Below are 140344 nucleotides of genomic sequence, written 5' to 3'. Positions count from 1 at the left end.
CTGCGACACGGCTTTGCCTGGTCCCCAGCTTGGGCTGCTCCCTGTGCAGAAATGCACTTAGCAAGCTCTTTTGTGGTATTGAGTTTTCCTTGCAAAAGCCCCTGCCCCAGGGATGCATTCCTGGGAGGGCCCTGCACTGTACAACCAGCAGTGGTGGCATTGGCCCTCCTCTTGTTCTTCCTGGGCCATCTCACTGTGCTGGTTTTGGTTCTTCTCTTGTTCTTCCTGAGCCATCTCACTGTGCTGGTTTTGGCCAAGGTAGGGGATTTTCTTCACGGGAGCTGGCATAGACCTGTGTTTTGGATTTGTGCTGGAAACAATGTTGATAACACGGCCATGTTTTCATTACTGCCGAGCAGCATTTGCACAAAGTCAAGGCCTTTTCAGCCTCTCCCCCCATCCCATCAGAGATGGGGTGGGGGTGTGTGAGGAGCTGGGAGAGGATACAGGACCCCAACACACTAAAGGGATATTCCAGACCGTATGGCATCATACAAAGCTGGGGAGGAAGGAGAAAGGGGAGGATATTTGTAGTGATGGTATTTACCTTCCCAAGTCACTGTTATGTGTGATGCAGCTCTGCTTTCCTGAGGATGGCTGAACACCTGCCTGCCCATGGGAAGCAGTGAATGAATCCCTTGTTTTGCTTTGCTCACATGCATGGCTTTTGCTTTACCTATTAAACTATCTTCATCTCAGCCCATGAATTTTCTCAGTTTTACTCTTCCCATTCCCTCCTGTGTTCCACTGTGTGGGAGTGGGCAAGTGGCTGTGTGGGGCTGAGATGCCAGCTAGGGCTAAGCCTCACACACACCCAAAGTAGCTGATCCCAGTGGCTGAGGATGCTGTGTGGCCGCTGTCCTGGCAGCCACCACGGGTGCCCTGGGTCCAGGTGCCTTCCAGGGCTGCAGGAGCATGCTGAGAGCCCCAGCTAAACAACAAAATCCACAAAACAAAAATATATCACAGTTTGGTGCTGTGAATTTTCTCCAGGTGAATCAAGAAAAGGCTTTTTCCCAAAATGTGAAAATTCAAGGCACAGAAAGATGACCTGGTGAAGTCTGTCCTGCAAGCACTTCCTCTCTCCTGGTGCAAGAGGGGATTTCGCTGTGCTCATGTACCCTCTGTAAAGCAAAACCACCTTCTGGCTGCAGCTGGGGATGACTTTCCCTGAGCTGGTGGCACCATACGTTCCATTTCTGCATGCTGAGGTGTCCCACAGTGAATGTACCAGTTACCTCTGGCGGGTTTGGGCTTGAACAGATCCCAGACCATCCTCCAAGTGGGGTAATTTATCCAGCAGAGCTCTGGGGAAGACCTGTGTTCCCTGCAGATGCCAGTGAAAAAGTGGTGAGTTTCTCCCTTGTGCGTGTGTGTGTGCTCGGTTAAGTAAGATAATGGCTGAGAGCAACAGCAACTGTACAGCTCAATTTCCACATGTGCATCTGGAGTGCACACCAGCATTGTGCAGAACAGCAGGGAAATTTATACCTAGGAAATTTATACTGGGGAAAGAGTATCGCTGTAAGCCATGGCACTTCTCCTCAATACTTGTATTCAGGGGTGGAACAAGCCTGAGTTCACTTGCAGCAATGAAATGCCCCATTAATCACGTATGCCTTTGAAAGGGATATGTCAGGCTTGGCTTATACGCCTACATTGGTACCTGATCCCATCTAGACAATGCCAGACAAGCGCTTGACAAAGCCGCTCTAGTTAGCAACTTGACTTATTTGTTAGTTTGCTAGTTAGATATAAATCAAAGTGTCGTAATAAGCCAATGATGTAGCAACAGCTGCAATCTAATTTAGAGAGAAACAGCCCCATTTTAGTTTCCCTGACATGAACACAAAAGATAGTATCAATACTGAAGCTGGCAGAGACACAGCTGTATAAAAGAAGTGAAAGGTCCAAATAAGAGGGCAAATAAATATATTATAAAACTAATAAAAGAAAATTTAAAATAAGATTGGTCTTTAACAGTTTTAATTTGTCAGCAAAAGAATTCCGACTGCAAGGAATAAATACATCTTGGAGCCATGCTGTAACATTTAAAAACCATTTTATCAGTATAGCAAACAAATAGCTCTGGCTACGTCTTAAGTACTTGGGTGTGCATAGGAAAGACTTGCCTCAGCTATGACCCTGATTGATTGTCCTTTCAATTTAATAATTTCTGTGGTGGACTGGCCTCCCAAATTTTGCTGTAGAAGCCTATTAACAAGCTGACCTTTGAGGCAATTGCAAAAAATACTGTTAGTGGCAGCAAAGAATGCTCTTAGGAAGGGCTGTATTTCTGGCTGGCAATGTAATGGCTCAGCTCCATTGATTTCAATTTATCTATATCTCTTGATTTTGGCTGGAGACCAGATCTGTGGTATCTATTTTGGGAAATGAATTTAAAAACAACAACAATAAATACTTCCAGATGCAGCATTGAATCAGCATATCATATTCAGTGCTGCTTGAAACTATTGAGTCGGTGCAGAGAGATTTTTAAGAAGACATGTACAGTTTAATGACTGACTAAGAAATTTATAGACAGGCTTGGTTTATCTCTTGCTTCATAAAATATAGGTCGCAGAAGTATCCTTGCAGGTAGAGCAATTAGTGGCAAGTCCAAGCAGAGGAGAGCACAATATGCATCACTCTACAATTAGCTAAATGTATTAAGAGGTTGTTTGGGGTTTTCTGCCTTTTGAGATTTCAGAAATTGATGAGAGCAAGATGGTGAGCTTGCAAACCAGTGGCCTGAGCCTGTGTAGCAAAATCTAGCACTCTTACCTCTAAGAAAAGTGGAAAGCAGAGGTCTGCCATGTTCCTCTGTAAATTGAATTAACCCTGCAGCTATTTACGCTTGTCCTGCCTGAACAGAAAATGAAGCCCAGTGAAAACACACCACTGAGGCAGATTCTGATCCTACAGTCTTCCCTCATAAATATGAAATAAGTTGTATTTTAACCAACTTTGTCAGGATTGCTGGGGTGCACAAGAGCTGAAAATGTGACATGAACAATCAAAGTTTTAGGCAGCCTATCAAAGTTTTTCCAGCCTGACTGAAAGAGTCCTGTCAGCCCTCAACTAAGATTTCACCATTAAAATCCAACGCATATCCTTGAACTTGAGATATATTTTGGTGATTTTCAAACCCCGGTGCATGGAGTGCTTTCTTCAGTGTGGGGCACTCAGATGCTACCAACCCAGGGATTCTGAGCTCTAAGTGCTCTTAAAAGAGACTTCAGATATTTTTTCTCACACCCTCACGTGATTTTGCCAGATACAGTTCTGCTGCAATTGTCACAAAAACATTTTATCACTATAAATATCAGAGAATTACAGGTGCATGTGTATAGGAGATGATTTTCCCTGGTGAGGTGTGATCCACTATCTCTGTGTCCTTCTTTTTTATGAAGCATGGCTCTATTAACCAAATATAAATCAGGGGAATGTGTTATGAGAATGCCAGGACAGGGTTTTACCTTGTGACTTCGTTCTTCATGCTGCAACACAGAGCACAAAGAGTTGAAGCACTGAATCAAAAACTCCGAGGGTTGGCATGGATGCCAATCCACCATGGAATGGTGCCTGTGGATTGGTAACAGCTAGTAATGCTTAACTGCTAGGAATACCTTAACTAGTAATACCTTAACTGCTTTTCATAATTACTCTGTTCTGTGACACTGCTGACGCTGGTAAGCAAAGTTGTGTGGCAGATGACTCAGCAAAATCAGTAGAAATCCAATGTACAGATTATTGCTCAGCAATGGTTTTATTCCAACTACAAGTGCAGAGATTATGCTCCATAGTAAATCATGATGTTTAGGAAACCCCAAGAGTGATCCAAATACCATAATTTTGCTGTAAATACACATGGTAAGTTGTTACAAACCTACTGTGTGGTTGGTCAACCTGTTTTCTTCTGTCAGGAGCATTTGTTTGATTCCTATTTAAATTTTCTATATACTGCCATTACCATCAGTGTTGGCTGATGTTGCTAAAATCCAGACAGCCCTTTTGCTGGAATGAGGTTGCTGTGATTCAGAACCTGACAGTGCAACAGTGGAAATGAGATCTTCTTCTTTTTATTATGCACATGGTATGCACACTGTAGGTAGTAGAATATTTTCTGTCATATCCAGTAGCCTTTCTTTTCTTTTATTGAAAATCATAAGCAAAATTACTACTAAAGAAAGAAGAGTTTTTCTCTTGGAATCCCATAAATTTGATTGATAACCAAGGCCAATCGTGCTAATGGAATAAAGGGTAGGACAGTTAAGCTTCCTCAGGAATACCATTGTCCCTGGTATTGGTGTTCCTTCCATGCCAGGAAAGAGCAAATGGTAATTTACACGTGCATTTCCAGGATAGTTGAAGGAGTGAGGCCTCCGCTGGAGAGATGCCATATGGAGAAAGCTGTGTTTGCAGGTATTTGCCATTGTGCTGCTTGACTTTCAGCTCATCTCAGTGCACTGTGCCATGGCAAGTTGTGTCCATCCTTACTCACCTGCCCTTATGGCCTGTTAAAATTCTTCTGCAGATGGGGAAGGTCTTAGCTCCTACATCTGCCTTCTGGGACTGAGGATGCTGCTGCTCTGCAGCTCTTTGTCCCCCGTGGTGAGAACCCAGAGCATGTGACTCCCACTGGTGTGGGTGTATCTTGAAGTGTGGAGCCCAATGTTTCAGTTTTAACTCAGACTTTTAAGTCAGTTTCAGGTTTAACTCAAAGCATTCTAGATCTCTTGGAAACCAAATCACTTGGAGCAGACCTAACCTAATAGTGAACAAACCCTGCTTCAGGCTGAGTTACAATTAGGTTGCAGCCACTTGTGCCTTTTTCCCTTTCCAAGAGCAGATGTAAGCAGGCTTAGGGGAACTTGGTGGGTAAAAAGCGGGCTAGTGACATTTTTGATGTCACTTTAAACTCAGTCTTCATATCTTTGTCTTTCAGGAAATGCCTTGGGAAGGCCATCAAATAAACAAGAGTGGGCTGGGCTATACTCAAACAATGAGGTTCTCTGAGTAACATAGATAAACCCCATTTTAGATACAGTGAGACAAAATACTCTGACAGAAGTGCTGGACCACCTGTCATCCAGCAGTGGAGTTTCCAGAGTTTGTTTCAAAGTTTTTGGGATGCCTTGCATCCATTTCTCATGCTCTCCTTTTGGTCAGATGGTTGCAGCAGATCTACATGAGCAAACTGGATTTCTTCAGCTTAGTTTGGGCAACCAAACTGCCAGAGTGGCAGCAGATAAGCACTAAGACTGCAGCAGAACCACTTGTTCTCCCATTAATTTGGGTCCTCTGGGGAAGAGCAGACTATGCTTTCTGTGTAGGTGATTAGATTATGGTTCCCATATACAAAAGGCAATTCGTGTCAGGCTGAACAACCTTTCCCAACCCTTCCTAGGGAAAAACAGGGCTCTAGATTTCAGCACCATGGTGCTCACAGGCATGTGCTAGCCCCTCACCTCCCCAACTGCTCAGCAGGTGTAACAGAAGGTGGAGTCACAGGTGAGAGTAGATGCATTTTTTCCATTTTTACCCAAAATTTGTGCTATTAGAGAGAATGGGAATTCCCTGTTTCTGCTCTCCAGTGTGAGAGTAAGTCTGCAAGAGTCTGTCTGTACATGGATGTGGATCTGCTGGAATCCAGACTGTGGAGAGAGTTTCCTTCATGTTTTCCTGTTCTGGTTTTGGAGTTTGGGAGGAAGTTCTGTGGGGAAGAGCAGGTTCCATGTGTAAGCCAGGGATATTGGGCAGTGCTATGCTCGGAGGGTGGGAGCAAAAGCAGTCAGTGCCTGTGAATAACTGCAGTTTGCAGCAGAGCATGTTTGACTCTGTCTGTGCAAACAGACCTTGAAGTACGAAGGGTGTACTCATGAGGGGTGCAGCAGCATCAGCGTAGGAAACACACATGTGTTTGGTTCCCCTTTTCCTGCCTGGAATATGAGCCCCACTACATTGCACATAGGGAAAGGTACACAAGCCTGTTTGCAAAAGAATTCTTCCATTGGCCTCAATGCAGTTTTTGGTGGCAAGGCCATAGAGAACATAGAGAATGAGGCCTGCTCCTCCCAGGGTTGAGCTGCTGTTGGAGTATTAGAGGCTGAGAAACCCTGGCCAGCCTAGCACATTGCTGTGTAGCAGGCATGACAATGCCATGTAAAAGAAGTTCCCTGAAAGGCTTTCAGAAGTCAGAGCTGGTATACAACAGCCTGGGAGCTTGTTAGCTCCCTTGCTACATCTGCCTTGAGATGAACAAGAGCCCCCATCAATGCCATTTCGCCCTTCTGTACCTCAGGCCTGGCACCCACCCCACCTGCTCAGGACAGGCTTCTAGACAGACAGACGGACAAGGATGCACTTGCTCTTCCCCCCACACTTCTTTTTCTCCCCTTTTTCCTCCATGGCTTTTTGCTTTTAAAGGTTGCTGCTGACAAATCTATCTATTTGGGGCAAATTGTCAGTGAGAAACTTCCGCTCGAACTCTTTGGGACAAAACTGCCTCTTTGAAAGGGTAAATCCCGTTGCATGAAGGTCTGAACAATGGCCAAATGTGTTGCTGCTACTGCTGCCGCTGCTGCTGAGGCCGGGGCTGTGACAAAGAGCGGATTAATTGGTGCCGCGGCTGACTGGTTCGAGATGGCTCCACTCAGCCCGCGCCGCGGGGAGCCCCATTGACTGGGCCCCGAGTCCCACTTTTCACAAACTCCAAACAAAAGTCAATTTCTTTTTTATAAGGCGAGGGAAGAAAAAAAAAATCAGTTCATGTTTGAGCTCGGGAAGTTGACTTGTTGGATTATAGGGCGTCATGCTCTCTCTGTCTGTCTCTCCCATGCTTTAAAGTTGCTTCTCCCACTAAGAGAAGAGTGAAGAGGGGAAAATGGAAGCAAAAAGGAGAAGTTCTCATCAGTGTGAGCATGGGTGTGGGCTCTGGGAATAGAAAGCTACCCAGCACAGTTGCATAGTTCAGGACCCATCCTGAGCTATGCAACTCTGCTGGGAACCAAGCAGGGGCTCTTCTTTGGGGGTTTAAACTTCTCCAGCCATCTGATGCTGTTCTGAAAGGTGTCTGCAGGACGTTCAGTCCTTAGGCAGATAGTCCTGCCAGGGCATGAAACGGAGACAACATGATCAAAGTCAGCATATCCATGTGGTACTTCATGACCAGCAGTGTCTCCTGGCTTTTTCCATCAGGGAAGGTTTTCTCACGTGGGAGTGGGTAACACAGATAGATGTCTTGTGTCCTTCTTGAATAGCCTTTGACTTCCTCTGACTCTAAGCAAGTCAAACAAGGAAATGTAGAATGAGGCTCCCAGGAGGTATATTGCATGCACTCAGAAAAGCTACAATATATATAGGAGCAATCAGAGAAAGAGAGAGGAAAAAAGAAAGAAGACTAGGGGATTACTCTTGTGCATACAGATGTTAATAGCCATTACCAAATTGGCACAGTTTCTGCAGCTGAGGTTATACTGGAGCATTTTGGGGAGTTAATCCCTGTAATTGCTTTGATCATCTTGTGGTATTTAAGGTATCACTTAATCAATATTTAGCTATTCTTTTAGAAAATAGTGATCCCCAATAAAAGAGAGAGGCTATTATCAGATGTAACTGCTGACCCTCTCCTCCTGGAGGTGGTATAGTATCAGATCTCCAGGTTACCTGCAATTTATTTGCATACACTCTGTCTTTGCAGGGGGATATTTCACACTGGATTCTATCTCTCCTTTTTCTGCAGAGTGGATCCTTTGATCTAACTCTCACTAATTGTTTTGACACACAGGGGAGGGAGGAGGGCATCCGACAGTTAAAGTTAATTCCCTTGATTTTTTAAACACTGTTTTCTGCAACTTACTCTTACTCTAATGGAAAACACAGTGTGACTTATCATCCACAGCTTTGCTGCAGACTGTAAGGAGAAAAACAGCTTGAAGTTAGAGTAGAAGAGTACAAGAGTGCAGCATTTTTATCTGAAGTCAATGATAATTCTTGTGTGTTATATCTCTGTGCACTTTGCTCATGAACTTTTGGTATTTTAAGGTCCACATAAGGTGATTACAGGTTACATTCCGTTTATGGTTTAAGTAGAGCTATCTTTGTAAAGATGGATACAGCAAGAGCCAAACAGTAGGAACATCTGTTCACATTATCCATATAGCTCTGCAAGTATAGCTTAACTTGAAAAGAGCCTCTGGCTTCACTACTGAGCTGGAGGATTTAACACCACACCACAGACCCCCCTCCCCCGAACCTTTGACTGTGACCTTCGCTATGCCACTGCATTTGCTTTTGCCCTCTGCATGTTCTTTGACTTTTGGCTAACCTGACACTGGAAAGACTCAGCTATCTTCCCAGGCTGATCCTCTTTTTGTCTGTTTTGTATATCTGTATATAGTTCTGAATTAACTAATCTCTGATTTTATCAGTGAACAGAGAAAAATGGGAATCAAGAGATCTGTAGAAAGGTGAAAGTATTAGTTTCCTTTATTTTCCTTTTTCTTTCTCCTTACAAAACTCCATCAAGGAAAATCCAAAGATATGAAAGTGAAATTTCCTTTATTATACATTAAGTCTGGCATAGAGTTCTATAGGAAGCAAAGACATCCTTTGCTGGAGTTTTCCCTACTGTTGGGTATGCCCTTAAAATTTTCATGGTTTCCTAAGAGGGGACTTCATTAGTGTGCAGAAGACAATAGAAAGAATTATCGTTTTCATTGTGCCCCTATTCTGGCTGCCAGCTACCAAGCTCTTAAATGAATTTTCAGCACAGCAGCTGAGTTGTAGGGGACTCCAAGGGAAGGAATGGTCTGATACGTCAAAGGTGTTGGAAAAATCAAAGGGAAAGGGACTGGAGAAGAGGTGGTTAGAATTGACTAGAAGGACATCATTAGTGATTTTAGAGAGAGCAATTCCTGCAGAGTGAAGTGGCTGGAAACCAGACTGCTGAGTGTCAGAGAGGTGAGTTCAAGAGAATGGGAGTAAACTGGTCATTTGAAAGGATAAGAGGTAAGGAGATGAGAAAGGCATAATGGTATGTAGAGAAGGGTTGTTTTTGCAGAGACTTCAGAGGCTTTTTTGAAAACAGACGAAGAGGGTGATCCATAGAAAGAGTCTGCTGGTGAGTCTGGAGAAAGAAAGTGCTAATGAAAGAATGAGTAGCAATGGGGGAGGCTGAAGGGACCCTAGCAGGGAGTGGGTGAAGAAAGGATTTTTTTCCAAGCATAAATGCAAAGATGTAGAGGACGAACACAAGGGTCTAGAGAAATTCACCAGACCACATGCTTGGATGAAATAAGGCAGGATAGAGGCTGGAGGAGTTAGCAGTTAGTGCATGGGGAAGGGCAGCGATGGAAGCTAAGAGGAGAGCTGGGGCTAACTATCACCAGGAGTGACAAAAAGGAGGGGAAAAAAAGACAATCAGAGTAGCCAAAAAGTAATTGGACAATGCACAAGGTGTAAAAGGCAGAAACAGCTATGCAGTGAGATCAGTGACTCTCTGTTGAGCTAGCAGCTGAAACTGGAGTTCTAAATATGGGAGTTAAACTGCAAAAATCAGCAGGAGAAACCAAATCAGTGACAGTGAGGATGAAAAGGAATGGTTACCAGGATCACACTGTAAGGCAGCAGATAAAAGAACAGGAGAAAGGGACTGGCACCACAGCTGGCAGACATAATGGAGGCCACAGTGAGGAGAGGAGAACTGGGGACACAGCAGTGCCATTATGTACAAGGTTTCTTGACATATTAATCCAGTTTGAGGTGTAGCCATAAAGGCTTCCAAAGCCCGTGGTCCTGATTCAGTTGGTATAGTTGGGAAGTATAAAGGATATTCTTAAAATGAAACAATGGCATACAGGGAAGAATCTATGGATTCCCTTTTGTATTTTTCATCCACATAAACCCCTTGGAACCCTCAGAACTTGTCAGGTATTTGGAATTGGATCTTGGACAGATGGATCTGTCTTCTGAGCCTGTCATTTTTGCTTCCTATCTAGAGAGTCTAGCACTCAGCAATGGCTTTTGCACTAGGACTGAACAAAGTGCTTTCCTTTCAGTCCACATTTTCTCTTCAGAGCTCAAGATCAACATACAGGTCCCTATATCAACCAGGAGGCACTTAAAAAACATTATTTTGGGGATAAAGCATTTCATTTCTTCCTGTCTACTATGGGATGATGCTGAGCAGCTCAGTCGCCCTTCTTGTGTCTCAGACTGTAAATCTAGTACAGCTCATGCCCAAAGTTCTGACACTGTACGGGGCCTGTGGAGAAATAAAAAGGAGAGTTGTGCTTTCTTCTATCTTTAGAGCTATATAGGTGGTTTTGGGCTTCTAAGAGAAACAGACCTACTGTACTGAAGCTTTACAAGGGTGATCTGTGCATGGGCACTATGTTTGCTGGGATCAGTTAGACAACAAGGTAGAGTTGATCTTTCATACCTTTTCCAAGCCTTCTGCTTCTTAGAGCCCAGGCTGCTTCTGCCCAAGCACCAAGCAGGGAAAGAAACACTGTCTTTTTCCTGCAAAAGAAACATGTTTGGTATGAAAACCACCAAGAAGTAGCAAATGTGCAGCTTTGCTGTGTTTTGTGCAGGGTCACGTTTGAGAGTTGAGCTCACCCTAAAATTGCAGAGGACAAGGACTGTCATCTCTCTTTTTGCTGAGTCCATGGGCTTCTCACCCACAGAAAAGTTCTGAGGACAGAGAAAGCCCATTCAGACCTCCTGGGCTGGAAAGCGAGCTCATCACACCCTTCAGGGCTGAGAAGGGGGCAAGGAGGAATTTCTAGTTCAGGCAATAGTACTGGAGCTGGAATATTTACATTATCTCAGGTCCAACTCCAGTCTTGCCAAGGCAGTGCATTCAGTGATCTGGGTTGGACCCCACTCGAGTTTGACCTAAAAAGGTTCATGTTTCTGTGGTGACAAGATAAATTAAATGCATTTTAGGTACCCCGGTTTACATTCTCTGTCCATAAATCCTTTTTATGGTTATTTGTACGACATTGTTATTTCTAGATGACATCTGAGCCTAATTTAATTTAACTGCACACTACCAGGATCTACACTATCTGGTAAAAATAATTGATTTCCTCTGGAAAATGAACTGCAAGAAGGCATCTTTCACAAACTGTGAAAAATTACTTTAATGTCAGAGTCAGACAGTTAATTCTAGTTCTGGGTACAGACAGCCCAGTATGCTGTGTCAAGAAGGTAAATAATGAGTGTCCTAGCTGCTGTGAAGTATTTCATATATTAAATGATCATTCATTTAGCTTCAAATAACAAGTTTAAAATTGTTATGTTCATTACTGAGTGTCCTGGTTTTGGCTGTTAGAGAGTTAATTTTCTTCCTAGTAGCTGGTACAGTGCTCTGTTTTGGATTCAGTTTGAGAATAATGTCGATAACACACTGATGTTTTAGTTGTTGCTAAGTAGTGTTTACCCAAAGTCAAGGACTTTTCAGTTTCTCATGCTCTGCCAAGAGGAGATGCACTAGAAGCCAGGAGGGAGCACAGCCAGGACAGGGGACTTGAACCAGCCAAAGGGATATTCCATGTCATAGAATGTCATGCTCAGTATACAAACCGGGAGGAATTGTCTGGGAGGGGCTGGTAGTAGTTCCAGGATGGGTTGGGATTCGGTCCACAGGAGTAAACAAGTGTATTTTACATCACTTGTCTTTCTTGGGTTTTATCTTTTTCTCTCTTTTCATTGTCTTCCTTTTCTTTACAATTATTATCATAGTGTTATTATTATATTTTGGTTCAATCATTTAACTGCTCTTACCTTAACCCATGGGGTTTAACTTCTTTCTGATTCTGCTTCCCAACCCCACTGGTGGGAGGTGTGTGTGTGTGAAAGCAGCTGTGCAGTTGTCAACTGAGGTTAAACTGTGACACAGAGAAAAATGTTTTACATTTTATTCTACTGAGTATTAACTAGGTTTTCCCAATTAATTAGTCATTGGATTACTTAAGATGCAAAGAGCAGTTCAATGAGTATTACGAGAAATTGAAACTATTTTTATCAGAGCCCTCTGTTGTGATTGGTACTGTATAAACAAACAGAGATGATTAATTTTACTTGACTTTAAAAATCCAAATTGCAGACTTGGTTATGTTCACTCCCTTTGTGCTGAGAAAAAAAATATGTATTGTGATGCACTTCTCAGATCTATTTTAGATTTTGAATTTGGATGAAATTAATTACTTCATAAAAATAGCAATTTAATAGATGCTCTAAAAGTAACTGTCTATTTCCTGTCAGGTGAATTCTAGACAGGTCATTGAGGGCCTTACTGTTTAAGAGGGGAAAAAAGAGCAGAAAATGGAAGAATGGAAAAATCATAATCTCCTTACAGACGGGAAACAAAGGTAAAGAGGGACTGAAGGTGGGATTCATCTGCCCTCAGACAGCCATTGCATTGCTAGCTGCAAATGTTCGAGTTTTGTATGTGGATTTTTCATAGTTGATAGTGGGAAAACTTTCCTGGAGCACAGCTCATTCTTGCTGTACCAGACATCCAAAACAAGAACTTCTTGGTTAGTAATTTTATGATTTCTTACTTTCCATTGACTCTCAAGGCATTCCTGTCCCACGAGGCTCAGGTGCAGAAAACATCACATGGATATTAAAAGTCAGGTGAGATGAATCCCCCTGAGTCCATGCCTCCTGGGAGGTTTGTCTTGGTGTCTGAGAATGAGCCCAGTTTTCCGGAGAATTTAACAGTGATTCCTTTCTCTGAAGACCCCTCGCTTTAGCACCAATACTCCTTCTGAGGGAGAGCCTGATGCTGGGGGCCCTGGAAGTTTCCAGAAGCTATAAAGGGCAATACATGACGACTGATGTGGGGTAGCTGGTATCTCCTCTGAAAGGTCAGGAAAATCATTGCCTGGCTGGGGTGTTCAGCAGGGACAAGGTGGAACACTGGGCCTCCAGTAGTTCTCCAGCTATCCAGAGATGAGACTTCTAGAGGGAGGGAGGTTGAATTGCTTCTTTTCTGTATATTGATCCTATACCTGTAACTTGATTCCTTTTCCCCATCAATCAGTCACACATGATGCCAAACATCCTTCAGGACACTGCAGGTGGAAACATACAAGGCGTGTCCAACTGAGGATATTTTTGATAGGTGCCATGATTCAAATCTCCTCAGAAATTTGGGTCTTGTTTATCCACAGCCAAGACACTTGTAAGGCAATCAAGGGACCCTTGGGAGTATGATTAATGTACTTTGTGCCACCTCTCTGGAGAGTAAAGAGCCGTAGATGACAATGTACTTGCCAACTATTCTACTAGAAAATATGTACATAGTGGCAGAATCAAACCATCAAAATAAGAATTTCAAGAACTCTGACTCTTGGTCAGGCATGTTGCATTTTGCATGACTGCAGCTTTCACACCTGATTAGTTCAAGGCCTTTTGGGTGTTTTTTTAATGCTACTTCACTGACATATAACTTCTCTAAAGAGGGAGAAACTGCGTCAAGGTCAAAGTTGACATATTCCACTGTGAACTAATGGCAGTGAAGGATAAGTCTGGAGAAAGTCTGATTTCCAGGCCTGTTTTAATTACTATTACATGCTTCTTCCTCAATTAATAAAAAAAATTCTCTGAACTGTACTGTTTCAGACTTTTTTCAATGTAAATTTTAGGCTCAGTTCATTCTGTCCAAGAATACGGGCTGCAGAGTCAGATATTTGTGCAGGGATGTATGTTTATATTGGGGAACAATTATTACTCTCTTCTATTCCTCTCTGTTGTCCTCTGCTGAGTAGAAAAAACTCGGAACAATTAATTTCATGTCTCTTCCGTAAGCCAAAGAAGCACTCTAAATCTTTACTTTCAAGAAGCAATTAACTTCAGGTTTATTAGTCAAGTTATGCTATGAAGTTTCAATCTTTCATTGTACACTGTGAATTTTAATTACAATTTATTAAAATAATTTAATTGACTTCAGTCAATGGGCGTGAATGAGGGCAGAATTTCCCTGAGAAAGCTGTAGACAGAAGAAAAGGCCACCCATCCTAAATGCCTTCTGCCTGCCCTTTTTTGGGTTGCATCAGACTGTTTGAAAGAGGGCTGCATTTATCATCTTTGATGCCTCCAGCTCAATGGTCAATTCATATTAGATTCCACAAAAGGCAGTGAACCAAATTCATCTCTGATACAATTCCATTGACTTCAATGGTCTTACCACAGGGATTAATCTGGCCTAATATTATAGTGTTAGAATGTGTGTGTGTGTGTGTACCATTAGCCCAGGCTCTTTGCTGGAGATCATGCCGTGTAAAAGCTGGTGGCTGTTGCAGTTGCAATTTGCTCAAGAAATCCAATTCCTTTTGTTGACCCACTGAAGTTCTCATTCCAAAAAAAAAAAAAAAAAAAAGACAACCAAAAAACCTCTCCAAATCTCTAATCAATTTGGAACTGCAGCTGAATTTAGATGTATATTTGCTAATTTGGTGTATTATGCATGCAAATATTGGTATAAAAGGTGTTTCAATTATTTTCTAAGGCAGGGACCTATGCATTCTGCGCAGTCACAAAGAGTTTAAATGGAGTTATTTTTCCCTGCCTATAATCGTTCTCCCTTTTAAGTACCCAGGCAGAAAAAGTAAGTTTACTGCTTCTAGCACAATGGCTCTCTTCACTTTTAGGTTTGGGAGACCTGGGTGACCTACGAAAGTTAATTAGAAGGTTAACAAAGACTAAGGCAGAGTAGAATACAGCGCCTCTCCTCCAGCCAAAGATGTCATCCATTAATTAGGGAAATCGTTAAGGTGGCCTTCATTGAATCCATAGAAAATTGTCAGTTTGCCGTCGACAGTTTTGATCAGATTTTCTTCTCCCCAATAACACTACCCTTAATCGTAGGAGCCGCGGAGGGGAGTGTGTGTTTCAGCGACATTACAGTTAAACAGCCGCCAATTGTGACGGCTTTGATTCTCAGGCTTACATGGCATACTTATTCCATGATGTAATCTTTATTGAACCTGGAAGCTTGGGGGTGGGGGGCAGGGGGCAAGTGAAACTCGCTGCTGCTGCTGCTGCCGCCGCTGCCTCTCAGCCGCAGGAAGCTCTGGGAGTTAATATTGCAGTCATCATGGGCAGAGCTCGCTGCTTTTGCATGGTAATACGCTATCTGACTCCCCTCTCCTCCCCACTGGAGAGTGTCTGCTCCCAGCGATGAGAGCAAACAGCCATCTGCACAACAGACCCTTCACTTCTCCAAGAATACGCTCGCTTTAAAGTTGAAGGGCCTTTTTTGTAGATCTTGGGGGTTTTTTATACTCTCTTTTGCAACTACAGTACCAAATTGGTGTTGCTATGGAGAATTTCAAGTGAAATGTTGGACAGTCCTGGAATTTTAACATGTATATTTTTCAACCTGCTGGGAGAACTGGCTAGCTGGAGTTTTTACCAGTCTGGTTGTGACAACTTTCCCTACACATTGAAGGAAGCTGTGTCAAGGACAGTGGCTACAGCGAGTCCAGCCTGTTCAGTGTTGAGACCAAGAAAGTGACCTAGCATTGAAGAAGTGTTTTGTTTAGACATGGGAAGCCATCATTTTCCAGGGTAGGAAGGCAAAGACAAGGGCCACTGCAATCTGGGATGTTTACATTTAAACAATGCTGTCCTAGCTCTAATGTGCTGGAAACTATTGCCTGGAGCCATTGGTTTGAGGGTTTTAAACATGAGGAACCAAGACCTGTTTGGATATCTAGAGGTCTATATCCTATGCAGCATGTAGCACATAATGTCTCAGAAAGATTTTAAAAATAAAACAATTATATTAAATATTATTAACTATATTAAAGAATAATACTCTAACTGACTGGTTTTCAGGATAAATTAAGCACAATTCTGGGCCGTTAAAGACCAACATGCTATTAAAAATATCTTGCACTTATTCTTGCACTTCAAATTCTGGTAAAAATCTTCTTCATGTTAGCATGAATTTCTCTACCAAAAAGAATTTGCCTGTAAAATGCCAAGAAAAAGCAAGTTTTTATATTTACAGGGCACACATCTGCCTTATTGCCTATAAATTTCTATATAATGTATTATTTATACATATATACAATGTATGCATATTATAATTCAAGGGTTTTTTTTTTAAATAATTCAAGTTTGTGTTTCTAGAATGCAGAAGATGTCACAAGTATCAGCACAGAAACAGTAGCAAAGAAATGCTGAGTTGCTTCTGGTGTGCCCCTTGTGACTCTCAGCTTTTCTGCGTCCTTCCTGTGCCTAAAGGAATGTCCTGGTTTAAGCTGGGACAGAGTTAGTTTTCTTCCTAGTTAGTTTTCTTCCTAGTATCTTGTACAGCACTGTGGTTTGGATTCAGCCTGAGAGCAATGTTGGTATCACCCTGATGTTTTAGTTGTTGCTAAGTAGTGATTACCCAAAATCAAGGACTTTCCAGTTTCTCATGCTCTGCCAGCAAGGAGGCACAGAAGAAGCCAGGAGGGAGTGTAGCCAGGACAGCTGACCCAAACTAGCCAAAGGGATATTCCATGCCATAAAACATCATGCTCAGTGTATAAGATGGGGGAGTAGTCTAGGAGGGGCTGACTGTGCTTTGGGAACAGGCTGGGCATTGGTCAGTGCATGGTGAGCAATTTGTGTTGAGTATAATGTGCCTCTCTTGAGGTTTATCTCTCTCTTTTTGTTGTCTTTCTTTTCATTGCTACTACTGTTTTAATTATTACTATTATTATTTTATTTTCAATAGTAAACTGTTCTTATCTCAACTGATGGCTTTTATCTTTTTTTCCTATTCTCCTCCCCATGCCACTGGGGTGAATGTGTCTGTGAGTGAGTGGCTGCCTGGTACTGGTTGCCAGCTGGAGCTAAACCATGTCATGGAGATGGAACAAGGTATATTCCATGAGCAAGGCTTTCTCCACGTGTCCAAGGGCTCCCAGAGACTTGTGATTTGAACTGGAGAGGCACTGTGCTCCCACAGCTCTGTTTTGGACATTTTTCTGGTTTAGGCTAAGAGACAAACTAACTCACCCATTGTGTAACCACTGAGATCCCCAGATAAAGTGCTGTGAGAGGGCCACACACTATTATTCTTTTATTAAGGAGCAGCAGAGGCTGTACAAGAGTTACATTGGATTTTTATATGTTTTCCTACTTCCTTTTGTCTTCTAGTAGCAGTCCTGTAGCTTTGAGAGCTTTGGACTCTGACTATAGCCAGGTTCCTAAATTTAAGGTGGCATCCCTGGGAAGCTTTGGAAATCATTCTGGGTAGGGCAACACACGGTCTCTGTTGCTTAGACGTCTTCATGCCACTACATATTCCATATATGTGAGATCATGTCAGTGCTAACTTTGGCATTCCTGCAACAAATTTTCTGGCACTATGGAACAGCATTTGTACAAAACCTCTGATAATCAGTGCATTACTAATAAAGGTGTATGAGCAGGATCAAATCTCAAGTGTGGGAGAAGCTTATTATACCTACAGCTATAAGAAACATACCAAGCAATAGATTATAATGACTTAGAGATAATTTTTTCTCAGCTGATGGTCCTGGAGTTGCAGACCAAATTTGTATACTTGGTATGGAATTTTACTGCATTTTTCGTGTGATTTTTTCCTCCTTGGCAGCTGTGACTGGGAGCAAAGCAAACAAAAGTCATTGCAAACACAATTTTACAGTGATTTCAGTTAATACAGCTTTGAGAAGGTTGGTAAAAGATACACACTAATACTGCTTTTATACTATATTCTATATAGTAACACTTAAAAGTGACAGAGAAGTCTCTGGCTTTGAGGGTTTTTTTACTCAAATTTCTTAAAATGGCACAGGAAGGAACCAGTTACAGTAGACAAGTCAACAGAAGGCCAGTCAAAACTGATGGAAGTTCTCTAGAGCCTGGTTCTGGCTGCTTGTGCAGTTTCACCCCCTGCCATCTTTAAAAGCATCATGGAAGGTATTTCAGGGAATGTCTGAGTGTCTAGAAAGTAGATAATTCTACTTAACTCTAGTCATCTGCTCCTGTTTTTGTGTCCTGAGTGTCTTTTTCTATTCACAGTGGGCAGGGGACCACTTGTAAATCTCACTATTTCAGCTTCCCGTATCAGGATAAGATGAACTGTGCCCTGAACATGCCTACTCCCCTCTTGGAGTACAAAAAGGATCTGGAGAATTCATCTGAGTTAGGCTCATTCTTGAAACTGAGTGCTTCATCTAAAGCAGAAGCATTTTCTTGTCAAGGGACTCCCGAATATAACACCTTGTGGGAGGAATGAAGGACCACTGCAGAGCTATGGGGTGGAAAAGGAGCTGGCTAGAGAAGAGAAGACAGTTGGCTCTGCTGGGGCTATGCTGGAAAGGAATTTCACTCCTGGAATATCTCAAGATTATTTATATTTTTAATAAATAGATGGATGGATACAAAGTAGAGCAGCATCAGCTATAAAGAGTAGGATGGGACTATTCAGGAACAGATGTTGGCCTTTATAAATAAAATGGAGATGGTTTGTAATTGTGCAAAATGCTTTTAAAGGTGCATCGGAAGCATCTCTGCTTGAAGCCAGAAGTTCATTACATAGAAATGCAAAAAGGGGAATAAAAAGTACCTCCTTCTCTAACTCACCACACTCTGACCATGAGACTCTAAAGTTATAGGGTTGCCAAGTAGGCAAATGCAATTCCAGTTTATATCAAATGAGCTGTTTCCAGTAGAGAAAGGAAAACAGGAATGCTGTGCTCTGCCATGCACTGAGACTTCCTGTGGAATTCTATGAACAAAACCTGCAGAAATGGAGGCTATCACAAGTGACTAAAATAAGGTCTAAAGACCCAAGAAAAGAGCATGAGACCTTGCAGAAGGGATTAAAGCAACATCTGAAGGCTTTGCTGAAAGGCTTAGGGGATGGCCTGAGACTGGAGGTAAAATTTTTTAGGGGCAGCAGAAGCTGGAACAAGTTCAAAATAAATGAATAAGGAACCAGTAACCAGATGGCTGAGGACCAGCAGCTTTTCCGGGGACAGAGGAGGCCAAGGAATCTTTGGCAAGCTTGGAGGTTACTAACTGAGCAGGACAGCAGTGAGGATTAAAAAAGCTAAAAATACCAACAGCACAAGGAAATCAAAAAGTTGCAAAAGTCAGAAACCTGATGTGGAATTAAGTTTGTCAGAGGACTTCTGCTGCCTAGCTTTATAACACTGTCACAACTGCAGAAACAGGAAAGAAAGAAGTCAAACTGTTCTAATACATAAGAAACTGGCTAAAAAATTGCAGTGAATGATCTGAGAAGGCATGCCCAGAACCCTTGTGTCAGAGAAGATGGACAGCAGCAGTGTTTCCCAGGAACCAAATAGGCCTGAAACATTACCTGCAGAAACAAACAAAAAAACCCCAACAAAAATGAAAACAAAAACAAACAAACAAAAAAAGAGCTTTGTTTCCAAACTGGAGCACACATTCCAAAGCCAGAAACCATCCCTGTAGAATGGGGCTCACTGGGGTCTCAGGGAAGAGAAGGGGAGAATCTACCCAAGCTAGGAAGAACCTGGGGAACCTTCCCTCCTGGCACACCTCCAGCAAAGTCTGCCAAGATGCTTTGGCAATGGACCAGTTTAGAGGGACTCAGCTGGACTTGGCCTGGCCTGCAAAGACCAGCAAAAGGAGGCCAGAGCCATTCTGAAAGGTGCTGGAATTTGTCACGGGGTTCAGCTGCAGCTGTGTGCTGAAAGGGGACATTGCTGCAGGGCAGAGGGAGAGGAGCTCAGTGCTGCAGACACCAGGAGTATGGGCAAGAGTCTGCACACAGGATGGGAATCCTCCTTGTGGCACTTCTGTGTGATTAGAAGGAAGGATAAAGTTGGTTTGTGCAAAGGGGAAAATGTTTGCTAAGCCCTGTAAACTGCTCATTTAAGGGGGAGCAGGTAGAGAAATGGCACAATAACTACAGCCTGGAGTGTGGCCAAAATGGAGCAACTGGTGGTACCCAGTGAAAGCCCTTGCCCAGCTTTGAAGGGGAAAAGGTGCAGCTTATTGACGTGAAAGTACAAGGAAGCAGAAGGGTCAGAGAAAGTAAAAGAAAGCTGAGGAGGATCCAAGATGCACCTTGAGATCTGGGAAACCCTGGCAGGGAATGCTGCTGTGCATCAGGGCTGGTGCCTGCATAGGCAGGTTGTTTTGGAGCAGAAGTGCAGGTTTGAGGCTGATACTGTGATGATTCTCACTTGCTGCAGGCTGGCTCTGCCACAGAGCCCCCAAAGTGCCCACAAGCTCATCTCCTGTCAGAGAACACCACCTGGGCAGCCACACTTGTGTGGTGGGCTGTTTGGGCCAGAGAGAAGCTGGCTAAATGTTATATAAAGGAAACTCCCCCAGGCTGCAGGCAGTGCAGATTTGGAGGCCAATAATTGTTGCAGTCCTCTGTTGAGCCAAAATTCTTGCTAACACCAGCAGAGCCAGACCATATGGTGATTGTGCAGTTGTGAGTTATGGGCAGCAAATAGAGAGAGTGTGAATGCTGGGTCAGATGTCTTTTTAATGACTCTAGTTAATGAAAAAAACTGTGAAGCTCTGCCTCTGGTACGGGATCAAGGATAGCTCCTCTGAGTCCTGAAGTCACTTGTTCTACTTCATAATGAAGACTCAAGGCTCATCTTTAGAGGCAATGACCCATTAAACTGCCCCACACTGTCTGGGGAGAAGGCATTGTACAGACCACTGAAGACCTAAAGGTGCCTTCAGCAGTGACTTGGATGCCATCCACAGGTCTGGAGAGGGGAGGTGGTACTGCGTGCCCTGGGACAATGTGGAATGTGCTGAAAGAAGTAACACCACTGTAGGTGCAGCCACTGCCGTGAGAGAATAAGAGAATAACACCTTGGATATTGCTGCCTGCTTTCCATACTTAGTTTTAAGAAGAGTTGGCAAGTGGAAGTGGAAGCAAAGAGCAGGGCTGAAGGGCAGGAGACAGCATTTCTACTGCGTCAGTAAGCAGCACTTGAAAGTGCCGGCTTCTGGCTGACACCGAGGGATCTTGGAAGCAGTCACTGCAAAATGGGTCCCTCTCAGCCTGTCTGCTCTGCTGAGATGGCTCAGGGCACACTCAGAGGCTGCTGGTAAGAAAGGCTGCATTTACAACTAGCCTGGGATCAGATCAAGGCTACCACTGAACTTGAGCTTCCTGAAATGAGAGTTGCTCTGAAAAGGGGCTCCTTCTCATGGACACACAACCTGGCAAGAGAGAGTTTTCTCTAGCAAAAGGAAAAATATGGCTGTGCACAGGACTGGGCAATTTCCCAGGCAGTCACAGATGTGCAGAGTTTTGTGGGGCTCTGAATTTACTACGAAGACCTTATTTGTGGGTTTGCCAATATTGCAGACTCACTTTATAAACTGGGTAAGAAAGCACCAACTGCAGTGGCATGAGAGATTTAACCACTTCAGAATTAGGGTTTCCTTTTTCTTGGCAGATCCAATTTTAAAACCCCGGGGGGGGTTGTAGCTCCTCTGGACCCAGATGCAGGTCCCTGCAGATGGGAAGATGCTCTGAAAAAAAGAATATGTAGGTTATATCAATGTGAAAATGTAGTATTTAATTTATAAAGTTAAAGATCTAATATCAAGGATGGTCTAAGTAATCAAGAGCTGTAATACAGAGGAGTTCAGAGGGGCAGGTTGCCAACAAGTGGGAGAAGTAGTAGCATATATAGTCACACCCACTCTCTGGAATAAGTAAGGTTCTGCAAACAACTTGTCCCAGCTGCCTGCTGGAAGTCAGTTTCAAATGTTTCCCTGAGCCAGATTGCTCAAGAGGGGCGCTCTAAAAGAGAAGATAGCCCCTTGACTTCTGTAACATGGTTCAAAGTTTTCCAGTGTGTGCCCTGAAAACTACTCTAGGATCAGATATGCTAGAGAAATGTAGATACATCCCAAAGGTTCTGCTTTGGATGTAACATGTTGAGGAACTAGCAAATTTATTGGCAAATGTAGTCATCCCTGAGTACTGGAGAATTGTCACTGTCAAAACTGTCATTGTCTCATTAAAGAGGAAAGTATATAAAAGCCAGGAAAACTTATCCAGAAATGGTTCTGGTACAAGCCAATGATCCTAAATACCTCACAGCTCAGTCCTGAATCATACATGAATTTTGAAACTGCCAGACATTTGGAGAATGCAAAAAAAAAAATTGGAGAAACTATTAGAGGATTTGTGATCAGTAAAACACCAGTAAAAGGCATAAGAAATTGGGAAGAAATTAACTCCTTGCAATAATTAGGATGTTGGGATGGAATAGACATATAGAGTAAGGAAGAAGCTGGCTGACAATTTATTAGAGAAGGGATGAAGAAAGAGAGCCTGTGAGTGTTTCAGTCTCCTGAACTCCTCCTGCAAACAGGGACATCCCCAATGAGGAAGACAACCAGTTACATATTATACAAGACATGTATTGTACAGCTGAGGACTGTAGGTCACATCATCAGCTGGAAGAGAGAAGCACAGCTTCATTTACTTTCATGGAGCAGAACCCACACCCCCCAGCTGCAGATTCACCTCCTCTGTGCTCTTCTGCTCCATCAAGGCAGCAGTTTTTTCTCAGCAACTTTGTTTTCTGAGGGTTGCTTTTTGCTGTGAGCACTGGCAGAAGACTAAGCATGTCCTCCAAGGGTGGACCTTGGAAATAGTTGAAAAAATAACTCTTACACAGCCACCCTTTGCCAGCTTCTCCTGCACCTGAAGTGAACTTAGCATATTTGGTTGGGATAGTTCTCTCACTTTCTCTTACTCTGCTTCAGAGAGGGATCTGTCCTCATGACTTCTGCCATCTCTGCAGTGTGTGTAAGACCTTCATATCAGTCTCAGGAAGAAAAAAAAATTTGTTTGCTTTTCCAGTGAGTGAAAAAAAAGCAGAGATGGGTCCTCAAAAGTTACCTTGTTCTTATCAATCTAAGTCCCTGTCTAAACTTCCAGACCACATAGACAAACTACACTTATGAATGCAGTGAATAAAATGTAACCCCACCTGCTGCAGTGGAAATGAATGAGAGAAAAGATTGGGAGGGGACAGGATAAACTGAGAACATGACATAGGAGACAAAGCAAGGCAGAGACCAGTTTTTCCCCTGCAGCACCTTGCCCAATAACTCTGTCTGCTGAGAGACTGTGGGGCTTTTCTATGGCATCTAAAACTATGGAGGGGGTTTTGATAGGCCCAAAGATATGGAACTGTGTCCCTTGAGCTGGGGGAATCTGGGAGGGGCAGAGGCACCCACAGGGAAGGGATCAGAAGTTGGTAGGTACAGGCTGAGGCAGGGTGGGAGGTAGGAAGGCAATGAGGTCATGTCACGTTTGCAGCAGAAAGAGACAATTCTGGGGATGGCAGGGGCCCAGCTGGTGTGGAAAGGAGAAATCTCTGCTTGGAAGGAACATCTGCAGGAACATCAAATGTCTCTCTGCTCTGAGTCTGTTCAGCAATGTCTTTTGGTCCATCAGGATGGGGGAAGTAGTGCCATTGGGAAACCTTCTCCTTACCTAGTCCTGCAGGACTTACTGCCTCAGCGCTTAGTCCTAGAGTTCCTGGAGGTCCTAGGGGAGTGAGACCCCCCAAATGTACTGGGGAGAGGGGAGAGTGTTGCATACCTGGGAAGGCTGTCCTGCTCCAGGGAGGCCCAAAAGAGATGGAGGCTTGCCCTGAGAACTTGCTGCTTCTTAACCAACAGACCTTGCTTGAACAGCCGGTGGAACAGACGCCACTTCCTACCGTGCCATATTGCTTACAGTGTTGCCACATAGCAGATAAACTGAAATTCTAAACTTCCCAGGTCATGAACTCTGGGCTGTCTCAGGCTGTGCCAGGGCACGGCGGAGCTCGGAGCACAGCAAACCTCCCCGAAGCAGCGATCACACCCACAGCCCCTGGAGGTGGCTCGCTGCTCCCTCCGCCAGGGCTGCTATCCAGGCAAGCTGAGCAGGATGTGCTCTTTAACTCCGGTGGGCTTGGGATCAGGTTCATATTCCTTTTGAAATCCTTGCCACATGTGCAAACAAGTTGCACTGGGTGGTGTAATTTGAGAACGAAATTAAATGAAGAGGTGACGTGCCAACAGCGTACACAAAACAAGGGGAGCGTTTCCAAATCACAAGCTGCCACGGAGCAACGAGTTTTTACATAATAGCAAAATTAGGGTTTGGATGACTGGTATTCTTCAACAAACTTTTCAGAAATATTTCCTGGAGCAAACCCAAAGAGAGAATCCTCATTTACCCTATTCCTTTCATAAGTAATTGAATTCACTTGTTTAGGGTTTCTGCCTCCTCCACCTTTCATTCAGTGGCAATGTGAATTCTGCTAATCTCTCTACAAAACAGTCAATCTCCTCTAGTCTCACTAACCATCATTCAGCCACCCAGTAATGAAAAATTGCTTTGATCCTCTCTGTTTGCTTCATCTCCAAAAAATATCTCCATTTAAAAAAAAATTAAAAATCTTTAATAAACTATTCCACCTGAAGGAGTATGTATGATTAGTTCAGTAGATTTTTTCCCCCTTGCAGTGGGTTGCTTGAGTAGCCCTGAGAGCTAAGAAGATTGCAAAAGTGGCTCAAAGCTTCAGGAATGGGTATACAGCATTAGCATGAGTGTCCAATGGCTATGCAAGCCACAGAAAATTACATAGATGAGAAGAGGAAAAATGCAGGGTGCGGATTAGCAGGCACATTTTCTTTCTGGATACCATATTATGAGTAAATGTGGGTTACAGATTTTTTCAGACTGCAGCCGTCCTGCTGCATGCAGCTACCCAGTGCTGTATTCACAACGTATTAACTTGGATAAGCAGGATGGTGCTTTCGACATCTATTCGGGGAGGAGATCTGAAAACCATCTCCCCAGGAGATTACATTACTTGTCAATCATCTCTCCACAAAACAGAAAACTTTCCTCACATTTTGGGATGGGGGGAAAGGGGGAAGCTTACTGCAGCCTGTCCACCTTCATTGAATGTGTACTTTTCTACTGGTTCATTTTCCAATATGAATTTTCACAGCAATCGGCAAAAATTAAAACCTGTTCAGAAAAAACACACCCACAATCCTTCTTCTTTGTTCTCCTTGGGAAAAGTACAGAATTGCAAAAGGACTGAAAAACATTGCACTTCTGTCTGAGAAGAGATAGATAAAAATTAATGCCTCCCAGTCCTCTTTTTCTCTGGTTCAGTGGAAGCCACAAACACAATCATTTCTTCACTGGTGAAAGTAGGTGTTTTTGTCTCTCATTCATCTTCCTCCCTTGGAAAAGAGAATAGCCAGCCTCGTACAGCACAAACCTCCGTTAATTTCCATGATGAATTTACAGGCTGATTTCCTCCTGCTTGCTGTTCTGAGCCATCAGGTCCTGAGATCTGCTGCTGTAAAATATTCTGTAACACCTGGAAAAAAGTTACCGCGCTTTGAAGTCATGTAGCACTCTTCAGGAGAGAATCGGAGGCACACTGTAAACACTTGGAGCCAGATCAAGGGAACACTGCTAGTGAGTCATTTTACTTGAATGAAACACACTTCCATTCCCCACACAAATATGTGTCTATATGTGTGCTTTTATTTTCCTAGACACATTAGTTTTAGTTATTTACCCATTTGTGCTCCAGATAATTACATGCTGCGGATTCAATTGGATGCAGATTTATTCTTCACTTCCTGTCCTAAATTCTCTGCAATTAAACAGCTGCTGTGTGCTTGGTGTAATAAATTTACACAAAATCTGGGATGGTTTGGCATAGCAGAAAGGTTGTTTGGCACGGGCTAAGGACGGCTACATTACGTACAACTGGCAACCCCTGTGCAGGTTATGCTTTCTCTCCCAAATGAGAATTGCCCCACTGCAACCAGAACAGGCCATTTGCATGACAGAAATGTTTACAAATTTATAACTTGTTTTGCTTGGCTACATAGAATATTATGTCCCAACCTGAAAAAGAAAATTTCCTAAGCTTTCCTGAGCTAAGTCTTTCAAACGACCTAGTTGAAAAGGAACAAGGAGAATAGATTCTCTGGAAAACCTCTGTCTGCAGAAATACCTCCACTTAATTTTATCAGGTGGAGCTTTCTCCCACTACTGTTAAGAAGGATGGGAAATAGAGGAAAAGCCTTTTTTGCTTATTTCTGTGTATGCTACAGCATACATATGTATTTTGCAGCATTTTGCACTGTCATTAAACACACAGATCAGATGGTGATCTCATCCTTTGCCAAGGCACTCGCTGGCTTCCATCCTGTTCTGATCCACCTCCCTCAGGAGCAGTTCTCACACCTCCAAAACAGGCATCTCCCCTTTGACATGTGCCCATCATTCACACAGCATCCCCATCTCCTGTGGCATTTGTGGGCTCAGATGACTGTGGTCTGTGTGCCAGTGTGAGCAGCACACTGCTCTTTTGGGGGAGCAGATGTAAAGTCTGCTCTAGCGGGGCCTGCAGACTGGAATTAGAGATGTACTTCTGTTTATGAGTTAGCACACGTGTCTTTTTGTTTCCTGATACCTTCTGCATAATGAAGTCAATGAGAGTTAAACTCCTCAGCTGTGATTCACATATTCATTAATCTCCTGCAGTAACAAGTACAAATTTTACAGCACATACAGTGAGCTTATTACCAGTGTAAACAACTTGCTGCATCCAAAAAAAGTGTTGCAGGAATTAGGTCCCATTGTACTGAACTGAAGGAAGGAAGGGTTAGAACAAAATGCTGTGCACTGCTACCTAGGCTCAGATGGCTCCAATCTTGTTATTGCATGGCTGTAATTCTGGATCTTGGAGTGAGAGCTGCCCACATAATTTCCACAATCTCATTGGGGTTTGCTGGGGCCCCAGAGGAATTAACAGGGATTTAGCCAAACATGGGAGTCACTAAAAAATGCCTGGAGAAACAACATATCTGAATGCAAAAAGGATTATTTATTGAATTTATCAGTTTAGGGGTGAAATAATGTCAAGGCAAAAGTGGAGAGCAGATCATGTTGTGTTTCTTCAGCAGGAATTCCCAAGGTAGACTACTTTTCAGGCATCGCCCCACAGGCTGATTTCGGAGTCACATACAGAGGCATATCCCTTCTCAAAGGGCTCTGATGGCATTTTTGTGCTGTATCTGCTCCCAGCCCATCTTCCCAGAGTTGAACGATTGTGGTTCCCTTCACAAACCCACACGTGGTACCCGTGCAGCTGCAGGACTGCAGATGCCTCTGGGATTAAAGAGAATGTGACATGCCCAGGATAATCTTCCAGAGGAAAGGCAGAAGAAATACTCTTCTTTTCAAGAAGAAGCATCCATCTCATTATTCCCACTCTTTCCACAGCCTGTGACTGTGTCTACCCCTTCCCTGATAATATCCAAGTTGCTTTGACTTAAATTGATAAGTCAAGCACCCCCTCGGCCATTTGATAAAGGATCATTTTCCAAACCACTTTGACTCAGGTCCTCTACAGGTTATGGAGGATTTTTCCTTTTCTTCCACCTCTCCATCTACTGAGTTGAAGAGGAACAGGATCATGCACATCATGTGATAAAATTTTTCTTGTGTTTTATGCTTCTCAAAGGTTCAACTCTAATCCACATTTTCTTCCTCCTGTGAAATGCTTCTGATTCAGCTTTGAGGGAGCTCTGAACAAGATAAAAATGCTGAGTGGATGGGAGCAGGTAGCAGGTTATAAGCTTGAGGCTGCCTATAAAAATGTATGGAGAGGACCATCTCTGCAAAGGAGGCTGGCATGTTTAGTGACATAAAGTGGCTTGACTGTTAGCTTCTTTTTTTTTTCCTTGCTAAATGACAAGACAAAGCCACCTCTGCTCTCCTCCAACTCCCCTCACCCTCCCAAGCCATCCCCTTCCCCCTAGATGCTTGGTGTTTCTTCTTTTAGAGGGGAAAAGAAAAAAAAAAAGAAAAGAAAGGGAGAGAGACATTTTCTTTCACACAAGCCCTCAGAATTACAGTTCATGAACTATTCAGTAAACTGACCGGCATGAACCTCCCTTCAACGGCCTAATCTAAGGGGTGGATCTATGTGTTTTGTTGCTTGTCAAAAACAATCACTGCTCGGCCCATTACATTTACAGCACGTCGTCCTTTAATTGGTGTAACACACTGAGGGCTGAAAGGAAGAAAGTCCTACAAAAGCCCCCGAGTGAATGAACCCTGACTCACACAAAAATACTCTTCAGAAGTTCAGAGCTGGGCACTAACAAGGGAGGTAGAGAGTTAGTTTGAAAAGGGGTTAAGTTCAGAAATGTGCCACCTTGAAGACCCTCCCATCAAAGCCATGATAGCATTGACAAGATGCAGGGGGAAAAAAGTTAATATTCCGGCCTTTGGGTTTGAAGGGAATGCGGGAAAGCACTGAAGACTCCTCCCGGCTCCCCTTCCCGGCCTTACCCTTTTCACTTCGGGGCCGTTCTCATTGTGTCCTTCCACTGCTTAAGAAAAATACGACAGGGAAAAAAAAAAAAAAAAAAAAAAAAAAAGAAAAGCCCCACGAAAAGCGAAATGCAGCCCGGGCCGGGCCGGGCCGGGCCGTGCCGTGCCGTGCCGTGCCGAGCGAGCGCTGACCCGGCCCGGGACAAAGCCCTCGCCCCTCGCAAATGCCGCCTCCAGCCCAGTCCCCTCGCCAGGCGCTGTCCCGGCCCCTAATGATTAAACTAATTAACAAAATCGATGTTTAAACGCCCGAAGCCACACTTCTGGGGAGGGGCACCGAGGGTGCGGGGCCCCGGGGCGCCCCCGCTGCTGCCCAAAGGAGAGAGCGGGGGCAGCGGGGGCCCGGCGGGGCTGGGTCTGGGCGGCCGCGCCCCTGCACCTTCTCGCCGGCTCCGTATCTCCGCTCACACCACCTCCTTCTCCTTCCCTCATTTTCCTTTCCTTTCTTCTTTCTACTTTCTTCTTTCTTTCTTCTTTCCTCTTTCCTTTCTTTCCCTCTTCTCCTTTCCTCCACCTTTTACATGGACTGTTGCTGTAGAGGGATTTTTTTTTTTATCTCTCTAAAGATACAATAACTATTTTGATGTAAATGACGAGGCTTGGGTGGGTCCCTGGGGTAGAGAGTTAATGATTCTTCTTACACCGGGCTGTTCTTTCACTTTTCCTGGGCGCACCATGTTAATAAATTAATGCACCTTTCATTACTCCTACACGCATCAAACCTCAGCTTTGTATTTTGCGGCCTGACCCTCGTTCCTACACTTTTGTGAGCAAGTTGCCCTCATGCTAAGGCTAGGGCACTTTTAAATGCAGCCCCATAGTCCTACCCAGGTTTGTAATCCGTCAAAAAGCCGTTGATTGCTGCAAGCGTTACTTTTCATTAAGAAAACTTAGAAGCAATTTGGAAGAACCCTTCTCAATGAATACATTTACCCCCAAATGCTTTTTATTCTTCGCCTATACTTGATGAGTTTCTCTGGCACAAATCAGTTCTTACAGGCACAGAATGGGCAATCCCCTGATCCCCATCAATTGTCATCCAGAGTTTGGGCCACTTTGACCGCCAATAGTGGGGAAGTCAGAGCTAATCCTCAGAAGGAATCACGGGAAAAGAAAAGCAACAATAACCAAGTCAAGCGTAAAAAATGAAAGAGAAATCTCTATTATCACTCACTACATTTCCCAGCGATGTACTGAAAAAATCAGCTCGTTTGTCATTCGAGTCAGACACCCAGAGAAGAATATGGGGTCGTGGTGGGTTGGTAGACTCACACGACGTAAGGAACAATATTTTAGAGCAAAAGGCCTCTTCATTTGCCAAATCCTCCTCACATCCGCCATAACCATTAAATACAGACTGACTTTATTCTCTATGGGAAGAACAAGGGGAAAGGAGCCTTCAGCCACATAGCCAGACAAAAGTCCAAAGAGCCGGGGACCGGGGAGGCGAGGCGGGAGGAGCGCGGCCACCCTCCTCCTCACCGGCCCCGGCCGGGGGGTGTGCGAGGGGACAGGGGGTGTCGGGGCCGGGGGGACGTCTGTCAAGCGGGGTGTCTGTCTGTCTGTCTGTCTGTCTGAGAGCGTGTGAGCAGGTGAGCTGGCAGGGAAGGTGGGGGGAGCATGTGCATGTGAGTGTGCTGGGGTGCCGAAAGGTGCACGTGTGCGAGAAGGGGTTTTGGGAATGCGAGGAATCCGCGCACTGCGGACGGCGACGCGCGGGTGTGAGCGCTGGCTCCCAAGTGTGCACGGACCGGAGCGGGAGAGGGGTGTCCGTCCGTCCGTCCGTCCGCCCGGGGATGCGGGGTCATGGATCGCGGGGGCGGCTGAGGAGGGACACGTGTGGAGGGAGCGAGGTGTGAACGCGGCAGAGAGCGGGAGGAGGCTGCGAGGGCTGCGCGCGGCCGGGACACCTGGTCCTGCGCGCAGGGAGCTGCTGGGGGCTCAGAGACACAGTGAGACTTTTGAGAGGCGGCAAACATTGCCGCTTTCCACGCTGACACCTACAATTAGCCCAAAGAAGGCCGTGAATCCTTTACTCCCCGGCCAAGCGAGGGGCAAAGTTAGCGCTGACAGCCAGCTGCCAAGCCTCCCGCGGCTGATACCTTTCGGGCAAGTAAACAACTCGATAGCCACCAGCCCGCTGCGGGCCCCCCGGCTTTTGCGGGGAGCTTCCCCAGAGCCCCACGGGTGCGGCGTCCTTCCTCCCCGGAGGGATGCCCGAAGCTGAGGGGCTTCGCTCGGGTTTGGGTTCGGGTCCGTCCGTGCGATCAGAGAGGGCGCGGGACAAGAGGGGGGACAAGGAGGAAGGGAGCAGCTCTGGTGAAAGGAGGGGGCGATGGCCCCACTCGGGCTCCGTGGGGAAGGAGGTGTTCGGGAGGGAGTGGCTGACCCCAAGCTCGCCTCCCGGGAGGTGGGGGGCGGAATGGGCGCTCCCCATTCCCCCCACAGATGAGGGCTCTGCTCGCAGCTTGCCGCCAAGCTCTCTCCCTAGTTTCAGCAACCCGCAGGCTCACGGGTACCTTAGTGCAGACTTCTTATTTTTCATTGGTGCGAGGCTTATGTTTTTCACTCTATTTTTTTTTTCAACCAACGAATAAACCTTTCAGCGAAGGTTTTGGCTTTGTTTTAAATTTTTTTCCTCTTTTTTTTCCCCCCTTTCTTGTCCTGTTCCCCCCACCCCGCAGATTTCAGTGCAAACCCTCCGCTCGCTGCCGCAGTGTTTTCCCCGAGTTTCCCGGGCTGCTCGGTGCTGCGGCGGCCGCGCTCGCTGGAGCCCGCATTGGCCCCGGGGACCCGGCCCGTCCCCGCTTGGCAATCCCTGCCGGGGAGCAGCACCCCGGCCGCAGTGTCCTAGCCCGAATTTACATAAAAGTGCGGTCGCTTTGCATCATCCCTCATCTCTAAAGGGTGCTTGAAGAACTCGAGACACTCTGCAGTCCTAATTAGTGATTTTTGTCCTCTTGTTACGGGGCTCAGCATCTCATGCAAATGAACTCTTCATCGCCGGCACCATTACCCCTGCGCCAGAATTAACTGACTCTTATCTTTAATGATATGCCGCTGAACTTCTCGGAGCCCGGCTAGCTTTTTATCTTGATTACTCTAATCAATAAGAAATGATAGAGTAAAATTATAAACTCTATTGGCTTTTGAATGTTGCCGACAAGCCCTCTAGATGCGCTCCTCTTTCATTGTTATTTATTAAAATGATCTTCAGCTAACTGCGGATGCAAATAGGGAAATGAACTGGCGAGGGGGCCCTGCACGGAGGGATCCCCCACTCCTTGATGGAGCCCCGCCGGGTGGGCTCAGATGGGGGCACTGGGGCTTTGTAAACAAATAGCTTTTTTTTTCTTTTTTTTTACCAGAAGCGCGAGCAAAAAAAAACCCAAAAAACAAACAAAAAAAACCAAACCAAAACAAAAAAACCCCAACAAACCCAGAAAAAAAAAAAAAAAAACAACAACCAAAAAACCCCACCACCCAAACCAAAACAACAACAAACCAAACCACAACCCCCCAAGCTCTCCCCTTCACAACAAACTAGGACATAAACTTCCCCCTCCTCCCGAGGCCCGACGCCCTCGGGAGCTGCCTCGGGGCGGGGGCGGGGAGAGGGCAGGCACGGTGGGAAGCGGGAAGGTGGCCCTGGCCGAGGCTTCCCGTGCAGGGAGGACACGAAGGGCCGGATCCTGGCCACCCCAAAGGAGCCAGCAGAGTGTGCAGGAGCCGGCCCTAGCCCCCTCCTCCCCGCAAGGTCAGCAAACACCCGCTCCTCGCTGGCGGTAACAGGGGATCAATGTTGAACCAGCGGCAGCCCAGGTCGCCGCGGCGGAGACTTTTCCACAGCCTGATCCATGCAGGGCTGGCCGGGAATGCGTCCCGCACTCCGCCGCCCCCTCTCCAGCCCGCTCGGTCCGCCCGAAAACGTCTTTTCTTATCTGTCAGCAATAATTAGATATCCTTGCAATGACAGAGGGATGCAGGCACCAGCACTTTGTCTCAGGGGAAGGAATACGTGGGTATGCGTTCACACACACAGGCACAGAGAGCGCCAATTTTGCTGCTGCCTTTTCCTCCCCGTCTTTCCTTCCCCCCCCCTCCCCTCCCCCCTTCTTTCTTCCCCCTCCCCTTTTTGAATCTCGAGGAGTGGCAGGGATCGGGCCCGGCGCTGCCCGTGGGTTCCCAGGGCTCCCGGAGCCGGGTCCCCGGCGGCGCCCGGGCCGCGGCGGGCACAGCCCCTGCGAAGGAATTCGGGAATTCGGACACATCCCGGGCTGGCAGCACGGATCGCTGCTCCGCAGCCGCTCCTCTGTTCCGCCCCGCTCCTTTCCTTCCTTCCTTCTTTCCTTCCAGCGAGGAGTCAGTTTGCTGTCAGTGCCCGAGATTTTAGCGAAATTGTTAGGTGCGTGCGAGGAGAGGCTTTTAGGTGACAATTTTCAAGGCTGTCGAATAGAAAGGGATACATTTAGTTTCCTGCATGAAAATGAAACCTCTCTCAAATCGATTTTAGGGCAGAGAAACACCTTGGCTCTAAGAAGCAGTCTGGGGCCGTCATTTCGTCCCTCTCTGAGAGGCGAATTTCACGGCATTTCCGAACCCCGGGGCTGAAGTTAGCAAATCCACGGCTCTTTGCGATCACCCATGGGAGAAACTCTCCATATTTATTTCAACCCGTAGTCTTTAAGCCCGTAGAATACCAATACCTGCAGAAAATACTTTCCCCCCTGAGGAGTTTAATTACTTCAAATATTTTCAGTATAAACCTGTTCTTATCTCTTAGGGAGATAATTAATCAGAGCAAAGGGAGAGTTGCAATATCCAAGATGGGTTGGACGGAAAAAAATAAAATTAGAGATACATGAGGGACAAAATTGCTTTTTTTTTTTCCCTTATATCGGACACATGGTGTTTTTTTTCTAAATATTCAGACGACACACAGGCACATAAAATATGTAATTGGCGCATAATGGAGCAGTACACAGGGGAAGACTAACAAAGTAGTCGTAGGCATGAAAATTGAAGTTGTGTGCCACAAAGACAGATCCTTCCATGGGGGAAGGGCTGAATGTGGCAAAATCATGTAAAATCTCCGTTCTCAGTAACATCTCGTTATTAGGAATGATGACTAAACCTCCAGGATTATTCTGGACTGTAAGTTATCAAGAGCCCACTAATTTCACATTAAAACCCATTGACTGCAACAGCGTGATTGAAGGGTTTTTAACAATTAACATAATCAGAAAATGAGCGGAGATAATTTTTATTCAACTCATTACTTTTTAATCATGTATTTCTTTTAATTAATATCTTCTCCGTGAAAATAACAAAAAGCCGAGTCCCAGAGCGGCCCCGGGCAGGGGAGGCGACCCCGGCGGCGGCGGCGGGGCGGGTCGGGGGGCTGGGGGCGGCAGGGCCGGGAGAGCGGGGCGGGAGGGCGGCATCGCTCCCAGAGCCACCGCCGGGGCTGCAGCCACGGCCGCTACCCAAAACAACCCCATCCCCATGCCAATAAACCCCGGCTTGTATGGGACTCTCGCACCCCCGTCCCCCCCTAGCCCCCTGCCCACGGGGCGCAGGACAGCCTGGGGAATCCCGGGATCCTCGGCGCAGCACCGAGCGAGCTTTCCCCAGCGGCTGCCCGCAGCCCTGCCCTGCCCAGGAGAAAAGGGTGGGGGGTTTTGAGGGGAGTGGGAGGCCGCCCCCGGCCCCGGGAATGTCGCCTGTCCGGTCGCTGGTGCCAACAGGTTGCTGCAGCCGCTCAGCCCTGCTGCCCTCGGCGCCCGCCTCACCTGCGGCAGGGGCGGCGTGCCCGGCTCCCGTGGGCGTGGGGTGCGCAGGGACCCGTGTGCCCCCGGGGGTCTGCTGGCTGTCACCGGCTCTTGTCCTTCCCTCTGATGAGGTATGTAAGCCTGCCCTATGGCCACTTCAGGAGCTGTGAGTAAGGGAACACCTGGCTTGGGAAAAAAAAAAAAACAAACCCAAATCTGCTCTCCGTGTTTCTGCGCTCCGAAGGAGAAAAAAATCGCAGCTGCTCTGCGGAGGTCTGCGTGGGAATGAGCTCCGGGGGTTGCCCCAGCACTGTCCTCGCCGAGACAGAGCCGTGAGCAAGTGTGAGGGCGCACCTGAAGTCTGTCGTTCCGTCTGTCCCCCCGTCTGGACACTCATGTATGCTCCCTGCGCCGCCTGCCCCGCGGTGCCCCCAAGTGTACGGGAGGGCTGCGGGGACAGAGCCCCACGGGCCGGGGCTCCACGCGGGACGCGGGGCCCAGCAGCACAAGGACCCGGGCAGGGAGAGCTCCTGCTGCCGCGGGGCCCGGCTGCGGACGGAGCTCCCACAGCGCGGGGGCTGGCCCCGGTCCGTGCTGGGCACTCTCTGGTGTGTGTGCGTCCCCGCTGCCACTGCGGGTGAACATGCTGAAAATCCCGTGGGAAATTCCCGGGATAACCCGTTCCTTATTTTCTTAAAAATCATTTGTGGACAAAGGTACGCAGGCTCTGAATAGCTGGAAGAGATGTCGGTTCATGTAAGACGGTCCCAGACACCCACAAACCCGTGCTGCTCTGAAAGGCTTGGCCAAGCTTCTGAAGAATTGACAGGTTCGTGTTGAATAATTAACTCCTCTCTTTCAAACACTTCAATTAATAAAGTGTAGAAAGGTAAGAAAGTCAAATTTATTCTTTTATAGATTCTCACAGCCTAACCTCTGCTCTGCCACTGAAACTTCCCTTCTTGAAAATTTACTTGGGGTCCCTTGTCCCTGGAAGGAGCCAGTGTAAATGTCCCCTTGAATATGGACTGGAGATAAATTCTGCCAGCCAGAGATTTCATGGTCATGGTGTGGCCAGGATGGCCAGGCTGCCTGCACTGTCCCTGCAGTGAGGTTTGCACAGTCCCTCCTCGCAGAGAAAGATTGAGTACACAGTATTAGATCGGTTTTAAGACTGGAAACGGGTTGTGGGGTTTTTATCTGTTGTTGTTGTTGGTTAATTGTTTAGGTGTTTTTCGGGGGGAGGGGGAAGGGGGCAGAATGACCATTTTTAAAAATGAAATGAAAAAATAGTTTTGAAAAGAAGGTATTGCTAATAAAGCATCAATAAATATCCTTCCAACACTTGAAGTTGCATTCACTACATGTGATATTTACAACTGTGACAGTATGTTGGTTTTTTTTTTTTTTGTTTGTTTCCTTTAATATAAATTTTGTGTGAATCTTTGGAAGAAGGAAAATGACTTTCAGGTCACACACAGAACCAAACTGGAAGTGAAACATGGTGATGAACACTGCAAGGTGTGAAGGCAACTGTTTAAAAAATTTCACCCAGTCTTCAGCTGCCTGTAGCCTTTTGAAGAAATTGCCTGTTGGTGCCTGCCATCCATCTGGTACTCAGCATTATGTTTACAGCTTCTTGACCAAAGCACGTGCCCTTTCCCACAGGCATACAACCCGGGTGAACTTTGTTGAACAGACCTGAAAATTCACAAATGAGAAAATTTGGCCCTTTATGGAAACCACAATGGACCAGTGCTGGTGACACACCCCAGGTGGGAACAGTGCTTGGCTCTTCCTAAGTTCCTCAGATCTCACAGCAGTGTGGCTGTGGCTGGCCAAGGCCTGATGGGATGCAGGCACAGTGGGTTTTCTCTCCACAGGTGTCTCTGCCAACCCTCTGCCAGAAGCCACCTTGTTTTTGCAATAACCTAAAACTGTGCTGAATAATCTTGGGGTTTTTTTTTTCCCCTTTCTCAGAATTAACATAGATGGGAAGTACTTCAGGTAAGGTTGCAACTCTGTAGGATAAAAAATGCTTACATTTGATAGATTACTGAAATAACCTCCCATGTTCATGCTATCTTCTATTAGTGCTCATCTTGCTGTGATCCTTTACAGAGGAGAAAGGGAAACCTTTTCTAGAAAATTGTATTAGTGAATAGCTAATTTTCTACTACCATGTGTAATGGGAAGTACTGAGGAACAATTGAAAGAAGAGGTGTAAAGCAAAAAACTCACCAGGACAAATGTATATGGAGACACTTGTAAAAATACTCTTTCTCCCTTAGCTGATTATTTCAGATGTTCATGTCAGCTCCTGCAGCACTGCTTCAATCCTGGCCACATAAGTATGGGAGGGAAGGACTCCTGCTTCTGGAGGGTGTCCTGCACTGGCTTATCCCAGGAGGGCTGAAGCACAAGGAGTGAAACTTGACAGCAGTACAAGCAGATCCAATGTCTGTCAAAGCCCTTTCACTTTCCCTTATGAGCCATGCTTTAGGCCTGTGCTTTGGGAACTTGATGAAATTCAATGGAGATAAACGAGTAGCAGGAAACAATCTGTGCAAAAGGGAAGAACAGTTTTGGTTTGCTTCCTGCTGGAGGACAGAGTGGGATGACACCACACTGACCCCAGGATAATTAAGAGCAAAACTTGGCTCACTGGGTATCTCTGAGCATGGACAGTCATCCACACTGCAGTGAGCTATAAAAAGAATATAGCTTTCATATTATTTGTGTTGATCAAGAACTTATTCATGGTAATTTTGCTAATATGCTGCTTCTAATCTTTCTGCTGGGTTTTAAACATTGTCTTCAGATGTCTTTTTTCATACTTTATTTTTCTATACATTAGCTATTTTATCGTTAGCATTCTGTTTTACTGACATGAAAAATATCCAGTCTAACAGCTCCTCTTTCATTTCCTAACAAACTGCACAATTAAGACTTAATTAGATGCATATGAGTAAGAAAATGGCAATGCCACACAGGACCTTAAATGTGTTATCATTCAGTTGCTCAAGTGCAGAATCCTGGGAAAAAAAAATCCAAACTGAAAAAATCCCATCAACTTAGTTCTAGCTGTATCTTTACGGGCTGGCATGATTGCCACTGACAATTATTGTTTTTCTAGTCATTACTCTAAAAATACAATGTACCTATTTTTTCCCATTTTTCACAGTAAAAACTCTGTCAGGTGCATGGAAATGACATTTCTCTGTGCAGTGGATTCATAGAGAGGATTATATGCAAACATTTAAGGTCTAAGCAAAGATCATACAGCACTACATATTATTTCTGTATCTATTATGCTGCTATATACAGAAAAGAAAAAAGGCCCTCATACACAGAGGTAGGGTAGTTTTCTCTCTTCAGAAGTGTGCTGGTGCTAAATAAGGAAGAGGGGTAGCTGATGGATGGCCTGTCTTGGTGCTTTCTCTGTATTTGTTTGGAAATGGGAAAACTGCTGCTGGCTTTCTGGCTTACCATCACAGGTCACCTTCAGTGCCTTCCAGTACCCCAGCCCCAGGGACAGGACAGCGTCCAGGGCTCCTCCACCCAGCTAGTTCCAGCTGAAGGTGGCTTGAGCATCCACCAGAGGCTACCACAAGAGACTTTAGGAGCAGGCAGATATGGAAAATGGGTCCTGGGCAGGTTTTTGTGGACAGTGATAGAAAAATAACTGTTGATCCTTTGAGGATGTCAAGTGCTTCTCCCCAAGTGAACAGTTAGCAAAAAGGAGGGAGAACTAGGTAGCATCTAACCCTAAACCTTACTCTGCCATGGAGGGGATTAGTGATTCTCCAAAATGGGAATGTGGTGATTTGGCTTAGGTGGGCTAAGGGCCTGTTTCATGATTTTCCATGAAATTGCCCAAGACAAACACTTTTAGTTGGACAGCCTGGCACCATAGACCTAGCCACAGCTCTTTGGAAAACTGGTGCTAGGAGTGTTCCCTTGTTTCATTTGGCAATTCAGAGAATAAACCAATTTGCAAGACATTCCTAAAAAAGCATCTGATCTTCCCTGACTTCCAAGTGGCCGATGCAACATTATTGGTCCTAAAAGCTCCAGGTAGGATTTGGCATCTGATTTGCAAAGACATGGACAGATTTTGGGAGTTTCTGAATTAAGGGCTGAAATGATTGTGAATCAACTCCTTTTTGTTTTCCTGACTTTTGAGTCCTATTGCTCATTCTTTGTGGTTCAGTGCAGGCGTGACTCTATCTTCTTGCCCTGAGTGAGAAGGTTTTCATATTCTTTGCAATCCACACAGAAAAATAATGCTCCAAATGGACAGTGCTAGCAAGCACAGTGGCTCAGGCTGGTCAGAAATAGTGCAGCTAGAAAAGTCTTTGTCAATCTATTTTAAACAAAGCTCACACAATCTTTTGAAAATAGAAATTGGCTCAGACCAACTCTACAGTATTGCCAGAGTGATTTTGACTTGCAACTAACCAAAAAATGCCTTAACATGCTGACAGTTCATTTAACATATTTATTTCCTCACAAGTTCTTTGCCAAGGGTGTGATGAAGATGTGTGTGTGCCCTTTATTAATCACATATGTGCTACTGTTTCCTGAACCACTTTCTGATTCTCTGCAGAATCTGGAAAACAGTAACTTAATCAGGTGACCCACAGTTAGGCTTTGACATCAGCCACAACCAGGACATGAAGGAGCTGACAATGGCTCCGTGAATTAGGAGGGACGTGCAGGACTGTGATGGAGAGCAGGAGGAAAAGCTTTCTGTAGACAAGGAATAGATATGATACACTGATCCTGTTTTCATGTTGAGATTTGTAATCTTTGCAATGAAATCAGTCAAGACTAAAAAATATTTCCATTTCCACAATGCCAGAAACACCTCTCTGTGGACAACTCTCCCACCTCCCTGCTCTTAGCAGCCCCTGTTTCTCATGATGGGTAGTCTGTCTCCTGTGCAGCAGTTTTGGCCTAGGAGGCAGAGCCCTTTTTCCCCTTTCTTCCTGCCCTCTGAGCTGCTGCCTGCCCTAGTCTCCCTTTCAGGGACCATTGCTCTCCCCAAACACCCAGCCTTCCAATCACTCCTGTCTCCTTTCACTCAAGTCATCACTTGATTTTCTGGCACTGCCTTGACATTTATGGTCTGTTCCTCTTTTTCCAGACCTCTGGTGTAAAGGTTTTATCCAAGCCATCATTCTTCAAAGATAACAAGAAAACTTGAAAAAAAGAGATTGTTTTGCAGCTCACAGTGGCATAACTCAGGAGAAAGAGCACTGAAGGAAGGAGGGAGACTGACAATCAGAGGGGAAAAACAGGTTCACACCTCCAAACTGTTCATTTTGACTGGCTCACACTGCCATCTCCTCAGATACAGCAAGATGGCATAGGAAATCAATACTCATTTTCTGTGCTCTGTTTCTGCACTTTAAAGGTAAGATTTTTTCCTTCTGTGGAATGATGCTCTTGTCTGTAGTCAGGGTAGGTATTGAAACACTTGGATGTGTTTTCAAGAATAATTGGGTGTACCCACACAAGATTTCTGATATTCTTGAATATTTCTGAGATTTGCTGGCCAAGGCCAAATCCTGCTTGGGAGCACAACCCCTTTGATGAGGTCGAGCAGAAAGGTAATGGTACCAAGTCTACAACAAAATGAACTGAACGAGCTTGACAGCTGAGTTCTCAGTGCAAATGCCTGTTTCTGCTTGGTAACCAAATTTATCTATTATCAGAGAAGGGGGCCACGCCTTCTTCAAGCTCCCCTCTGAACCACAGCTGAAAAAGTTAGTGACTTCTTTATTTTTTGCTTTGTAGTGTCATGTTTATTTTGGATAAGAAGGAGAAGCACTTAGTGACCAGACATCTTCCTTATTGGTCTGCAGCAACTGGTTACACCTCAGAGATCTCATCTGAAACTCTTGAGCCTTTTTTTTTTTCTTTATTCTCCCCCCTTTCCTTTTGTTTTTTAAAATTTTTCTTTCTCCCTTTTCCCTTTCTTTTTTTCCCTCTCCACACTCCCCGAGTCTAGTTTTCACACATTATCTCACAGGAGAATATTAAAGTCTCTTAAGACGTGGGAAAGCGCATCCCCCTTGACCCGCGAGATGCGGGCGCAGCTCTGCCCCCGCCAGCCGGTCCCTCCCGGTGTCCGCAGACCCGCGCCAGGGACAACCTCGGGGAGGATGCCGAGAGCATCCTGCCCTGGCCTGGGGCGTGTTTGCATCGCTCCCGCGGGCCGCAGCTGCTGTCGGGGCGGTGTGGACAGGCCAGGTCCCTTTGCAGCCCCCGCGGCCCCTCGGTGGGGCGATGCGCGGGAGTGATGCTGCCCTCTCCCGGGGGATGCGGACAGCCCGGCCCTGCCGCCCCGCCCGGCCCCGGGCACCCCCTCTGCGGGACACCCCCTCTGCGGGACACTTGCTCTGCAGGACACCCCCTCTGCAGGGACACCTCTCTGCGGGAACACCCACTCTGCAGGGACACCTCCTCTGCGGGGACACCCCGCTCTCCTGGGATACCCCGCTCTGCAGGGACACTTGCTCCGCAGGGACACTTGCTCCGCAGGGACACCCCCTCTGCAGGGACACCGTTCTGCGGGAACACCCCTGTCCCGACTCGGGCAAACGGGGCTCTCTGGTCTCCGGCTGGCCCGAGGGTGGTTTAGGGACGGCAGGCAGCCCCGGTGCCCGTGTCAGGGCTGCGGGCACCGGCTTGGTTCAGGGTTTCTCGGTTTCTCGGTGTTTTGGCCGCACGTCTGCTTGGGAGCCACGGAAGGGTGACAATATTCTGGTGCTTCGGCCACCTGGGCACACGCGTCCTGCTAAGCAGCCTAAGGATTCCACTGCTGGATGAAGTCCCCAAACCAGCAGGCTCTGTGCGGGAAGGGATTGCCTGGCCTTGGAAAAAACCCCGGCGGGACTTGCCTTGAGTCTGGGCAGCAAGGCTCAGGAAAAGTCCGGCACCCAAACCAGGGCCCTTGCCCGGGTCATTTGCATGTACAGACAGCGTGGTTCGTGTTTGACCACACTGCCGCATTTATCTGTGTCACACTCACGACGTCGTTTTCGTTTGTTTCATTCATTGCTTTAAAAGCATTCATTGCTTCAGAGCTGAGGCATTGAGGACACTTAGAGAAGGACAACTCTCTGTTGTGTTCTCCTTGCCTGTTGATAGCACCTGTACCACCACCTTTACTTCTGTGTGCTCACCAATCTGTTTTGGATATTTCCACGCTGTGACATTTGCTGCACGGCTGGCACAAGGCAGCACCAGGTGACACGGTGCTGGTGGAGCTGGGTACACCTGGCTGCTCTGGGAGCCACTTCCAACTGTCCTGAGCTCCCAGCAGCTGCCAAAACTGCCACAGCACTGACACTGCCGGCCAGCCCCGTGTCCCATCACTGCTTCCACTGAATTGGCTGCAAAAATCCGGATGGGGCCATTCCTGCTTGACTCTATTATTCCCAAAGGCACCATGCTATGGAATTGCAGGGCTCCCCTTCATGTCTGTGATGTGTGCCTTACCAAAGCGCTACAAACTCCAACCTCGGGGAGCAGCCCATGGAAGAGGATGAGAAGAGCTTGAGTCAGAAGGAACGGGCACGGGGTCAGGTCCTGCCAGGCAGAGCTATGGGATAGCCCGGCACCTCAACCCCCGGGAGGGGCTGCCCACTGCTCTGCTCACCCCTCCTGCTCCGAGAAGAGTTTTCCTTTGGTGGCTGTGGTTTTATTCAGTCTGCCACGGGGAAGTTTGGGGCCAAGTACCAACAGAGGTGTCCAGCTTCAGATAAACCGCGGGAAATACTTCGTTTGCAGAAAGTTGCTGTTTATTTCTCCATCACAATTTCTTTCTCTGTTTGGGGGATTTTTTCCTCTTAAATTGTTGCTGTATTTGAACATATTTTAAAGTCACTTCCCACACGACAGATATTCTTAAAATCCCTTCTCGGGTGAAGAGAGTACGACCTGGATGAAACGCACGGCACAGAAACCACGGAGCAGGATGCGTCCGAGGCAAGTCCATCCCAGGGGCACAAGCACAGCTCGCACACTCTTCCGGCCCTGGGAGAGCGTCCCAGGGATGTACCCCGGAATGGACTCCGGGGTGAGACTCCGGGATGAGACCCCGGGATGGACCCCGGGATGAGACCCCGGGATGAGACCCCGGGATGGACTCCAGGATGGACCCCGGGATGACTGAGTCCCCAGGATGGACTCCGGGAGGAGTCCCCGGGATGAGCTCCCGCCCCGCCCCTCGGGACATCCCGTGTCGGCCCCGCCCCTTTCCCCGCCCCTTTCCCCGCCCCCCTCGTCTCATCGGCCAGTCAGCGGCGGCGCCCCGGGGCGAGGGCCGGCTCTTTCCCGGCGCGGCGCTTCCGGTTCCTCGGCGCGGCCGCCATGGCGCCGCCGCGGTGTCTGTGCCGGGTGCCGCTGCCGGCGCTGGCGCTCGCCCTGCTCGGTCTCGCCGCCGCCGCGGGGCCGCGCCAGACCCCGGCGCTGGAGCTGGCGCAGGAGCTGGCGGAGGAGCTGTGGAGCGCGGGGCTGCCCGGCGACCTGCCCGAGCTGGAGCCCGAGTGCCGCAGCCTGCTGGCCGCCTTCGCGGAGGGCAGCGCGGCGCTGACGGACTGCCTGGGCCGGCGCGCCCGCCCGGTGCGGCTGTGCCAGGGCTGCTACGGCCCCTACCGCCGCCTGCTCGCACAGTACGGCAGCATCGCCCGCGCCGTCGGGGTGCGTCCGTGGGGCCGGGCGGGGGAGGGTGTGTGGCTGCCGGGGCGGGCTGGGGGCCTGGCCCCTCTCCTTGAGGCTTCCAGGCCTGTGAGTTGGGTGCCGGAGCACGTCGGGTGTTGGTGGGATGCTCGGGAAGGCAGGCTGGAAGCCTCGCTGGGGTGCGCAGGGCAGCTTGGCAGAGGCTGGGGGTGTTGGGGAAGCGCTGGTGCCAGGGCCGGCCCCCTCCTGCTGCTGTGCCGTGGCACGGTCCGTGCCGCCCGCTCCCGGCGTGGCTGGGGGCAAGCGGCTCCACCTGCGGAGAAAGCCGTGCGAGTGGAAAAACTTGAGCTGTTCTTGCTGATAGAGCAGTGCTCTGGCTCGCAGGTTGTATGAGCACTAATGGGGAACACTGCTAGAGCTTGGCTGACTGGCACTTCCCGGAAAATTGGTGGTCTGTGAAGCGTGTGAGGCACATCATCTTGTGAGGAGCCGTGTCATGGTGCTCTGCCTCCGAAGCTGATGGGAGAGTGTGTAGAAAGCATGGGCGGGGGTCAGTGCACCTTACTGCTGGGAGAACTTTGACTGAAGCTAGGTCTTCTGTTTACATCCTCCATGGAGTTGATCCAGTTGTAAAAGTTAGTTCCTTGGATAATGTGAGGATGACATTAGTGAGTCAGACCAAAGGGCCTTTGTTCTGTGATGATGGCTAAAAGTGGGTGCCCTGGTAAGAGAACTGACAGAGAGCAAGTTTATAGGAGTATGTACCCTGGATCATACTTTCAGTCTTGGGATTTCTGAATTGCCATTGATGAGAAAAATCTGTTTCTCTTCAAGCCCAGGTGCTAAATAGGTGCCACAGTGGCCTGTGAACCATTCCACTGCACAGTTTCCTGTCATTAGAGAAGTATCAGTGCTGCTTTTGGGTAGTGTTTTGGCTTGTTTTCCTATTTCCCCTCAACACCCCAGTGCTTATATTGCAAGAGTGCATGCATATTCCTTTGGGCAAATATGTAGCCAGTGGTCTCTTGATTTAGTTTGCAAACTTGGGGTCTATTTGTTTCTTTTATGGAAGCTGTTTCACACCAGTGACTAGGTGGTGTGAAAGCGAGAAATTGAATGTGTAATTCTCTTGGGGACTTTTACCATGATCTGTTGGCTAGGATTAAGTAGCCAGATGTATTGTGGTACTTAGAATATGTATGAACTCATTGCAGCTTCTGTACTTGAGTGCTAGCAGCCTGGGAGGACTTGTCCACTATGTGGTCTGGAAGGCACTTCTGTTGGCTTTCCTTCTGTGTGTGGATTTACTAACTAGGTGAATAAAGGAGCTGGCCTCTTGCAACCTCAGTCCCTGATTACAATTAATTAATCAGGTATATGATGTTTCTATCTTAACAGTGGTTAAGAGTGCCGTGTGACAGGAGCAGCCAGTTTGAGTTTTGGGCATCTCTGAAATATAAAATCCTCCTCACCAGGCTAATTAAAGAATCAATTAGGCAAACTTTATTTAAGGAATGATTTAGGTCTATGTGATTTAGTTTTGGTGAAGTGCTTTTTCCTATTCGTGAGCCCAGGTGGCGAGGAAGCTTCGCAGCCTTTGTGAAGCAACCAGAGTTTCCTGCATAAACAACATTCTTGCATGTCTGTAATTTAGTAGAAATGAAAGTGGGCAAGTGTGGGAGTTACCAGATGTGGCAATATTTGACTTCTGCAATTGAGCCTTCAGGGAAAGTTCTTATTTAACCTCCCCTCCCCATTTTAACAAAGTGAGGCAGAAACTGGATCTCTTGTAAAGCACTGTAAGGAACAGGTTTCTCATTAAAGAGATTATTTTTTTCTGTGCCCCACATCACTTATCAAAGAGGCTTTTGGCAGCTTTGGCAATTTTGAGAAGTGCTTAAGTCAATTTAGCAGCCAGACACCAGGAGCTAGAGCATGGGAGTCAGCTGACTGGAGGTCACGGTTCTGTATCTGAATTCTGGTCAGAATACTTCCTATTTATTCTGCAACTGCTTTTACAGTCGCTGTGTGTTTTTTATGATCTTGGTCCAGAGAATAAGTTGTGGTAAGAGTTGTGGCCGAGCCTGCTTTGAGGATGGGGGTGCATTGAATGGCTCACTAAGACAGATGAGCTTGGTAACTGTGTCTGGGGAGGTGAGAGCTTGGCCTGGACATGTGCTTGGGTGAGTAAGCGCAGGCACTGCTCCACACAGGGCTCTGTTCCTGGTGTTGCTGAACTGGGGAAGTTTGCTGCTGATAGAGTACATTGGTGCAGCAGTTTTAGAGGCTGTTTCTGTTTGGGTTTGGTTTGTTTGAGACCAGTCCACTGGTTCAGCTCCTTCAACTGTTCCTTTTGTCTAATGAGAAGGACCCTGTCCTCTTCTCTGACTGCTCATGCCTTGAGCTGGCCCCCGGGCTGTGGCCCAGGAATGGATGAATATGAGCCATCTGGCAGAGAAGGTCCTGTCTGTGTGCTTGATTTTTCGTTTCTTTTATTTTCTTTTTTTTTTTTTTCCATATTTTTTTGACTGACTTGCATGTAGCCCTAGTAGACCTGCAGAGATTGTGTGCTGTAAGCTGTGTTGCTCACAGTATGAATTGGAGAATCAAAAGACTTTTGTTCCATCACTTCTGCTCTGCCTTTTCCAGAAATATCTATGTGATATGTTGTGATTGTTTTAGATGCGCTTGTGTAAAATACATTTCAGAAATTCCCCTTTGTATTTTTAACACTTCTTCACTTCCTTGTTTGTTTTCTTTTATTTCTAGAATTCCTCTGAGAGCCACAATTGTGCCAAAAGCATCTTGACCTCAGACAGGCTGCAGATAGTTGTGACCCTTTCGGAGTTCTTCAATGAAACCTGGGAGGCAGCCAACTGCGCAAGTATGTGACTCATTCTGTAGCTCTCATGCTACTGTAGTGATGTAGCCCCTAAAATTTGCACAGATCAGAACTGTGTGTGTTTGTTTGAATACAGCCAGTAGATAACACACAAATCTTGAACTATGGCCACTCTAAGAGTGCTTTCTCTTGTAAGGGCCAAAAATCTGAGGGCAGTAGTCCATCAGAAAACTACTAATAGTGCTTATTACTTTCAGGAGAATTTTCTAGGATGTTGGCTTGCTTTCACAGTGCTGTTGTGAACTCCTAAATTCCTCAAATAATGTTGGTTTTAAAGGTCTGGCTGATTAGAGCACCTGAAGTAGGGTAGGATGGATGGAAGCAGTAACATAGGGTTGAGCGCATGACTAGAAGGAAAGCCCCAGAGCTTCTATCAAAGCTGGTAAAAAGCTCAGCTCTTTTCTTAAAGAATAATAATTACACTGTGATTTCTACTATTGTGTTCATGGTCTAGCTGTTTTCTGGGTGCTCTCCATTTCATCTCTGCTGCTGGTGCTTCTGCTTCCACAAAATGGCTGTTACTGTTGCTGGGCAAAGCCAGAGTTGTAGGCTGGGAAATAAAAGTAATGTCTTGTTTTATCTTGAAGTCCAAAGATAATTCAGTCCCCCTCTTCAGAAAGCTCTTGATGATAGTCTTCATCTTTCACTTAATCAAGGCCAATTAATTCTGAAATGTGTTCTCGATGAAGCGTTAGGTCAGCAGGTCTGAGATCTCAGTGGCAGGCAGATAAGGAAACTGCAATGTTGACTAGACCTCTCCTTTGTAGTTGAGAGCTCTTTTTGCAGGAGTAGCGTCTGGGGCTTGCTGGCTGTGGAAATGTTAGAAATTAAAATATCCCAATGTTTTTCTTTCTTTCTTTCCAACAGATTGTTTAAAGAATAACAGTGAGGGATTATCAAATTCTACTGAAGAATTCCTGGATTTATTCAATAAATCTCTGACATGTTTTGAACATAACCTTCAGGTATTTATGCTGTGTATTTAAGAGAAGCACTAAATCCTCTAACTGCTACCGAAATTTTATTTATGCTGAATAAACTGCAGATGCAGACTAGGCAAATAAACTGCTGCTGAGTTTGTGAATTGTAGGCAGATAAACCCATGATCGGTAAAATGCAGTTGTTTACAGACTGAGTGCCTGAAATTAATTCTAATTGATACTCACCTTGACTTCATTTTGTCTGTAATTGCAATGCTACTTCACATCAAAATTTCTGAATTCACAATAGTTGATAATTGCATAGTAAAAACCAGCATGTCTGCATGCTCTTGCTTTGTAGAATTGTTGTCTTTTTTATGTAGAAATTCAGTCTTTAAATAGCCTTTTGATAATATGGACTAGCTCAGAAGGACTAGGCACCTTTAATTCTTGTAGCATTTCTTTTGACTGTTAAAATTACTCATAGTTAAAGGTTGGCCATATTGCAAAGACAACTTCCTCGGTGAAATAAATGTGGTAATTGTCTTCAGAGAAAATGCCCTATATAGCTTAAGAAACTGCATATTCCATTTCGGTCAGAAGCTGACGGATTTCAGGATCGTCCAGAAGTAAAATAGGTTTACTTCAATGGGCATGGGATAATCTTTGGGGAAACTACCTGCTTCTTTATTAATGCTTTCTAAGAAATGTGCCTTTATAGGCCTTGGTCAGGAGCAGTGTGGACTGGCTTATTGAAAACTTCAAGTGATTAAACTAGAGCTTAACCCAGTGGTCAGTGGGTAGCTGGTACAGCCATTAATGGGTTGAAGTATCTTCAGAGATTGTAGTTTTCTTTTCAAGTGTCCTGTATTGCATTCATGGAGTGCTGAAGGCCACAGATGGAAATGATTGCTTGGTATGGCACAGTCTGTCTCTGTCAATGTCAGCAGTAACAAATTGAACCAATTTTTTTTTAATGCTTTAAACTGTCATTCATTCAGAGTTTTATAACCCCAGGGGCAAGGCATCGATCTGTCACCAAATAACTACACAGAAGTGTGCAAAAACTGCAACGAAACCTACACGAAATTGAATGACCTGTATAACCACCTGCAGAGGCTGAACAGACAAGGTGGTGAATCTGCTCACTCTGCACACTTGTGTATTGACGTGGAAGATGCAGTAAGTGTTTGTTAAAACACTTTATTCATCTGAGCCATTTCTGCTTTTCATACTAGGATTGCTTTTTCCTTTGGGCAGGGGGCAGTGCCTTTGGCAGGCTGGTGTCCTATGGTGGGGGGTGCTTAGTGGGGATGTCCTGTGAGGTCCTGTCCTTGGGCAGTGCTACAGGAGTGTGACTGAAGCTCCCGATCTCCTGAACCCATCCCATTTGAGTAGCTGCACTTTCATTTCTTTTTACTGTGAAGGGGATGGATTTTAAAAAATAAATCTCTTAATCTGGCTTTTAATGTGAGGCTTTACTGCTATTGTTCTAGCTGGTGTGTTAATTGATTCCTTATTACAGCAGCTGTTTCTAGGCATCCTTAGCATTGACAACATATGTTTGGAAAAAGCTTTGGTATATTGTGGGGTTCAGTGGCTGGGCTGAAGGAATGCTCCTCAAAAGTATGGGATTAGCCCTGTCCTCACAGGTTATCAGTGAGCTCTCTGAGAAACAGGCATGCAGCAGTGTCTACATGTATCTGAGTGCAGTTATGTTTTTGAAGCTTGTAAAAGTTTTGATGTGAAATCTTGGCTCCATCTAAATAGTTTGTTTCAACATTTCCAGGTATTTGCTTGCTTTTAGGGGAGATCAGTTCAAATGCAATTTTCTGAGGTGGCACTTGAACACTTGCTTTTCCTGAGGCCTGAGTGTTTGCTTGTGCTTGCTTTCATGGTTTGCTTCTGTTTTCCTTTTAGATGAACATCACTCGGAAGCTTTGGAGCAGGACTTTCAACTGTTCTCTTCCCTGCAGTGATACAGTCCCAGTGATTGCAGTTTCATCCTTTATCCTCTTCCTCCCTATTGTTTTTTATCTTAGTAGCTTCCTTCACTCGAAGCAGAAGAAACGGATACTCATTTTGCGTAAGTGGTGGTGTTGGCATTTCTCTGTTGGATTGGGAGGTGCCAGGGATTTGCTTGGCTCTTGTGGGAGAGGAGGCCCAGCCAGATCTGCCTGCAGCTGTGCTGACGGCGCTAATAGCAACTATTAGCTGCTGCTGTCCCCTGAAGAAGGGTAGGAAAGAGCTTCAGCCATATCTTTTCATTAAAGTTTCTGGATGTGAACAGAAAGCTGTTTGCAAGTCTGTGTCAGATAAATAGAGGGAGTGGAGAGACTAGTTTTGTGGAATTCTTTGTGTTTAATTTTCATATAATTTTTCCCTTTCTAGCCAAGCGCATCCAGTCAAATGCCAATCTTGTGAACATCCAAGAAAAATACAGCTGAGCTGCAAAACAAAACCTGAGAGCTGCTGCTGGTATACAGTGGGTACAATTGTGTTGGAATGAGGCCGGCACAAAAGAGGAGTTAATTATGGTTTAGTGTAATGATACAGAGCAACACAAGTTAAACAAAATGCTGTCTGACTTCTAAGCAAGGATATTAACAAACATGACAAGGCAGGGCTGTGTGACACTGTATGGACTCTGGTTTTGAAAAATCTGTGGGTTTTTTTTCAGTCTCGAGCTGAAGCTGTTTTTCTGTTCCTAAGCTTTTGTACTTCACATCAGTAGAATAGCTACACTTACCTTGCATGGTATTTTCCTATATTTGTTTCACAAGAACCTGAGATTTTGAATCTTTTTGAGGTAATTTTGATAGACAAAATTTCAAATAATGTTTTATGTTTCTGCTTAAAACATTACTTTTAATTCCACATAATATTCAGACTTGGGATGGAAAGAACCCTTCAAAAAAGTTCCTATCTTTCCTATACCACTGAAAAGTCATGCTGCTGGCATCTGTTAAAAAAGAGGCATGAAATATGCAGAGAAAGTGGCAATATATACTATCTAAAATGGCAACAAAAGCAGCACAACTGCCAGTGCTGGACTTGAATAGTAATTATTGATGCCTACAGTATTCTGTTTTCTCTGAAACTGGTGGCATATTTAGTCTTTTGCACACTTTAACCACTAAAATTGTTGCTTTTCAAATCTTATATTTTCAGAAGCTAATTTTACATACCTCCTTGGGTAACAAGGTTTCACTCTCTGTTTATTATGCCATTTCCTTTCCTTTTTAATTCTAATGTTTTAGTGGTTTTTTGTTTTGTAGAGGAGAAGTGAGGTAAAGTCAAGTCACTGGAAATGCTGGATTTACTGGTCTAGAGCTTGCTGTGGTTTAGTACAGAGGTGTTTACAGGAACTTTGTCAGCTAAAAGTTGTGTTTTCTAGGTAATCTGTTTTAGCAGTAAATGAACCAGTGGGTTCTCTTACTTAAAAACTGTTCTGAAGAACATGAATATACTGTGTTGGGAATTGGTGACTTTCAAGAAATAGTTTAAAAATATTATTCCTGTGAAATAGATGGATGTAAACAAATTCCAAACTTGAGAACTCTGAAGTTGATGGAGAAATTTGTGCAATAACTGTGGGGATGGGTGGTGTTGCTGTCAGCACCAAATTGTGGGCACAGTTTGATCGCTGCAGCAATAGTGGCATGTCAGTTTGTTTATTGTATTTCTGATTTGGGAGAGTGGTAGTGTTCAAATTATTTATAGCTGTACCTGAGGTTAATGAATGCCAGGCCTTTTGCTCCAATTTTTCCATGTAATTTCTAACCTGGAGATAAAAAAGAATGGTCATGACTGCAAAAAAAAAAAAAAAATTAAATTTCTCTTGCAATCTGTGCCTGATGTCTGTCAAAATGTCCCATGAAGTAGTTGTATTTGATTTGCTTTGGAGCCTATAATGTTGAATTTTTCCTTTGCACTAAGGCTCAAATAAATATATAACAGTGTAACTAAAGCTCTCCAAAACGTTTTTTTTATTAATTATTTTATTTTTATTTGTTATTTTTCTTCTGTTAGGACATGCTGTTGGTTTTGAAGTCAAATTTAACAAGTTTATTAAGCAGTATGTTTAATAATAAGTAAAATACTGTGTTAGCAACTGTTCCCACCCATACTGTGTGGGTGTTTTTGTGTTTTATCAGAAAGCAGTATCTGTCTTCCTCAGTGTAGCATGTGAATTACTAGATCAGCAGTCACTTTGTTTTAGGTAGTTTACAACAACGATACAAAACTCTGTTTCTCTTGTGCAGCAGTACCTTCATTTGGCTGGGAGAGGCATGCTGCCTTTTAAGAAAAAAAAAGTATTTTTTTATATCTATTATTCTTAAACTTCAACTTTCTGGTACTTACTCAGCTGCCTGCTCTAATAGCATTACATTGATTTGGGACATCATATGATTGAGAGCTGTTCAAAGGAATCTTTCATTCGTGCAGATAAAGCCAGTTTGTATGTGCAGCATTTCAGAATGACAGCTTTTATACTGTAAGCGGTGGCTTTTTGAGCACATTCATGTTAAGTAGGTCTGAAAGTCATTACTTTTGGATATGGTGGTTAAGCACTTTAAAAAAAATCAGCTTTTCTTATTTTCCTGGCTCCTAAGCCAAACGGAAATACTCATGTGACTTTTGTTGTTTTTGATTTTAAAGCAGCAGCAAAGTTTACACTTGAGATTTTTAATGTTAAATCTATTATCTTCTTTCTTTTTTCTACCCCCCTGACTTTCTACTGTAAACTTTCTTTACACAGTGTTATATTTTTGGTAGGATATTTCATATATAAATTGATTGAATTCTCTTTATACTCTATTTGCTAGAGAAATGTGGAAGCAAAGAGACTTTTGAAAGAGAAATAGAATTCTTTTTGCTGCTACTCTTTCATCTTTATTTTTTTCCTTTTTGGTATTATGTGTATTAAAAAGCATAAACTTTGAAGTACTGGTTGTTTGTATTTTTTTTTGGTGGAAATAAAGATTTCTTACTGTGGGGGGGTAGCACTTTGATTCTTATTTATACTTACTAGGAAACCCCAAAACATGCAAAGTCAGCTCTAATAAAGATAGTCACTAAACAGTGAACAGTGTGGTTACTTAATTGCTTCATCTGTAGTAGTTTTATACTCCTCCTGTTCTGGGTTTGTGTTCAGAAGCACCTGCTTATTTTTCTTCATTATGCTGTTTGCAGGACAGCAGCACCAGAAGGGTTTTTTCAGAGCAGTGCTGTGCTGAATTACAGAACAGCCACTGCTGGGAGGGTGGAGTTTCAGCTCTGTCCAAGCCTCCTGCAGTCTGTGGCAAGGCTTGTGTTAACTGTGACTGAGTTTCACGGGTGGGTGTGCAGCAGTAAGGCAGCTGGGGGTAACTTGCTGTCCTAGTGTGGGGAGGCTTTTGGTTGCCTGCAGCAGCCCCTTGGAGCTGCTGGGCTGCGGGGTTTAAAAAGCAGCAGTGCAGTGCCTCACCATGGAGAGAGTCTGGTGTCTTGCTGATGGCAGGAGCCTTGTGCTCTAGTGCTGTGATTTGCAAAGACAGATTTTAGTCCTGTCCCTTGCAAGGGACGTCCAGGAAGGTGGGGGAGCTTCAATGTCTGTGTGGTTCTAGCTGCCTGTATGCTCGGGAGAGGAACTTGAAAGGGAATCTGCACAGGAGAAAGGCAAGTGGGAGGAGTAGAGGATTTCATTGATGAGTGGAGCAGAGGTTCAGAAATGGGGGTCTGTAAGCACACATGGGGGAGGCTGCTAAAGTGCACAGGTGGTTGAAAGAGGCTGAGAAAAGAGGGGTATGAATGTGACCTTCATGGCAGCTGAGCTGCAAGGGGCATGCTCTGGCCTCTTGGTCGAATTGGGGTGGGGACTGCTGCATGCAGTGCAGCTGAGCTTGAGCTCTGTGCTGGGGGGCCTGCACAGATCAGAACTGGGAGTGAGGAGTAGGATGACAGCAGAGACTTGCTTCTGAGTGAAAAGCAACTGCTTTCTTCTGGGAGGGTACCTGGGTTGTGTGATGGTGTCAAAATAATCCTAGTTCAAAGGTTCTTTAAAGCTCCTGGTATGTTTTGAGCTGAGTGAGGACTCCTGTTTAGCACTAGACAAGGGACATTAAAAAAACACAAACATAGGTTTGTTTGGTTGTTTTATATTTTTTTTTTGTTGTTGTGTAATGGCTGCTTTCTGCATCTTCATTAAATACCTGCTATAATCACAAAATGGCTTCAGTTTCCTAACGTTTTGTTTCTGGTGCTTTCTGCCCAGTTAATCAAGTACCATCAAATCTTGTGTTTTTGCTAATTTCTACCTTAGTTTTCATGCCCTGAATATAGAGATCCTCTGGAATGATAAGCTGTGTGATTAGCAAAATCACTGTACTCCTAATCAGAATGTATGGGTAAATTATCAATTTTTGTTCATATTTCATTGTGAATTTTTCCTCTGGGACTGATGTAAGCGTTTTTAGTCTGACCTTCATTAAGTGTGTGCAGGGTGTGCATTCTGTATCTTTGCCAGAGTGAAAAGTTACATTGCAAGAGCGAAGCCAGTAAATTCTGCAAGATTCTCTGGAGTCTTGCTTCTCCCAGCATTGTGATGGGTGTTGCTACTTGCTGGAGGCAGCCAGGGTGATTTATGTGCCTTGTGTTGTGCCAAGAGTTGAAGTGCAAGATCCTAACCTAATCTAAGGACAAAAATAACATGGAAAGGAAGAAAACAGGTGATGTGATCAGTGACCACCATCAGTTGTGTGATAGCTGTATCAAACATCTGCACTTGGAAGAGGTTACTGTCATCTTTGCTGGCCTTTCAAGTGTTCCTGGCATGGTCTGTACCCTGGACTGGGTGTGGGCTTAGGGAGCTGTCAGATCAGCATCATGTTCTGTGATGGCAGCGGCTTCAATGCCTTGCTCTGCTGGAAAGTTGATGCTGCTCCAAACTGGTTTCCTCCTGCATCTGCTCCGAACTGTGGCAAGGACAGTGCCAGGGAACTGGTGCTGTGGGGAAGAAATATGGGGATACTCTTGAGTACGGATTTGAAAGGAGCCTGTTGCTTGAAATATGAGCTAGGTTTGGGCTTTTTCACTTCTGTGCATCCTGTTTGCAAAGGGGATTGAGCAGAATAGGGCTGACTGAGCACAAAGACAGCAGGGACACTGCTGCAATGTTTTGCCATGTCAGAGGCAAAGTTGTGTCAAGTAAATGTTAATTATTTTTTAACAGGATCTTAATTAGCTGTGGCAGAAATAAGTTAAATAGTTACATGAGCTCTAATCTTCCTCTGCTCCCATCTGAGGTGAAAATAATGGATTTTTTTTTCCAAATAATTATTAAAAGAAAGATACTCGCTAGTAGCTCAGTTGAATTTTTAACTTTTAATACTGAAAATTCTCCTCTGGTGCCAGCACAGTAAGTATCATGGATTGCTGCAATTAAACCAGTGCATTAAGTTATTCATAATACTCTTTCTGGGCAGTGTTCCCACCTGCTTAATCTGTGCTATACAAGCATTTATTAGAACTGACTGTTGAAAAACGCCAAGCTAAATCGGACACTAAAAAAAAAAAAAATTGGAAAATCAATATGATGCCCTAAACTGGTTTAATGTGTCTTTCCTCTTCAATAATTGTGCACGTTACTGATTTATTTGCTGTAATGAACCTGCCATTCAACCGAAACAAGATTAGCTGCTTAAACCGCCGCATTAAGCACGGAGCAACTTTAATGCTGCTTTATATTTCATTGTAATGCTCAGCACTTACAGTGGTGTGACTTTCTCTCCTCTGCAACAACGAGTTTGTGTGAGAGTCACAGAAGGCTTCCCAAATGGGGTTAGGTTAAAGCATTTGAAAAGGTGAATGTGGGTTAGAGTGTCGCAATGTGGCACCTCCTTCATCCAAAACTAAGCGGAACCAAACCGGTGAGCAGGATTAATGCACAAATTTATACTCCCTTCAGGATTTTTCTGGGGTTAACCACAAAATAAATGGCTTATGTCAAACTGATCTAGGTTAAGACAGAGAGAACGGCCACTGGCAATCAAAATCTTCCTTTGGACTTCATTCAAAAACCTTTTTTCAAGCATTTCAAAGAATAGAATTTTACTCTGCTGCATCAAAAACAGACTGCAAGGGGCAGGCATCTTGGCTTTGCAAGAAGGAGTCCCAAGATAGATGTGGTAAGATAGAAGGTTTTCAAAGGAGTCTGTAGAAGGAGACAGGGAAGTAAGAGCACAGGTATTCACACCTGTTCAGTATTGTGTAATGTATAATAGAAAGTCTGTTCTTGTGCATAATACTGGGCAGGTCTGAGAAGTTTAAGCTCTCCAGTTTCCAGATAAAACTGTGTGTTCTCTTCCTGCTATAGTGGCAAACTTCAACTGGGTTTTCAGTGGGTTTTGATTACTGTTTTGTTCTTTCCCTCTGTCATGAAAATGCTGTTTTAGATAATTACCTTCCCTTCTAGTTGATTAAGAAGCAAGTTGTATTTGCTGGGGCATCTGTATATTCTCCACAGTTCTCAAAACTGCAATGAATTTTCTGTTTGCAGTACAATGTTATGTTTCTTTTTCTTTGGAAGATTATGATGAGTTGCCAACATGTTTCAGCAGCTTTTTGGGGTCTTGGAGTCAAATTTAGGATATCAAACCCAGAGAAATGTGGTTCAAGGTATTGCAGATGTGTGCTGAGTTGAGAACAATTACCTAAACATGTAGACATTATCAAAAAATATAGTGCATTTGCACTTTACTGGAGCAGGTTTTCAAATGCAGGTGTTGGTTCTGAGTCTAGACAGTGCATGTTATTTCTGGTGAATGCTGCTTTTGCTCAGGTGATCAGAACACAGAGTCAAAAGTGATCTGGTAATAAGAGAGTTGAGGGCTTGAAGGAAGCTGTTTCTGGAGGAGCAAATGCACTCTGGAAGTCTGTTAGGGGAAGCAGCCTTACTTTGCATTGCTCCATTTAAACAAAAGAAAACCCAAACAAACCTGAAGATGCTTTCAGAACATGTGCCTGAAGGGTGAGTGCTGGGATGCAAAAAAAGGCCTTGTGAGTGTTGGCAAAGATATTAATTTGCCACTGATGTGACAATTTTCCATGGAAGAACAGAATCTGAAGGTGAATATGATGGAGTGCCCTGGGAGGAAACATGCACACTTCAAGGGGAAAACACTGTCCTCAGCAGCTGGTTCAAAATGGAGGAATAGTAACAGCCATGTTTCTGTGGAATACTTGTGTGTTTTTTCTCAATTATCAGGAGCCCCCTCAGCACTGTTTGCTGTTGCTCTCCAAACTGCACAGATGTACCTGATGCTTGCATTTAGCCCCTGGGCTACCTGGTCACTCTGTGTTACAGTAGGCTCAGTTCCTACTGCATAATATGCTTATTTTTTCTGCTACATAGATAAGCAGCTGCCTTTATTGCAGCCACTCACATGAGTAACTTTAGGGCCACTCTTAAGTTCCCACAGTCATATTTTATTCACAGAGGAAGTGATTTGTGAGATCTTCTAATTCACAGTGATAAAAGCACTTGGACTGACCTGTTTGTTGTCCAAGCAAGCATCAGAAGAAGGGATAGTGAGAAGGAAGGAATGAGGGAACAGCAGTGAAACTGAGCAGGAGAAAGAAGGATTGAATAGTCCTGGGAAAGCCTCTGCCTGCCTTGGCTTGTATAATGGGGACTTATACAACGCGTAACCCAACCTGACCCTGACCCCGCCAGTGCTCAGGGACTATATTTTTACTAAGATTAAGCTTTTCTTTTCTTTCTTTTTCCTGGAACAATTTCATTGGCTTTTAGCTTGCCTCTTGGCTGGCATGGTCAAAGCAAGCTTGCCTGTTCTTATCTGTGATATTTACCTGCATTCTCCACGAGTCTGTAGCAGAGGCTGCTTTGGCCCAGCAGCAGCTGTGTGTGTGCCAGCCTTGTTGGGGAGCATGTGGCTGTCTCACAAATGGTTGGGTGGTGAGGAACCACTCCAAAAATCAAGCAGGTGAAGGTGAAAGAAGCATAGTTTCTTTATAGGGCTTCTCTCTCACTTTCCTGAGGAGATTGTGTGTACAAGCTGATCCCCAGTGGCTGGTAAGAGGGGCAGATTTCTGCCTCTTAACACATACAGATGCCCATGCTTCTGTTCAAGTGAAAGCAGCTCTCTGTAGTAAGAGGTCAGAAGTAAAACCCCGTGTCCTGTGCATTCTGACAAGCATGCAGAGGGACTGCAGCTCTGTGACAGGGACCAGGCTTCCCCCTTGGGTTTAGGGGTTTATCCCAGATGGGATGGCTGCCCTGTAGTGCACACCTGGCTGCAGCAGTCAGCTGTCTTACATGTAGGTAGGCAAGCTCAAAAGCAAAGCAGAAACAGGTATGCTCTGCCTGATCTCTCACCTTCTCAATGTTTTTGCTGCTGCTGTGTCTAGAAGTCTGTAAGCAAAAAGGACACATCACAGGGATTTGGATACATCCCTCAGCACAGGGATGCCAGATGTGACCCATGTGCTCTGCGCTTCAACCAACTCTTCTGAATCAACCATAAGATCTTGAAGGCACTTAAACTTGGCAAACCCATGTTTTCTTCCCTGTTCTGGTTTCTATTTCTAATCATTTTGATTCAAGATCTGCATTTTTTCCCCTGAAGACTGATGCTCGCACAGCTGCGATAGCTCAGTAAAAGAAGCAGCACCATCCTTTATGTGATTGGGGCAGGAACCAAGCTGTGACTTATCTCCATGGTCTGACATTATGAAACTCTCGTATTTTTACACTGGAAACTCATTCCAAGGGGACAATAAGCATAAGTCAATGTGGACAGAAATAGAAGTAATAGATGAAAGTGTCTAAAATAGATTTTAAATATATATATACATATTTCTTTTTCCTTTTAAGTGCACCTTCCTGATGTCAGAGTTCATTACCTCTTAGTTCCTGTTGCCGTGAGTCAGACTATCTGTGAAATGGAGGTGCACAGACTCTACTGTTCTTGCTTCCCGCATCTGAGAGGGGAGATGAGGTAAAAGAGGAAAAAAGTAGAGATTGAGAGACTAAGAGACCCCATATTACTCACTGCTAGGAAAAAAATGCATATCTGCTAAAAGGGGATAAAAGGAGCATACATTCCAGTCAGATGTGCCTCTTGTACAAAATGACTAATTAAATGACATTGGTCTCTTAAAAATAGACCTTGCTTTAATGAGAAAATATTTTAGAGGTCATTTAAAAAGAAATCAAAACCCCAGGAATGATGAAGAAGGTATGACTGCCTGCCTGCCTGGGCTTTGTTATTTCTTAGAAGTAAATCTCATTTTGGGGACAGCTTTTGAGAAGAACAGTGAAGCCTGGCTCACATACAATAGCCAGGCTCATACAAACAAGTGTGGGCCAGGGCTCACAAAGGGGCTGCAGAGGTCAGAAAACAAGTGCTGAGCGGTGTATAAGTGAGCTCAGCCTCTCATGACCCTCGGGCAAGCCCTGCTGCCCACGTGGAAGCAGGAGCCTTGGTCGGTCCCTGCCCCGGTGGCGAAGGCTCAGCTGCCTGAGCCGGGCAGCAGCCTGGGAGAGGCCAGGCAGGTCCTGGCACAGCACAGGAGCACCGTGGGTATTTTTCCCAAATGGTTTATCCCAGATTGTACCCCCCTCCTTTTACCTGTGTAATCCCTTTCCTTTGCTGAGATCATCCCCAAACCCTCACCCTGGCTCTCTGTCAATCACTCAGCATCCCATCCCCTCCATCCAGAAGTTTTGGTCCAAGTCGTTGAGTGATTAGCCAGAGGCCAGGGATCAGCCCCCCAAGCCTTGCCCCATACACTGTCCTGTATGTCTATCCCCCAGCATCCATCCCTTAAGGTCACTCATTGGTTGGTAAAATGTTATCTACTTTTGGTTTCCACCTCCCTTTAAATGTAACCTTGGCACATCTCCTGGGCTCTCGGCAGGAGGCCCCCTGAGGTGCAGGAGCTCCTTTGGGATCCTAATAAAACCTTGGATTAACCCCTGGGAAGAGTCGGCCCTTTCTCTTCTACCGATGTCTCTGGTGTCTCTTGTGCTGCAAAGGCGCCCAGCCCAGGTGCCCTCAGCACCCTCGGGGCACACACAGAGAGTGTCTCCCTGCCAGCCCAGGTGCCCTCAGTACCCTCAGGGCACACACAGTGTCTCCCTGCTGTCAGCCCAGGTGCCCTCAGTACCCTCGGGGCACACACAGACAGTGTCTCCCTGCCAGCCCAGGTGCCCTCAGCACCCTCGGGGCACACACAGACAGTGTCTCCCTGCTGTCAGCCCAGGTGCCCTCAGTACCCTCGGGGCACACACAGACAGTGTCTCCCTGCCAGCCCAGGTGCCCTCAGCACCCTCGGGGCACACACAGACAGTGTCTCCCTGCTGCCAGCCCAGGTGCCCTCAGCACCCTCGGGGCACACACAGACAGTGTCTCCCTGCCAGCCCAGGTGCCCTCAGCACCCTCGGGGCACACACAGACAGTGTCTCCCCGCTGTCGGCTGTGTCGGGGCTGCCCCCCGGTGTCTGCCGACTCGGGACTGGCCGGGGTTCCTGAAAGGCTCCCAGAGAGACAGAGTCACCATGCAGTTCTTGTATTGCTGGAACACAGACCCTGGGCATCTGTAGTTTCCTGGCACAGGCTTTGGGGTGACAGCTGCCTGTGAGCAGTGCCCATTGAGGAACATGAGAGCTGCTGTGGTGGGTCATCTCTAGCCCAGGAGCCTGTCTCCACTGTGCCTGCCAGCTCCAGCACTGTGGGTAGGACCCTTCATTTTTTGTTCACGCTTTCTAAGCCTGCTGGGTTTTCCTAAACTTTTGCTGTTTCGCTTCTGCAGTTCCCCCAGTAACACATTTGCCCCAAATAATTGTTTGTCAAACCATGTGCTCAAACACCTGCAAGATGAGATTTCTAAAAATTAGTTTATATACTGAAAACATGAAACGGATTAATGCAAAGGGGAAACGTTTGATCTCTTTCACCAAATAACCGTATCAAAAGCTCTTTTCAACGCCTTTTGTTGAAACATATAAAAGTCATGAACTCCTTGGCTGCTAGCCAGTACATCAGAGCATTGCCCAGTGTAAACTAATGTTGCCCTGTCAGTCTCCAAGGACATGAACTGACTCCTGCCATGCCTGGATGCAGCCTCCAGGGATTAACAGGGTGTTTGTATGACTGGAAACACTGTATATTCTGTACTGAAATGGGTAAATGTGTATGAAAACCTGTAAGTGAATTTGAGAAGTAGCTCCTGAAGTACAGCAGATATCTCCAAGAGAAAGAGACTGACAGATTATCTATCTTTGAGGTGATGAATAAGGAAAGAAACCACGTTTTTTTTTTTTTAACTTGGGAGTTTTTATTGAAAATGACACATTGGTCCCAATACATCAATTTTGATTTCCTGGTGTTTGCCAGTAAAGGCTACTCCCCAGTAAAGGAGAAGTTCCCTTCTGGTTTTGTTCTAAAAACTTAGTTATGGGAAATTTTCCATCTCTTTACCTGAGCTGATGGTTCAAGGAGAAAGGAATAGGTTTCCTACTTTAATATTTCCCCCTTCAGAGGTTTTCCTGCTAATTTGAAGGGGTACTGAAAATGAAAAAGTTAAAATTTTGAGAGTGCCTTGTAACTGTGGTAAGTTTATTACCAAAAGGGGTAATGGCGTGATCACTTGCTAAACACCAAGCAGGCCAAGGAAGGGTGCAGCGAGAAGAAGTTGATGGGAGAGGTTAACATTGATGAGTTTACAGGTCCCAGAACACTCATAGTGACTTACTGGGTCCCATGGCCCTGCCAGGTCAGGGGCTCACTGACCAGGAACCCCTGAGGAGCCCAGGGAGCTGCTATGCCGAGGAAATCACTGCTGAAATGGGCAGGCACATGGAAGGGAGGCAGGGGCTCCTAGAGGTGTGTGGTTCACTCAGGATTGGGTGTCTCAGCAGTGTTCCACTCAGGCCAGGACAGCTGACACAGCTCCTGGAATCTGCAGGGTGGGAAGAACTCCTCACTGGGTCCTGTAAGCAACTCCCTCTGCTTGTGTTTCACATAAATCCTCAGTTTTCCCCTCTAATGCTTCCTTGCAGTGTTTCAGCCACGTGCATGTTCACAAGTGAACACCCAGGGTGGCTTTGAAGATTCAGCTGTCATCACTCCAGTGGTTGTTTGAGTCCAGAATCATGGCCCTTCCTTCATGCAGGCTATGGAATGAATCCACATCTCAGTAGTGTTATACTTGTCAAATACATACTGGTCCTCCTCAAAATATCACAGAATACTTGAGGGTGGAAGGGACCTCTGGTGTGATCCCCCTGCTCATGCAGGACCACCCAGAAACAGTTGCCCCAAGGTGAGTCTATGCTGAGCTTCTCAGTTTCCTGTTTTTGCAGAGGTACCTCTGAAAGTGAACCCAGCAGCTCTAGTGAGGAGCCAAGAAAGGACTGCTGGGTGTCAGATCCCATGCCCAGCTCCTTGCTGGGGCAAGATGGTGTCCAGTATAATCCTACAAAAACCTCTTCTTGGCTAGTCTTTGTCCTCCAGGAGCTGTGGCTCCTCCTGATGCTGAGGCTGTCTGCACTGTATTTTCTGTGCCACCTGGCTCCATGCACAAGTGTGTCCAGGAAGGAAATTTTGTGGATTTGGTGTCAAAGCTTCTGCTGTGATCCCTGGAGGTTTGAGCAGTCCACTGTGCAGGAGCTGGGAGCCCTATATCTGTTTCAGGGAGAGCCAAATAGCTCCTTAAACGCTTGTTAACCCCAATTCAGGGTGAGCATTGGACATCCCTTCATTCTAGGACCAGCCCTAAGCTCAATCCCTTATTGACCATGCAAGAAGCTGCTGCTGCTATTGCTGCTGAGTGACACTCAAGTGGCTGTTGTAAACAAAGGATGGTTAAAATTGTACATGGTATACTCTACATGGTATTTCAAGGAAAAAAAGCTCTCAATGAATAACAGAACAAGCACATTCTGTGTCTGGCTTCCTGGGGGAAGCAAGCTTGTGTCTTAAAGGGTCTGAATCCAGATTATGATCTCTTATATTTGCAGCCTCTTGGCAAATCTTAATCAAACTGGACTTGAGGGGGAACATACAAAGAGACAGGAGCTCCTATAAGTTTCATGATAAGGGCTGCTGAGGAGAGGAAATAAATCACCCAGAAATTATCCCTCAAAGAGGTGACAGCCCGACCTCACCATTGGTTAGTCATGGCAAAATTCCACAGGACAGAGCCTGTAGAAGCTGCAGCTGCAGGGAAAGCTACAGCCAGACTTTGCATCTTCCTGGGCACTTCAATCAATTGATCATGGGGCAAAAATGTGGCTTTGTTAGTTTCAGTCCTTAAGAGCTACCTAAGCCAGCCTGCTGGTTCTGCTTTACTCTCCAGTCATTCTGTGCCACACTGGGAGCCCTGGGGCCCTCCTGGTCTTGGCACAGCTGCCAGACTGGTGAGAGGGCAAAATAACCAGCTCAAGGCAGTGGTGGAACCCCCTCTAATCAGTAGAATCTCAGAAAGTTGTGCTCTGTCAGAAATGTCTGTGCCTACAGTGCTGACTACTGCTGCGTTTCTCAAATACAAGAGGATTTTCTTTCCCCTTGGTACCAAAGAGTTTTATGCTGAGTTGACTGAATAAGACTTTCCAGCAGAATAATTTCCCTGAAAGATTAGGAAAGTCAAACATTTCTTAGGATCTCCATCATGTCTGAAATCTCCTTATCCTACATATGAATTACCTTTTTCCTTTTAAACTGATGCATGCACCAAAGCTGAGTCCAATGCTTTCATTCCTGCCTGCTGCCGTTTAGCTGCTCCCCTATCTAAAACTTTTTATTTACTTTTTTTTTATTTAAGGTGAGAGCCTGAGAGAGGTCAGCTGGAGCATAAGTGCTCTGCTTTTCCCTTTCATTAGCACAAGTGATGGCTACACATGGATTTCAAATTTGTTTCAGCTCTTACTGGGAGCTCTTTGCAGCCTGAAGCAGGGATTGATTGTCTGTGAAGAGGCTCTGCGGTAACAAAGGCAGAAGTCAGGCAGGGAAGGTCTGACATGTGAGCTGTCAGGGGTGGTGTCACTGCCAGCTGACCCATCATAAGACTGCCGGGAACAGCCAAAGGGTGCCCTGCTCGGGAGGTTCTAGTGCCCTGCTCCCTGCTAGTTTGTGCTTGGAAACAGATTGACTAACATAATAGAGTGATTTTGTAATCTGTCATAATACCATAAGCTACAGATCCACAGACTTTGACCCCTCGCAGGTATAATGAGCTCCTTTATTCAGCTGCACATGCTCTCTCGATGGGGGAGAGAGAGGGGGGCTTTTTTCTAATTATATATCCAAAGCATATGTTTTGCCCAGAAACAAAGCATTATATTCATTACTGAAATCCTATAAGCTTGGCTCTTTTTATTAGCCAGTTAACTAATTGACAGTTAAGAACATGTATTAATATCATGGTGTAACCATGCAGTCACTTAATCTGACAGCTTTATTAAAATCATAGCATTGCTCCTCTAAGTTGCTACAGTGAAGGGCTGTAGCATTTGCATTAGAAACACTGATGTTTCGAGATAGAAAGCTCAGCTGTGAAAAAAAAATCAACATCACAACACACAAAGTCTCAGCCTAGTGTTGGTCTGTTAATCCTTTGTCAGAATTGGAGAAGAGCACTAAAGATCCTTGTATTTGTCTTTAAAAATCTGCTCAATCAATTTAAAGTAGGTTTTAGGAGCCTAAAAAACAATTTGTTTGTACATTATCCTTTTTTTCCTTACTGCATCAGAAAATTGGCAAAATGCAGAGCACTGCACATCTGAAAGAATAATGCAAACTCTGGGTGCAATTCAGGCAGGGGATGTGTGTCACTCTGAGGACAGGGGGAGCCCAAGTCCAGCTGTGGATGTGGCACTGAACACAGCCCTTCCATTTGCTATGGTAGTTTAAAAAGGTAAATGACCTGTAAATGGAAAAGCTTAGAAAATAAATACTGGTAATGGAGTCAATGTCACCATGGTGTGATGACATTGTACAAATCAATCTTACATCCTCACCTCACCAAAGTAATAACTCTCCATAGCAGCCCATGTTTGAAAAGGTTGAGGTGGCAGATTTTTGTCACGAAGCGCTGTGCTTTCATGAGGAACGAGAATAAAAGCTCTACAGAATCACATTATTCCTTTCATTATGCTTGCACAGCCTCTGCATCTGGTTTACAGATCTTTATTACCTGGTGCCTGACATATAAGATGGAGAATACAAAACAGCTCTGGTTTTGTCAGAATGATAGTTACAGAGGGGGGGAGGAAAGGAAAAAAAGATGGAAATCAGTGAAGGAAAAATAAATATGAAAACACAGAATGGTATTTTTACCAGTTGTTACTTCAACAGATTGACAGAGTCATGGTGGAAAACCCAAGAAGCTTTAAAATGCCCCCCCACTGAGCAGCAAGGCTGCCCACTGTGGGCCTGCCTTCTCCACTGCAGCTGTGAGAGCTGTGCTTGGCTGGAGCTACTGGTGATTCACCCTGTGGTCAGGACCACCTGGAGTGGTGGCCTGGCTTTATTCATAGCAAAGATGTGCATGTCCCCATCCCTGCCAGGACGGGCTAAATCCCTTCTCTCTGCACTCCCTGCCCTCTGTGCCTGGAATGCCCATGACCATTATTTTAGCTCAGCACGCAGAGGACCAGAGTCCAGCACCAAAGGCCTACAAAAGAGGCTTCATCCCCTTCTTCATTTATTGCAGACTTCCCATCTTTTACCATGGGCAGCATTGAAGTGAATGTCACAGAACTGTGTAGCCAGACTGAACCCACAGCCAATTCCTGTTGTATGAAAGATCTCATCTGGAATGGTTGGGACCAAGTGGAAATTACCTTGGCAGGGGAAGATGGATTTGGGCTGGACATTTCTGATACAGAAGCAGAAAAGTCAAAGTGTCTTCAAGCAGTTGTTGATTACACTGCAGCCAAGAAGACTGTGGAAAAAACAAGTAATCTTTTGAAGCAAAGAACCCTCTCAATTGGAAGTGGGCTGAAGACAGTGGGTACACATGAGTACAAGCACACATTGGTGCTTTCACTGGGCAGAGGCTATCAGAAGAGAGCACATGAGCCTTGCCACTCCCTGCAGACCACTGCCCCCTTCTCTGCTGTATCTATTTAGTGCTACAGTGCTAGAGATGTTCAGGGGTATGTCCTAGCCTAGCCCTTTTAGCAGCCACCTATGGATCTATTATTGTCCATCTAATTCCTTAGTCAACTTGCTGATACCGTTTGACTCCCCCAGGTTTATGTAGCTGCCAGCAACAGAAGTGCACTGCCACCAGCCTAACAAATGTCTCTTTTAAACCAAGCTCCTACTTGTTTCCTCCAGTCTCCCCCATACTGATGTTTGCTGATGCAATATTTGTGAGTCGCTCTTCCATTTGGCTATTGCTTTCTAAACCTCCAGTATGTCCCCTCAGCCATCTCCTCTGCAGAACTCCAGCCTTCCTCCAAGCTCCCCATGAGGTGATCTTTAGATAATCTCCTTGATCATTTCAGTTGCCCTTTCCCATCATTCCTCTAGCTCTACATACAGGGGTATAGGTCAATAGGTGTCTGCTCCAGCTACCAGTGTAAGTGTAGATCAGTTCAGCCAGCAGGAACAGTTTTCACAGTCCTTTTTATTCTTGTCATGACATCTACTAGGATTCAATCTTAAAGAAAAAGAATCTTCATTCTTTGCCTTCTGAAATGTTCATCTAACCCCAGACAATGTTGCTCCTTAAAATGAAGCAATGGACAAAGAAAAGCAGAGAATGGTAGTTAATTAAAAATCATAAATGAAAGCTGACAAACCTCTCTGGAAGTCAATACAAGCCACTGTGCATGATACTGGTGACCAGTGACAGGACCCAAGAGAATGGCCTGAAGTTGTATCAGGGGAGGATTAGTTTAGATATCAGGAAAAGTTTCTTCACCCAGAGGATGGGTGGGCACTGTAACAGGCTCCTCAGGGGAATGGTCACAGCACCAAGCCTGACTGAATTCAAGAGATGTTTGGACAACACTCTCAGGCACATGGTGGGATTCTTGGGGCTGTCCAGTGCAGGGCCACAAGCTGGAGTCCATGATCCTTGTGGGTCCCCTCCAACTCAGAACATTGTCTGGTTCTAATTTATTGTTTATCACATTCAAGGTTTTACAACTATTTCTTGGACAAATCTTTCACAGGTAGCAGCCAGGCAATGGTGTCAATGTGAATTTTTCCTGACCACTGGCAGCATGGTTATGATCATGATAAATAAAATGTCAAGGAAAGCCTTTTTTAAACATTCCAACAACATCTGTTAAAAAAGCCCAGCCATGGTGAACAGATGGCTGCTGTATATTGGGGCAGACTTGTGGGGAGGACCATAATATCACACTTCCCGAGCAATTTCTGAGCAGCAGAGGAGAAAGCAATACCTGTAATGCGAAATCAGAGGTAAAATGAATTAGGTGGTGATAACCCTTGAAAAAGAAAAGGTATTTTGTGAGTTTCTGTGCAAAGACCATTTGAGCTTTAAGCTTCATAATCAGCTTGGAAAATAGTTTAACCCACAGGAATCTTTGTGACTTATTTCTGTCTTCCTGAGTTTGCAAGGTCAACTATCAAAACAGATATAGTTTGGAGACCTTTGAGTGACAAGCAGTGAGCATAATTTACAAATTATTTTCTGTTTCTACAGACAGTGCTATTGCATCATTTTTAGGTCACGTTTAAGAATATGGCATAAAATAGTTAATTTAAACAAAAATGGGAAACTGAGAGGGAAAAAAGGGGGGTGCGGACTTTTCAAATAATCCACTTACTGCATCTTTGTTGTGCCTATCCTCATAATACCCCTGAGTCCCAGTTGCTGGATTTAGCTGTAACACTTACCAACTTCCAGAGAAGCAGCAGCTGTGCCATAGCTTTCATTGCTAATATTCCTGGCATTAGTGCCCCATAAAGCCCTGTGGCAAAGCCTGCACCTCCTCAAGGTGTGGGCTGCTCGTGGCTGCTCCCTGTGTGCAGCTGGGTGAAAGGCAGAGAAAAGGGGAATGAAAGAGAAGAAGGAAGGAAGGATTCCAGGAAGGAAGGATTCCAGGAAGGATTCCAGGAAGGAAGGATTCCAGGAAGGAAGGATTCCAGGAAGGATTCCAGGAAAGAAGGAAAGAAAGAAAGAAAGAAAGAAAGAAAGAAAGAAAGAAAGAAAGAAAGAAAGAAAGAAAGAAAGAAAGAAAGAAAGAAAGAAAGAAAGAAAGAAAGAAAGAAAGAAAGAAAGAAAGAAAGAAAGAAAGAAAGAAAGAAAGAAAGAAAGAAAGAAAGAAAGAAAGAAAGAAAGAAAGAAAGAAAGAAAGAAAGAAAGAAAGAAAGAAAGAAAGAAAGAAAGAAAGAAAGAAAGAAAGAAAGAAAGAAAGAAAGAAAGAAAGAAAGAAAGAAAGAAAGAAAGAAAGAAAGAAAGAAAGAAAGAAAGAAAGAAAGAAAGAAAGAAAGAAAGAAAGAAAGAAAGAAAGAAAGAAAGAAAGAAAAGAAAAAGGCATAGGCCCTAGGTCAGTGGGAAACCCTCAGCTTCTAAAGCACTGCTCAGCTTCAGTATTACATCCTCACAGTTACTCCCTAGAAGCGACAGCAAAGAACAAAGTAGGCCAAAATGCCAACCAAATTGATTCCTGATGGAACTCAACCACTGGATTTCTGCTAAGGGTAAAACTCCAGGAAGTCACAGCCCAAATATTACAGATGAGCATATAAGGTGCTTAAGCTCTTATCGTCCCACTTAACTGGCTCTTCTGGCACTGCACTTTATTCAGGAGCACTGTGGGGTTCTGAGCTGCCACTAACCTCTGCACTACTGAGATACAAGCTGCCAGCACTTTGCTCTAGGACCTGTTTCCTGAATTTGATACCTCTCAGCAGGAATACCCCACAATTTACTCCCATTTGAAACTACCCACTGGATGAAGTTCTGCAGTATTCAGCACACTGCCCAGGAAAGCTCCCTTTTCCCATTGTCATGGTTTTCCCTGGAATACAGTTAATTTTCTTCACAGTATCTGATATGAGGAGGGTATAATTCAATTTGTGCTGGAAACAGAGCTGATAATTCAGGGATATTTTAGTTCTGCTGAGCAGCACTTGCACAGAGTCAAAGCCTTTTCTGCCTCTCACCCCACCCCACCAGAGAGGGGCCTGCACAAGGAGTTGGGAGAGGACACAGCCCAGACAATTGACCTCAACTGACCAAAGGGATTGCCCATGTCATGTGGCATCATGCTCAGCATGTAAAGCTGGGGAAGAAGGAGAAGGAAGAGGGTATTTGAAATGATGGTGTTTGTCTTCCCAAGTCACTGTTAAGTGTGATGGAGCCCTGCTCTCCCGGAGTGGCTGAACACCTGCCTGCCCACGGGAAACTATAAATAAATTCCTTGTTTTCTTTTGCTTGCATGTATGGCTTTTGCTTTACCTGTTCAACTGTCTTTATCTCATGGGTTTTCTCCCTTCTACTCTCTTGATTCTCCTCCCCATACTACCAGGAGTGAGTGAGTGGCTGCACAGGACAGAGCTGCCAGCTGAAACCAGCCCTTGTTCCATCACCGATGTGCTTGTCCTCGGTGATTTTTTCTGTAATGGGGTTAACATGCTCCAAGCAACCATAGTAGGGATGATAGATGTATTATATAGCAATTGCTCACCCCCTTCTTACTGATGCCCAGCCAGACCACGGGCAGTGCCCCCAGTTTATTTAAGGAGTTGCACTGTGACATAAATAAAGCCAGCTGCATATCTTTCCCCTCTGCAAACCAACTGGATTCACCTTGTCCTTCAGCAGCTAGCTGGGGCTAAACCATGGCATCCATCCTACAGGCTTCCAAGCCCCTGCCCTTCAGCTCTTCTTCACTTTCCCCATCCCATTCCTATTGGTCTGGGACAATCTGTGTTCCTAGCCAGGAATGGATCTATGGGGGTCTTTGTGGAAATTGCACAAAAATGTTAGGAAGCATGCCAAGGAAATAATAAAATACTTTCTTACCACTGTTGGGAAGCAAATTGGACATTGGGGTGTACAAGAATGGGACAATTCCAGGAGGGAGCTACCCTCCTGTAGGCAGGCCAAGAAAAACATGGGACCTTTCTTCCTTGTATGGTCATGTTAGAGCTCCTCTATGGCTCTGGACAACACTTGTTTTATTCCAAGAGGAAAAATAACAGGGCTCATGGCTCCTCAGGGTGGTCACATTAAACTTTTGACTAGAAGTAATTGGAAGAATGGACCATTTTGTGCCACAGGACAGACACAGAGAAAGAACTTTTCTAAAATAGCTGGCCAAACACAAAGGCTCCTGTGCGACACTGCTTGCAGTGTGGATCAGGAGCAGAACCAGAACAGGGACTGTGAGCCCACCCAACATGACTGGGCAGCCTGAGTGGATCCCAGCCACACACAGTGCAGATCCTGGTGTCTTTCAGCTTTTCCATGGTGACAGGTTCTTCTGAAGCCCTCACAAAGAGCTGTTTTGTTAGCAATGCCCATTTCAATGAAATATGCTATGTACATCTTCTCTCTCTTTCACCTTTCTTTTGTTGCTTTGATGGCCCAGATATGCTAGTCTTATGCAATGCCACATTGCATTTTATTGGGAGTTAGTATATCCACAAAAAGGGGAAATCATTGGAAATTCATCACCTTCTCATCAGACTTGTTTGGCAGCAGCATAAGCTGAAGAATGTGCCAGCTTTGTGTTGGATTGCCATTGCTGTAGAAGAAGTTTGTAGGAATTTAGCACTAGCAGCATAAACATTAATAGCCAGAGTGCACAAAGCCTGTAGACTGTATCACATGAATTGTAACAACCATATTACAATATGCCAAATAACTAACTAAAGAATTGACCAAAACATCCATAAGAAAATGTTAAATGGGATGTAGGAGCACTGTTTACTGGATAAGATAACCATCTAGTACTGAAACAGCAAGAAAATCAAACCAGTGCAATACCAGCAGATCCCAGACCCCAATATTATGAAATTGCTGCATGAGGGATGGGGAATTTAGATTGTAAGGAAATAATTGCCCAGGGATCTCTCTGTTCAGGGTCCCTCTTCAGAGGCACCCAGCTTGAGCTGTAGTGCTATTAATAAAAAGGACTGTGTAGAAGAATCTCTTTCCAGTCTATTGATTCGGTGAAAGCCTGGAGTTGAACCCTGCTGTGGTGGCTGCTGTGTGTAATTTCCATAGCAGTTTGGGGACCCAGTGGGACTCAAGGCATCCAGCACTAGATGTTGGATGCTCTGGTCTCCAAATGTCCAGCTGCTGGCATCACCTGAGAAATTTGGGGACAGGAGACACTGACTGATGAGTGCTAAAATTCCAGCACTAAATTCTGGATAGTCTGTCTTCAAGTGGGTTCAAGTCCCAGCTCAGAAGCATGGTAGGAGAGGTGAGCATGGCTTGATCAGAGTAAGGCACACAAATTTGGCATACAGGTATGGGGAATGTACCCAGCATAGGGAAAGGGATACCCTGAACTGAGGTATAATTTAGTGGAAGATATTAGAGCTTGTGGAGAACCTGAAGTGAACTGGACCAAAGTACAGGAATGTGGGCAGAGGATACAGGAACAGCTTAGTGATATTGGGGATGATCATGGTGGGATTTATTAAAGCACAGAGGAATGACCACACAGAACTAACAATGAACTAGTGGCAGGAGTATTTGTTGATCACTCCAGATATACAGAAATACTTTAAAGAACATATGGCTGGGTGACAAGGGAGGACATTACAAAAGACCCCAAGTTTTATGGTTACGTTTATGTGTTACATGTTTATGTTTGATGGATGGGAAGAAACACACACAGAGCTGAACTTGCAAAGGAAAAGAAACAGGAAAAGCTGCAAGAGGCTACTCTTTAAGTGGCAGTACTGGCAAAGAGCTTAGAGCTCAGAGGTGAAGGAAGGGATTTCTCCCTTGAAGAGAGGGCAGAGGTAGGTCAGATAGCAGATTTGAAAAATATTTAGAAGATTTGTAATTAAATGGGAGGAAAAGTGTCATTACTTTGTGAAACTTGGTCACTGCCAAAGAAAATGCCCACTGCATACAAGGGGGCATCATGGAGAGCTGGCCATGGGAGATGTAAGACAGGAATCATGAAGTAATCTGCAATGACTGAAGGCAAGAACTCAGAATACTGTGGAAATCCGAGTTTATGGGATGTGGAAATTACTGTAAGAAATAGGAAATAAAGGAATGTGGAGAAGATTTGTATTAGGAGAAGTATCCCTGTCTTTTTTTATTAGGAAGAGATCTCCTCCAAACCCTGGATGTACAATTGCATCTATCATTCGGAGTCCTGATTTGACAATCACGGGTGAATGTGTAACATCTGAGGCTCAGGAACCCGATCTGGAGATGCCTAAAGCCCTGGCAGGGGCGCCCGGGGCGATGCGGAGTCAGTCGGGACCTGACGCGAGGCTGCCGAAATGCGCCTGAAACCAAAGGGAGGCGCGCCCTCTGCTGAGAGCAGCATCCCATCCCCGGGAGCGCAGGGAAAGGTCATCCAAACCAAGCATGCCTCGTCCAAGGAATCTTGGAAGCGGCTGAATTCCCACGTAAAACCCCACTGCTACCAGCTGGAAAAAAACCAGACTGGATAAAGATGGGGATCCTGCGTTTCAATTATTCCAGATTTGAGAGCAATGAACCAGCATGTCTCACACCCCTCAGTGCCAGATCCCTCTCCTGCACTCGTGCAAATCATGCACTGGGCTACATGTTTTATTGGGACTGATCTAAATGCAGTGTTCTTCAGTATTCCCACAGATGAAGAAAGCCATCCCTTGTTTGCATTCACTTGGAAGAGACTTCAGCTGATGTGATCTTGTCTTTTAGAGGGGTTTAATGGGCCTTTCACTATATTTTCTTGGATATTAAAAGAAGATTTAAATGATTCTGAGTTACCTGTTGGCTTAATTTTAGTGCAATATGTAGATAATTTATTTCTAACACCTAGTAGAAATTGCAATTACTGTTTGAAAGATATTAAACATTTATGTACTGCCTTAGCAACCAAGGGCACATCTCTCTCCAAGCTCCAGCTGTGTCAAATAGGAGTAAAATATCTGCAATTTGTTTTAAAGGAAGGACAGCAAGTAATAGATACAGAAAGAGTAAAGGTAAAATTTAAATTCTTTGGCCAGTTAAAAAAACCCACAACCAGCTATGAGGATTCTTAGGTGCAGCTGGGTTTTGCCAACTGTGGATAGCAGGATAAGTGAAACTAATGTAATCTCTGGCAGAAATAACAGAAAATTAAGAAACAGAACCCATTACACGGGGGTCAGAATGGGAAAAAGCCTTTAGAGCTATAAAAGGTCCCTTGGTTTTGGCTCCAGCTTTACGACTTCCAGACTACACAAAGCCTTTTGATCTGTATATATGTACAAAAAAAGAGTGGGTAGTGGAGTATTAATCCAGAAATTAGGACCTCATCGAAGACCTGTGACATTTTATTTTGTCCAGCTGGATCTGGTGGCAGCTGGAGCTCCAACATACATTAGATCCGTGTCAGTGGCAGCTACAATAGGGGAAAAAACTCCATCTTTAGAATTAGGGCAGCCAATATACAATCTATGTGCTGCGTAAATTTGAATTACTTCACAAGCACTAAAGACACAAGCTGCGTGTGTCACAGCTTGTGCACAATGTGCACAGAAATACAAACTAACTCTTTTAAATGTAAATGTGGGATTCCACCTGGCAACACTATTACCAGTACTGGGAGAAAGGGAAGAGCTCCACTGATGTGACGTGGTAATCCAGACTATTAGTGAGGCACGAGCAGATCACAGACAGACAAAACCCAGGTCTTGTTTTATCCACAGATGGATCACCCTACTGTTTGCACAGGCAGCAAAAGCCTGGCTACACAGTTGTGGAACAGTGGCAGGTTGCAGATGCCAGAGCCCTTCCAGCAACAGTTAATGCTTAAGGGGCAGAATTAATTGCCTTAGCCTGAGCAGCAATGCCTGGGAAGCAGAGAGTGAGTATTCATACAGGTTCTAAGTGTGCTTTTGGCATATGCCACACAATATTGTGGAAGAACAGGGGTGTCCCACCTCCTCAGGAAAAGGTGTGGCTAATGGAACAGAAATTTGGGACTTGTTGGACACAATCCAATTTCCCAAAGAAATTGCTGTGGTTTGCTGTCCATTTTGTACAGGGGACACTACTGTAATCACCAAGAGAATGTCCTAACTGGTGCAGCAGCCACAGTTCATCAACCTGCAGTGAGCATCATGGCAGTTACTTCAGATAAGAGCTCATGGACTGATGCTGGCCATCCAGAAGGATTATGACCAATCAGGTGTGACAAGTGAAGAAAAGGAACTGTGGAAAAAGTTGGAACAAGTGCAAGACTGAAGATGGAATATGAGGAATAGGGACAAAACCTGTCTTACTGAAGAAATAACTGATAACTCAGTGGTTCCATGATGAAGCTCAGGGAAGAATGGAAGTGGTGGCCAATCAAGTACAACAAGTATGGGCAGATCTGCGTGTCTACACAGCTGCAAAAAGAGTTACTAATACCTGTCCCACCTGTCATAAATTATTACCTATAAAATTGATTTGTGAAATCAACCACAAGCATTTTTCTCATTCCAAAGATTGCACATAGATTACATGGATATGGCTGCAGCATGTGGATATAAACACTCACTAGTGATAGCAGCTTAATTTTATTAGCTTCACAAGGAGGGGCATGCACAATCAATAATACCAGTTGTTGCATGTACATTGACCAGAGTGGAAGGACTTCAGCCAATGTCCAAAGTTGTGGGAACAAGTAAAATTAATGCAAAAAAAAAAAAAAAGACAATATTTGGTCACTTCTTCACCAATACTTTAGCAAGAACTATTGGCTCACCTCCTGGGTATCAGATGAGAAGCTTGGGCAAAATGAATTCTTTATAGGTTATTCATTTTTATGATGATCTTTGAAATAATGTTCGTTTGTATTAAATGTGGTAACTCTTGCTGTACTCAACACATTAGGGTATTCTGCTCCCATATAAGAGCAATGCTAATAAAAACAAAGGGAGGACTTTTGTAGAAAATGTTAGTTTCAGCTTAGCAGTAGCAGCTTAAACTTTAATAGCTAGACTATGCAAAGCCTGTAGATTGTGGTATATGTGCTGTGACATCCACATTACAGCATGCCAAGTAGCTAACTGCAGAACCAGAGAAAAGAACCTAAGAGGATGTGAAACAGGATACAGAACCACTGTATATTGTCTAAGGAGATGCCCACTTAGTACTGTCTACTCACAAAACAGCAAGAAAAATCAATAAAAAGTAAGAAGCTCCCAGATTCCAATATTACCATTGGTCCTAGCTGTCAAATGAGGAGTGAACTTTGATTGAGAAGGTGTAATTGCCAAGGGATTTCTTTGTTTGGGTCCATCTTTGGAGGTGCCTAGTTTGATCTGGAGCACTGTTAATAAAAAGGACTTCACAGAAGAGTCTGTTTTCGACTTACTGATTCTGCCTAAGCCTAGAGCTGAACCCTGCTATGGTGCTTGCTCTGCAGAATTTCCACAGCACCATCTGCCGGACAGCCACTACCTCCTGAGATCCCTGCTCTCCAGGCTGTCAGCTGTGGGAAGGCAGTCCACCACTTCACAGAAGATTGGGACGGTCGTGACATGTGGGACACAAATTCCCACAGGGTACAACATATCTGCTAGGTTTTAATATCCATTTTACAGTCATAAAATCTTCTGTTCTGTTTGGAAAGTACGTATCTGTTACAGCTGCATTGTTCCAAGTTTCACCATTCCTACTCACTAAACCAGTCTGATTGTCATCTTTGGCACTGTACCAGCTTTGTCACTGCTTTTCTTCCACAGAGATTTGGGGACCTTGTCAAAGCACACTTTCTTCCACCAGAAATTTGTGTTCCTGGCTCATACGATTAGGGATTAAGGTAGGATTGAACTCAGTCAGCTGCAGTTTTGGAACTAAGCCTGATAAAAGCCTGAAGGTGTGGTAAGAGGCAATCAGCAGCTGACAATCTCCCATGAGACCAGAAACACCAGCAGAGGACATGCAGGAGAGGTGCCAGTGACTGTGAAATCACTGTGCAAATGACCACGTGTGGACACTGAGTAATTTGAACCTAGGGCAGGGTGCTGAAGGAAAGCCAGGGTAATGGTAGAAGTGCACTGTGAGATGCTGGGGACAGCCCCCACGGCTGCAGAATCCACCTGTGCAGACCCTGCTTATATGGAAGGGCTCATGACAACTGCTAGAAGCATGATAGGGCTGTGTTGCAAAAAAGGAGCACTTTGGTGAATGGACATAACAGGTCCTTAAAGTATTTTATGAGCATTTTGGAAAGATCAGATTCCTCTAGGTTACAAATAGTTATCTAATCAAGACATCCCATAATGATATCTTCATCTGCCGTGGACCACACTGCTTCTCAAAGCCGAGGAGCTGGGGTTGTTTTTACCTGGGTGACCTTTCAGGCAGGCCATGAGTGGAAAAAGATACATTGCTTCTTCCCTTTTCCTGGGAAGCAAGGGATGACATCACTTACAGGGAAATGGAGTATGTAAGGAATGGCACTGAAATAAACCATAGGGGTTTAGGTTAGAATGGTCTCTGCTCACTACTGCTCAGTTATGGAGCATGCCCCCTTCTGGCTGGAAAAACCTGCATATTGGAGCTGACAGTAGGAATTATTTTTCTCCATCCCTCTTCTTCAGTGGCTCCTGGCTAATAGCTGGAACAGGCTGGCAGGGAGAAAGCAGAGACAGGATAAGGCTGAAAGCAGCCCCTTATGATTCAGTCCCTAGGTCAGTGAATGCCACAGGCAACCAATCCCCTCACACGCCAACCGGGCAAAGGAGCGATGTTGCCAACAACAGCCAGAAAATCTGTAACAGGGTTCAAACTATGGCATTGAGAACCTATCTGATGGTCTGCAACAGCAGCAGTGCCTGCTTTCCTCCTGGACTCCTGTGATCTGCTGAATACATTGACCAGAGATTTTCTACTTACTTATTCTGCTTCCTGTGTGGATTTTACAATGCCTTGTAAGATCCTGGCTCACCCACAGCTCGTCCTTCAAGCTGGTGCCCTCACGAAGCTTCCTCATCTAACAGGCTGCTTTCACAAAACCTGCAGGAACATAATCGTCTGTGAAAGCTCTGTCCCTTTATCTGCCTGAAGTAGCAAACTCAGCAAATGAACACAGCTGGAGGAAGAGCATTTCCTCTGCTTACAAAACTGCTCTGATTACATGTGTAGGTTTTTACCTGTCATGTCTTCTTTACTGTGCACAGCAGCTTTTCACTGCCTTGCTGTAAAACATTAAGGACTGGAAACTCAGAGGGGGATGAGTTTTAATGCATTCAGGGATCTTCCAAAATGTCTGCTGCAAGAGTTGCCATCACTGCAGGGAGTGTACAATACTCAGGGAATATAGCAAAAGATGTAGAAGGAAATATCTTAAACTTTGTCTATGAACCCTACAAGGATCTAATCAGAAGCAATTACAAAGCATATAAATGAAAAAAAGAGAATATTTTATTTAAAAAATTAATTAACACAAAATCATTTCCAAGAAAAACTAGAGATTTTGTCCATTCACAGATTACCACATCATGGCACCAGGACATTTGGTGCTCAACTCATTGGTTGCGGCATTGTGCTACCTTTCTCTCCACTTCCCACATCAGTCTGTTAATGTTGGAACAGAACTTCTTTATAAGGTATGCCTAATGCTCCTCTTGCATGGGATGCCATCACCATTTCTGTGTCACAGTTTCCCATAGTCTGAACTTATAAGAACTCAGATGTGAGATTTTTACAGGATTGCAGTTATGAGTGGCTGCACACTGGACCGTGAATCTGTAGAGATGAGTACATTCCTACAAATGGGCATGATTAGCAATCTTTTCTCCCTCAAAGACGTAAGCTGCCACTAATGGTGTGAATAGGATCATCACAGTACCTGCCTTTTGATTTCACACCTTTAGGGTCACATCCCCCTGTAGAGCATGATCATGCCTGCAGCCAAATTCGGAATTAGTCATATTTTAAATTTTTGCTCTCACATGTTTGCTGAGGGTCCACCCTCCAAATTCTGAGAACTCTATTATGTCTGAAATACTTTCCTGTTCCCAGGCTCTTCCTGGTGAGAACAGAACAAGAGGTAACAGGCAGAAACTGAAGCACAGGAAGTTCCACACAAATGTGAGTCAGAACATCTTTATGTGCGGGTGGCTGAGCACTGGAACAGGTTCCCTAGAGAGGTCGTGGTGCCTCCGTCACTGGAGATGCATCAAGAACCATATAGATGCAATCCTATCCAGCTGAATGGATTCCGGACCTTGACAGGCTGGAGAATTAGGTGTACAGAAACCTAATGAGGTTCAACAAGGACGAGTATAGGATACTGCACCTGGGGAGGAATAACCTCAGGTGCCAGTGCAGGCTGGGACAGATGTGCCAGAGAACAGCTGGCAGAGAAGGACCTGGGACTCTTGGTGGATGACAAGCTGACCATAGGCTGGCAGCACTCTTGTGGCCAGGAGGGCCAGTGATACCCAGGGGTGCATTGGGAAGAGTGTGGCCAGCAGCTCAGGGGAGGTGATGCTGCCTCTCTACCCATCCCTAGTGGGGTCACATCTGGAACGCTGTGTCCAGTTTTGGGTTTCTCGGTACCCAGAGAGACAAAGAGCAGAGATGATGAGGGGCCTGGAGCATCTCTTACGAGGAGAGACTGAGGGAGCCGGAGCTGTTTAGTCTGGAGAAGACTGAGAGTGGATCTCATCAATGCATATAAATTACCCAAAGGCATTTGTCAAGAGGATGGTGCCAGAGTCTTTTCGGTGATGCACAGTGACAGGGTGAGGATAGCAACAAACTAAAACACGAGAAATTCCACCTCAGCATAAGGAATAACTTTACATGGGATGGTCGCAGAGCACTGGAACAGGCTGCCCGGGCGGGTCGGGAACTCTCCCTCTCTGGAGACACTCCAAACCCGCTTGGGCGGGTTCCTGCGTCACCCGGTCTAAGTGCTGTCACCGACTCCTTGGAAGGGGGGTTTGGACAAGATTCAGAAATTTCTTTCAGCCTTAACGAACCTGTGACTCTGTGGCACGTTCTCTGAGACAACCCTGCTTTAGCAGGGGAATCAGCCCTCACAGCCACAACGGCCCCACACCGGCGCGGTCAGCGCTGTAATCCCGCGGCTCCCAGATCCCGGGATTCCGTGGTCGATCCAGGGGGCGGGGCCTTGGCCCGGGCCAATCGGCGGCCGGGCGGGGCTGTGGGCGGGCCCGCCGGTGACGCCACTCGGGCTATGGTGGCTGAGTAGTGACACGTCTCCTTGCGCGGCCTGCCGAGGGGCGGGCGGCCGGCCGAGCCTGCGATCTCGCGGGATCCCGGGGCGGCGGTACCGGGGGCTGCCGGCGGCAGCGGCGGCGGGGACGGGCGGGCGGCCGGCGCGGCCATGGCGGGGCAGCAGTTCCAGTACGACGACAGCGGCAACACGTTCTTCTACTTCCTCACCAGCTTCGTGGGGCTCATCGTCATCCCCGCCACCTACTACCTGTGGCCGCGGGACCAGCACGCCGGTGAGCGGCCCAACCCCGGGCACGGCCGGCTTCTGCGCCGCCACACAGCGGAGCCGGGCCGGGCCGGGCCCGCCGCGCTCGGGGCTCCCGTCCGGCCCTGCCCGCGCCCCCGGGGCCGCCTGGAGGGGCGGCGGCCCCGCGCTGCGCTCGGCGGCGGCCATTTAGCGGTACCTGGGCCGGAGTAAGGGTCCCGGGGCCGCCGCCCCCCGAGCGAGCGCGCCCGGCTCCGCGCCGCGGCTCCTGCAGAGTCATCGCTGCGCCGGGGTCCGGGGCTTTGTTTGGGGTTTGCGTTTTCCCTTGTCTTCCCCGAGTGTTTCAGGGTGGATGACCTAAATTTTGGTCGTGGGGAAAGAGCAAGCTATTGAGTTGGGGACAAAGAGGAAAAGTTACGGGTTCAGCTTTTATGTGCCATAAGGTCAAGCGGGTGCGAAAATGGGGATTTGTTTTTTTTACCATTGCAAATCACAGTTAAATGTCCGAAGGGCTAAATTTCTGTTTCACCCTTCGGGATGTTGCTTTGTCTCCCTGAACAGTCTTATAAAGTTTCTTTGACTAGTTCCGAATCTCATTTCCAAAGTAATTTTCCACTCTGTCTTTCCTGCATCCCTCTATTCTTGGAAGGAGAAGGCGTTTTGGTATATAGGCTGCACAGGAACACTTTTTTAACAGCAGTTCTAGGATTAAAAAGGCTGTAGAAATTGTGTTTAAAGGCTGGGTGGTAAGTGCTTAGTAAAACAGGGATGCTTGATACTGGTTCCCTTTGCAGAAACCTACTGACCTCTTAAGAACACTTGTGCTTTGCAATCTGAGCAGAATCCCTTTTGTTCCTTGCATCTTTTTACATTCAGTGTCTGGTGGTTACTTAGTGGCTTTGATGCCGTTTTAAATGACTTGCCAGGTTCTGCTTAACTTAGTTTTATATGTAGAAGAAATACCTAGCAATGGAATCTTAATCCTGTACCTTCTAGCGAGGAGTAGGATAGAACAAATGTTGTTTTGGTGCTAAATGACAGCTGTTCACAGTCTTGGCTGCTGGCAGAGGTGTCGGTGGCCTCTGGCAGGGCCCTGGCTGGAGAACCTCTTTGGAGGGTTGTTCCCTGCCCTCCAGGTACTTACTATGTGTTGTACAGCTGAGGAGTTGGTTCTCTCTTCTGAAAGGAAAGGTTTCTCTGCCTCCTCTTTCTGCATCCCGTCTGTTGCAAGAGGGAGGCGTTACTGTTGTTGAAGGTGTTTTGTAATCTTTGGGTTGTTCTTGAGGAGAGGGGAGTCAGAGAGAAAATGCTACTTCTGTAACCTTTTTCCAAACACCAAGATTTTAATTTTTGTTCTGGTGAAGGATGGGAGGCAGTGGGGGAGAAAATCGCTTTTTCTCTTGACTAATGCTTTCCTTCCTCCATAGTTCTTAAAAGCTGCTTCTTGGGAAAATGATTGTGACTTGCCGGAGATACTGTGCAGAATGGTATGGCCAGCAGGGACACTCTGTGATGTTAGCATCAGTTTCAGGGGGCTGACAGAAGCAGGAAAAGCTGTAGAAATGCTGTCAAACTTGAAGCACTTTACCAGCCTTACATAGGTGATTGTCAGCTATCCTTATAGAATGTCAGAAAATGAAAACCTGACTTTGGAATATGGCTGTATGGATTTCACCAAGTTTCCAAATAGGCCTGCCATTAAATTTATTACTAATTTCTTTCTGTCTAGCCAGCATAGTCCAGTATATAGAGGGCCTGCTGCATATTATTCTGCATTCAGTGCTAGATTCTTCCAAAGCTGTGTCAAACCATACTTTCCAAAGCAAAAGGTAGATTTTATTATGCTGTTGGTGCAAAGAAATGAGTCAACTAAGTGAAAATCACCAGTGGAAATGAAGGAAGATGGAAGAATGATTTTTGCCTCATAATTGTCTTAATGGATTTTAAAATGTGAATGTAGTCCAGTTTTTAGCATATGCATTAATGGCATGCCTGCAGTCTCTTGATTGAGTTCTTTTCTTCAGGCTCTGTTTAAACAAAGAGCTGAGGTGTCATACAGATCATCATTTGGGACTAATGTTGATCTGCTAAGTAAGTTCTTATGAAGTAAATCTGCTAAGTAGCAGAACATTGTGATGTTTAAGTTGTTTAAGTGTATGGTTCTTAGGCAAGTAATTTCCAGCAAAATCCTCTGAGTATTTTTTCTCACAGCTTTTTGTATGTATTCAACTATGCCTGTTCCAGCATTTGAACAAGATTTCAGGAATAAATTAAAACCTTGTGATGGTGGAAAATACTAATTGTTTAGCCACTGCTTCTTGTTTTCAGTGTAATTCACTAGTTTAAAAAACCAGAAAAACCACTTATTTCAGAAGCAAGGAGAAGGCCTGTGTCTTCAGAAGAGAAATCTTCCAACACTAGTATATCCTGCTTCCTTCGATGGGCAGAAATATCTGGATGTTGATATGAGATGTTATTTTGATGCTAGTTTAGGCTGGAGTTTCCAGTACTGAGGCACAGTATTGGGCCAAAGAGAACAAGTTCTGCTAAGACCTCTGCTCCCTGTGTGTAGAACCAAGTAACATTTTTGTTCTGGGGCTGTGTTTTGCCCTACCTGTGCTAGAGAACCCAGCCTTTGTCACCCCTGGTGACCTTGGTGAGGTTGTACTGGTGAGCTCTTTCAGCTCCTGCTGCAGGACTGAAGAAGACCAGATCAGGGGGAGCTTTTGAAGCAAATCAATGCTTGTGCTCCTCACTTCAGGACCACTTTGCAATGCAAACCAGAGCATCCAGAAGACACAGAGCAGGTTCCTTTTTTCATAAAACCTGTGTTGGAAGAGGAGCTTCGGCCACGTTGTGTTGTAAGAGCAGGCTAGAGCTAGTGTTTCACAAGAGTGAAATGCTCGTTGCAGGAAGGTCACACAACTGATGCCTGCTGCTTCCTTCTACAAATGTGCTGCCATGGATTGCTGGTATGTGATACACTACAGAGTGCCAGTGGAGGGAGAAGTACAGCAAAATTTTGGGAATTGCTGATGGCCTGTAATATTTTAGGATTTGTTCTGTGCTGTAGTTTTGTAGTAAATGCTCATGGAATAAATAAACCCCCGCAAAACTCCATGTTTGTTTTTGCTATAGTGAAGCTTGGAAAGTAAGACTGGATCTATATTGCTTTACTCCTTCAAGGAAAATCAAAATGTGTTACCTAATGTCAGATTTGTAGTAGAATAGTTTTTTGGCAAGCCATTAACCTTTTTCTTTTAGTTCTTCTTATAATAAACTCTTGGAAAGCCTTTTCAATACTACTGTCTGGAAGAACAGCATGATGTAACTTATGTCTCTAAAGTACTGAGAAAAATTTGAGCTGCTTTTTTTCCTGAGTGTCTAAACCTGCTTTTTCCAGGCATTCTGATAGATCCATATGAAGTGTTGCTGCAGCCTGTGGTAGGGGTTGATGCTAGTATCTGGGAGGGTTTTGCTCTGGTGTGCTAGACACCCTGTGAACTGTCCCATAATTTCATTACCTCAGCTTTGATAAACCAAACAAGCAGGTAATTGACTTTCTAAACTGGATTTGTCCAAATGACTTTACCTCCTTGGTGTTCACTCCAGAGCTAATAAAGCCTTTGTGGAAGGTTAATTATTCAGCTTTGTGTCTTGGACTGAAGTTTCATAATAGCATCGAGGCAGCAGTGCTCTGACAGAGTTAAGTCTTGTATTTCTCCCCGTGCCTTGTGCCAAATAGAGCACTAATGTATGGGAGTGGAAGAAAGTAATTGTAGCTAAAATTGATTGTTGTCCCTTTTTTCTTTCTTCTGTCTTATTTTTAATGTGTAGACTGATTCTTTCAGTGTTGGTGATGGCTTCAGGTGATGGTGAATATGGCTTCAGGCTATATTGTTTATCCTTGACTTGTTTCTTTAAAACATACATGTGTGTATATATGTTTTGTTACTAAAAGAAGTCATACTTTTTCTGGGTTACCTTTGTTTTGGGAAAAAAAAATTCTGGTATTAATTTAGCCTAATTACTGTGAGTAAAACCATTGCAAGGACTGCTCTTGGAATAAAGAATGTGGTTGCTAAAAAGTTATTCTGGTGCAGATTCATTCTTAGCTAAAAAGGTACTTTCTGCAATGGGAATTTTCAAGTTGTTTTTCTAAATGTTAATTGTGAAAGTTGAAGAAAAAGATTCTTTTTTTTTCCCCTCAGCAGTTTGGGGTGGAGGAGTGTCCATCAAAGTACTTTCCTGCTGTTGGACTTGCTTTGAAGTTTCAGTGTAAGCTTGTGTAAGCTTAAATGTCAGCATCTAGAAAGGAAATGGGGAGCAAGGGGTGAATTAATTTAGTTGGATAATATGGCAGTTGTTGCACAATGCTGATATGTTTGCTGAACTTTGTGTACTTTTTGACTTATACCTGTGCCGCTGGATTGAGGTGCATAATTATAAAGCTGTGCTGAAACAGGTGGTCAGAGATTGTGATGTGCTTTGTAGTTAAGTACGTGTACCTGGAAGCTTGCTAGTTCATATTTTTTAGTTTCTTTTGGTCTTCATTAAATAAATTGTCCTGTTTTAGGGCATTGGGTATTCATAATTTGTTACAAAGCTGATGGAAAGAATAGAAGTATCTATCCTGAGTTTTTTATGGTAACTTGAACAAAACAAGATGTTGAAAACATTTCACAAACCCCTAAGAATAACAGCTGTGAATGCAAGGATAATGCTAGAAAAAGATTGCAGTCTCTTCTCTGAGAGAAAAGAGGCTGTAGGAACTATTCTGTTTGGAATGTAGATCTTCCTTCTTGAAGTTTAAGAACATAAAAACCTACTGTTGGGAAGGGAAGAAAACCAGATGAATGGCTGCATTTTTGTATCTAGAAAAAGTATTGATATGAAATAGATAAAAGCTATTTCGTTAACTTTCATTATAATAGAAATCCATACAAAGTCTATGGTGTTTCAAATTTTTTTTTTTAATTATTTGTTTGGCTTTTGTTTGTTTGTGTTTTTTGTTTTTGTTGCTGCTCCCCAGCCTGGCTGTATGTTGTCCTAATTACTGCGAGTAAAACCATTGCAAGGACTGCTCTTGGAATAAAGAATGTGGTTGCTAAAAAGTTATTTTGGTGCAGTTATTCTGGTGTAGTTGCTCACTACTAACATTTTTCCTTTGCACCCTCCCCTCTCAAGTGTTTCTGTGTGAGATATAGCTAAAGTTTTCTTGAAGAGCACTGGGCTAATACAAAGAAAAACTTTTAAAAATCTGGTTAAAGAAGGCAATTTCCTGCTAATCTTAGAAGTTGCCATACCTGTAGGAAGTAGCATAGGCAGTTAGAGAACCCTAAAAATATTGCAGGCTTTTTTGTATTGAGGGTGGACAAATATACAGAAATATTTAAAAATGACAGCTTACTTGGTGACTGTTAAAAGGAAGAATATAATACCATGTTGATACTTAATATTATTTATTTTATTTTTTACTGTACTGCTATTTTGAAGCAGTAGGGCTTTTTGTATAGTTCTGTAGACAGTAGTTGTCACTCACATTCAAAACCTTGATCAGAAGTCTGGCGAAAGTTGTTCTGTAAAGGTATGCTTAGTTTTTTTGCTTAGTTCTTAGGAACCATACTTCTCGGTATATCTGCCCACTATACTGGAAATCTCTGTGTAGTAATGTCAATAATGAAGGTTTCTCTAATTTTTTGGTGTGTTTTTCATCTGTGTGAGTTGAGGCTGACCTCAGAGATTGTCATATAATCCCCTGCTTTAAGGTGCAGGTAGGGAAACGGAAGCTGTGAAGTTTATTTGGCTGGGGACAAATAATGAGTGTGCAACCTGGATGTGACTCAAGCCAGTGCAGAGAATGCAGGCAGCACTTCTTCAGTTTTATCAGTAATGGAGTAATGAGCACTTGCACCTCACAGCAACTGAGGGAGAGGAAGCAGCATTACTGCTGCTCCCACTCAGGGTAAAATTCTTCTGTGGTGCTCCTAATCCTCTGGTGTGAGATAAGATTGGTTGGAGTGGGTTAACTGTGATGCCTGTCCTTGCCCACAGCTCACTGAAATCTCATTAACCTTACTCCAAAGTATTTCACAGCATTTTGGCATTTGGTAATGCAGGATAAAGTACAAGATACTGGTAAAGGACAGGATAAAACCACAGGATGCCATGCTCATTGCTAATGTGGTGGAAAAGCACAGGTGTGAAAACTTGATGTCTGTGAATATAAGCATTTTGTGCCCATATGTGTGTGTTTATCCTTTCCCGTTAATATAACCTTTTGTCATTGTGTCAGGAAGTGGGAGGAGAGTCAGTGAAACTCAGTTATGCATTTAAGGACTGTTACTACCTACAAACTGAGATTTTTGAGAGATTGAGTATGCCATGGTTGACGTAAACCATTTCAAGTTCCGAAAAATACAGTTTATTAGGTGACTGTTTGAAGGCAGAATATAATGTACTGGTGATACTTTACTTTGTTTTGTTAATTTTTTCTTTGCTATTTTGCTATTTTGAAGCAGTAGGGTTTTTTTGAGAAACATTTGAAGAAGGGGCAAACATCATGAGATGCCACTAGAAATGTCTAGCAATTATCTCTAAAAATATTTTTCAAAACAAAGCATTTGCACAGAGTTATCCAAATTTCTCTGTTATTTGGAAAAAAAAGCCTGTCTTTTCATGGAATTTTTAAAAAGTATTATAATCTTACTATAACCACTATAGCTTCCTAGTAGTAAAATAAAATTAATAGCCCTGTATTAGAGATGAGTTGAGTAGCTTCAAGACTGTCCAGAATACAAAATGCTGAAATGCTTTTTTGTGGCAAGTTAAGGATCAAGCCGTTATGATAACTTTATCTTTCATTACATGTGCATAAAAATAAAGTAGTTTCTATTTTTAAAAAATTCATCCTGTGTTATGGAAGCTTATGAAAACAGTGTACTGAAGGTTTTATTGCACACCTTGTTCATTTAATAGTTGCTGCAAGGTTGTCTTGACTACTCATAGACATGACACAAAACTACCGGGTTATACAGGCTATTTTATTTAGATTTAGTTATGGTTTCTTGGGCAGCTAAACTGTTCCTGGAGAAGGAGCAGGAAATTTGAGAGAGAAGCAAGGTAAATGACAGAAATGACAGGAAATGGAATGAGTAGTGATTCCACAGTTTGGTGGGTTTTTTTTTGTTTTTGTTTTTTTTTTTTTTTTTTTTTGTTTTGTTTTTTTTTTGTTGGTTGTGATTTTTTTGATTTTTTTTTTAATTTGTGTTTCAAATTCATGCCTGTGAAGAAGGGTTCAGATTTGCAGCAATTTGAGCAAGTCTTGGCTGGGGCTGATGCTGCATCCTTGCCCCCTGTGGTGCTGCTTTCTCACATTGTTTATAGGGGTTTATAGGCCTTTCCCTCAGTTACTAGCCAGGACCTGACATATATCTCAATTTCATGGTGAGGAGGGTTGTGCTGGCTGGAAATATCTAGAGCAGGGTACAGGTACAAGAGCACAAAATGGGTACCTAATTTCTTTCCTGAGCAAAAAGATTAGTGTCTGCACCAGTTTTTAAATAAGTATACAATTAAGAAGATTTAAGATGTGTTTTCAGATTTTCACCTGTTATTTCTCTTTTGCAGGAAATTGCTTACAGGCATTTTAAATTCAGAAGATTCCTTTATCATGATTGGCTGGATGAACTGTTTGAAACTAGGATATTTGTAAGCATTGTGGCTTCTATAAAGGCTTACCCTGCCAATAAATTTTCAAATACCCTTCTTTCTTTGGAAGCAAATGCATGGACATAATGGGTCAGATCAGGTGGGGTTTTTATGTAGTATGACAGAAGTGAGTGCCTTAATAACAGGACAAGCATAAACGGTGTTTCCTTTGCATATTCTCTGTGTTTCCAGTGGTTTTGAACTCAGTAACTTTTGTTAAAGCATCTGTACCATCCCTATGTGAGGGAGGTCACTGTATCTGCTGCCCACTCCACAAATGATCGCCTTTGTTTTGCAGCTGCTTCTGATGTTGCTTAACAATCCTTATTTGCTCTACTGGAAGAGGAAGCAAAAGTTCAGTCCTGGCTGTCTGTTAGGTTTTTTACACCCTTCCATTACCTCACCTTGCACTTTACTCTCAGCTGGAAGATTTGTAGGTTATATTTTGGACATAAATCTCCTTATATATTTGATGGCTCTTGTTCACCTTGATTGAACGTTTTTTGGTTGCCCCTCTTTAGGAGGTGGGGCTAGGGCTGTGCATCACATTTGAGGTATGTACACCCTCAAGGTTGGACATACCTCCAGCTTATGTGGTGGAGTAATAATCCCTTCCTGTTCTCATAGGAATGCACTAAACACATGCTCTGATTTTTATTAGTAATAAGCATTCAGCTGAGTTTTACATAGAACAGTTTCTCACAACACCAAGATTGCATTCTGAGAGGTAATGGTCAGCCTTGAGCTCATCCTTGTATCCATAGAATTAGACTAGCCCCCCCTGGACTTTGTTTTCATACTCTCAAATTCCATGTGCCATTCAGAAGTGCACTGGCTTGATCTTTACAAGTCTTCAGGATGCCCTTGTCCTTGTTACCTAGAATAAGCTCATATCATCCAGAAGCTTTATTTTACTGCTCACCCTTTTAGTCTGATTACTTATTAATGAAATGTGTTGTAGTTCCAACACAGATTCCTGCAGAGCTCCTGGGGATTTCCTTCTGCTGAGGGAATTGGCAATTCACTCTGTCTTCTAGTCACATATTTATTTTTGCAATAGTTAGATGGTTGTTCTGAAAGACTTGTAAAAGGAACCTTTCAAAAGCCTTTTGGAAACCACAGACTGTATCAGCAGGACCTGTTCTGTATATTTACTTCCTTGAGAGGACTTTACCAAAGACTCTGCTGATGCTGAATGGATGTATGGTACTTATCCTTGTGTCCAGTAATTCTGTCTTTTATTAGAGTTTCTTCAGGGTGTGGATCAGAACAGTACTGACTACAAGCATTTTTAACGACTGATGATATGTTTAGTGACTTTTGTTTGCATTTATTTTGGATTGAATGTGTTCTGGTTTCCTCCCCGCACCAAACTGATAAAATTCAGTTAATAGTTAAGAATGTGTAATCTTGGAGCCCGGCATTGTTGTTGGCTTTGTCTGGAATTGATAACCTTGACTCATGTGGGTGTTGTTCCATAGTAAAATGTCCAGTTTTCCGATGCCTTTCAAATTCTGTTAAAGTTTTACAGTGCAGCTATAGCTCCAGCCCGACTATAAATTTGATAATTTAGTTGATGGAGCTTAAATGTTATTATAGTTAGTTCTGCTGACTGTTTTGTCAGTGCAAATGAGACAGTACACTAATAGGAAGGACAAGGTTTGGAAGTGGCTTGATTAGCAGTAGTGTAATGTGGAACTGTGCCCAGCTGACTGTAAATACAAAGCTTGGGTAAGTAAACTCTGAAAAGAGGTTAACTTTCAGAATATTGAATTGTCTTATGTTGCTGTTTTTTAAAGCTGTTAGTAACAAATGCTATCTTTTGGTCAGCAAATATGTGTGGAATTGTGGGAATGGAAAGTTAGGTTACTTTTTGTTCCTTTTAAGCTTTATCTAGCTGCTGCAAAGCATGCTCTGGAAAAAAGAAGCTTTGCTGTTAAATATTTCGTAGGTCTCTTTGTAGTTAATGAACTGCTTGGGTTTTAATACTTAAAATGTTACTCAAAACACATAATTTTTTTGGCTTATTTCTGTAAATATTTACTAGAGAGAAAAATCTCTTTGAAAACAACTAGGATGAGATTATTCACCTATAAATGTTTTAGTTAAGAGGCTAACCTGGACATGACCTCTTTATAGATAAATAATGAGCATCATGAGGACAATTCTTAAAATGATAGACATTAGGTTAGAAAGCATCTATCAGATGGTTTAATTCTTCACTGCTATGGTGCATTTAAAATCCTGAAACATGCTTTCCATTTTTAATTTTTTTTTAAAGTAATCCCAGTGGGAACACTAGCGCTTATTTGAAGGCTTTTGCATTTAAGCAACAGTGTTTTAGAACACCTTAAAATCAATTTAATTTGCTTCATGCCTCTTAATTTGGGGTTTTACTGTAGAAGTCAATCCTATTATAATAAAGTTGAAATTGCTCAGTACTTCAGAGGAGCTGCTGACTATGAGTTTGCTGTGAGTTTCAATCCTGCCTCTTAGTTGCTGGCAAACATGGGTGACTTCTTTTACAACATAGTTATAAATGTTTGTCAGTGTCATTTTTGAAAGTAAGTCTGTGGGTTTTTTTCCTCATCCTGTGACTTTTAAAATTATCTCAGATAACATACTGTATTCATGTGGAGTCTTTTCTGTAATAATTATCAAGGAAAATGCCAATAGAGTTAAGCATAGATGGCCTAGTGAAAAAGTAGGATAGCCTTTTCCTACTTCATCTGTTATCTGAGAAATGGTTAAGTGCTTAAGAAAGTAAATTTTTACAGAGAGCCTCAGTTCAAGACCTCAGTAAATAAGTTGTTCATACAATTATTTGATTTCTATTATTGTTGAAGTAGAAAAAAGCCCAGGAGTTCAGATTTTGCATATATAGATATATATAGATATATATATATATACACACACACAACTGTGGAAAGTAAATAGGAACCTACTTAAGTGTACAGTTAAGGGGATTAAAACTGTGGAACCCTGAGTAAAATCCAGGAAACCTGGAAACTCTTGAGTGTTTTGACTGAGTCTGTTGCCCTCAGTTTTAACAGAACAGATGTAATGCTTAGAGCTGTGGTGTCCCTGTGCTGTAGTCTTTACTCAAGACTTGCATGCTGTGTGTATTACTTGCACCTCTTGATGCTTTCCACTGGTACAAGTTTTCCATTCAGGTGTAGAGAGAGGATGACACACTAGGAATGAGTTTTGTGAAAGTCTGGCTTTAAAGTGATCTTGGCATTTCCTAGGGCTGCAGAACTGTGTTGCTCTGTGTTCCTTGCTGAAAGAAGTAATTTTCTTTCAAAACCATTCTCCTTTGGATGAATTGTCTGCGACTGGTGGGCAGAATATTTCATGTGCACCTCCTCCTATTTCTTTTTCTGACAGAGTCCACTGGAACTGTATTCTGGACTATGTGACTTTGCTTTTTGTAGTAGCCTGAAGGTAGAAAGAACACAGGAGGCTAGGGCGTATTTCTGTCCTTTCCTGCAGTTTGAGGTAGAATAATGGAAAACTGGTGGCTTCCATTGATTCTGGATATTAGCTTTTTGCTTGCTTTTGGCTGTCATAAAAATTGACTGATACTTTGAAACTTTTATATGCTTCAGATATAAATACTGATGCCAGTAGTCTTATTTGTGGTATTTTTTTCCTAAAACTGACCTTTGTTTGTTGCAGCTGAAACAAAATTCTAGGGATTAAAACTTCTCAGTACAATTGCAGCTGTACCTCTTTCCATTCTCTCTCTTCTTGAATTGTCTATGTCCAATAACAATAAATGTGCAATCTTCTCTTTTTACTCAGAAGAATGAAAAATAATCTCTCCTTGGTTTTTTTTTTGTTTGTTTTGTTTTGCTTTGTAGTTTTTTAAAGCACTTTTTGGAACCTCCGGAACCTGAAACAAAATGATTAGGTTTAGGTAGGGATCAATTGTCAAACATTCCTGAAGATTGGGTGTATCCTTCTGTTTCTTTGGAAACAGGTATGTAAGATAGGTGAACTTCAAAACCAAACTTAAGCCAGGCATGGCTGAATTGTAAACACAGGTTGAATGTAATCTCTGAAAATTGGAAATCCAACCTGTAATTAGCTTTCTTCTGTGTCTGTATGTCTTGTGTCCTCACTCATTGTGTGGTTAGTAAATCAGAACAGAGGTTGAGGCAGATATGAGAGATTTTTGCTGCATGAGGATGGTCAAACTGTAGAATAGGTTGTTCAGAGGCACAGTGAGCTCTGTCTTTGAAGCCACTCCAAAGGCCTACAGCCAGACCTTGAGCAGCTGCATTTTATTCTCCTCTGAGCAGCAGGGTCTGATTAGGTGATCTCCTGAGGTCTTTTCCCCCTGTCCAACCCGTTAGGTTGTTCTGTTTTACCCAAGAACTGTGTGGTCTGTGTTACCCATGCAGAAGAAGCAGATGCCTCAGGCTTAAAGAACTGGATATTCAAGAGGTTTGCGTAAGTTCCAATCAAGAGAAGTCAACTGTTTACTTAAACACTCTCTACTTGTACGTGTTTTGAAGCCCAGAATACAAAAGAAGTGACTGCAGCAGTCAACAAGGGAAGACCAACCTATGTCATCTACCTAAACTTCTGTAAGGTCTTTGACAAAGTCATGAAAGAGGTGCCACTCAGGTTTTCTTTTGTATCAGTACTAGTTATATTTCTTGAACTTGAAAAGTATATTAAGATGTAGTTTTGGCTGAACATTCACATACATTTTTTGAGTTACTACAGTATGCACTTGTGAGAACCCTTGTGAGTAAGAACTGTGTTGGGGAAAATCTCGGGATTTGTGAATCTCAGGAACTTTGGATGCATTGAGAACAATGTGGAGGGAAATAAAGCAGGCAGGGGATGCTTTCCCAGATTATTTACAGGAATGAAGTGGCAGTCTACATCCTCTTGTGAGAGGGGTGCTTTAACAGTTCCTTGATGCATGGGGTAGTGTTAGTGAGATTAACTCAAAAGCCCCGCGGGTGCATTATGCCTTTGCTTTCCAAGGCTCTTTGATACCTGTTCCTAAAATAGGTATTAAAGGAGAGATTCACTCTTGTGAAGGATTTTACCCATCAAACAAGAAGTGGTTTTGACTGGAGGAAAAGCATTTCCTCCCACCCCACACACACTTGTCTCCCTGTAATCCCATATCAAAGGATGTTGTCTGAAGTGCTCTTACACTGTAATGGGAAGCCATGATCTGGACTGAGAAGAAACGAGAGATCTCTACTTGTGTGCTTTTAAAACTGAACCTTTTTCCCTGACAGAATATGGATTCCAGAGCTAAGATCCAGAGAAAGTACAATTCATTTTTCACTGCAGAGCTTTACCTTGAGGAATGTGTAAGGTGTTCACTGCAGTGTGATCAGAGTCTTCAGGATATTGCAGGACAGTGTGCCAGTTCTGTGGCATGGTAAATTCACTTGTGAAAAAAGGAAGCTCCTTTTGTCAGACAAAAGCAAAGCAAAAAAGATCTGATTTATCCACAACTTGCTGTTGTTCCTGCTGTACTCTTTATTTGTATACAAATACCAGTTTGCCTGTGGGTTGCATTCTGTTTGTTTTTCCTGCATGCCATAGCTGACACACTGAAAAGGGAAACTTTTGGAGTTGAGTGGCAGAAGCAAAGTTTACAGGTGCATGTTAGGCAAAGGTTGGGTTCACATGTGATGGTTACTATGTGGCATATAGGAAATAGAACGGATTTCTTTTAGGTAGAGAGAGTAATCTGACCAACTTCTTATGTTTATGTATGTACAGCATCATTTAAATGGATAGAAGGCATTCTTTCCTGTGGTAATGCTGGACCTTATGTTCGTCCTCCAACTGACCTTGTACTGCCTGTTTGGGGTGAGGTGGGCATGTTGGCTGTTCTGAGTTTTGTCAGCTTGGTTAATCACAATCTCTCTATTTTTATAGAACAAATTCGATTAAAGAATATAAGGAACGTGTATGGAAGGTGTTTGTGGTACCGCTTGCGACTGCTCAAGCCACAGCAGAACATAATTCCTACAGTGAAGTACGTACGTTTCATTTGCATGGCTTCCCATTAATCAATTCTTGCCTTGTTTTATATAGAAATACACTGGTTTGTAATCAAAGCAGGGATTAGTTACTTTTGCATCACTAAAGAGACATTTGCAATTTGCAATATTTGAATAATTAATAGGTAATCATTATTGTCTAGTAGGGCTTGAAATCTTGATGCATACTGTTTGTCCTGTATAAAATACCTGAGGAATGAGACCACTGAGCCTCAGCTGTAGAAAAGAGTAAACATTGCTTTTATTTGTTCAAAAAAAAAAATTCTCCCTCACTGAAATTAGTAGTGCTAGTGCAATCTTTTCATTTAAATATTTAGTATGTGAACATGTATACTCAAATATAAAAGAATAATAATTTTGTATGTTTGAAGGTGAACCCTTTATCAGTTCCTTGTTATGCCCATCCTCAAAATGTTTTGCTGTCTGTTATGCACCTGTGTCAGCTTTTTGTGTTTTGGTTTTTTTTCCTTTTAACACATTGTCTAGGATCTAGTTAAAATAATCCTTTAAAAATAGGAAATAATAGTGTATACCTGCTGAGGAGAGACAGTTAAAAAATTGAGACTTTGTGGGAGTGGATTGTCCTTGTTAAAAGCTAGGAGAAAAAGTGGTATTAAAACTGAAATACTAACACCTGCTTTAGTGTTTCTTGCTGTTTTAATGCTGTTTCTTGAAGAGTGATATAAGATGGCTTTCAGTGTTATTAGAATGGGGTTAGAGCTAGTGGATTTGTGTATTTAAAAAATTCTTTTTCTTCCAAACAGGAAAATAGTCCTCCTTGCTGGCTGGGCATTATTTTTGTTCCTTGCATACAAAGTTTCCAAAACAGACAGAGAGTATCAAGAATACAACCCTTATGAAGTGTTACATTTGGATCCTGTAAGTAATAACATCTTTCACTAGTCTGTGCTACTGTAACTGTATACGCTGTGTGTAGATGTTAATCTTGGACTTGTTTTTTCAAACAAAGTAAGTTTAGTGAATCTATCTAGTGGTTTTGTTCTTTTTTGGCATGTGAAAGTTACTGCTGCATGTTATAAAGTCAGTTGTTACGTGTTTTTTGCCTATATCTGTACCAATTTATAACTTTTATATCTAGTGCCTTCAAATGTAGTGAGGTGGGTGTTTTAAAATCCTATTCTGATGTTGTTTTCCTCTCTGTGTACAGGAAAACAACCAAAAAAATCTGTTTTGTATGCCCTGTGTAAATCTTCTGCATAGGAACTTCTAGGGATGCTGAAGTAACTGTATAAACAAGAATGTGAATTAATTTGATTTACAGTTTCTGTACAGAGCAATATTTGTAAATGAGAGGTTTCACTGAAGGGTGTTGGTGATGCACATTTTGATGTAGTGCAGGCTAGCCTGAATCTTGGTTGTATCTGTGAATGCCAACAGCAAATTCTAAACAGTGATCCCAGCCAATAGGTTTATTGAACTGGGATAAAAAAAAAATAGAGTGCCTATCTAGAAAATAGATGCAGTGCTTTGTTAAAACTGAAGGACTGTTTCAAAATGGATGCAAAAAATTACATATCCCAAGGATAGACTTTCTGAACTTCTTTTAAACTCTTCATCTTAACCACAATACCTTGAGCAGACTGTCTGCTTATGTTAATTATTTCCTGATCCAAGGCTCCTCTTTTGAATAACAGTAGAGTCATCTTTCCAGTTCTGGAGTCTGAGGTATGTTTCACTCTCAAGTCTGAAGAAATACACTGTAGATCAGCTCAGCACAAGAACGTGAATGAGCTTTGAATGTACCTGTTTTGATTAAATGCAATGTACATTGTTAGTGCGAGAGCTTAATATGTATGTCAACTTTAGCAAATGCATGTCTTGCCTTTAAATGATGTTGACTTGTCAGCAGAGAAAAGCAGCTCCTTGTGCTAAGAAAGCCATTTATAGCAGGTGAGAAGTCTGCATCCTATTTCTAGCTAGACAGGTAGAACACCTGCCTGTCACGTCTGGAGCCAAGTTACTGCAGTTCAACCACAGCTCAACTCACTGCTGCTGACTTGAGTTCTCTCACTGATGCACAGGAAGGAGCAATACAAGTTTTTACTGTTAAATGGTATCAGTTGGACCCATGCAGTTTAAATGTTCGTATAACTGGGTTAACTTTGATTAAAGAAATCAGGCTAGGGATTAGGTCATCAGAGTATTTTCCTTTGTTATCCTTCTGAAATTTCTACAAGTAACAATCCGGAGGGAAAGAAAGGAACGCGTTTAGTGAATTATAGCTTTGTGTTTATTGATAAAAACTTGTACATGTACTCAAGACACATGCAACTTACCCAGGCAAAGAAACCAATTCTGGAATGCCTTAAGAACTGAGGGATGGAGCATGTTCTCATAAGGACAAGCTGAATGAGAGCCAGAGGTTTTAAGAGGGGGATGAAAAGATGGTCGTGAAGATAGATAGTTGAAGTAGGGCTCAAGGAAAGAGTTCAAAATCTGAGGCTATTTCTATCAAGCAATTTCTGTTAAATCTCTTGAAAGATTTTCAGTTCAGATTACGTGAAAAATGAACATTTTTCTGTTACCATTCAAGTGGAACCTTGAGAGTTGTAGCTGGTCCTGCTGATGAAGTGATACAGATGCTGAAGTGTAGTTAGATAATGGAACTGCTATTGTTATTTAAAAAAAACCGTAAAACACCACAACCCCCTCCCCCTAAACCTAAAAAAAATAAAATGGTTGCAGATGCAATCACTCAAAGTTTTGATGCACAGTAATTCACTTCTTCTTTGCATTCATACTCTAGTCAAGATTATTTTTTATGTTAGCATATCAATTTTTAACAAGAGGCTTTTATTTCCCGAGAAGAACCACAGCCAACAAAGTCCAGATAATGTACTTACACCAGATTTTATATGCAATATCAGCAATGTGTTTTGAACATAGAATAGCTCTTTTTGAAGCATACCACTGGAATTCACTAACACATAAGGTGCTCCAATATTAATTATTTATTTAATAAGTATCTGTACTGCAGTTTCAAAGCTGGGATCCAAGGCATAAAGATGAATCTCAAAAGCGGTTATATACAGGCACACTCTGTGTTCCAAGCAGACTGATACCAGCTGTCCAAAGCTACTAAGCTTTTCTGTAAGTCAGGCCTAACCTCTGTAGCCTAGCTTTTGAAAATGAGGAGTAAGAATTTAATGTAGATGAAAAACTTGTCAACTTTTCTGGGATTGTGTTCACCTTCTGGCACCTTTTGTGTCAGAAAGAAAAAATCAGTTTTTTTTTTTTTATAGACAGCATTCATGTGAGCCATGAAAACACATCTCAAACAGCTTGGGTTTTTTTTCCCTTCCCTTTGTTCTTTTTCCCCAACTTTTTAGCCTCTTCTCCCTATCTGGCATTCTTTCTCTAGTCTTGAAACATCTGGTTTTAGTTGAAGTCTAATTTTTAATGGAGTAAATTAATCCTGTGCATTAAATCAGGCATGCTGTTGAAAAATAGTGTTGGATTATGGCAGACTGTATAAAGTGAGATAAAGTAACAACAAGTGAAGCCTCAGGGTAGTTTAATTTCTGGTTTAAATTTATTGAAACAGTACCATCATCTGTGAATAAATTCTTGTGTGTTTATTATGCAGTTAAGGTCAGCATGCTAGGCTTCTCTGGCACAAAATACTGGAGAGTCTTGTGGTAATTGTTGTGCAAAACTTAGCAGATAACATATAGAAAAAACTTTAGCTGAACTTACTATGAAGTTTTGTTGGTTGTCTTGTGTAATGAAGTTCACAGTCCAAGCTGGAAGTTAATGCACAAGGGATTTTGTTGGTGGTATTTAACAACATGCTGGAGTAGAATAAAAATCAATCTTTCTCAGGTATAGGTAATGTATTCCCTTTGCTCAAGAAGTTTGAAATAATTTATGGGTAGGATGATTCTAGTCAAAGGTCTTTTTAAGTGGCAGGGAAATCTGCTGTTCCTGGTGACTGACAGATCTATTTCTGCGTACAAACTGCAAGTAGAACATCATACTTGATCTATGAACTGTGCTTAAATAGAAGAATATTGCAAATGAGAGTTCCTTGTATTCATGAATATGTTTAAAATTTGCCAAATAGATAAGAAATCCTTCCTTTTTTTTTTGTTCCTATAGATGGACAAGCAAAATAATCCAGATAAAACCCACTATTCAGTCATCTGAGTGTGTTTTAGTTAGACTCTGAACTTCTGTCTTAGTTTAAAAACATAATGGTTGTAAGAATTTTATTTAGAAAAATAATAATGTTTTAATGAAACATAGTTTCATGATCCTATGTTACAATATAATTCTTCAGTGAATGGTTCAGAAAAATACTATGCAATGTGTATTAGGATTATATATAAAGAATGAATTTTATTTAAGGTATTTATTAATAAATGCAAACCTTTCCTTTTGAAGGGAGCAAGTATATCGGAAATAAAGAAACAGTACCGTGCACTATCCCTAAAATACCATCCAGATAAAGGAGGAGATGAAGTTATGTTCATGAGGATTGCTAAGGCCTATGCAGCGTAAGTTTCTTTTTTGCCTATGAAAAAATGGGAATCACAGTATTGTGGGCAGAACAGCCTTTACAGTAAGAGCAAGGAGGGTGCAAGCAGGCAGGAAGAAATGTGTTCAGATATGTAACAAAAGTCAAAACACGTCTTCCTGCAGTGAGTATTTGCTTTGTATGAGTTAGAAAGGATAATTTGTTTTGCACCTGTCAGAATACTGTAAGGTGTTAGTTCTTTGTGTTAACTTTCATGTCAGCTAGGAAAAGTGTTTCCAGTAGAACACATATTAAATCTTAAAGATGACAAAGAGCAAAATGGGTGTTGTGGTTTTTAACCAACCGACTCTGTTACAGCAGTTTTGAAGCGATGCTTAGAAAATATGTTTACTGTTTGTTTCACCTGTTGGTAAAGCCAAAGAGTAAAAGACAGTACTTTAACTGTTCCATCCAGTGAAAAGGATGTTTTCATTCTGAATCCTTTTTCTCTCAGCTTGCCCCTATCCCTTTCCAGTTATGCTTGCCATGCAGTCCTGATTTTTTACTTGGTGACTGTTTGATAATTCCTGTATAGTTCTTAAAAGCTGAGTCCTTGAATCTGCTTTTCCTCTAGAGTATTTTTTGGTCTTATCTCTTACAGCATTTTTATTTATTTAATACCTGAGAGATGTCTAATATAAGAATTTGGTATAAAGGAAATCAAAATACAGGCATTTCAATACACAGTTCAATCACAATACCAGTGGGATTCCTGTTACTGGTGTCTCTAATGCACTCACTGTCAGGATGCTGATGGGAAGGCATGTGTGGCTTGAAGCCAGCAGGAGCCCATTGCTCTCTACAGAATCCTAGTTGTCTGGTTTTTATACTCTGGTGGACTGAGCCAGGTATTTACTCCCCTCATGCTGATGTCTCAAACTTGAGACATTCACAGTTTTTTTATGCACTCAAAGAGAAATGTTTATGCCACCAGTTGATCCCCTCATCTGTTGATAGGATTTTATGTAAAACAAAGGCCACCTTCATGTCCTCTTTGTGCTGAGGTGGAGACAGCTTCTCTGCAGCAGCTGTGCTGAGTCACTGTGGTCACAGCATGTCACTCTTGCCCATTGCCTCTGAGACTTCTTCAGTTACTGGGATTTATTGAGTCAGTCACATCATCGGGGAACCTAGGAAGTGATGATTTCTGCCTTGAAGTCAATTGTGTGTGTGGTTAACCTTACTGATGGAGAGTCCTGTTTGGGAAGAGGTGGGAAGGAGAACCAATCATGCTCACTTGAGCAGTTTGGAAATCATACTTTTTGCTTAAACACATCTGTATCACTTTGAAAATCTCTTCAGTTGGAATTCTGGTATGCCATTTTGAACTTGTGAAGCATGTAAATTACTTGCTTTACAAGCCAGTACTCAAACACTTGGTGCTGCAGTTTGATAGTTCAAACACTAGTGCATGGGCTGTGGCAGAGGTATATTGTGAGGTAAACATTGGTGAAGTTCCTTAGCCTGATGTCTTGAAAGACTATAAAAGCTGCCCATTTGGTGAATCTGCTTGTCAACAAATGGGGGACTTAGAAGTGATCAGGGGAGGCCTGACTTCTTCACTGGGTTTCTTATATGAGATAAAATCTTTCATACAGTGAAGCCAGGTGTTCTGTTTTCTAAAGCAGTATTCTTCCTTAGTAGCAGGGGCTCTGTCAAAGTGGCACACAATTGCCAAAAAACTGTCATTACTGAACAGGCACAGAAACTGTAAGATTTAGGAGGTGGTATCTTATTTAATAAGAGAGTATTAAAATATGAAACTTGGGAGTTCCAGGGGAAAAAACCCAACAAAACCAAACACGGGCTGTCAAAGGCTAAAGGTCTAGAATAAGATTAAGACCCATATGGACTACTTCTGATCAATCTTCCATATTTACCTTCCTCCCAAAAAATAAGATAAATTTCAACCTCTTTCTTTCAAATTTTTCTGTGCTGTAACCTGGCATCAAGAAATACTGTGTGCTGATGGGTGTGCAGTCACTGTCATGGAAGGGAGATGTGATTGTGCATTCTCCTGCATGGGCATCTTCTGTGCCTGATTTCCTGTCAGAGTCCTTAAAGAATTTGCTTCTCTGTCAAGGAGGTATACAGCAGTACTGTTTCCTATTAGATTTCATAAAAATACCAGAAGCTGTTTAGATTTCCAAACCACCTCTAAAGGATGGTGTGACTGCCACATTTTCAAGTTTCTGTTTGTTAATGGTTTAGAGAAATGTCTTCTGTATTAACTTAATATCTCTTCTTGTAACTAGGTTAACTGATGAAGAGTCACGAAAAAACTGGGAAGAATTTGGTAATCCAGATGGACCACAAGGTAACAATTATGAATGACAGAGGTTCTGTAAGCACTGCACATTGAGATGTGGAATATCTGATCAGTCAATTAGCAGTTAGAGCTTTATATAAAAACTTTCTCCTATGATTAAAGCAACGCATCTGACCAATTCTTTGTTTGTGAAACTGGTTCTGGGGGTGGTGGCAGGGAAAGGCAAGAAAGAGTTTGCTTTACACTTCTTGAACTTTTTATTATGGTAAGAAGAGAAGAATTGTTTTAGTCAGCTTCAGTAAGTATCTAGGGAGACTTGCCAATATTAATGGAGGTATAAGCAAAAAATAGAATACTGCTTATCAGAAACTTGTCAATTTTAAACATTTCTAGGTATTTATGATTAAATACTAGAGATGTATACTGAAAAATTAACAGTTTGCCATAGTGCAATAAACACACTTTGAAAGGATGTACAAGGGGTTATTGTTTCTGGGCAGGTTACTACATGAAAATAATCCTGGTGATGGTGTGTTAAAGTTTTACAGTAGGGTGATCCAAACAAAATGAATTTAAGACTGAAATTTAATAATTTTTTCCCTACTTGCAGTTGTATGAATTGTTGTAAAACACCTTTGTGATTGTTTAAGTGGCCTACTAAGGAAAAATGTTGCCTATTTCTAGCTGATACTCATTACAGACAAAATGGAAATCTGCCATTTGTTAAGGCAAGTTATACACCATATCTGTGTAGAATGAGTTACAGCCAGATTGGAAATAAATGGAATTTGTAACTTAATTCTGAAGTTACAGGATGACATGAGGGTACTCTGTCATCTGTGCTGTAAATTCTTCTTCTGAATTATATCCACCCAACACAGGACATTAATTTATAAGTTAAAAAAGCCAACCCTAGCCCTTGAACTGGTGTTTCAAAGAAATAAAAATCTTTTCTCTTCCTTCAAAAAAACATCTTTGCCACTATGTCACGGTCTGACAAAGGCATTTCTAATGGACTAAGGCGGTGGATCAGCTTCTTTAAACACTGTGTTTTATAGCATAACAGATTTCTATCAACTCCTAGCTTCTAGTACTTCCTTTGCTTGGCAAGTAAGAGGTCTCTATCCCTCTTGCTACAAAATACAGATAAAATCTTTCTTCAGAAATGCTGTCACAATATCAGCAAAATGGTACTATAAATTTTAATAGCTTTGCTAGGACCTTTCTGGATACTAAATTGTTTTTCACATCCATAAGCTACTCACTTAGTGTTGACAAGGCATAGGATTTGAAGTTAGGCAGTTGTGTCAGTGTCCTTGAATGGACCTGAAGCTGTGACGTCAAAAGAAAACTCAGCTAAAACTTGAGAAGGCACAAACATCCTTGGTTGGTTTAGTGATTGTATTCACAAACCTAAGAGACTTTGGATTCCCAGAGGGCAAAATGAAAGGATTTTTTGGCAGGGTAGCAGCTCGTACTGTGGGCGTTAAGCCTCCTGCTCTTCTGAAAACTCCACCTCAGACTTCAGTGGAAGTGGAATTCTCTGCTTTATTTCTAGACCTCTTGTTATTGTTTGAGACATCTGAAGAGTGGAAGAAATCCCTGAACTATTTTCTCTCTCTCCTCTATTCTCTAACCTTGTTCCACATTAAAGTGTGAGGGGCTTTCTAATTTAGTGAAATTTATCTTCTCTGTATTTACACATCTGTGGTGTAAAACATGTACCCAAGCTCTTTACTCTAGTCTTACAGTTCTGTACAAAGGATAGGTACAGTCCCTCATAGAGGGATTTTCTGGGCTGACATGAAGCACATCTGGGGTTAGACATGCCCAACCAAGTTCAGTGTGGTACATCCCACCCTCTGTGCCCAGCACAGAGGAACAGGGAGCAGCATTCCTCTCTATCCAGCTGAGGCAGTGTGAGGCCAGAGGCAGGCAAACAAGGGCTTTATGTATTTGCATGACTTGCTGCTTTACTAAAAGTAAATGCAAAATCACTCAAAGAGTGTTTACAAGCAGGTGAGGGAGATCTTAAGAGTATAAAGATAGTCTACTAAAAGTGCCTTATGATTAAAGCCCGTTTCCCCATGCTGTTTGCTGGTGCTTCAGCTCAGTGGGCATGAGTGGGGGCAAGGAGACTCTCAGACCAGAAGAGAAAGAGCTTTTTACTGAACTGCTTCTGTTCCTGGAACAATTTAAGGGTACAATCCTAAAGGTCAAAAATATTGTAGCAAACTGAAATTTACTTCATTAGTAAAAGACAGACTTTTAGTAGATTCTTCTAAAAATCCATAATCATTAACAGATTAGAGTCTGGAGATCTTCCTTCTCCAGGGCAAGGCATTTCCTGTAACTTAATGTGGTAAATTCACTGGGTATCATCTGCTTGAACTCCTAAGGCTGAGGTGTGGTCAGGCTTGTCAGATGTTTGATTGGAGACTCAAGGAATAGTAATTTTCAACCTAGAGAAGTCACATTAGGCTTGTGGGTAACAGCTGTTTATCTGAATTGATGGCTGTCACAGTCTGTTGGAGATGGTATCAATCAGTGTAGTGCCTAACTACAGAGGGATCCTAGCCCATCCTTATTTAAGGCATTGCTCCTCATGGATAACTGCTAGTACTAAGGAAAACATGTTGTTTTTCTTTTAAGCAGGTCCTAGAAATCGATGAAGTCTTACTTTCTTTTCTTTCCCCCATTGGTTTCATGGAGCTTTTAGTATTGGGATAGACAGTGTTTGCAAAATTTAATTTATTACCACTTGTGTCTGAAAAGCTATTTTATGCTACTCTCTATTCAGATCTGTATATTGGAGATGTTAGAGAATCATGTCTTCTGTTTTCTGTAACCTAACTTCTTTTGAATTGGAGAGTGTTCCTCTTTCTTTCTTACCAGTCACACAGAAATTTGAACTGACAGAGGGTTTTGTGTGTACAGTTTACAGCTTAGAACATTTTCTTAGAGGGGCAAACCAATAGAACTATCCATAGAAGTAATTTGCTCAGACCATTTTCTTGCAGTTCATTTGCTTACTTAACTATATGTATTTAAACTGCTGAAAACTCTGCAATGCAAAACTCACAAAACTTCCAATTGTTTATATATGTAGAAATAAATCTTGCCTATCTATTTCACTGCAATATGTTAAGCTAAAATACTTGGTATTTCAGGTGTTGGATTTAAGTCCTGTTATTGCATACTTGGCGTATTTCTAATTTGTTGCTTGATTTTGCTGTATTTATTAAAATTTTGCTTATTGAAGTAATAAACATGAGTGAGTTTATTGTGGGTTGGTGTTTTTTGTTTTTTTGTTAGTCATAATGTGACTTTAAAAATGTTTCTCAGTATTTTATAGTGAACTTATTTTCTTTCATCCTACAGCTACAAGCTTCGGTATAGCTTTGCCAGCTTGGATTGTGGATCAGAAAAATTCAATTTTGGTGAGTCAGCTTACTTAGCTCAAGATTTTAAGGTGAACTTTCAAGTGTTTTTGAAAAAAAAAATTGCTTAATACTGCACATTTTCAGTCAAAACACATTAATACTTTGCTCCAAGTGAACATCTTTGAAGCAAATTTCAGGAGCTGTGAGTGTTAGAGTAACTTAAATCTAACCTTTGAGAATGAAGTATGAATATGTTTGGATAGATCTCATTCCAATGACAATGAGGTTCTACTGTGGTCACCCCTGCTACAAAGTGTGTGTTCACTCTTGCAAGGAACACAGTTAGAGCTGCATGCTGGGTTTCTCCAGTTCCATTTGGTTTGCTAGTGATGCTCTAATCACACAGTATCTAAATATTCTTCCTGTTGTATTTGTTGCTGTAAGGTGTTTTTCTTAACCACTTGATTACTTTTGATGTCTGTCCACTGCATCACAGTCTTGCTGCCAACTTTTTATTTATTAAAGAAACTGACCTGTGACAGTGTGTGAATCATTTAAACTGATTAATATGTGAATCACACTAAACTGACACTCCTTATTTAAGCCATACCTAGTTATATTACTTGTAAGTTGATCTTCAGAAATAATTACACTATTATGCAGTAGGCTTGTGATAATTTTTAGTAAGCTTGTGGTCATACTACTGATTATTTTAGAATAAAGATTAAACAAGAGTGGTATTAAGTAGCCACAGTATCTAATACAGTATGTTTTATATTTTTTCTGTAGGTGTTGTTTGTATATGGATTAGCATTTATGGTTATTCTTCCAGTTGTTGTGGTAAGTAGTATCTGATATTCTGCTCTCTGTAACCAAGTTGTAAAAAAGGCTGTCTTAGAGTTCTCATTCTTAGCTTTCATAGAGAGTGCAAGTGAGCTGTTTTTAAAAAGGTGGTGTTTTACTGTGAAAAAAGTGTAGCTGCTGTAGAGTTTCCAGAAAAATGCAGTGCTGTGATAGAGAGGAGACTCCAGGGAGAATACTGGCTATCACAAGAATTATTAAGTTACGTAATTTGTCTTGTAGCTTCTTTCTCAAGAAAATTATTGAGGTGATGAGCTCAAGAGGATATTCAGGGGTGCTATAGTAAAGACTGAGATATCTCTAGCTGGTGGTGCTAGAATGATTACTGCAGGTGCAGCAGGTGGTTGATCTGGTTTTTCCTGCCTGCCTGTGTTTAAATAGCTTCAGTTTTTATTGATCTTCTGTACACCATGAGATGTCTGCCCTTGACATTGCAATATGTAAGGAATCAATTGGTAGGTGAGTGTTATTTCGGGGCTTGGGTTTGCCCTAAAGTATTGCTTTTAAACAATTTTCCTTACCCAGTGATTGTGCATTTGGGGTGTGGCATGAAGCAAGACTTAGAGAACTGACACCAAAAGGCCCTCATGTTCTTGAAAAGTAGATTTTAATTTGAAAAAGTGTCCTGAGGTCTTAGCAGCTGCTTGCATCAGTGTGTGCAGAGACTCAAGAGAGACATTATTCCTTCTCTTTGAGTCTTCCTGTGCAATTGGAAATTCAGTTTAGAAGATTAAATGTGCTGACTTCAACAAATGGTTGAATAAAAAGTCTAAAATCAAGGATGCAAATTTTTTTCATGCCTTTCCTTTTAGGATTCAGTTGATGCTTTTTTGTATACAGATACTTTTAGTGACTTACACCAGGTTTATCATAGCTCAAGTGAAAGGAAAACAACCTTGCTCTTGATACAAACAAATGTTCTGAGCACAGAAAAAAATTTCTGCCTCTTCTTGCCCCATACCAGATGTAGACTTGTATGTTCAGACTTGTCACTGTAAATTTCTTTTATGAGTCAGCGAAGAGGAATAGTCATTTTTATGGAGCATGTTATTTTATCATTTCATTTGAAAGTAGACATACAAAATAATTCATGCCTTTAATGGGCCTGTTTCTCTTTCATGAATCAATAAAGAAGGCAAACTTAACTGCAGTGTAGTCATCCTATGTTTGATGGGCATCTAAAATAAAGTAAGGCTACTTCCACCCTTTGAATCCAGATTAATGAAAAAGGACAATATTGATAAATAGCTCTTTCCAGACTTCCTCTGACCTAAATAATGTCCTGTACATGAGGCAAGAGACAGGAGCTGTATCTGCAGAAGCAGTTAGGGCAGCCTTTTTCATGTAGGTTTGGACTGGCTGGGTACATTTTTCTTCCAATACCTGTACTTGTACAAATGTTTGATAGCTGTGGGATTATAATTAATTTTTTATGCAGAAAAACATTGTAGAAAGCTGTGTAATATACTGTGTCAGCATTCATCTATTCACGGATGAATCAAATGTAATTTATTAAAAAATTTATTGGAGCCACTCCTTGAATATTTCCCAAATAATTAAGTAGATTGCAGAATTCTTTCCATAGTGGGGGAATTCACTATTATGAAACTAATAGTAGTAAGCATCACTTATCAGTGAAGAGCAACAAGCAGTAAATTAGTTAATAAATTTCACAGTAGATAGAGGACTATCTTCAATGTGTTTTCTTATGTTAAATGAGCTTTGCTTACAGGGAGGAGTTTATGAACAGATTGCAGTTTATAACCCAGCACACCATTTTTCTGAAAATATATTAGAGAGTACAATCACTGTAGAGTGAGTTCTGTAATTTGAGTCACTGGTGATAATTAAGCAATTATCAGTGTGTTGCTCTTCTTCTGTCAACCTGAAGGTGTATGTCTTAATTCTGAAAATTTCCAGTGAGGGCCACCTCCAGATTCCTCTTCTGAAAAACATTTTGTGGTCAGGTGACTTAAATCACAGTTTTGCAAATTTTCTTATAGTGAAAGAAATCTCTTCTTGTTTGGTCTTGGCCTGCCTAAACTAGATTTGAATGCTGAGTTGCTCTGTAAGGAGTTACCACATCATATACAGCAAGTGGTAAATCGAGTGAATTTTCTGTTTAGTGGATTTATTAAAACAACACCAGAAATAAACCAAGCAATGTATATGTGTGCAGGTGTTTGTGCTGGGGAAAATGTCTCTAGGCTAGAGGTCATTTAAAAATGTTTAATGTTAGATTCTCTCAGATGAATTTATCAGTGTGCTTTTAAAGTTTGTGTCAGCAAATATATTTTTGTTCCCCTCTCCTTTTTGAAATTCAGTTCACCTCAACATACATGATATCAGTTGGGCTGAGTTACCTGGTTGTTGACAGACACGAGGTCATGCAGTATGGCTGTTTTGATGCTTCCTTGTAGCTGACATCAGTCTGTTCCTGTTGAATATTTCAGGGTTCCTGGTGGTACCGATCAATACGATACAGTGGAGATCAGATTCTCATTCGGACAACTCAAATATATACATACTTTGTCTATAAAACCCGGAACATGGACATGAAACGTAAGTATAAGGCATCTTCAGCTGTAGGTGTGTTCCTCTGGGAGTGTCAGTCTGCTGACATTAAATTACTTCTATTTTATAGGCCTTAATTAGCTAAAAGTAATGCTTCTGGTTCCTTTAGAGTGTTTTTAACACTTAATTCTGTTGCAAATGAAGAATACTCTGTAAAAAGTAAATGTTTGGTAGAGGGATATATTTATGTCTATCTATACATGAAAAAAAAAAAAAAAGAAAGAAAAAGGGGTATTGTATGTTGGGAAAAACATGCTGACCTGCCTGTAGCCCTCAGTTGCCAGTAGGGGCAAACCTCTGTGTGTTTTCTTCTGTTAGTGTAAAAAAACTAGCTTTGGAATTTTTAGGGGCTTCATAAAATTTTTGTATGCATAAAGAATGCAATAGCCTTTCTTGTTTTTAGATGTTAGAATAGAGAGCTAAATTTCTGTTAAAAAATTGCTATCAATTTTATGTTACTTTGTTACTTGTTTGTAGCTTTCAATATGCTTCCTTTTCTTGTCTACTCCCTGATTTTAAAGGACTCCCTCCCATTTTTTTGGAGAAAACTGTAGGTGTACTTTGTTGCTGCAAAATTGTATCTTACAGTTTGGAGACTGGAATGACCCTGAGGAATTGCCACAGTACTACTTAGTTCTAGATAGGATTTAACTCGATTGAATGCTCAGAGCAATTGAAAAACAGAATAGAGGAACCCCAAAACCTTCTAAAAAAGGATTAATAAATATATTTTCTTACTTCTTTGAATTGCACTGTTTTTTGCTTTAAATTTGCTGGAAGATTGCTGAAATCTGCTCCTGATCCATCCTTGTCCTACAGAGCCGAAATGCTTTGCAGATCATCCAAGTGGTGTAGGGCATAAGAGTATGGAAAGATGTTACCCTTTGATTCACAGGACACATGTGTGTGGGATTAGTTCAGACTGTTTTATACTCTTTTGTCTCACTCTTACACTTTTTTCTATCTCCAGCTAGGTGAGAAAAGAGAGAGTAGGTGAGACTTTAGAAGTTCAGGGAGATCACTTTATTTTTTCAGACTTGTTTATAACAATAATTTGTTTCATATTGAATCTTGCTTAGAACCCAGCTTTGAGGCTTGCCTTGTCCCTCCTGAAGATTGGTTGAAAAGTGAACTCTAGGTTTAAGTGGCCTTATTTAAGGACTTGACACTTTTAGGTGTGGATCAGAGGCAGGTCAGTTTTTTCTACTGAGGTCTGTAGTGCAGTCTGAATGAAAACTGAGGTGCAGCTGAGGTGGCTTAGACAAACCACACAGTGATCAGGTAAGGCTTTTGCTTGGTTGTGAATTCCACTGTGGTGTGGTATATCAGTGCCAGCAAATGTAATCAAACCAGGCTAGGAAAATGATGAGATAAATCTGCATGGCTTGCCTTGTTTTAAGGTATTTTTTCAAGCTTCAGAACAAACAAACTTTCAGAATCTCCTTTCCTGGAGATTTTCAGTTGTTGATTTTAAATAATGGGAAGATATTTATAGTCATCTGAAAGTCTTCAATATACTGTGTTGAGGAAGTGAATAGATAATTGAGCATGGAAATGAAAATTGGTGCTCAGGGAACTTGACTCATTGTTACTAGTCTGAATTCACTGGGCACTGCAGGTAGGCAAAAATAACTTTGACTTGCTCATAAAAGCACTTGCTCAAAATGTAAGAAGGAAGCTTGAGTAACTACTGCTAAAAAAGTTATTTTAACTAGAGCAAATGATTGTGTGAGCTCTCTCTGATTGTCTGTGGCTGAGGGGTCTGGTATGTTCATGAGCAGGAAGCTCACAATGGGACTAAAATATCCAGTTGTCTAGGGCTTTCATTTTAATTACACTACAGAATATTTTGTGGTAACATGGATTTTCCTAATCACATTAAGAATAGAGTGGTCCATCATCTTTGTGCAATTTGTTTGTAGGATTATTTATTGGACTGCTTTTCTCATAATTACAGTAATTTTTTTGGTGAATTTTCAATGCTGACTGAGCAGAAAATGGAGCTGAAATTTTATCCTTCCTGCCTCCCTCTTCCATACACATTGTGGTACTGCTGCAGGCATGTGGGCTGCTGAGAGGAATGATTCTGTGAGCATGCAGAAGTAGTCAAACTGCTGTGCAGTGATGTCTGCTAGTCCTAATGAAGTCTAATTATGTTCTTTTCAAGACATTAAGTGTCAAATGCTGGGCTTCATACCATGTGAAACTGAGCCTTGAATCATCTCTTTTGTTTTGTGCCAGACATTGATTCCTGCCTCCTTGCCCTGTGGCAGTAGTAACCGATCCATTAAGTAGAGGACATGGATATTCATGGTTATTGAGGCAGGAACAGAAATAAGTTTTATGGCTGAAGGTTCTGAAGAAATCAGTTGGTGGCTTAGGATGTTGACATTTTCTTTGTCTGACTCCAATTATCTTTGCAGGGCTTATCATGGTTTTAGCAGGGGCATCTGAATTTGATCCTCAGTACAACAAAGATGCGACGAGCAGACCAGCAGACAACATTCAGATACCTCAGGTCAGTCATGTCCAGAGGTGTTTTAACTGACCTCGTCAAGGGAAGAGGGAGGTGATGCTTCTGGGGGACCAGCTGACAGAATTCAAGTTCTTCAGGCATTAACTTTGTAGTGAGGCAACTGTATCCCTTCAGAAATAGGAGTTGGAAGCTAGACTTGATTTAAACTTTTTTAAAAGAAAAGATAGCATTAATGATGCTAATGCTTATTTTAAATTGAATTGGTTTAGTATATAGGCTGCTGTATTGGACTTTTAGGGAGGGGTAAAGTAAATAGGAAATTAGAGTGTTACTCCTTAAAAATTTTGAGAATTGACATAAAGAGGTGATCACCATTTGATGTTCTTTTAAATTGTTAACACAAATCTGGTTGAGTGCGTTGCCAGTAAAATAAAATTATTATCTGATGTCTGAATTAGTAATGTCTTTAAATATCATGGAGATTCCTCTGTGAATATCTGTTCCCCTCTGATTACCTTTTATATTCATTTCCGTTCAGTGTTTCCAGTGACATCAGAGATGCCATAAATGCATACTGTGGCAAGTAATTTTTACTAGCAGAGTATTTGAAAGTCTTATTTATCAGAAACTAATGCTTTGGTTTAAGAAGTTTAAAACATAGTATACAAAATGCTCCAATAAAAATGTTTTGAGTTGGCAAAAAGAGGAGGAAATAGTCTCACAGATTTAACCTTTGCATGCACACAGTTGAGTTTTCATGTTTTGAATGTGACCTAAATGTAAGAGTCAGTCTATTTTCTTTTACTTAATTGTCTTTGTCTCTTTTACAAATTCTTTATCCTGTTGTGGGCTTTGAGTAGAAGATGGAATTGCAGTAAAGTGGGGGTTTTCAGCACTGAGAGCAAAAGGCTGGAAAAGACCTTGAGCAGTGGTTCTTTCATCCATGCTGTTGCCAGCATTGGCATTCTGCAAGGCCTTTTACATTTAATCATTCATTATTTAAAAAGCAGTCAAGCCTTCTGTAACCATATCCTGCTGAGAAGCTGTTCCAGAACTTGCTGTTCTAGTGATTAGGAGTCTTGTTTGTGACCAATTTGTATCCAATTTTTATCATCACTATTCTGGAGTCTAAACTATTCTTGCTGTGTATATCCTTATGCATCTGTAGACACAAGCAATAGCCCATTAGTCATCTTTTTGTCTTTATTTTGCTAAACTAGAAAAACTGCTGTCTTTCATTCTTTCTTTTCTAAAAAGTCTCATTTTGCTTCTCCTGCTGTGTACTGAACAGGGTACTGTTCCCAGCTGATAGATTTCTAAATTTTACATTATTTTTTATCTGCTTAGAATTGTCCACAGCATTCTATGTTAAGTCTTAACAGTGCCTTAGTTGGTGGCACTACTGTTCCTGTATTTCTGCAGGAATGACTTTCAGCATAACCTTTTCCGCAGCTGTTTTATATGGTGGTTTAGTACAACTGGAGGGGGATCAGTAAATTTTCAGAATTTCCCCATCTTTGTTTTCCAGCTAACAGGTTCCCACTTCAAGCTGCTGTTCTTGTTAGTATGCAAGTGCATGACTTTGCATTTTATGACATTTTGTTCCCTTTCTAAAGGTCCAGTACTCAGTGTCATCTGTGTTTTTTTCTGACTATATGGCAGAACAATTCACTGAAGCATCAACACAGAAGGGTATTGCTAATAATTTCTGCTAGGGTATCCTGCTTTTGGGGCCATGATCATCGTTCCCATTTTTCACAAAATCCTCTTTTCTAACTTTTACTGCTCTTGATCTGGGGTTACACCAGGATGTGCTTATAAGAAGCTTCTTACAAGTTTCTTATAAGCAGAGTCAGATCTTTTTTTCAAGTGTGGGGAAAGACTGGTTGGTGTAGCTTAGCTGTTGATACCCAAAGTTCTCTTTTTGTCTTTTTGAGCTTAAAAAGTGAAGCTTCTGGGCCATGTACTAATGCTACTTTATCTGAGCTACTGTTACTCAGACCTGTTTGTGCTGTGGCTCTTGATCCTGTGGGGAACAGGAAAGGTCATCCTGAGTAAAGAACACTGTTTTTTTCAAGATGGTGTGGTTTATAAGAAGTTAAAATACTTGATCTTCAGCCTACCAGGGATTTCAGGCTTGTAAACCTCCTCCCTGTTTTACCTGAAGTTATTTGCTGTGTCTTAGATGGGGGAAACATCTCAAGGGGATGCTGTTGCTTGTGCATATTAAGTTCAGTGCCTTAGAAATATGGTGGAATCTAGTAAACCTTGGCAATAAAATCAGATATTAAAAATATTTCTGTCAATACAAATTTACTTAATACTACATAAGACGAGTTTATTGTATGCAAATCTTTGCAACCACCCCTTTGCACATTGAAAAAAGATTTATAAAGACACTTTTAAACTTTTTTGAGCTGGGTTTTGAATAAAAATGGCTAATGTTCATCTCTACAGAAATTTCCAAGGAAAAAGTTACTTAAACTCTTACTTTTGTGAGCATGCTTTTTTTTCCCTTGTGAACTCTTCTCCTGTATTTGCTTGTATTTTGCAATAAAATACCTGTTTAACTGTTTTATTTTAGCTAATCAGAGAAATTGGTGGCATAAACTTAAAGAAGAATGAGCCTCCTCTCACCTACCCTTACAGTCTGAAGGCCAGAGTTCTGCTGTTGACCCATCTTGCCCGGATGCAAGTTCCTGAGGTCCTTGAAGAAGGTAATGGCTTCTCCCCTAATCGGTTATACCTGGAAACAGAGCAAGATGCTGCATTATTATTATTATGATGCAAGCATTGCTGAATGCTGCAGTACTTTTGATTCTTATCCTATAAAGAGTTGAATGGATCTCTGCTCAATAGTCTCTATGCAAGCCGCTTGGTTTTTCAACTTTAACGGCCCTTTAGAGCATTTATTCAGCATTTCCTCACTCTCCTGACAGCCCTGCAATACTGATATTTTACTCTTTTAAGCTTTTGGCTGCAAATATAGCTTAGATAAATTGTTTTTGATTTTTGTAATAGAATAAAAAGTTAAACATGAAGTATATTTGCTTTTCAGAGCAAAGAAATCCAAGATCAGCATAATCTTGGTCTCTATAGCATTTCCATGTGTATTTATTTTTGGAGGTTTTTAGCCCACTATATGAAGTAAAGATGACAAGATTAGAACTTTAAATATCAGTTACCTGTGAGCTTTGGTGTGTGTTTTGGAATTTTTAATACTTTTAAATATTGAAACCAAAGTGTTTCTAAATGCATTTCTTAAGTTTCATCCATGAAAGCCATAGTTCCAGGCTGACCAGCAAAGTTCAGATGTTCTACATTTTAATGGAAATTTAAAAAAAACAAACACAAAGCAACAAACCAGGGAAAATGCTTTGCTTCAAATTTTTCAGTTCCTTTTAGAAGAAAAATAATCAGTTTTAAAAAGTCATGAAAAATATATCATCTTTCTTTTCCTTAGTTACTGTTTGTACTTAGAATTTCACAGAACTGCATTCAAAAAAAGTTGACGCATTGCAAATCATGTTTTTTTTGCAAAACTGGTGTTTCACTTAAAATTAAAAATCCTGGTTTTAACCTGTGATTACCTAAAGAATGTGATTTTTAATATGACTGGTAAATTGTCTTTGTTATCCTGTTACTTCTTTTTAGATGGATCTAATAAATTCTGTTTCATTTGGTGTGGGAGCTGGTATACAAAATTTGTTTACTCTTAGCACTTTCATTTTCCTAGTTTTTTAAATATGTCAGTGAGAATAAAGTGGCATTTTTTCATAACACAAGAATGAATAGCAGTGAAGACCATGCCATTAAATGGTCCAGTTTATGTAAACTGATTGTTTTTCCTAAAAGTAGTACAGCATAATTGCAGCCAGTTGCATCTTGCAGATCAGCAGTTTATCCTTAAGAAGAGTCCTGCACTACTTCAAGAAATGATTAATGTGATCTGCCAACTAATAATAATGGCTCGAAGCAGGGAAGGTAAGAAAAGAAACTGTATAATTAAAACCAGTAAATATGTTTCTTCACTGTGATACTTCATAAAGTCTTTGGTTCTTGTGGGAGACTTAACCTGTGATATTTGGAAATGCCTAAATGCACTGCTGCTCTTTTTGTAATGAGAGAATTCTCTATTTTGAGGATTGAAATGCTGCTGCTGCCAAGCTCTGCTCTGAAATCCTGAGTCTGTGTCCTGCCTTATTTTTGCAATTAAAGTTTCTCCTTAACTGCAATTGAAAACCTTTTTTTGAAGGTGTGGTTCATTTTCAGTAGCAAAGCATTTAGTGCAAGACTTGTGTTCTTTCCATTTGCACTTCTACAATTTTTTCTCTCCTGTTATGAGTGCCTCTTGTATTTTTAGATCATTTCTTTGCCATTATTTCTTTGTATTTTGCTCATATTTCTCCATATCACAATTCTATGTTCTTTAGCTATGTAGTTTTATTCTGAAGTTGTAGGGGCAGGTGCTTAACTGTATGTCTTGCCATAGAAATTATAATTCAATTGAAATATAATATTTAAGCATTTTTTTCCACTGTAAAACAGGCAGTTACTCAGAAGATGGTTCCTTGCAGTGTAAGGAAGCAAAGACTTGGATATCATTACTTTTTTGCACCAAACATAATCGAGGCATTTTTTTATGTCAAACTGGTCACTCTTTTTTTGTTATCAAACAATAATTACTGGTTGATCTTCACTAGACCAAAACTCCTTTAATGAGCATTGATAGCCTCCTAGTAAGAATGGTTTTGGGAAAGATATTTCCCAGAACTATGCCAAGTGGTGCTGGAAATTGTGCTCCATTACAAAATAAAGTGTGAGAGGGGATGTGAGCAGATAAGGATGTTGTGTGCTACCTTAGATTATTTTTTCTTTAAATTTGGATAGTGTTGATAAAAAATACCTGAACCTCTGTGATACTGTAAAGTACTTCAAAGCTCTGAAATATACATAGGCCATCTAAAAATGTGTGTATTAGTCAACTAGCAAATAGTTGTTTTCTTTTGTGCAAAATGAAACCAAAATAACACAGGCAGAAGCTTTTTTTATGCAACAGAACTGGAAGTCTTTGAAAAATGAGAAACACTTACAGTACTTCTTGTAAAAGCTGAAATAAGATACTGAACAGAGTGCATTATATACTTTACAACCTAAATGACCTTCAGGTAGCTGTATTCTTTTCCTCTAGTTCTGAATATACACAGACATACTTTCTTAATTTGACAGTAAAATAAATATTTATAGATGCATTGTTCTTAATAAGTTGCTCTCAAGTTCCCAGAATTTTAGATTTTAACTTAAATTAAAATAAAAGGAGACAGTATTTTGAAATACAGTGGTGTAAACTAATTTTCTATTAGCATGTAAAATGGTTATTTATAAACCAAATCTGAACAATCTCTACCACTAATTTCCAGGGATTATCATTATCTCTTCTGGCCTCAATCAGTTTGTGAAAGCTGAAGAGAATTTAATAATGACATATCTATCATTACATACAGTGGAAATGATTTCCCTAGATTTAGGAAAAAAGTAGGTATGTATCATAGGTATAGTTGAGGACTTGTCTGGTGTTTCTGTAACAGCTTTTCTTAAAATTATTTCCAAAGTTTGAAAGTGATGGTAGCCAGAAATTTGTACCAAACAGTCAAACATTTCCTCTTGCTTCCATGCCAGTGCTCTCAGCACATGGTGTTAAAGAGAAGGTGGTACCCAACAGTCTTTGGTCTAAAGTGAAGTCACTGCTTTTACATCTTACTATTTATTTAGCAAATCTAATGCATTGACTCTGTTTTTGATGACTGTGCCTGCAGAGAGAACTGGGTTGCCCTGGGAAACAACTGGAAAATGTAAAGGTGGCATTGGTTTGGTTTTGTGTTGTGTTTTTTTAAGATGAATAAAATTGAACTTAGGTATTGAAATTTTTAAGAAACTGCTTTGCTTAAGTTTATATTTGTCACCATAATTTTAAGTGACTTAAAACTTAACTGCAGTTGGTTTTGGGGCTAGTTCTAATTTTCACTTAGATCTAACTTGACACAGTACATAAAAGGATCACATGCTCCAATTAGTCATAGATTTTCATCAGTCCTGGCTCTATGAATGTACAAAGGCAATGGCATGTGTTAATACTATCTAAAGAAATATTTTGGGGACAAATCATACTTTGTGAAACCTAAATTGATAGTGGCATGTGAAGTCTCATTTTGTGCTGCATTCCTGTCTTTCAAATATTCTGAAATGGTTTTGTTACTATTAGGAGCTTAAAAATGTCTACAGCAATTTATGCTTACCTTGTAATAAGGTCTTTTGGAGAAAGACACTTGATAGGAATCTTCTCAAGCTTGGCACTTTGCTTTGCTTTGCTTTGTGGCATCCATTGCTTGCATCCATTGTTCTGGGGCTATTGAGCTGATACCTGAGAACCAGCGGGTGTAAATTATTTTCATGGCTTCCTGGAGATCATCCTTAAATATGATTAGTAGATAGCTGCCTTGCCAAGTGAGGTGTTTGCTGCCAAAAACATGGGATGTGCTCCAGTAAGTGCCTGCAGAAGTTAGGCATGTGTTCAGCTGTCCAGTCAAAGCACATTCTTTAATTCAGGTTGGAAGCTGCAATGTAATGAAGAGGTTGTGGCTTGACCCAGTTGTATGCCAGTCCTTGCCAAGCAACTAAAATTTGCATTTACATTTGGGATTGACTACTTCAATGTCATATGGGGGGTTGAAACTGAAAGAGGGTGGTTTTGGATAAGAAACACTGCTTGTGAGGGTGGGGAGGCAGAGAAGCTTTGGATGCCCCATCCTTGGAAGTGTTCAAGGCTAGTTTGGATGAGACTTTGAGCAACTTGGTCTAGTGGAAGGTGTCCCTACCCAAGGCAGGGGGTTGGAACTCGATGATATTTGAGCTCAATGCCAACTATTCTATGATTCTTTATTTTTGGTCAATTTAATAACCTTACATTAAAGGTCGTATTGCATTGTGCAATTTGACAATCAGAAGCTGTCAAAACAGGTACAGAAATGGCATTAATTTTATGGTAGGGGCATTTGGGGGATGTTAAAAGCTATGGTGTCCTCAAGTCCACTCTCAGGGAACATAAAGACCTGTGTTCTTCTCAGGAAACCAAGATTATACTTTCCAACTTTAAAATATTTTTCTACTGTCATATGGATGATGAGTCAGTCCTTTAAAAAAGAGAATATTTTCTACTCTGACTAGTGCTCTGTAGTCTCAAAGCTCTAGGTGAATTTCCTGCAAAAGACAGTTTGTCAGAGATTATTTAGGATTCTTTTATTGACTTGGTTTGCAGTGTGTTTTTTTAACTTAAAAAAAAAAAAAAGTCCTGTGACTTTCCTTAGCAGCAGCAGCCAAAAAAATTACAGGGGAAGTGGAAGCTGAGAAAGATGGAAAGTAAATGTAGTGTTACTTGGTTGGGACATTAATCTTTCCATTACTATTTTTTTTTAAAGGTCACAGTTACATCTTTCTTAGTTACCTGTGTGTCTAGCCAGGTAGTTCCATTTTTATGTTATATTTCTCTTTGCATTGCATATAATTGTCACATGTCCTTCCATGTAATTTGATTTGATAGCTGATGATATTTATATCTTGGTGTAATTTGTAGCTAGGTATAATTAGTGAAGAAAGACAATTTGAAGAGCAGGGGGGCAGCTGAAGCAGAGGGAACAGTGATCTACCATGTGCAGTTACTATGCCCTCATAGCTCCTTAGAATCTGCAGCAAGATAAGAAGTGATCTGAAATGAGTTCTCTAAACAGGGTTTATGAGAAGTTTTTGTTTATGAATGAATGGTTGTCATACAAAGTTATATTGCAGTTTGTGTCTGCTTTGCTTTTTCATTTCTTTGCAGATGTGTTGAGTATTAATAATTGCTAAGTGAGGTTTTTTGGTTTTTGTTTTCTTTTGCTCTGTTCTGGCTAGGACTTATTTCTCCTTGTGTACTTTATAATAATTTTAATTATGAGTGTAGGTCTTTTTGTACATTAAAATATGAAAAAAATGATAGGTAATTTCTATAAGAAAAGTCAAATAGACACCCCTTTTAACCAATATGTTTATTTATAAATAAGTCATGCATTTGATATTCTTACGGCTCTCCTTACTGTCTTCTAACATAAAATAATATGCTCTGCTTAGCTCCAATTATATAGTTTTCTTCTTGCATGTGATAGGCTGCTACGTATATGCTCGTTTCTGAAGATGGAAATATTATAAATAATGTATTGTAAAAGATTAATATTTCATGATAAATTATAATAAATGACACAATAAACATGTTATACACACACATACATAAAACATACAAATATAAAATAAGTTTGTTTTGATGCTGCATTTTTTAAAACTGAATTGGTGAAATTTCTATAATAATTACATAGATACATTGTGCAATTGTTCCCTCAGACAATATTAGTGTTCAGCTGTGACATCCTAAATAGAGGGAGGAAAATGTCTGCTGTTCTGTGTGGCTGGAGTGAGAGTAAAAAGTCTGCCTAGTTAATTATACTGAACATTTTAAGATGTCTCTTTCTTTTGCTTGGTGGACTGGAAGTAAGGTTTTCTGTAATACAAGTATGCATTAGAAAAGTATAAGAAGAAAAAAAATTAAAAATTATGTTGTTTGTTTCATTCTCCCCAAGAAAGGGAGTTCCGTGCTCCATCTTTGGGATCTTTGGAAAATTGTATGAAGCTTTCCCAGATGACAGTCCAGGGACTTCAGCAGTTCAAGTCTCCCCTTTTACAGCTGCCTCACATTGAAGAGGACAATCTGAGAAGAGTTTCCAATCATAAAAAGGTATAAAAATACAAATGATACTTGGTAACCTCTTAAAATGCGATATGCTACTTCTTTTACCTATTTGTGGCTAAGGAAGCAAGGCCATGAATTAACTAAGAGCATAAAAATAGATTTATTTTTAAGGAACTCAATACAATACTTCCTAGATGTTCTAGCTGCTTTTGGTTTTTGAAAATTCCATCTCAGTTAGGAGGTGGGAATTAGGATCAGGGATCTGTTAATATCTATTTAATACTCTTCCAGAATGTGTCTGGAATATCCTACTGGGACTTTTTTTTCGGGGGGGGGGGGGGGGTGGGGGCTTGTTTGATTTTACATTGTTCTTAATGTACTTTGGTAGAAAATATATTTGGAAGCTTAGACAGAGGAGTTCATAAAAGGAAAAAAAATCATTTACTGTGGGAGGCATTTCAGGTTTTGTGATCCTTTGTGTGAAAAAGTGTGTCTCATAAAGCTTTTGCTCCTAATGTAGCTGGGTAACTGTTGGGATTTGTAGAATTTACGGATGAAAAAGGATAGTCTTGTCTCAATATCTGCATGTGTTTCTTCACTCTGTTTCACCAATTGTCTCTGCATTTCAACCTGCTTGAGTCTAGTGTATCTTCTGGGAATGCCAGAAACAGCCCCTTGCTTCTACTGGAATCTTGACTTTTCTGATAGTTTTATTACAGTGGGTAATTTGGATGAATCTTGAAAATATTCTTTTTATCTGATGGAATTTTTGTTTCACTTTAACTACTGCCTTAGGGGGTGCTTCTGTGTTAGTGTCAAGACTAAGAATTCTTAGGTATTGCATTTTTTTAATCCTCTCTGAAGATGCTTGTTCATGAAATATTCAAGTAGTCATATCCTTTGGATGAAGTAAAATATTCTCTTAGAGGTATCATTAAAGACTTACTTTTTAAATCTAGCCTTAAACTACAGGGAACAGATGAGGAAATAAGCAATTTTAGATGTATTTTTTGACATGTGCATTGTAGCTAAGTGAAAAACAAATAATTTGGCTATGTTATAATCCCACCTCTGTTTGCTCTGAAAGTGTGGGAAAATCCCAGTTTTTTAGGCTAGTTTCACAGGATCACATGTGTTGAGTTCTTCAAAAATACAGTGCTCTAGATTGGCAGTATGATCAGTCTACCTGGATGCATTAAATTGTTTTTAGTAAAGTACATGCATTTATAATGGTGAGGTAATAATTTGTGTTTGTTTTAGCCTTCTAGCTCTGCTCTGCAAATCTTAGGAGTGGATTTAGATTTGTGGGCAGTTCAGTACAAAAAAAACCCCTAAACTTGTATTTGGTTGATTCTGCTAATGTAAATCTGGAAGCCCTTAGGTGTTCTATCTAAATAAAAACCCCTATTAGTAAGATTTCTTAGCTCAACTTTCTGAAAAACCTGGCTGAAATAACAATTTTATAAGAAACTATAAACAACCATTTCTAAGGGGTGACATAGTGAGGAACACACCAGTGTTCAAAGCAGTTCTGTTTAGTAGGTTTGAGTGCAACCTCTTTGGTTTATTGTTTCTCGAAACATATGCTTGCTAGTTTCCAAAGTGTGGGTTTTTTTATAAGAACAAATGTAATGTTGTGTATGTATTAGTAATGTGGCAACAGTCATGTATTATGAAGAGCTGATTTATGGGCTATGTTCTGTGCTACCATGGGACTTCCTTTCTTCTTTTTTTCAGTATAAAATCAAAAGTATTCAGGATTTGGTGAGTTTGAAAGGCTCAGATCGTCGCAATTTACTGCACTTTCTAGAAGATAAGAAATACGAAGAAGTTATGGCTGTCCTTGGCAGCTTTCCATATGTTACTATGGATATAAAACCACAGGGTGAGTGGGAGGTCCTTTTGTTCTGTGTATGTCACTCTTCTGACATTTTGATAGTCTGCTGGCAGTAAGCTTTTGGAGGATGCTGAAACACAACTCACTATGTGACCTGGAAATTACATACTTCTTTGAAGGGGTGGCTTCTTGTATATGGGAGATACAGTCTGAGGAGATAAAATACATTGAAACATTCCATGTATTCCCAAGCCAGCAGTAGTTTCTCATACAGGAGCTTAGCTGAAATTTTGTCTTTCAGTTTTAATATTTCATGAGTGATGTGGAATTTTGGTTGAAATACCACTTTTATTAGCTATCTTAAACAGTTACACTTATTCCAGAATTTATGCTTAGCTTTCTTCAGCATACAGGTTCCTTTCCTTAGCATTTGTGAGGTTCCTCTGGGGTTCCTTTGTGATAATCCTGCTTTTTATATCTGGTAGAATTTGTTCAAGCTATACTTTGCTATGTTTTGTGTGCACTATTTCAGTGAATGTATAATGCTCTCCTCTCTGAAGATTTGGGGTATTGTAAGCAATTCCTATTAGACAGACTTTGCCGTGGGAACTGAATGGGTTCTGTGGTCTCCTTTTCTTTGTAGAAGATTAGTGCTAGTAAATGTGTGGTATCTGAAAGTCTGTTCTAATTCTTGTTTCTGGTTTATATTTTCATTGTGATAGCAATGATTGCATTCAAAATGTGATATGCTTTGTTTGGGGAGCCTGATTGTAATTTGGCTTATATGTAGTCCCCTGTGAGAAGCAAATGTTAGAAGAAATGTCTGTTAAGGAAGCAAATGTCTGCTAATTTTGGTGTTTCTGAATGTTATTTGTGTTGTTTATTTTATTTTTTTTAACAAAAAACCAGAAAATTGTATGTTGTTGTAGCTTAGGTTTGTATACAGTCTTGTTAATCTGCTTAAAATTCAATCTTGAAGTACCTCCCCATATTATTACCAATGTTTTCCTGCCTGCAGTCTTCATTTGTCACACAGCTGCACTCAAGTGTGGTGTGAAGGATTAAGCCGTGCAGATGCTTTTCTGTGTAGCTCAGTATTGCCATTATATAAAATATATATCTAAGACGACTGAATAGTAAAACTGCTTTCACAGGGAGGGACTAGAGGGGAATAAATAAAATGTCTACACTGGAATAAAACTCTATTCCTCTCCTACCTGAGACATTCTCCATTTTATAGGTCGGAGGTATAAACTCCTCAGTGGCTCCCCTGTGGGGTTTGTTTAACGTTTCAGTTAAACTAATCATTGCTGTTCTTTTATTTTCCTTTGCCTTCTCCTTAAAAAATAATTAAATGCATGATTGTTAATGTGGCATTGAAATTGAGTTGTTAATAATATGAAAGTCAGGAAAATGAAAATTATGATTCCCAGAACAAATATAACAGGGTCCCTCTGGTCATGTGTGATATTTCATGTTTCTGAAGTTTTATGCTTTAATATATAATGCACAATATTACAGGGTTATGGTTCCCACAGCAGCCATAACTTTGAATTTTCCAACTTTCATGCAATTAAAATTTCAAACTCATTGTTGAGTTTTATAGGTTGCTGAATCACCAGCTCTCATTCTGATAGTATAGTTGAAATTGTAAGAGACTTATTAAATAATACTTTTAAGATATTTTTTGTTAAAAATTCTGGAATTTGAATGCTTACATTTGGTAATAGCAGAAGCAATGTTTAATGGAGAAAAAGTCTTTAAGGAAGTCTAATAGATGTGTTGTTTTTCTTTTTGCACTAGTTTTGGATGATGAAGACAGCAACAACATCACAGTAGGCTCTCTTGTCACCGTTCTGGTCACACTAACAAGGCAGACCATGGCAGTAAGTATTAAGAATACTTGTCTTTTCATGGTAGCTGTGGGTGTACACTAGTAAAAAGGCATTTCTGGTTGTTTTGTAAACATAACTGTGAGGTTAAGATCTGAAATTGAGAACTTGTGCTCTTAATCCGTCCTTATGGTCTTGTTTCTGAATAAGAAAGTTTCCTGGAATAAAATCAAAGTTCAGTCTGACCCATTGCAGTTGTCTAGGGAACGGTAAAAGAATATGGCAAGTGATACTGCTCTGAGGTTTGTAAACAACAGGAAAAGAGACATTCAGAAACTTGTTTCTTGAACTAAAATAAAATATTCACTCAAGTCCTCAGGACAGTGTTTGATTTTGCTTTATGTGGGCTCATAATGTTACAAATCTCTTGGGTGTTTTAGAAAGAAATGCAGTCCAGCAGAATGCAGAATATGCGTAACTTAATATAAAGGAGGTACACCAGTGTGGCATAACCAAAACAATACTATACCCTAGCAGTTAAACTTCTGACTTGTGCCTATTTTCAAGCTTAAAATGCATTAATGGCTTTCTTTGAACAAAAAACTTTAATACACAGAACCTAAACAAGCTTTGATACGTCAAAGACTACAATGTCAATTTTTGCATCTGTACTTATGACATAATTGTCTAAGTAAACAGAAGGTCTGAGTTACACCTCTAAGTTACACAAGCCTGAGTATTGTAGGTGAGATCAGACTATTGAAGCTAGTTCAGCAGAAAGTCTGTATATATGAGATCCATGTGTTTATGCTGTGGGTGCAGTAGGTAGAAAGTAAAAGCACTGTATCATTATGCTGGAATTGCAAAAAGAAAATGGCAAAGAAAACTGAAAATTATGAAAATTATGAAATTATGAGGATATTGAACTGTGCTTAGAAACTAAAATGTCTAACAGCATATAGAAGATTCATTTAAGATGCTTCCTGTGTGACCTCCACTAGGCAGTCTGGCATAGAAACAAGAGCTAGCCTTTTGTACGATGCATGTTTTTTGTGATGGTATTTCCTATTTGCCATCTTTATATACAACAGCTCCTTGTGACTATTTTGTTTGGGTGGGTTTTTTTAATGGCATATAGTATATTTTGAAGAAAGAAACACCGTTAAAAAATCCATTTACAGAGAGGTGTCTCAATCTACAGTATACTAACATTGTGTTGTGTCTTAACATTTCACATTTCTGGTTTGATTTGTTGTTCTGTGTCCCTGAGTAGCAGAGCAGCTGTTGAAGTTTCTAATGCTCTGACAACTGGAGCAGAATTAGCATTTTACTACTGCTTGCTTTTGTGATCTAGGATTTCTGTGCTTTATAAAACAAGTAGATTTTTTGGAACAAGGTGACATGTTGCTATTAAATTTCTTTATAATACAAGTGATGGAAAAATCTGAGACCAAATGTTTGAACTAGTGTTTAATTTTGATCTGTTAATCCCCTGTTGTGTCTGTCACTGATAAAAGAATTTGTCATGAGTTAAATATTCAGACTTGATTAAAGGTGATTTAGTTTAAGTTCAAATATGAAATAATAATTTGCTCTTGGTACAGAGAGGCATTAGTAGTTTTCACATTTTTCTCTAACCAGGAAGTGTTTGAAAAGGAACAGTCTATATGTGCAGCAGAAGAGCAACCAGCAGAAGATGGGGTAAGTGAAGAGTGAATGTTCCTTTTGCTAATTAAAGAGAACGTTCTTTCAGATCTTGAATTGCTAATTGTGCACTTCTCAAGCATTTTTTCCAGAAATGCCTACTGAAGTGTCCTTTGAACTGTGCTTTGTAATTTTGGTTCTCAGCTTAAAACGCTTAAACTACAGTTGAATGACTGAAATTTTATGAACAGAATAAATATTTTAATACTGCTTTCCTGCAGCAAGGAGATGCCAGCAAATCAAAGAGCAAAGGATGGCAACAAAAGAATAAAGGAACCAAGAAAGCTTCAAAATCAAAGAAAAAGAAGCCATTGAAAAAGAAACCTGTGCCACCTTCATTGCCACCACAGAAACAGCAGAAGCAAAAACAAGCTAATGGGGTAGCTCATGGATTCAATGATATTTATAATTTTATTCAGTTTATCACTTGTAATCTGATAAAGGGTTTTGTATTTGTCTCTTCCATTTCAGTTTATGCTTTTGTGAAGTATGTCTTCTAAAATAGCATTTGTTTTCTCTACATTTAACAATTACTAGTGAAGTAATCAGGAAACCACCATGGTAATGTTTGCAGTGGCCACTGAAAGTTCTGCTCAAATATTTTAAAAATGTGCCTTCATAGTCTCTTCTTACTATTTGTTCTTGTTATGCTGCCTTCTTGGAGGTGAATTGTTCTGTAACTTCTACTTTTTCTTTAAAGATGAAGACTGAAATGAGACTTTGTTCTGGTAAATTAAGTAGCTTTAGTAGCTTTAGTAACTTTAGTAACTTTATGCTCCCACTGCATGGTGTTTTCTCCACCTCTTGGGCTATGTTGTAGGTACTTTTTAAAGTTCTCCGTAATTTTATTAAGACTTTATGAAATGCAGTCCCAGAGTCATAGAATGGTTTGGGTTGAAAGATAATTTGGCTTAAAGAGCCTTTAGTTCCACCCCCTCTGCCATGGGCAGGGGTGCCACTCACTAGATGAGTTTGCCCAGGGCGCCACCCAGTCTGGCCTTGGGCACTTGCAGAGATGGGACATCCAGTCTGGGAATCAAATACTGGTTTTTCCTATTCCTGTTGGGAGAGCCATATGGAGAAGGAAAATGACTTCTGTCCTCCTCTTAGTGAATGAGGTGGAAAGGATTAATCTTCACTGTAGACATAACTCTGACACAAGAAGTGCATAGCTCATGCAGCCCAACCTTAAGGGAGGCACTGTGAATTCTGTACACTACAGTAATGCAGACAAACTAAGTCAGAGGTGTTGGGTGTTTGTTTTTCTTTCCCATTAGGAAGTTGTTGTGAAGGAAGAGGAGGAGGAGGTCTCTGATAAAGGAAGTGAATCTGAAGAAGAAGAAACAAACAGGGACTCTCAAAGTGAAAAAGATGATGGGAGTGACAGAGACTCTGACAGAGAACAAGATGAGAAGCAAAACAAAGATGATGAAGCTGTAAGCCTTACTTTTCATGGGTAATGTTGCCTCTGGGGTTGAGAGAAAATGCATTTTAATCCTCTAGCATCCCCTCAGGCTAATCAACACTAGGATGAAGGAGTAATACTGGTTCTCCAGAGGTTTTCAGACCTCATTCTGGTAGAAGAGCTTTGTTATTGCAAGTTTGTTCCAGACTGAGTAGCGGAGAGTCTTTTCAGCATGGTCAGAATATTTAGAAATGACATGAGAAAATGGCTAAACTTCAGGAGAAAAAATATTTCTTTCAGCTTAATTTGAGTACTATCTGCTGCAGATTTGTGACCTAAAGTCTCTTCTTTGAAATGTGTTCTTTACAGGCAGTGGCTGTTGCATGCTGCACAGTGCCTACTAGGCATGCAGTAGTTGAGAAGACTTGTACAGGTGCTTACTAAATGCTAGTAACTGTCAGGTTATGTGTCTGAAATTGTAATAGTGGAACAGAGAGTGAAACATTGTGGTGGTAGATGATTTCTGCACCACAAGTCTTACAATAAAAGACTTGAGTGACAGCTGAATGACCCGTACAGGGTGAGATTGGGCTTCTGATGGGAAAGGAATCATCAAACTTGTAATCAGGACTCCTATGGCTGAGGTAGAGAGTGTTTAGAGGTAGTGTTGTAGGATTGAGTTTTGAAGAATGTGTGCAAATCCCACAGGTCTGCTTTTTCTCTTTATAATGTTTAGTATTGCATGAGAACTAGTCACATGTACCATTTTCATGGACCATTTTCTGTCTTTTTAATGCAAAAGATGGTTAGTGCACAGTAATTCTTTAACCTTATCTTTGACAGGAGTGGCAAGAATTACAGCAAAGTATACAGAGAAAGGAGCGAGCCCTTCTTGAAACGAAGTCAAAGATAACACATCCTGTTTACAGTCTTTTTTTTCCTGAGGTCAGTAATAAAAAGCATTACAGTTATCAAACATGAAAATTAATAATAATATAAATTAATGGATCCATTTATATTCTTTACTGTAAATATTGAGCTTTTAAAAAACCTTAATGTCTGGGAAAAAATAGTATTTATTTTATGAAGTCTTAACTTAAAAATTAAACACTTTCAGATACTTTTCTAAAACCTTTTTTTTCATTATTCTTTCTACTCAGTTCCCAGAGGCTTGCAAACCTGTAAAATTTAAGGTGAAATGTTTGGATGTTTCTAACTCTACATATGTCATGGCTTAGCCCTGGCACAGTGCCAGTGCACCCATGAAATATATTTTTCTCAAATGGCTGCTGTGAGGTGTGACCATCTAATTGCAAGTGCCTGTGACTGGGAGAGGTCCTGACAACCCCTCCTATGTAATCACAGGAGAGTTTGGGGATCATTTGGATCAGCAGGTAGTTTTGGATTACTCGCTGACTTCAAGTCTCAGTGCAGCAATGTGATGGCAGCACGGTGTGCAGCTATGGAAGGTGGGGTTGCTTGGCAAAGCTGTCTCTTTTCACCACAGTGTGGTGTGGAAGTGGCAGAAGCCAACTGTGGAACAGTCTTTTCTATAGAGTTCAAAAGTACAAGTTCTACTCTGGGTGAGTGTCAGGAAATGATACATTTGAGAGTGGTAACTCAATATAGGCTGAGGTGTGTTTACAGCAGCCTTTGGTGTGGAAAGTATTACCTGATTTATCAGTTGTTACTTGCACTAACAGCTAGCCACTCACTTGTCTGAGAAGCCCTTAACAGCAGTGGAACCTTGAAAAAGAGGAGATTTTTCCAAATGGAGGGTTTGTGTTCTGAGCAGATAAGTTAGGTCCTTGGGGTGACCTGATTGGAACCAGGAGGGAGTAGTATTTGGCCACATTTTCTTTCTTGGCCAGTGGTTCAAGAAATGGCTAATCAGCTCCTTTCCTTCCTTGCAGTCTGACTAAGGAACTAATCTAGGATCTCTTCTTTGTTGTTGTGCTATCTCCAATAAGGCAAATAAATTGTCTTCCTGAAGGCCTTAGCTGACATCTAGTATTGTAATGGCTGAACTTGAAGCTGTATTTTCCTGACAGTTGGGTGCACTCCCACTCCCATGTCTCAGTACAACTTCCACCAGTACACCAGCATAAAAAGGTGTGCTGGCATTCTGCTCTTCTGGCTGCCTTAGATCATGTCAAATGTGCTGCAGAGTCTTAATACCTCCTTGCTGTGAAGGCAGCTGGCTTTGGTCATCAGTTGAAGCTCACAGACAGTAAGTGCCATGCCCGCTGCCTCAGGGATGCTGAATATTTGTATTTCTCTTTTACTGAAGTGAGGGTCCTTTCAGAGACTTTGCTTATACTTACTCTGTATAAAGCTGCATAAGCCTTCAGCTGTGTGTAACTGAGTTACATATGGGTTTTGTGATAAAAAACCTAAATACAGCTTGCTGCTGAAAAGAAATCTAGGGCTCATCTGAATGCTTGAACTTAAAAGATACACACATATCCTCTCATGGTACTGCAGTTGTAAATTTTCCAACTTCACTGATTTCTTAAAAGTTGAATGCAGCTGTACTTTGTGCTGTAGCTGCAGTGGGAGCAGGTTCAGACAGAGTTGATCTGCAACATCTGAAGAACAAAAACCATCATAGTCTGGTTTGGTTTTTTTTCTCATCTGTTATTTAGAGTTTTATTTGTACTGTGGTCATGGCCAGTTCAGAGATAAAAAATTAGAGGTAAAATGCTGTGTTCCAGATTTTAAAGATGTTTGAGTAGTAGCTGAGCATAATAATACTTGTTCTTAGGAGGCAGCCTTAGTGCTGTTTCATCCAAGTTTTGGGGCAGTTGATTACTCTGCCAGAGATGTGTCTTTAATCTATGCAGGTTCCTAAAGAATTATCTTCTGCTCCTGCTTCCATGGGTCCAGAAACTGCACAGATTGTAGTTTTGACATTTTTTAGGTAGAAACTGGCCTTGGTGTTCCAATTTCATGAACATACTGGTTCCCTGGCATGCCAAACCTTGCACCCATCTGTTAAAGGGCGTTTTGCCCACTTGACTGTTAGTTTGCCAGATTCTCACAGGCAAAAACTTTAAATTCCATCCAATAAGCAAGAGGAAAATCTTGCAAGAGGAAAATCTGTGCAGTCCTGCACAGTTGTCCTTTCTGTAAAAAAGTGATGGCACTTCAGGGTCAGGAGCACTCCTGTAATTTCCTAAAAAATATAGAGTCCTTTGAACTTTACATCAACGATTGTCATTTGCTCTGGTATTTTTTCCCCCACTTGGCTGTTATTTTTACTAGTTTTTGTGAAAAGCCATTGGATGATTTTGATCTTTGTCTCTTTCCATCACTTTTAATGGCAAGGAAATTTCTTTTTTTTTGAAGAACAACGTATAGTAAGTCAGCACAATGTTTTGGTAAAATCAAAAATAACGTTGATACAACTGCAGGTCCTTTTTATTATGGTCACAGTCCTCATAGGCCCAAAATGGATTAGCCATTTCTGTAATAGATCTTGCTTCTGTAGCTCTTGTTCATCTGTGCTATTTATACTGTTCATCTTTCTATTCCTAGAGGCCTCTTGGCTAGGAAATAAACACTTTGACTGCCTAAGAGTCTTCTTTGCTACAGCTGTCAAGAAGATTGACAATATATTTACTGTTGAAACTTACAGATAAAGTAACGTATGCCTTGTAATCACATGGGATGGTTTTTCCTAAAGAAAATCATTTGGAATAGTTGTAAGAAGGATTTAGAATTCTACACATTCTGGCATTAAATAGCATACAAATAGGTTTTTGTCCTGTTCTCTGTGCCTGTTCCAAGAACACAAGGGAATGCTGATGCTTCAGTGTGATGCTTTTGCTTTATGTACTTCAGAATGGGTATTTAACATGTTGAGTTAATTTTACATTTCCTGTTCTGGGACTCAGGAGTGCTAATCAGCGTTTTTAGTTGTTGGTGTGAGTATCTTGCTGTTGTAAATGGTTGAATTTTTTAGTGAGATTGTGATAGTTAGTATAACAATTAGTCACTTCAAAAGAAAAAAAAAGAGTTAATTTGGCTTTTGTAAAGTTTCAACATGCATGATTTAAATCTCAGCTCACCAAACACTGACTTCTGAAGTGTTAAAAAAATCTAAAACTACTGAACTTTTAACTACTCTGGTAGAGACAAAAATTCTTCAAATTCTACATATTAACAGGATTTGCTTCCCAAATGTGGAATTCAGAAGTTGCCTGTATGTGATAGGGAGCAGTTATTGGGCATCCTTTACAAATATTCATTAGTCATTTCCTTGAAGTGAAATCTCAGTGTGTTCAAATGTCATTTCACTTTTTGGAGGGGGAAGCAGTGGGACAAAGCACATTTGCCTGAAAAAAGACTTTTCTGCAAATAGTTCTTTATCTGTTTTTACACTTTCCTTGTTTTAAATGCTCAGCTTTTTATCCAGGTTAGATTTCTGTTGAAGGACCTAACATTGTTTTATATTGCATGAAATTGCTTGTTAATCCTCAGTGGACAAAATTCTTTGGGGTGGTTCCATGTCCCACATGGTAGCTGAAGTTGAATACCTGGCTTGAAGCCTTTGGAGACCAGCAGTTACTTGTCATAACCTGTTTGCTTTCAGTATGCAGTGTACACCATGTATTTTATTCATGCACATCCAAGAGTTTAAAAAAGCCACCAGACACAAACTTTCTGTCTGTATTACAAAGATCAGTGAATCCTAATTGACTGTTAAAAAGTGTAGGGGCATCTTGTTCTATGACTTCTTTAATGCTTGTGGTTTTTTACTGTTGTTTTGTTTCCCCTTTATGAAAGGAAAAACAAGAATGGTGGTGGCTGTATATTGCAGATCGGAAGGAGCAGATGTTAATATGTATGCCATATCACGTTTGTACACTAAAGGATAAAGAAGAGGTAAAGTACTTGGAGAGTTTTCTTTCTGGGATATTACAAAACTCTGTTGAAGTGTCTCTGGTATGCAAATACATGTAGATTTTAATTTATTTAATACTTATCTCTTAAGATGGAAAACAAATTTCACTCTCTTGATAAAAAGAGAGAAGTGCCTTTTAAGTATGAAAATTGATAGTGGAGAAAGAAAAAGTAATTTAAGACAACTTTGAAGTTTCTTCTGGAATATGTTGGGTTTATTTTTTTCTTGATATCAAAAGATCATGAAAAGCAGTATTCTTACACAGTGAAATTCCTAAATTTATTCAAATTGTTAGAAACATTAAGTGTTCTCTTTCTGTACAGCAGAGACTGTGACAAATTAATTAATTGGCTCATATAAACTTTGCTGAACCTGTAACCTTTGGCAGTGTTCTTTGTGCCACTTTTCTGAAAAATGAAGACCTAATGTATTTGTTCTTCCAAATCAGATGTTACATTCAATTTCAAATAACAGCAGTTAAGATAAAACTTTCAGCAGACTAAATATTTTAACCTGTTTGGGTTTTTGAGGCTTAGCCTACAGCAGGGTGAAACTGTGTACTTAATGTAGTTACTTGGCCTAATTCAGAAAAAAAATCATTGATTGAGTGACTCAATGATTTTTCAGCTTTCATGGCAGGTATTGTGTTTGGGTATTGTTGCTCTTTTTTACAGGTATTTTATTACATAGAGATATTCAAAGTGTCCCTAGTAAGAAACTAAAACTTTCTATTATTCTGTAGTAGTGTTCATTGTTCATTGGAGGACTCAGGTGCTTGTTTCAATGTGTCATTTGAAAGCAGTAAGAACTTTATGGTATGCAATCTCTTTTGTAGGTAGAGCTGAAGTTCCCAGCACCAGGCAAGCCTGGAAACTATCAGTACACAGTTTATTTAAGATCAGATTCATATATGGGATTGGACCAGATTAAACCATTGAAGGTGATGTTTGACTCTGTTATATACTTGTGTTACATTGAAAGCTACTTCTTATGGTCATTAAAACTATAATTAACAGGACCAGAAGTCCTGTTGATAAGAGTTCAACCTGTCCTAATTTTAAAACAAGTGGGAAGGATGGACTTAGAAATGGTTTCTGCATAATGTGCAGTGATAATTTTATGATGGATTAAATGGGACTAAAATTTGAGATACTTTCCCATGCACGTGTATTTTAATTAATGTTTTTCTAATGTTTATTCAGTTTCTGCAGTATGGTTGGCTGTGGCTTTTTATACCTTGAGGTTTCCCATGCCATTTCCCTGCCCTTCCTTAGTCCTAGATTCATTCAGTTGATGGGAAAAATCGGGCATGCCTTACTTCTGGAAGCAGTTCTTGGTTTTGGTTTGGGGAGTGGGATGGGATTTGTTTTGTTATTTAGTTGGTTTTTTTAGCTATTCTTTTGTGGGTTGCTTGTTTGTTTTGTTGTGTGAATTTGTTTGTTTTCCCAAATTGCTGTTTATTGTCCGTAACCTTTTTTCCCCTCTGTTCTCTTTCTTTATCCAATTACAGCTGGAAGTTCACGAAGCAAAACCAGTGCCAGAAAATCACCCACAATGGGATACAGCAATAGAAGGTGATGAGGACCAGGAAGACAGTGAGGGCTTTGAAGACAGTTTTGAGGAGGAAGAGGAAGAAGAGGAAGATGACGATTAAACATACTATTGATTGACTACAATATCTGCACACAGTGCAAGCTCTTGGTCTGGCTGTGGAACTTGTACAGTTAACCAAGAAACACAGTACAGAAGCTTTGAGAAGGCTGAGTTTAAATTTTCTTTACCAATTAAGAGTGCATTATGTAACTTCTCAGTGGAGGTGAAACAAATCTGTTGCCATTGATACACCTTGGAATATGCTTATGGCTCATAGCCTTCAAAGTGCAGGATGGTGCATTTGTTTCAATTGAAAATAAAAGCTTTTTTATTATAAATGTCCAAAAGTGTGGGCTATGTATTGTCTGATCAGTTTAGGGTCCAATTTAAATAAAAGGTACTGTTAGCTAGGAGCAAACTTTCAATCAATTTTTCTGCATTAGGAATTTATTTTAGAAAATGTTTTGGTATATTTGACATTACAAATATCTGTTGATTGAAGCAACATTTGCTCAACTTTCAAACTTGATTGGTTCTGTGGTATTCATTAACTATTTTGCTGTGATACTGCTCACATCATTCATAGCTTTAAGAATCTGTTTTACTTAACTTGATCATTACAAATTGGCATCATATCCATTGCCACATTCCATATATTCCAGAGGGCTGCTTTTTTTAGGACTGTTGCCTTTTTATGCCCGAGATTATAATGGAAATCATAAACTTTCTTGACTCTGCCATAGGATACTTATTAATGGCTTAAAACATTTTTAAGCCCTTATTTCATCAGATCAATGGGAGATCTGAGTCTTTTGATAAACAGAATGTCTGTAAGTAATTTTGGGACCACATGTTATGTAAGCTAGTGGCTTTTGTGTAATACCTTTATATAAGGTACATGCTGAAAGCCGAAGTATATTCTTAATTCTCAATCTACCTGACACCGTCAGAAACATTTTAAAGGTAAAATACAACATGCAGAGAGGGCATGTTTTGTATCAGTTTTGAATTCCCATCAATAAACTGGATAATTTGATGGCTGTTTGCATTTGTAATAGCGTGCATCTTTGTCTGAGGTTGTTGGTTTGTTTTGGTTTTTTTTTCCTACCCTAGTCTTCTGCAAGGTTGTAAACAAGATAGTGATTCTGTTTCTACACCTTTTAAAGAAAAAAAAATCAAATCTAATTAGAGAATAAATTCAGGGAGGAGAGTATCAGGGCTATTAGTGTATTCTATGAGACTTGATAAAAGCCATGGGTGGATTCCTCCTTTTCTTCCTCTGAATAAAACAAATGAATTGTTGCATTTCTATACTTCAGAAATACTTAAGAGTGTTCTGCAAGTAGGAATAGATGTATTTCTGTTCCTGTGTATTGACTATGAAAATACAGTGCTGTAAAATGTGACAAATTCTCACGCAGGAAAATTTCCATTCTATAAAAATTGCCCAAAGTCAGAATAGGTACACACTAATTTGCGACCTTGTTTGTTAGAAAGGGTTGTCACTTTAAATGAAAATTTATATTGTTATACTCTTTGTAATTACAATAGATGCAAATAAAATTTGAAGGTGTTCTAATGAGATTATGGTATTTTTCAAAGTACTTCTGAAGTGCACATTGTTAACTTGTAAACCATAAGCAGTGTCAGATGTTCAAACTCAAGAATGAAGGCTAGGTTTAAATTAAAGGGCTTGTACACTTGATGCCTTGTAACTCCAGTTCTAACTTGCAAAATAGAGCAGTGAAACAGCAACACAAAAGCTCTACTTGTGTAGTCCATAGGCTTTTGAGCCAAATACTGCACTGGTGAGAGAAAAGATAGGGAAGAGTCTAATGACTCTTCCTCAAGCAAGTAGGCCAGATGAGTACTAAGATGACTGAACAACTCCTAGTGAAAGTCTGCAGTTGGTAAAGGTAGGAGAGGGGTGAGTCAGGAGGTAGAGTTGATAATAAGAGCATTCTGGATGGGTTGGGCTGCACTCTGAACACTGATCCCTAAATTTTGTTATTAACAGTCAGGGTATATAGATGTGAATGCATTGAAATGATTTTAAAAAGAAAGAAAAAAAGAATCATGTCTGTGGTCTGAATACTGAACTGGTTTCTTCTTGAAGATTGAAAGTGACGGCTGGGATAACCCTTGAAGTTTACCAACTGGGGATAATTCTGTTGAGCCAATAAAGGCTAAATCTAATACTTCAAATGTGTGTCTCTTGTATAGTCAAGGTAACTTAGTAAAAAATGTAAGGAGAAAAATTGTGGTGGTATTGGAAATCTTGATAATGTGAGAAAGGCATGCTAATGCTTTTTCTCATGGAAATACCAGCTATGTAGTTGTGCATGGTTTTACCACATCTCCCAAGAAAGAGACAGAAGGAGACCAAGGAGGTATTGAAGAGCTTCACACAATCAAAACCACCCAACTGCAGCTGCCCAACATTATTGAGTTGTTGGTCTTCTGTTGTGTGCTGTGTCCAGTAATAACTATTTTTTATTAACAATATAAATTGTCGTTCAAACATTGATCAGCTCCCTCCTGCATAACAGTTACCAGGTACAGGAACAAGCAGCATTTTGCATTCACTGTTGTATATACCTCCCTTTTTGATAGGGTTTAGGAATCAATCTAGCCAATTTTCTACTTAAGTGTTCTGAAACTCTGGGCTAGTAACTGAAGAACAAAAAAAAAAAAAAAGTTCAGGAAATAAAATCTGCTTTCCTCTGTGCTCCTTGGGCAATGGTGACTCAAGCGTAGCTGGGAAGCAGCTACTGGTTTTTTAGCATGAACAGATTTGTTTCTGTCCTTTTGCTGTCATGTTGTTTTTTGTGTAGCCCCTTGTTCTAGGCCAGAGGAGGCAACTGCAGAGCCTGACTGTCCTCCCAGCCAGAGATGCTGCAAATACCTTCAGGGCTTGTGGCACTTCAAGGGCTAAAAATGGGACTTGGCTGAGACAGGCAGTGTGGTGGTGTTCACAGGGGTCCCAGGACGAGGGAAGAGAGGAGAATCTGGACTCCATGTTTCAGAAGGCTGATTTATTATTTTATTGTATATTGAAAGAAGATGATATATTAAAACTATACTAAAAAAAGAGAAAGGAGACATCAGAAGGCTAGCAAAGAAAAGGATGGAATCAATAAAATCTTATGACTGCTCACAGCCTTGACACAGGTGGCTGTCATTGGTCAACAGGTAAAAACAATTTCACATGCTGGGTAAACAACTCTCCAAATCACATTCCAAAGCAGCAAAACATGGAGAAACTGAAGTTCTCAGCTTCTCAGGAGAAAAGATCCTGGCAAAAGGACTTTTCAGAAAATATGTCTGTGACACAGGCAGGAGAGTGATGCAGTACAACTGGCCCTGCTCCTCCTGCTCCATCTCAAGGATGTGTGCAGGCTGCTGTGACTGCAGTTAGTGCAGGGGGGCACCATCATGAGTTGGATTTAGGTTGCTAAATGCTGCTTGTTGAAGTAGGTAAGTGTAGCTAAAAGAAGTCATAAAAGTGATGTTTTCTCTTGGGTGTTTTGTGTAATGTGATTTAAACACTGCCTCCCCCTCCCACCAAGCGCTGACAATGCTCGATTAATATCAAATCAAGTTGTTTAGTGACTGGCAAGTGCCCGTGAGTGGGAGAACCATGGAGAGCCGCGAGTGGAGGGGAAGGCGCTTTTCTCAAGGAGCGGGCGCAGTTCCCGGCTGCGCTCAGCAGGGGGAGGCAGGGGCATGGATTTCTTCAGGAAATCCTAGGATTTTTCCGGTGGGTACCTATTGTATTTGAGCTGTAGGTTTAGTTTTGTGCTCCCCCTTTCTGGAGGGGAAGAGGGCTTAGGTGGAAGTTGCTCGGATCTATTTTTTTTCTTTTCAAGAAACTACTGATTTCTATATGTTTTTCTGTGATTCGTTTTCCCCCAACCCCCTTGCCGAGCATTTAAAACCTGCTGAAGGTGACCCATTTTAATATTGGGATTAGTGTATTATTGAGTTTATTTTAAAATAAAAACACGAGGAAGGCAGAGCTTCCTTTCTTAGTGGTAATTTGGGTGTTAATGAGTCCATTTTGAGCTTTAAACATTGCTTTGTGTTAGTTTTTGGGAAAGTGTGTGCAGAGGATGATCGTTGTGAAGGTATCTGCACTTCAGCTGTGTTTTAAGCCCTGCAAAGGGAGATACCTGAGGTGGTTCCACCATGGGGGGGCCCCTCCCTTGAGGAGCTGATTTATGGGGTACCTGGGGTGCCTTGTGGGCACCCACAGCACGCTGTGATTGCTCAAGTTTTAAATAATGTGCAGGGAAACATGTAAAAATGCCCCTAGCAGCGGCATCTTTAAAACCTCTTTTCTTAGGGTTTGTTGAGGGCTTGGCAGAGCACCCAGGTGCTGGATAAAAGCAGGAGCTTGTTTGGAATGCAGAGAAGAGGGAACTGGGTGGCTCGTGTTCACTTTTGAACTCTAGCTGAGATATCAAATTTGTTCACAATACATCTATTGATATTCATGGTTGCACCTAATTTCTTTCATGGGATGAACTTTTGTTTTAAGATGCAGTTTTGAGCCAGCAGACATTATTGAGTTGGTAGAAATAATCTTGTGCCAAAATTGTTTATATTTTTTCATTCAGTTCAATAACAGAACTATCACTGGTAATGAAACCTATTAATAAATCTAATTTGCACGATGGATTGTAAAGCTAACAATAATATTTTAAAGCCAAATTGCATACACTCTACCTAGAATTTGATTTCTAATGTGTGTTGAATCAGGAAGCACTGAATAATTTTCAGCCTTTCACTGTGTGTAAGCCTTCCATATACATGCTCTAATCATTAAACAGGGAAGACATTACCTTTACATTGTATGGGTGGAATTTAACAGCACAAAGGAAGCTGCATGGACCACCTTGAGCAACTGTTTTTAATTCATCCACCTTTACTTTAAAGTAAAGTAAACAGTAATTAAAATTAAATAAAAATTAAAAACAGTAAAACTGTTTTTAATTCATCCACCTTTACTTCCTTTTTATGCAAGCAATATAGATAGATGCTTCATGGCATGGAAGCATTCTGGGGAGAGACCCTGGAAAAGCTGGACATATTTCAGGTACCTTCTGCAGGGTAGTCCCTGAGCTGGAAGAGCCCCAGTCCCTCTGGGGCACTCCTGGTCCCTCGTGGGCCAGTGAGGATCAGCCAGGCACTGCTTTTGGCTTTGCTGGGCTGTGGTTAGTAGGTGCTCCAAAGCCTGGGCTGGTATGAGGCCACCTTTAACTTAAGGTAGCTGAAAATGCAATGCTGCCTTTGCTGTGAAAGTCTGTCCTGGTTTTTAGGCATGGTTCTCCTTCACTGGAGTTGTTCATGTGTATGCCACAGACACAGCATCTCTTGTAGGCCTTACACCCTGAACTCCATCAACTCGCTCTGTCCTCTCTGATGGAAAAACACCCACACATGAGCAGGGATCAGAATGAGGCCATACTCCCCAATATGCCAGGGTGATGCTTCCTGTAGCTGGGAAATGTGATAGCAGTGGCAGTGAGACTTTGCCTTCCACATCCAAGCATCCAAACTGAGATGTCCAGGTTTATTTGTGTGTTATGCTCCCATTGAGAAGAGACTTGCAGAGCAGGAGGTGTGACAGGCCAGTGGTGAATTGTTTACTGGGTGTTTTATTTTTTCTTTCCCAGCACACAACCCTTTCTCCGTGCCCAGATCACAGCTATGGAATTTGTGCTTCCTAATGTATGCACATGCAGTAAATTAAACTCAAATTGAATGACCAATTTCCTCACCACTGAAGCTCCATTAATTACTATGTGTAAATCACACTGGCTGAGATTAGGTTATAATGGCTGTAAAACAGAGACAGACCATGACAGGGTGGTGAGATTTGGAGGCCCAGATGACAATTAGTTTGGTCCCTTGAAATGAGACAACTTTTGCTTCATTTGGAGCCAGCTGTGCAGGTCCCTCTGGATCAATTCAGATTCCTGAGAGCCTGTTGCTCTCTTGGCCTCACATACAGGACAGTGGGTGTCAGCCTCTGCTGCTCACAAGGCAATTTTTACATCATTCACTCTCTATAACATCCTGGGGCAGAAGGGGCTGCTCATACAGGTACTTCTTCCTGAAGTTATGAGGATTTACTCTTCACAGTTAACTTCCCCACATAAGGTTTTATCTTGGTTGTATCTTTTTATGATTCCCTCCTGATACAGATTTGTTAGGTGTATTTGATCTCTTTTTTTATTTTTTTTACCCCTTCATTCAATCAGGACTGAGGAATTCATTCAAAACATGCAAAGCTGCCCCATTATATTTTGCATTCAAATTAATATTTAATTATAGTATGTATACTAAAAGTTACTGGTTTTTATGAAATACTGAGATGACTATACAGGGGCTCTTCATTCTCCTCTCCCACCTCTCAGCAAGCTTGTGAGACTTGGAGGTGATCAGGCAGGGCAGCTGGGGCAAGTAGCCTGTGTCACCTGCTTGTCCCCCAGCCCATCCCCATCCTGAGAACCAGCCACAGGAGGGACCAGGCTCTTATAGATGAGTGGAGAACCTCTTCTCCCCTCTGTTGTTCTTGCCTGGTAGCCATGAAAGTCAGGATGGTGTCCCCCACCACGTGAAGGATTGTCTCTGAGAAAGGGGGTGTTGGATGGGCAGTGCTGGGTGCTGGTGCAGTGATGTTGTGCCCCTTGCAGTGGCACTGGAGCTGGCTCTGCCAGGCACACAGCAACAGGCAGGGTGCTGCATTGAGCACTGTGGGAGCAATGAGACCAGGAGAGAGAGGGATGGCTGGCAGGGTCAGGGGGATCACCTTTCTTAGGAGCTCGGAGAAGCAGAAGGCTTAAAAGAGAAATAATTGGGGTGAAAGCAGCTTAGTCCGTGCAGTCCATTGCCTCCTTGCAGCATCAGTGCTGACATTATCCCTTCACAGTGTGCCTCTAACCTCTTCTTCCAAATCTGCAGCCTTGAGTGGTGCCTGTGGGATGTCACTGGGGTGTCAGTGCCCAGCAGGAGCAGTGGGTGAGCCCCAGCTGGCCACACACCCCCAGACAGCCTGCCCAGCACAGCATCTTCCGTGCTCACTGCTAAAAGCCCATTAAAACAAAAAAATAGAGCAATATTCTTCAAACCCCACTGTGTCTTAAAAGGGAAGCATGGACCTCTTGGTCAAATGTGAGCCTGGGAGACTGGCAGGAGTGACAGCAATTAATCACCACACTGCTTTGAATCTTTATGTTAGTGCTCAGTGTTAAACATTACCACGGCACTGATGTGGAAGCTGACACCAGCCTTTGTAAGCCAGGTCTCTGTAGATGCGGGGTTGCAGGCTAGGCAATAATAAAATAGTTCAGCTTGTTAGACACAGGCAAGGCTTTTTGGTATGCACATCATGCCAGCCTCAAAAATGAAGTACGTGTCAAAATAGCAGAGGGAAAATAGGAGGAAAACCCTAAAATCAAGCTTTTTGTTTGAACAATATCACGACTAAAATTAGATTAGTTTTATAACCACAATATGATTCCTGAAGTTTAGCATGCAAGCAATTAATCAGCCAGCTCAGAATACCACTGTATGTTTTGGTTCTGGGTGGGTTTTTCTCCCTTTTTTTCTGTTGGCAGCTATTCCACATCTGAAAAAAAGAAGAAGCCTTCTCTAGCATACAGCAGAGGTCACTTGAGGAGCTCAGATCACTTTGCTAGTTCAGCTGTCTGCCCACCTGTGGCAGGATCCCACAGGTCTCTGCAGAGGAATGTGTTGATGGAAGACAACACAGTCTGGCCTGGGATTCTGAATTTCATGTGACTTTGGGGTGATTTAGGGCTAAACTACACTAAAGTACTTCCCCACCACCCAGTAAAATAAAGTCCAGATATAGATTATCCTCTGAAGCTGAGTGCTGAAATTTTGGTTTATTTCTGATCTCTGCTAGTATTACTTTTTGTTAAAGGAAGTTAGTGTATGGCTAAGAGATGGTGCTGTTTTCCTTAGGGAGGCACCACAGCTGCCTGGGCACAGCTGCATTTCAGGACAGCCCTGCTGCCTGGCTCTACCCACAGGTATCACAGCCCTTGTGCTGGGGCACCCTGTGCCTCTCCCCACCACCACTGACCTCCTGTGTGTTTATGCAGAGGGAGGGATCTCTATATTCTCTCCTGGGGACAAGCAAGTGTACCCTGGGCAGAAAATGGCCTTTGTTGTGGTGGTTTGTGCCAAAATTGTTTATAATTTTCATTCAGTTCAATAACAGAACTATCACTGGTAATGAAACCTTTTAATAAATCTAATTAGCACATGGATTGTAAAGCTAACAATAATATTTTAGAGATTGTGCTCTGCCCTGTCCCTTGTGCCCATCAGTCAGGCAAGTGTAGCACTGCATTTCTGTTCCTAGATCCATGCTCATCCCTGATGTACCCTCTTCCAGCCAGGCTCCTCTTCCCTCCCCCAAGAGCCGTGAAATTTGAGCCCTTGGTTCAAGAGGCTCGAAACTGTCCCGAGGTTTGGCTCCCGGGGAGGGTTTGCCCCTCCTCGGTTTTACAAGCAGATGCTGTGTGGGGAAGTTTCTCGACTGAGTTTGTATGCAAACAACACACAGCTCCTGACTGCTGATGGCTATCCAACTCCCTGGCAAATTAAAATCTATAAACTATGCTGGCATATGTAATTTAAAAAATAGCTATGCTATAGTATGGCTATGCATGTGTATTGACTAAAAATAGCACTTGCCAAGAGAAAAACAGAGATAATTACAGTGAATTTGGATTGCAACTGATTTTATTTTTTTATTGAATTAGGAAAAGGAGTATGCAAACATAGCTTATATAGAGACATATATCTTTACTGCTCTTTTTGCTGTGGAGGAAAATAAAACCAACTGGACTTGGACATTTGAGAAAATTTTGTTGTATGAAATTGCTATTAATGTCTTTCTCTCTGATGAGCTTTGCTTGAAGGTGGCAGCTGAGCCCATCCTGCTAATGAGATGCAGTGCTCCTCTGGCAGGAGGCAGGAGATGGCACCATCACACCTTGTCTTTCCTGTCTCTCTGGTGTGTGAGCAAGTGTTTAGTCTGGGGAACAACAGCTTTCCCTGTGACATGGCTGGGCAGTGGCTGCTGTGCAGGATTCTGGTGGAAGCACAGATTCCTCCTTGCAGGAGTCTTAATGACTGCTAAATGACAGACTTCTGGGACTGAATCCCTGGCTGGGAATGGGTTTCTTGGCCTTCAATCCCCTCAGGTGTGACATGCATTGTCCATTAACATCTTTGACATGATTTCTTTCAGAATATCCGTGCTAACTTGCTCTCAGAAGTGTCCTTTTTTAGGGGGGGTGGGAATGACATCTGCTTTCCTACTGCCAGACCAGTTTTCCATGACTAAAGGAAGGGTGGAGGCTGGAGAGGATGTGATCTTGCCCTAACCTGAGGGGACAGAGCTCACACAAGGGCATGGCATGCACTGTGGCAGCTGCTGGGGAGGGACAACACCCCTGTCCCCCCGCCTCCTCCTCTGAAGAACAGCTTGCCATTTCTTCTCTTCTATTCACATCCATGCAGCAGGGGCATCCCAACATCTCGGGCTTTGCCTCTGTGAGGCAGGGCCAGGCCCACAGGGAAGCAGAGCACAGGCATCTGTGCTGCCCTGCTGCAGAAATGAGGCTGATCCAAGAAATCCAGGGTGCTTCACACAGGAATGTCCCTGCTGGCCAGGCCTCTTGCTGCAGAGCAGGGAGCTGCTGGCAGCTGCCAGGCTGTAGGTGTTTAATTGGTTACGTGCCTGGGGAGCCTCTGGGATGGAAATGACTGCAGAAACAGAAGAGTAATCCAAGGAACAAAGCCCCTCACCTGGAGGATTTTTTTTAATTACTGCTCAGACCCAGTTATCTCTACTGCAGAAAGTGAGAAAAATTATTTGAGAGAGATGCTCAAAGATGGGTCCATGAGGGGCCATTCCTCTGCCCCTTCTGGCCCTCCACAGGGGGGTTTGCTAGCTTGCCACAGCACAGGGGAGCTGTGTCCAGGTGCTGATGCCACCAAATCCCCCAGGGTGACATGTACAAGCGGGGAAGTGGGCCCAAGGTTGGAGGGGAGAG

The 140344-nt window shown here is 42.2% G+C and overlaps 2 protein-coding genes and 2 long non-coding RNA genes across 4 annotated transcripts; 3 read left to right on the top strand and 1 right to left on the bottom strand.

The window, feature by feature from the left end:
• Window positions 1-34261: 34261 nt before the first annotated feature.
• On the top strand, window positions 34262-35453 carry LOC143693706 (uncharacterized). The gene is made up of 3 exons (XR_013181643.1): window positions 34262-34355; window positions 34469-35053; window positions 35143-35453. It is a non-coding gene; the product is annotated as an uncharacterized LOC143693706 (long non-coding RNA).
• A 7122-nt stretch (window positions 35454-42575) lies between these two features.
• On the top strand, window positions 42576-51684 carry OSTM1 (osteoclastogenesis associated transmembrane protein 1). The gene is made up of 6 exons (XM_054629540.2): window positions 42576-42936; window positions 45685-45799; window positions 46685-46782; window positions 47755-47919; window positions 48658-48823; window positions 49129-51684. Exons 1-6 carry the CDS (start codon window positions 42607-42609, stop codon window positions 49182-49184), a joined length of 930 nt encoding a protein of 309 aa, XP_054485515.2. The 5' UTR covers window positions 42576-42606; the 3' UTR covers window positions 49185-51684.
• Window positions 51685-52929: 1245 nt separating this feature from the next.
• Window positions 52930-77993, bottom strand: LOC143693545 (uncharacterized). The gene is made up of 3 exons (XR_013181311.1): window positions 77877-77993; window positions 75784-75903; window positions 52930-53724 (listed from the first exon to the last, which is right to left on the bottom strand). It is a non-coding gene; the product is annotated as an uncharacterized LOC143693545 (long non-coding RNA).
• Window positions 77994-78084: 91 nt separating this feature from the next.
• Window positions 78085-131280, top strand: SEC63 (SEC63 protein translocation regulator). Its single transcript, XM_054628945.2, has 21 exons — window positions 78085-78368; window positions 91967-92066; window positions 92856-92970; window positions 96496-96608; window positions 98884-98945; window positions 102279-102337; window positions 103070-103120; window positions 105595-105703; window positions 108139-108233; window positions 110776-110908; window positions 112083-112175; window positions 116858-117012; window positions 118705-118852; window positions 120608-120690; window positions 122278-122337; window positions 122562-122720; window positions 123618-123776; window positions 124589-124690; window positions 128534-128632; window positions 129487-129591; window positions 130162-131280. The coding sequence occupies exons 1-21, from the start codon at window positions 78245-78247 to the stop codon at window positions 130303-130305; spliced, it is 2268 nt and encodes a 755-aa protein (XP_054484920.1). The 5' UTR covers window positions 78085-78244; the 3' UTR covers window positions 130306-131280.
• The last annotated feature ends 9064 nt before the right edge of the window (window positions 131281-140344 follow it).

Source organism: Agelaius phoeniceus, chromosome 3, assembly GCF_051311805.1.
Source record: "Agelaius phoeniceus isolate bAgePho1 chromosome 3, bAgePho1.hap1, whole genome shotgun sequence".
Classification (NCBI taxonomy): domain Eukaryota; kingdom Metazoa; phylum Chordata; class Aves; order Passeriformes; family Icteridae; genus Agelaius; species Agelaius phoeniceus.
The sequence above is the reverse complement of the archived record's forward strand: the minus strand, read 5'-3'. Positions and strand labels throughout refer to the sequence as shown.

Bases quoted from the DNA above. Each gene is read 5' to 3' on its own strand.
- OSTM1 (XM_054629540.2), top strand. From the start codon at position 42,607: ATGGCGCCGCCGCGGTGTCTGTGCCGGGTGCCGCTGCCGGCGCTGGCG. The intron at 46,783-47,754 runs GTATTTATGCTG...TTATAACCCCAG, and splicing joins GTTTTGAACATAACCTTCAG to GGGCAAGGCATCGATCTGTC. The intron at 48,824-49,128 runs GTAAGTGGTGGT...TTCCCTTTCTAG, and splicing joins GAAACGGATACTCATTTTGC to CCAAGCGCATCCAGTCAAAT.
- SEC63 (XM_054628945.2), top strand. From the start codon at position 78,245: ATGGCGGGGCAGCAGTTCCAGTACGACGACAGCGGCAACACGTTCTTC. The intron at 92,067-92,855 runs GTACGTACGTTT...TCTTCCAAACAG, and splicing joins AACATAATTCCTACAGTGAA to GAAAATAGTCCTCCTTGCTG. The intron at 110,909-112,082 runs GTAATGGCTTCT...TGCATCTTGCAG, and splicing joins TCCTGAGGTCCTTGAAGAAG to ATCAGCAGTTTATCCTTAAG.